At 45.8% G+C, this 144,179-nt stretch overlaps 2 protein-coding genes across 2 annotated transcripts in view; both read right to left on the reverse strand.

Annotated features, from left to right (window-relative positions):
- Positions 1-27,859: 27,859 nt before the first annotated feature.
- LOC309807970 (forkhead-associated domain-containing protein 1-like) lies at positions 27,860-107,187 on the reverse strand (the record flags this gene model as incomplete). Its single annotated transcript, XM_082627981.1, has 15 exons — positions 27,860-28,058; positions 28,595-28,815; positions 29,239-29,334; positions 32,248-32,372; positions 33,059-33,182; positions 35,069-35,170; positions 38,914-39,018; positions 40,045-40,134; positions 42,394-42,524; positions 46,406-46,514; positions 58,674-58,910; positions 61,995-62,104; positions 71,270-71,540; positions 87,630-87,836; positions 107,095-107,187. The coding sequence occupies 15 exons, from the start codon at positions 107,185-107,187 to the stop codon at positions 27,860-27,862; spliced, it is 2,220 nt and encodes a 739-aa protein (XP_082484107.1).
- Positions 107,188-136,585: 29,398 nt separating this feature from the next.
- The window catches only part of LOC309807971 (forkhead-associated domain-containing protein 1-like), a gene marked incomplete at both ends in the record, with an annotated part of 251,083 nt that continues 243,489 nt past the window's right edge, over positions 136,586-144,179 (reverse strand). The window contains one exon of the mRNA XM_082627982.1: positions 136,586-136,702. Within this exon, the coding sequence (XP_082484108.1) occupies positions 136,586-136,702 (117 nt within the window). The remainder of the gene's footprint in view (positions 136,703-144,179) is intronic.

Consider the following 144,179-nt stretch of genomic DNA (forward strand, 5'->3'; position numbering starts at 1 on the left):
TCTGTAAAGTGGGGCAAACAACATTAACCTCCTAAGGATGAAATGAGTTAATACACTCGAGAGTGAAAAGAACAGTACCTGGCACAAAGCAAGCTGTCTCTGTGATGAATACCCTCAGCCTGGCAGCAGCTCTCTGGCTCCCTCACCTCTCTGACTGCTTCCAGGTCTCCACGCCGGGCTCCTCTCCCCTCAGATGTCCGTTTCCTCCGCACTCTGTCCATGGGCTGGGGCCACTGTGCCACCCCCTCGATTCGCAGGTGTGTATTTCCAACCCCTGGTTCATCTCCAGACCCCAAACTGCCTGGCTGCTTCCGGGATGTTGAGGTGCTCACTCAACCAGTCCTGCTTCCTCCCCTCTTGGTAACGGTATTATCACCTGCCAGCTCATCCAGCCATCTTTCTCCGTGGCCTGTGGCATTGATCCTACTGATTCTTCCAGAAAGCTCTCAGACCAGTCCCAAAGCAACGGTCCAGTCAGGTGGTAGTATTAATGTGGTGGGCAGAATTGTCTCCCAAAGATGCCCATGCCCTGATCCCCAGAACCTGGGAATATGCTCCATGACGTGGCCAAAGGGTCTGTGACGATGTCAAGGTTACTAATCAGTGCTCTTAAAAGAGGGAGACTAAGGACTTCCCTGGTGTTGCAGTGGTTAAGAATCCGCCTGCCAATGCAAGAGACACGGGTTCGAGCCCTGGTCCAGGAAGATCCCACATGCCATGGAGCAACGAAGCCCGTGTGCCACAACTACCGAGCCTGCGCTCCAGAGCCCACGAGCCACAACTACTGAGCCCACGTGCCACAACTACTGAATCCGCGTGCCTAGAGCCTGTGCTCCACAACAAGAGAAGCCACTGCAATGAGAAGCCCGTGCACCGCAACAAAGAGTAACCCTCGCTCGCTGCAACTAGAGAAAGCCTGTGCTCAGCAACGAAGACCAAACCCAGCCAAAAACTTTTTAAAAATTTTTTAAAAAGTGGGAGACTATCCTGGGTCATCCAGGTGGGACTAATTGAACTCCACCAGTCCTTATAAGCAGAGAACTTACTCTGGCTGGATTGGAGAGATAAGTGGTGTTTCTTGCTGGGCCCCCACTTAACAGCCCCAATGCTCCTCTTCCTGGGAAAGCACCAGGTCAACGTTTCCTCTTTACCCAAATCCCCCCCTAGATGGCAACACCTCAGTCTGTTGCATGAATGAGGATCACAAGAACATTCATCTCACATTTCACTGACAACCCCCATTCTCCATTCCACAGGGTGGAATTTCCCTAGCTTACTCAATTCTCTTGTTATCTCAGTTAACTGAGAATTTCCAATTTAGATATTAGATGTTCCCAAAGCTAAATTTACACTCAAAAAGTGAAGCTTCTGTTTTTAGAAGCTTGAGTCAGCTCAGTCTGAAACTCAGCCCCACCTCCCCCGTCTAGCTGTGTGATTTGGGCCAGTTCCTTAACCTTTCTGAGTCCCATGTCCATGTCATCAAATGAGGATAATAATGATAATAGTAGTTCTCACCCGCACAGGATTTGTTTTGTGGATATAATTCTATAAATATATATACAGAACATACATAGATGATGTATAAAGCCATGTGAGATACAGTAAGTAGTCCAGAAATGTATGCTGTAGCTCTTTGTATTATGTATGCTATTCAAAAGATTATGATCTTTCTTTCATCTCACATCCATCAGAATGGCTAGTATATAAAAAAAAAGGGAAATAACAAGTGTTGGTTAGGACTCAGGGAAAGTGGAACCCTTGTGCCCTGTTGTGAGAATGTAACTTGATGCAGCCACTATGGAAAACAGCATGGCAGTTCCTCAAACAATTAAACATAAAATTATCATATGATCCAGCAAGTCTACTTTTGGGTATATATCCCAAAGAACTGAAAGCAGGGCCTTGAAGAGATATTTATACACCCATGTTCATAGCATTGTTTGCAACAGCCAAAAGGTGGAAACAACCCAAGTGTCCATCAGTAGATGAATGAATAAACAAAATGTGGTGAATCCACACAATGGAATATTATTCAGCCTTAAAAAAGGAAGGAAATTCGGACACATGCTACAGCATGGATGAACATGGACATTATACTCAGTGAAAGGATATTATACTCAGTGAAAGAAGCCAGTCATGAAAAGATAAATACTGTTATGATTCTACTTATATGAGATACCCAGAGTAGCCAAGGTCATAGAGACAGAAAGCAGAACGGTGGTTGCTGGGGGCTGGGATGGGGGGACAAGGGGAGTTGTTGTTTCATGGGTGCAGTTTCAGTTCTGCAAGATTCAAAGAGTTCTGGAGATGGATGGGGGTGATGGCTGCACAACAGTGTGAATATATTTAATGCCACTGAACTGCACACTTAATAAAAGTGGTTAAGATGGTAAATTTTATGTTATGCATATCTTACCACAATAAAAAAAATGAGAAAAATGAGATCACGATCTAGCCCTTTCCTCTGAACTTTTTCCTCTTGGAAGCCCTCCATCTGCTGGTGAGAAACTAGTCCCATCAATTGCTGTGCTGGGTACTGAGCAATGAAATCAGCCGCCAGTTCCCAAACAGGGGACAAAACAGTCCCTGAGGACTGGTGAGACCAGACAGGTGAACCCCCAGAGCAAGGAGCACTTGGGGAGAAGCCAGGGGTGAGGTGGGGGTGAGGGGGGAGGATGGGAGCACGACCCAGGCAGGAGGACAAGCGCGATGCAGATGGGGAGCCAGCAAGTGCACCCTCCCAGGCCTGTTTCATTCCGTGGATTTCCCCACAGAGAGTCCACCTGTCACCTTCTGTCTCAAAATGCAGGTGTTCGCTTAGAATAAGAGAAATGTGAGTTGAAATGACACAGGTACCATACTTCACCCCGTAGATCAGTGAAGATCCAATGGGGGGTCAGCACCCTAGGCTGGGGAGGGAGTGGGAGACGGGCGTCCACTGCTGGCAGGACAGCACATCCGGAAACCTCTGGTGGACAATTTGGCCATGCCCATCAGAGTTACAGCTGTATGTGTCCTTTGACAGAGCAGACATACCTGCACGTCCGTGAAATGATGCAAATAATAGGAGAATCCCAACAGCCTTGTTTAATAATAATAAACAAGATTATGGTGTAGGCTCTGGTTCTTTTCTGAGAGGGAGCCCAGAACTGGCAGGGGCCAGGAAAAGGGACGAGAGTCATCCGGCTGGATGGGATCTGGGGTGTGTGTATGAGATCAGTCTGGCTTCACGACCCTCAGATCCCACGCTAGAAGGGCTGACACAGGCTGGAGAGATGGCTCCACCCATGAGAAAGGAGATGGCTGGCAGGACACTGATCACCGAGGGTGAGGGGTGGACACCAGCATTTCATCCCCCTGTCATGTCTGTTCTTTCTTTTTCTCTTCCATCTCCACCCTCGTAGCTGCAGCCCTGCACTGACTTGGGCTGTCCTAGAGCTCAGTCTTCTAGGGATCCTGGGACTTCCCCAGGGTGGGACTGGGGGAGTCCCTGGGGAGGGGTAGGGTCAGTCAGCCCTTCATTGTTTACCCTTCGCTTCTCTTTTCCTCAAAACAAAGTTTATTGAAAGAATACACACACACACACACACACACACACACACACAAGCAGGAGTTCTGCTGATCAAGAACGGAGAGGGAGGGAGCACTGATGGTGGGGTTCTCAAAGTGTGGTCCTGGAGCCAACTCCAGGGGACTCCATTCCCCCCACCTGAACCTGGGGAGCATATAAATGTGAAGATTCCTGGGCCTTACCCCAAACCCACTGGGTCAGAATGACTAGGAGTTCATGTTGAACAACCACTCTTAAACATGTGGAAAATCCAACAACCACTGGCTTTGGTGTTTCTTCATTCTGGAAGAACTGAGTCCCTTTCTCAGCACAGTTTAAATAACAGCCACATCCAACTCTAAAGATTACAGTTTACAAGGCACATCAAATCATATAAATTATAACTTGCAAGGTTTAGCTGTGAAATGAGCAAGGCTGAGGCTTTTGAGCCATGTAAAATGGGAGAGGGGAGATTGTGAATAGAGCTCCTGATGGCTCGCCTGCACACAGCAGCCGGGATGTTCACTGGCAGGTCTCCCCCTTGTTTACAATCCTTCAAGCCTTCTTCCCACTGCTTTTCAGATAAAGATCAAAACCCTTATGGTGACATGAAGGAGGCCGACTTGTCCCTTAGCCCTCCTCCTTCCCACTGTGACTTCTGGACGCCCTGGTTTTCTCTCAGTCCCTTGGGTTCACAATATGCTCTTCCACCCCAGGGCCCTTGCACATGCCATTCCCTTCTCCTTTTGTCTAGTTAAGTCCTCCTTGTCTTCCATATTCCTTTCCTTTCCAGCCCCAATGTTGGAATGGAATTAGTCACACCTTTGTGGGATCATTTGACTTATTTCTCTCTCTCCTGGCAGCTTCCTGATGGCAGGGACCATGTCCAGTTCTGACATCACTGTACCCCTAGACTAGGCTCGGTGCTGAGGCTCTGGGTAAATACTGTGCAATGAATGAGTGATAGCAACAGTTATCACTGTTGACTAGAAACAGTTCTCACTAGCCTGGCTATAAACAGGCTTCCTATTGCCTTAGGGAACCAAACTCCTTACAGGATATAGAAAAAAGTCTGGAGGGTAAAACCCTGCAAATATCAATATTGATTTTTCCCTGAGCCAAATGATTACAAGTGACTTTTATTTTCTTCCTTATATTTTCCTTTCTCCCAATTTTTAAAAACAAGAAGCATATAACTACCTTCCATTATCGGAAAGAGTAAATGATGTCAAAATACTACGATACCAATAGTCAAAACAACATGTCAGCCTTGCTGATGAGTAGAAATCTTTAGAAGCATGACTGCCTATTCTTTAGGATTTATCCAAGCAAATAAAACAATCTTTTTTATTTGCTAGATGTAACCTCTGGGTAAATGCAATGATGACTTTTTAGTAATATAAATCCCTGAATTTTTTTTTTTTTTTTTTTTTTTTTTCAGTACGCGGGCCTCTCACTGTTGTGGCCTCTCCCGTTGCAGAGCTCAGGCTCCGGACACGCTGGCTCAGCGGCCATGGCTCATGGGCCCAGCCGCTCCGCGGCATGTGGGATATTCCCGGACCGGGCACGAACCCACGTCCCTTGCATCGGCAGGCGGACTCTCAACCACTTCGCCACCAGGGAAGCCTAGTGACGTATTTCTTAAGCTAAGTCCGAGGAGCAGTAAGCAGTGAATTATTTATATACAATGAATGCAACTCAATTTCTGTCTAGTTAATAACTGTCCTCATTAGTTCCCTTTTCCAAATGGCTTATTAATGTCAGTGGATCCTCATCTCAACCCTGTGCACCTCTGAGGATTCTTCTCAGTCTCTGTTTTAGGAGACCATAATAATGATCATTGTGTCATTCACTGAGCACCACATGCCAGGCTCTTTATATGCATTTCTCACTTAATCCTCAGAATAACCCTGTGAGGTAAGAGGTTTACAGACAGGGAAAAGGAGCTCAGAGTGATTAAGTAATTTGGTTGAAGTCACTCAGCCACAAAGTAGCCTAATGAGATTCAAACCCAGGTCTGTCTATCTCCAAAGCCTGTGCTTTTAAAAATTACTACAGTTTTCTAATATCATCGGCCGGTTCAAAACAGAGATCTCTGTCTCTACTTTAGCCAGACAGGAAATAAAACTACCCCAAATCTATGCCTTGTTAGGATAAAGAAGAAACTACAGTTCTTCTTCTTCTTCTTTTTCCTCCCACTTTGCACACTGAACAGATGTTCTGTGTCCTTGAAGGGAGACCATATCATGGAGGAGAATCTCACGGGGAGGTTCATGGAGTTATCTTTAAACCTGTTGCGTTTACAATAAACATTCTCAGAAAACTAGGAATAAAGGGGGAAATTTCTCACTTGGTAAGAACATGTATAAATACCCTACAGCTAACCTCGTACTTAACGGTTAAAGACTGACTTTTTTCCCCTAAGGTCAGGAACAAGTGAATATAAGGATTTATACACTGCTCTTGTTCAGCAGAGTCCTGGAAGTCTTAACCAGGGAAATAAAGCAAGGAAAAGAAGATTCAAGGCATTCACATCTCCTTTTCTGAAAGGAGAAATAAAATTGTTCTTATTTGCAGATGACATGATTGTTTATGTATAAAATCCCAAGAAATCTACAAAAGCCCTTATATAAGAAAGTGCAGTTAAGGTTCCAAGATACCAAGAAGCATACAAAAATCAACTGTATTTCTATATACTGTCAATGAACATGTGGACACCAAAATTAAAAATATAATACCATTTACAATCACTCAAAAAAAAAAAAAGAGAGATATACTTAAGTGTAAATCTAACAAAACATGTTCAGGACTGGTATGCTGAAAACTACAAAACACTCATGAGAGACACTGAATAAATGGAGAAATATACCATGATCATGAATTGGAAGACAATGTAGGTGTATATCAATTATTCTCACATTGTTATATACGATTAAACACAATTCCAATCAAAATTACAGCATGATATTTTGTATATACAGACAGGCTTACACTAAAATGTAAATGGAAAGGCAAAGGAACTAGAATAGGTTAAAAATTTTTTTTAAAGAAAAGTGGGAGGAATCACTCTACCTGATTTAAGACTTACATAGCGACAGTAATCAAGGCTATCTCATAATGGTAGATCCATTATGACAAATAGATCCATGAAACATAATAGGGAACTAAGAAGTAGCCCCCATAGAAAGTATGGCCAGATTATTTTTGACAAACTTGCAAAAGCAATTCAATGGAGAAAGGATAGTCTTTTCAACAAATGGTTCTGGAACAACTAAATATCCACATGGAAGAAAAATGAACTTTGACCTAAATCTCACATCATAAACGACAGTGAACCCAAAATGGTTCATAGATTTAAACATAAAACTATAAAACACTTAGAAGAAAACATAAGAGAAAATCCTCAGGGCCAGGGACCTTGTGGCATGTTCTTAGACATGACACTAAAAGCATGATCTATAAAAGAAAAAATAACTACCTGGACTTCATCAAAAGTTAAAGCTTTTGCTCTGTGAAATACTCTGCTAAGAGAATGAAAAGACAAGCTACGGATGGGAGAAAATATTTGCAAACCATCTATCTGACAAGGGACTCATATCTAAAATACATAAAGAATTCTCAAAACTCAATGGTAAAAAAATTAACAATTCGATTAGAGACACTTAAAAGATATGAAGAGATATTTCACTGAAGAGGATATGCAGAAGGCAAACACGTACATGAAAAGACATTTAACATCACTATCGATTTGGGAAATGCAAGTTAAGACTATGATGAGATACCAGTAACTAAAACAGCTAAAATGAAAAACAGTGTTTATGCTAATTGCTGGTGAGGATGTGTCTCATACATTGCTGGTGGAAATGAAAAATGGTACAGCCATGCTGGATAAGCCTGGCAGTTTCTTTACAAACCGAATCTATATAAACACATATGTTAATCCATGCAATCATACTCCTGAGCATTTATCACAGAGAAATAAAAACTTATGTTCACACAAAAACCTGTATACAAATGTTTATAGTACATTTATTTGTAATAGCCCCAAATGGAAACAAAATGTCCTTCAAAAAGTGAATGGTTAAACATAGGTGATACGTCCATACCGTGGACTATTACTCAGCAATAAAAGAACAAGCTAATAACCTAAATGGATGTCAAGGGCATTACAATGACTAAAAAAAAAAAAAAAAAACAATCGCAAAGGTCATAGATAAATGATGAAAATTATAGAGACGGAGAACAGATTAGTGCTTTTCGGAGCGTGGGGACGATGGTGGGAGGAGGAATTGTGACTATAAAAGGAGCATCACAAGGGACATCTCTGATGATGGAATACTCCTATATCCTGAGGGCCACACCCAAATCCACACGTGGTAAAATGGCACAGGACTCCACACATGCTTCGTGCCATTCTCTCTACCATTTGTGCATCTATAATTATTTCAAAATAAAGTTTAAAAAACTCTGTTGAGTGAAGTCTGACAGTGGTCTGCCTTTCACAGTCCTAAAGGGATTCCATTGCATTTCTCTTTCTGCTTCAATATTTTAATCCCTTTCAAAATGTTAAAAGGCTCAAAGCCACTGTTTTTATAATTCCTTACTTACAATTTCTTCCAACTTCCTTGGCTGTCAATGAGCTGGGACTGTGGACCAAGCCACAGCTAATTCAGAGAATGGAATGAAATGAAGTGAGAGAGCGCTGAGGCCACGCCCAGGGCTTACCCTGATTTACTACTTGGAGGTACGGGGGCGGGGGAGGCCTCTGAGGGGCCCGTAGTCTCCAGAAGCTCTGGAAAGGGCGAGAGGCCATTGCTCAAGCTGGGCCCTTCAGGTGGCCGTGGCTGCCAGACGCGGAGCAGGTGAAGGTCAAGCATCAGCTCTACGCCCACCTTCCAAACCGCGCCATCAGGGTGGGACACTGCACACACAGTCAGCAAAGGACACAGGGCCCATCGCACTTTGCACTGTGCTCATTCTTACCACATGTGCCAGGGAGACCCAGCACATGCCGGGATTGGTTATTGGTGGCACACCGAGGAAGGCTGGGACTGTTAGCCAGAGGCTGTGCTTTACAAGAGACTGGAGTCCACAGAACAGTAAAGACTTTTGGTGGTGTGAGGGGTAGGGAGGGTCGGGGACTGGCTAGGAAGAGGTCTTACCTCTAAAACAAGGTCTGAATTTTCATGCCTTCCAATCGTAGTGCTTTTATTCAGGACAAAATAGCCTTCTGCACTCTTTAGATAGGCTTTCATATTCTCTGCTTTCCCTATAAAAGGTTTTCAGAAAACAATTTTGTTAGAAAAATACAGTCCTCTAATTATTCAATGTCATATTTAGAATGAATGGAATACACCATAATGTCCACAGGAGAAGTCAGCAGAGGTAGGAGTGGATAGCTGGATTTAACAATGATCACAATGATAATTCCACACATTTTTAAGACTGTCCTTTTAACAGTGATATCCGGCATAGATGAGCTTGCTTCTGATCACAAGAGGACATCCTTTATGTAATTCAGAGCACAAACAAGCAATAGCAAAAAACAAAACAAAACAAAAAAAACAAATCTGAATTCCACTGATAACCACTCTCCACCTCCCATTAAGCTTAGTTTGGGGTTAGTTATCTGACAGAATCAAGTACTCAGTGTTACTAACCCACCACTTACTAGCTCTGTGACTCTGGGTGATTTACTTATTCTCTCTCTATGCCTCTGTTTCCTCATCTGTAAAATGGGGCTAATAATACTCTGTATCCCAAAGAGTTTTGTGAGGATTAAATGTGAAGCATCTAGAATGGTGATTGCTACACTAAACACCCATTTGTCCTACTGTGATTGTGACTGTTATTAATCTTGGGCTTCTGAACTTTGACTCAAGAAACCCCAACTTCTACAGAGCTTCTTAAAGTGTGGAAGAGTCAGTCATCAAGGAAATGGGCATTAGAAGATACTTTCTTTTTAAGTCACCGCATTCCTTCATATATTTAGGTTGAAAAGAAATGATTTCCAAAGACAAAATATCAAGATTATAGCTTGGCTGTACGGTCAAGACTCTGTACGTATCTTTTCCTGGCATTTTATTAGGAAAATGTCAAACACACAGAAAAGTTGAAAGAAGTGGATGGTGAACTTCTATAGAACCACCACCCAGATTCTACAATCAACATTTTGCTCTATTTGCTTTATCACATATCTACCCATCTATACATTTTATATTTTAATGCATTTCAAAGTAAATCCTATACATGGTTTTAAAATTTATTTATTAATTTTTGGCTGTGTTGGGTCTTCGTTTCTGCGCGAGGGCTTTCCCTAGGTGTGGCAAGCGGGGGCCACTCTTCATCGCGGTGCGCGGGCCTCTCACTATCGCGGCCTCTCTTGTTGTGGAGCACAGGCTCCAGATGCGCAGGCTGAGTAGTTGTGGCTCGCGGGCCTAGTTGCTCCGTGGCACGTGGGATCTTCCCAGACCTGGGCTCGAACCCATGTGCCCTGTATTAGCAGGCAGATTCTCAACCACTGCGCCACCAGGGAAGCCCTATACATGTTTTTTATTATTTATTTATTTATTTATTTATTTATTTTAATTTTTTTTTTTTTTTTTTGCGTTACGCGGGCCTCTCACTGTTGTGGCCTCTCCCGTTGCGGAGCACAGGCTCCGGACGCACAGGCTCAGAGGCCATGGCTCACGGGCCCAGCCGCTCCGCAGCATGTGGGATCCTCCAAGACCGGGGCATGAACCCGTGTCCCCTGCATCGGCAGGCAGACTCTCAACCACTGTGCCACCAGGGAAGCCCATATATACATGTGTTTTAAAACATAAAAATTTCAGTGACTTCAGCTGGTTCCAAGATGTTGATGATAATTCATGATATTTGAATTCTGATCCATCTCAGTGCCATGTCAAAGATAGCCTCTTTTCTTTTTTCCTTTTTTTTTTTTTTGGCTCTGTTGGGTCTTCGTTGCTGCATGCGGGCTTTCTCTAGTTGCGGCGAGCGGAGGCTACTCTTCCTCACGGTGCGCAGGCTTCTCACTGCGGTGGCTTCTCCTGTTGTGGAGCATGGGCTCTAGGTGTGCAGGCTTCAGTACTTGCAGCACGTGGGCTCAGTAGTTGCGGCACACGGGGCCTAGTTGTGGCTCGCGGGCTCTAGAGTGCAGGCTCAGTAGTTGTGGTGCACTGGCTTAGTTGCTCCGAGGCACGTGGGATCTTCCTGGACCAGGGCTCGAACCCGTGTCCCCTGCATTGGCAGGCGGATTCTTAACCGCTGAGCCACCAAGAAAGTCCCCAAAGTCTCTTTTCAACTGAAAGGTCACTGAAGTGTGAAGTTGTTAGACTGTGGATAAAAACAAAAATCATCTAGGTGTGACCGTAGAGGGTCTCTGGTCTGGCTCTGCTTTCCATCAACATCTCCATCATCATTCCATCACTGAATCCCTACTAAGTGCCAGGCACTGGGCTATCCTTTTACACACATGGCCTCTTTTCATCCTCAGAACCACCCTGCGAGGCAGGTGTCAGTATTGTCCCGCTTTACAAATGAGGAAACTGAGACTCAGAGAAGTTAAGGTCACACAATAGTAAGTGTGTGACAACTCTGAGCCTTTGCATGTAACCAGTGTACAAACCTCCATTGCTGCTGGTGGGGCAGAGTAGGGGTGGGGGAATTGCACTGTCTGCTGACACTTGGGACATGTAGTAAAAGAAAGTCCTTGAAACCAGCATTCTATCCTCTGAAAGGAAGACGAGACCCTACCTGGGGGTAAGAGAAATAAAAATAAGCAGGATAGTTTATATTTGTAAACTTTGAGGCCTGTGGATGTCCCACAAATATTGATGCTTTCAGATAATGAGAAATACATTTGATTAAGTTCGCTGTCATGTATACAGGGGAAAAGACATTTCCTCTTCCCAAAGAACCATGCTCTGCTGCCTTCAGTTATTAATCTTCAATTGCAGAGGACCATGTTAGCACGCAACACATTCAAGTCTAATTAAGCTAAAATGGAAACTTCCAAGAAATGTCTCTTCTGCAGGAAAACCACAGGAAACGCCACTAATCGAAAACTTAAACTTGGATCATGTGCATATTTGTTTTTTAGCTCTCACCCCAGACGTCCCCAAGGCTGGGGTCTTCTCTCTGCTCAGACGTCCCCCCTCGGGGCAACCACCTGACTGACCACTCTGGCTAAAGGCACCCTCAGTCATGTTATTCCCCTGCTAGTTTTCCCCTGCTGTGTTTCCTTCCTTGTACTTATCATTCTCTGACATGTTCTTGTTCCTTTCTTTAGTTATGCTTGCTGTTGGTTTCTCTTTCACTAACATATATGTTCCTGGAAAACCAGGACTGTGTTCATTTTGTTCAGAAGCAATTCTTCATGGGTATGTTGTGTTTGTACCCATCTTCAGAGCAAAGGCATTGAAAGATTTTGTCCTGCACTCACTTTCCGAGGATGCTTGTATGGCAAACAGCCTGGGAGGATAGAGGTAATGTTTCTAATAAAGATAACGGCTCCTTCTGGGGCAAAAGTTGGGCAAGTTTGCTTGCAGCCCCTTTCAAAGATTGCAGTTTCCTGAGTTTGGAGTTCCTTACCTGGGACACAGACCCACTGTGCGCACAGCATCCACACTGGCTGCTCTGCACCACCCCGAGGGACTTTCAGGGCAACAGGAACCAATGTGCATATGCAGCTCTGCTGCCTGTTATGTCAGCTGTGCTGTGAGTCATCAAGTTCTTTGTTTCTGGCCCAGGAGTCTCTTGTCTTCTGCCAGGAACTATAAGCTGGGCAGGCTAACTTACTAACTTTCAAACAGGGTCAAATGTCAGACCCTTTGCAGTTCCTGCCAGTTCTGTGCATTACCCCTTCTCCAGGGCAGGGGGCGGCGGGGGGCAGAACCTGACACATAGTAGGTGCTTGGGAAACACTTGCTGAGTGAATGAAAATACAAAGGACACCTCAAAGCAAGTCAGTACAGCCAGCTGGCTAGGAAGCTTTGATAGTAACTACCTTTCATTTTTCCTGTCAGTATCTAACTTAGATGACTCCTTGGAAAACCTAAATTCTATCTCTTTAGCTTTTGGATTGGACAATATTTCTCCACCTTCATTTTGCCCTGTGCATCACTTCCTTGCGTGAAAACACTGTCAAAGTAATTTGAATGTGTGGAGCTCTGTGAATTCGTTCTTACTCAGTGCCATGGAGCACCAGCCACAGGAAAGAGCAAAAGGGCTTCAGTCATCTGCGTTCCCCCGACCACTTTGGATGGCTCAGAATTGGGCTATAGGAGCAAACTTTCTTTTGAGGTTTACAGTGGCCTCAAAGTTCCTTAAAGAAGGGGAGTTCAGGTAAGGGGCGGGTGTGTGTGTGTGTGTGTGTCTGACCATTGGGTGGGTGTTCTCCATAAATCATGGGAAACAGGGGTTCCTCTCTTAATCCCAGCTATACCCACAGGACATCCAAGAGCTGGTGCCCAGGAGAGGCTTAAAGCTCCGTGCCGCCTCCCTTGGGGGGCGAGGTAGGGGCTGCACTTAGGAAGGAACGGCTGGTGTTGGGGAACTTTTTCTGGGGTGCTCCTGGCGATCCGAGCCTGAATCAGAGAGTTCGGACTCGGCTGGCGCCGGGTCCCCTGCCTACCCCAACGCCCTTGACCTCGCAGGGCTGGCCTCCTCCGGCCCAGGTTTCCGCCCGCCGCCTCCTCGCGCGCCGCTCTCACCTGGCCAGAGGAAGAAGCCCACGCCTCGTCCTCCGCCGAGAGCCCTGACCTCCGCTCTGCCGCCCTCCCGCGGAGTCTCCGGGCGAAGGCCCGCAGCCCGCGCGCCCGCCCGGCCTTTTTACAAACGTCGCCACGGCAACGCCATTCTGACGGCCGAGCTGGGAAGGGGCGTGGCGTGCGCGGCGCCCGAGGATGAGGGGGAGGTGCGCTGGGAGCACCCGGCCAATTACAGCCCGCTGCAGCGCTGCGAGCCCTCCCCGACCTGCCCGCTAGAGGATGGAGAAACAGGCTCAGTGTTCACAGAAGTAGCTCCAAGTCTTACAGCGGGGAAGGAGCAGACTCAAGAATCCTTCCTACTGACCTTAGCTCTAGGTTCGGTGCGTTGAGGAGGGGGTGGTCAGGCGTGGGAGGGTAATGGAGCTGAGCCACGAGAAGCTTGGAGGTTAGTACCCCCCCGTCCCACCCGAAACTCTATTTCGCTCTGTTGTGGAGGAGAAAATAGAGTAAGCTGGGGGGGACCATCACTTCTGGGGGTGGGGGTGGAGATGGGAGATGGGTGGGGTGGAAGGAACACTTCTGAAAGAATGGAAGATTCTCCCACGTGCTAGGAAAAGGGTATTTACAAGCCCACAGCCTTACTGTTCCTGTCCTTCCCTGTCAAAACTCGCGTTTATTCATTCATGTGTTCTTTACTTCTACAAACATCACCTGAGTCCCTACAAGGTCAGACGGTGGCCCCAGTGTTGACCTGGATCAGATCCTTAAGAAACCCCCCCGCACTCCCCATGGGCACGGGGCTGGGGGGATGGAGCGTGTGGAGAAGACATGCAAATGCCAACTATCTCCCCTCACCCCATGACACCTTTTTCAAATCAGCCCCTTCTGTCTGGGAGCAGAACAGCCCTGCTGACTACCTACAGAATGCCTCATTTCCCTGGCAGGAAATGACGGACAAGGTGCCCCAAGACAAACTCAAAATATTCATCTGAGAAAGATGAAAGATGGCAGACTCCACTCTAGTCAATTAGAAGAAGATATAAGAGAGAAAAATCATGGAAATCGATATGGGATGGAATATATGGTAAAGATGCTCCCACATGCCTAGAGGCTCTTGGAAATGCACATTCCCTGGCACAGACCTCAGAGATTCTGATTAAGCAGCTCTGGAGCATGGTCCAGGAATGAATTTGTTGCATTCTTGCAAATTCCTTGTGCATTTGTTAAAAGCTTGGCAAAACCTCAGGACTTATTCAAACCTGCAGTTGAATCGCAGAGCCCTCCCAGCACTTGTGCCTAGAAATATTTTCCAGGCCCTCAGTCAGCCTGGAAGGTTCTGCCTGGGTTAGTTCCCTTCGACCAGAAAGACCTTAGGAATGTATGAGGAGTGACCACAGAGGCCGGGGCCCTGAGTGGTAACTTCAGAGGAACAGAGAGGGTCAGGCTCAACTCTCCAGGCACATTTCTGCCTCAGGGCCTTTGCAGTTAATGTTTCTTCTCCCTACAGGGCAATTCCCCCAGGGATCTCCTTCAGCTCCTTTAGATTTTTACTCAAATATCACCCTATTTAAAATGGTCTTGGAATTCCCTGGCGGTCCAGTGTTTAGGACTCGGTGCTTTCACTGCCCGGTTCGATCCCTGGTCGATCCTGCAAGCCCCATGATGCCACCCAAAAAAACAAAACAAAACAAAAAACACCCCCCAAAAAACATGAAGAACAAAACAAACACCTCACTCTATTGCTCTTCCCTTCATCTTACCACTCCTCTAACATGGTATTTATTTAGTTTCCTTCTCTTATTTTTTGTCAGTCTCCTCACTCCCAACTCCCCCCTGCCCCCCAACTTAAGCTCCATGAGGGCAGGGATTTCTTTTCTCTTTTGTTCACTGCTGTATCACCAGTACCTAGAACAGTGCCTGAATGAATGAATGAGTGAATGAACGGGGGCAACCCTTGCCACCCGCCCACAGCCTTGCCTCCTACTCTTGAGCTGCTGAGCTGAACTGTCCTTACCCCAGGACCTAGGCTTCTGTAGCCTTGGCCCTCCCCAGCCCCACCCCCATCTCCATGCTTGTCTTCAGTGTCATCAACATGAGCACAGAATGCAACCCTGCTCACTGCCAGTCAGACCCTATGGAGCCCATCCAGGCCAGCCTGGAGCCGGAGCTGCCCATGGCCCCCTGATAGGCTTGGGAGAGCATCTGTTACCATTAGTCCATCTCTCGATGAGGAAATACTAAATGGCGAACAAAACTGACATTCAGGCTCACTGGAGCAGAAATTGCCAAATCTTGATTGGATCCTGCCGCTCCCCACAGGATGCCACAGTCATCTCAAAGGTTGTGTGAAAGTCTTAAAACCCAGTTCCATGTCATCCACTTAAATTTCAAAAACAGAAACTAAAATACCCCAATAACTCATGGCTTTATCATAGCATGTCCTGGGCTGAGTGAGAGTTGTACTTTGCGATGATGGGGTGTTCACATACTGCACCTGGGGAATTCCCTGGTGGTCCACTGGTTAGGACTTGGTGCTTTCACTGCCGTGGCCCGAGTTCAATCCCTGGTGGGGAAATTAAGATCCCGCAAGCCACGTGGCATGGCCAAAAAAAAAAAAAAAGAGATTTCTAGCTTATATGGGCTCCTTGGTGATGCCTGTAATCAATCAATCTTATTGAGCTCTGGGTGGCTACCAAGGCTGTACCGTATCTCCGTCAACATCAGGATACTGGTGTCTGAAAGGCCTGGGTGCAGGTCCCAGCTTTGTCATTCCCAGCTGTCCTCATAATACTGGAGCGAGTAATGTTAACTCCGGGCTTTCCACCCGCAGGGCTCTGTCCCAGTCTTTCCTGTGGATCATCTCATTTAATCCTCAGCATAACCTGGGGCAGTAGGTGTGTGTGAAACACCTGGAACAGGGAGCTCTGCAGAGAAACGCTCAAAAATGTCGTGACAGGTATTATTTCTATCACATCACTCCCACTTGAACAGGAAAATAAGGCTCAAGAGACATGGAGGTATGTGACCAAGGTGACACAGCCAGAAAAGGATTTGAATCTAGATGACTGTGATGGGACGGTATTTTCCCCGGGGACCACAGGTGACAGGTGTCACAGCCACGAGACACCCATGCTCACCACCTGCTTTCCCTCAGCCCTGAACAATCTGGGCTTCTGGCTGTCCTGAAGTTTTGGCAGTGCCTGCAGCAAGAGGGGGAGGGATCTGAGGCCAGGAGCCGGTAGCTGTGGCTTGCCAGGGACCTCTCCTGCCACCCTCTGCGCTTCTTTCCTGCAGGACCTCTGCCCCATAAAATCTCATTGGGCCGCAGTTACCTTCCCTGGGCTGTCCTTGACTGGGAGAGCCCATCCACTGTGCCCCCTCCCCAGATCTGCTTGTTGTCACCTGCATGCCAACAAGAAATGAATGCTGGCCTCCCGCCTGGAAGAGGTAGGGAGCTTGCCCAGCCTTTAAGGGGTAAGAGAGCCAGGGAAAGAGCTGGAAAAGGAGAAAGGGAGAGTAAAAGAGAGAGAGAGCGCTCGAAGATCAGGAAGTAGCTAAATTGTTGAGTAGGTGACAGATGGGAGAGCAAAGGGCCACTGGAGGCTCCACAGTCCATTACTAACCTGGTGCGATGGGCTAAGGAAATGCAGGTTTTTATACACACACACACACACACACACAGGTTCACAAAAATAAATTCAAACCACAAAATCACAGCTGGTCACTGAGGCCTTCTGCGGCTGTGCTCACCCCCTTCCCCTGTCAGAAAATGAGAAGTCACCCAGGTGTTTTCTCAGATAGAGAAAAGGCTGGTTGGGACGTTCATCTCTTGCAAATCAGAGCTCTGCCAGGGAGCTTCCCTGGTGGCGCAGTGGTTGGGAGTCTGCCTGCCAATGCAGGGGACGTGGGTTCGAGCCCTTGTTCGGGAGGATCCCACATGCCGCGGAGCAACTAGGCCCGTGAGCCACAACTACTGAGCCTGCGCGTCTGGAGCTTGTGCTCTGCAACAAGAGAGGCCGCGATAGTGAGAGGCCTGTGCACCGCGATGAAGAGTGACCCCCGCTTGCCACACCTGGAGAAAGCCCTCGCACAGAAACGAAGACACAACACAGCCAAAAATTAATTAATTAATTAATTTTTAAAAATTAAAACAAAAACAGAAAACACTGTCTCTAAAAAAAAAAAAACAGAAAAAAAAGCTTTGCCAGGGAGGTCAGTCTGTATGTTCTGTTTGAAAGCTGCAGGTGAAGGGTGCTGATCCCACCTCTGATCGGCCTGGTTTCGTTTGTTTGTTTGTTTTATTCTGTCTGTACCTCACTTCTCTCACCTGTAAAATGGAGGTAATAACAGCATTGACTGTAAAGACCACATGGGTTAATATGTGTGAAGTAGTAAACTGTGCCCGGTACCACAGACTCCTTCTGTGAATGTCTGCGTTGCTGTCTGTCTCTTTGCTTGTTTTTGTTGCTTTCTTGATGATGTGGGAGGACAGCACCATCTCAACCCAATCACAGCCATCCTGGGGAGAGCTTTGATTTGCATCGTCTCAGTCCCAACCCAGAGCAAACTTGACCTCTGAACACTCGCATATCATCTTGCTTGTTGCCCAGGGACCTTTCTGGGTGTGGGTGTCAGAGGCAGGCTGAGCTCCCCTGATCGCTGCTAGAGGGATTCTGAGAATCCAGCTGGTCTCTGTGGGGTGGCACCTGCAGGACAACTCCATAAATTCGACTTGCAGGCATCCAGGCAAATCAACCTCCACTACTTCTTTTTTTTTGAGATTAACAATGAACCATTATGAATGAGGTGAACCAAACTAGCTAATATTTATTGAGGCTTGTTAGGTACCAGCTGCTATGCCATGCACTGTTTTATTTAATTCTTAGCGCAACCCATTTTACAGAAGCGGGCTCGAAAAGTCAAGTAACTTGCGCAGTTACAAATCTTGTAAGTGATAGGTCCAAGATTCGAACCCTGGCTGTTTGACTCCAGCATATTGTCATTTTTGTAAACTTTTGTTTTCAAAACATAATCTACATCTCGAAAAGAGCACAACTGATAAGTGTACGCTTGAAGAATTTTCACAAAGTGTATGCACCCACCCTAACCAGAACCCAGAACCAGAAGCAGAACATCACCACCCGCCCCCGCCCCTCCGAGAAGACTCCCTGTGCTCACTTCTGGTTACCCACTCCCGCTTGTCTGACTTCCAATCATAGATTAGTTCTGCTTCTTTTTGAACTTCATGGAAATGGAATCTTACAGATTCCATTTGCTGCCTGGTTTCTTTCACTCAACTATGTGAGGTTCGACCACGTTGTCTGATGTAGCTGTGGTTCATTCATTCTCACTGCTGCATTGCTTTACACTCTGTTATCTATTCCTGCAGAACAAATTATGGCAAACTTAACGGATCCAAAAAACACACACTTATGTCACAGTTTCTGTGGGTCACGAATCCGGGCACTGCTTAGCTGGGTTCTCTGCTCAGGGCCTCTCCCAGGCTGCAATGAGGGAGGTGGCCAGGGCTGGGGTCTCATCTGAGGCTCAGCTGGGGAAGGATCCTCTTTCCAGTTCATGTGGTGGTTGGCAGGATACAGTTTCCTGAGGGTTGTTAGTTAGTCTGAGGGCCTCACCTCCTTGCTGGCTGTTAGCCAGAGATCCTGCACTGTTTCTTGCCATGTGGGCCTCTCCATAAGGTGGCTTGCTTCATCAAAGCCAGTGAGAGTCCATAGAGAGAGTCTCCAGGCAAGATGGAAGTTACAATCTTCTGTAACATAGTCACAGAAATGACATGCCCATCACCTTTGCAGCATCTACTGATTAGAAATAAGGTACAGTCCTGCCTACTCTCAAGGGGAGGGGACACAGAGGTGTGAACACCAGGGATAATTGGGGGCCGTTGTGTATGCCTTTTGGTCTGCACATGTGCACATATCTCTTGGGTATATATCTAGGAGTAGAATTTCTGGGTCACACATACGTCCGGCTTTACGAGATTCTGCCAAACATTTTTCCAAAGTGCAGGTACCCTCTACACTCCCTCAGCAGGCTATGAGCTTCCCAGTTAGAGCACATGCTTTCAATACACTCCTCCCCTCTCTCCTTACAGAAGGGGTGTTTGAGCTGGGGCTCTTTGGGACGACAGGTCCTAATTCTGGCACCATGTCAGAATCACTGAATTCCCGGGCTGCTTCGCCAGACATTCTGATCATTTGAGGGCTCAGATACAAACTGGAAGGTCCACTCCATGAGGCGAGGATCCCTGTACCCTTGGTGCCTGGAGCAGTACCTGGCAGCAGTGCCTGGCAGGTACCAGGGAGCTGGCACTCAATAAATGTTTTTTTGATTAAGTGAATGAGTTTTGGAAATATTGTTCAAGAGATGGGCCCCAGGGCGGGTATAAGCTGCTTAAACGGGAAGGAAACTTTGTTGTGACTGAGGCTGTGTTCATTTTTCTGGGAAGAGGGCTCAGAACCTCAACCAGGTATGTCCCCAACAAAGGTTAAAGGCCACTGTGATTGGCTACTGTCCGGCTTAGGTATTTTATCACATGAAGAAAGAATTGTTCCCGGGGTAGGTGGCATGGGAACTGTGGACAAGGTCCCATGGTCCTTAGAAGTAAAAAGCGAGACAGTGCTTGCCTGGGGTGGCTCATAAACTGACACCTTGCTTGTTTTGACCTTTGACCCATGGTAGCTCTTTTGGTACATCTAGCCACTGCCTGGCCTCCTGGGACCCTCCCTGTGTCTGTCTGTTGAACAGAAAATTCCAGAAGGCCTCGGTGCCCTGAGTTTCCATCAGGGGCAAGCCAACATGAGCCCTAGCTTTTGAAAAACCCCTTTCAATCCATAGAAAGCCTCCCAGTTTATCTGGTTTGAGATGACCTCATCCTTTGTCACCTTCTCTCTTGTTTTCTGGAGGTTGCTCAGCGTCTTGCTGCTCTCTGCATTCTTTTCTCACGTGAACAGTGCACCTATTTTGGGCATTTTGTCGTTGTTGTTTTGGGTCATTCCCGTCACACATTTTTTATATTCCTTTACAGTCAGATCAACCTCATGCCTCTCTAGACATTTCTTCTCAGGTTTCCTCTGAATCATTTCGTTCGGTCTAAATATGTCCAGTGTTTCCTCCTTCCTCACTGCCCTCCACATAGACCCTCTCTTTTCCCCGGAACAACTGTTCTTTTCTTTCGAATCCCTGACCCAAATCCTCATCTTTCACCATGTTTTCTGACTTCTCCTAAGAACTGATTGTTTTTTGAAACTTAAGCCTCAAATATCATCCCTTCTAATCTGCGTCTGAATTTGGATCACGGTCAAGAAGCAGGCGAGACAGGAACGTGGCTGGGTAATTAGGATCCTCAGCAGAAGGGCTGAGTGTTCATCGGGGGGTCAGAGGGGCCTGGGGATGGAGGGAGAGGTATCTTCTTCTGCCTCGGGTAGGGCTTAGGGTGGGGTGGTCAGGAAAGCGCTAAGAAAAAAGGACCCATTTGACTTGAGTTCTGAAGGAAGAGTAGGATTTCCGGAGGTAGAGCAGGGAGAGCAGAGGATGGTCCAGGGCAGGAGCAGTGGGAATGGAGGCTAGAAGATGAGTCATCAGAGATGCTAGGGACAGGAGTACAGAAGGAGAGGGGTGGCCAGGTGCTGAGACCGCACACTGAAGGTCCATGGTCAGCCCTCAGATATGTTTGTCTGGCTTTCCCAACGTGTTAAAAGACTTTTAATTAGTTGCTGAAGGAATAGGCCTCTTTCTGTGGAGTGACAGAGAAACCTATTCAAATTGTCTTTAGCATGAATGCAAATTCACTGGTTACCAAAAATGAAAATTCTAGAGGGAACCTCTGGGTTCAGGCTCAGATGATTTCATGAGGCCTTGGCCTCTCTCCAGCTCTCAGGGATTCTTTGTACCATGTGGACCCAACCTTAGACAGAATCTCTGTATAATGGTCACAAAAAGGCGGCCGAAGCTCCAACCCTTACATCTTCTCAGCTTTAAATTCCATAGGGAAGTATAGGAGTCTTTTTCCTAAGCTTCCCCCAATGGCCTCACTGCTTCTCATTTTCTCTGGGTGGGACACAAGCCCATTGCTGAGCCTATTATTGTGGCCCAGGAGACTGCTCTGATTGGCTGAGCTTGAGCCAACATGCCCATCCCTGCAGCCAGAGGTGGAATCAACAGCGTCTCTGAGAAACTGGAATGAGACTAGGAGAAAGGTGTTGTCCCCAAAGGAGGATCATAACGCCATAATATTTTAGAAGAGAGGTGAATTGTTATTAGGTGACGAAAGCCAGATGTCTACCACAGTAGCCAACATGTACAGATCATTAACATCTGGATTTATGCCTTTTTTTGTGAAAATGGGAATATCTGGCAATACCTGGACTCTCTTCTTGTATATAGATCAACAATCTGCTGGGGTTGAGAAGAGGCTCCCTCTTTAGATACAGCCTATGTTCTGCCTGCCCAATGCACTGCTCATATTTCCTCTCTGGCTCCTGGAAGCACTTGAATTTTTATTGCCAGCATAATTTGATTCTGTAAAGAAATCTGTTTTTCCCACCAGAATGGAAGAGCCAAATGTACAGGGGTCAAATAGCTCTCCTGTGCTCCCACAAACTCCTGAGGACAAATGCCTGGCCGTTTTTGATAGTCTCATTCCTTGCTCATTTTAAAAGCCTTCTTTAAAAAAAAATATTGAATACATAGTGATTTTAGAATCTGTTATCTGATAATTCCAACATCTGAAGTCTTTGGGTGGGAGTGGCAGAGGGGTGGTGTCTCAATGTCTTGTTTGTTGTGTCTGCTTACTCTGGCTCATACTGACTTATTGCTTGGATGTTTAGTAATTTGACTGTGATCTCATTCTTGATTGAACTTAATCTGTGGGAATCCTGAGGGGTCTGATTCCTGGCTGCTTTTCTCTCGGAAGTCTTTTTTGTTTGTTTCAGCTGGATGCCGGGGATGCTAATAACCTCTGAACACTGACATTTATTTCCTCAACTTGGAGTTTTCCCACTGAATACATGGAGTATAAACTTGAGCCCCAGACCCACGTGGTTACAAACCTTCAGGGTGATCATCATCATCATCAGTATTGTGGCCATTATTAGTTTTCCCCTCCAGAGCCACATTGAAAACTACAGGTTTTCATAGGCTCTCCTTTCTGAAAGTCCAGAAAAAAAAATTTTTAAGCCCTCCTCTTGCCAGGGTGTGCAGCATCTTTGAGGGTGCCAGCTTAATACAGGCATCTTAGACTTGGTTAGCTCATCTTGCAAAGGCCCAAGGCTTAATCTCCCTTTTCCTGCACTTACTAAAGGCAAATGGCTTCCTCATTTGCTTATGCTTTGGTTGTAGCTCACTCTGTTTGTGTGTGTGTCTGTATGTTCCTTTGAGATTGCCTACATAAAAATTGTTTTTTATTCTGGGATTTTGGAAACACACACAAAACTAGAGAAGCCTGCGATTAACTCCATGTATTCATCATCCAGCTTCAACATTTTCCCAGTGTTCTCTCATTCTTTTTTCTCCCTTTTTGAGTTTTTTTCTAGGTTAATTTAAAGCAAGTTGTGTCATTTCACCCATAAAGACATCCTAACTGAAAGGACTTTTTTTTCCTTTACATTATCCCCGCCTTGACATGATCACAGCTAAAAATACTTATAATCATTCCTGAATATCATCTAATATTCAGTCCATGCTCACATTTCCTTGATTCTCTCAGAGATATCTTTTTTACTTTTATCTTTGTTAGAATCAGGATCCAGACAAGCTCCACACATTACACTTGGTTGTTATGTCTCTGAAATGTCTTTAATTCTGTAACAGCAACACCCCGCCCCTGACCTTTGTTATCCCCCAGCCACTGATTTGTTGGAGAAACTGGGTCTTTTGTCCTGGAGAACATTCACATCCTGGATTTGGCTGATCACTTCTTCTTGGTTTCAGTTAACTTGTTCCTCTTTTCCCCTTGTTTCCTGTAAACAAATAGTTAGATCTAGAGGTCTGAGGAGATCAAAGTCTTTTTGTTGTCCAGACGCCTTCATAGGTGGTACTGTGTGATCCATCCTGCATCACACAGTGAGCACATAATGTCTGGTCATCCTGTTTTTAACGATATTGAGATTGAATGGTAGGTCCAGTGCTAACAGACTGAGCCATCCATTACAAAGTCCCCAACGGCTTTTTTTCCCCCAATAATTAACATTTTTAATTATTCATTATGGTAAAATATACATAATATAACATTTACCATCTTAACCATTTAAAAATATACAGTTCGGGCTTCCCTGGTGGCGCAGTGGTTGAGAGTCCGCTTGCCGATGCAGGGGACGCGTGTTCGTGCCCCGGTCCGGGAAGATGCCACATGCCGCAGAGCGGCTGGGCCCGTGAGACATGGCCGCTGAGCCTGCGCGTCCGGAGCCTGTGCTCCACAATGGGAGAGGCCACAAGAGTGAGAGGCCTGCGTACCGCAAAAACAAACAAACAAACAAAACACACAAGTGGCACAGAGGAAGCCAGAATCTTGAGAATACCTGGGCCCAAGGAAATCTTGGAAGATAGTGAGTTAAAGAGAATAGTGAGGATAATGACGATGGTAGGAGAGCATGTATGCTTTGTGGTCCTATGTACTAAGGGTTTTGTATACAAGCTCCCATTGGGAAGGCTACGAGCTAGGTGCCATTTTTATTCTCGTCTTAAAGAAGAGGGATCTGAGCTAATTAAGCAGAGGGAAGGTTAGGAGCTTTTCCTGGCTGAGACCACAAGACACAGCGGTGGTCACGCGTCCTAGCCAGGACTTGATTGGCTGGAGATTTGATTGGCAGGAGAGCTGAGCGGCTTCTCCTGCCAGAAGCAGCCGGTGCCCTTCAGCCTTTCTTCCACTTCAAGCCCTGAGAAAGGGCTTGCGTGCTTCCCAAGTGGCAACTTCTGTGCATTTAAAAATTTCCTCTTGAAAATCCCAGCCTTAGCCCATTCACAAAAGGTATCTGGGTCCTTTCTTGGCCGTGGCCTAGTCGTATTGACCAAAGAGAAGAGCGCGTCCCATAAGAGCTGGCGGCTTTGGGAGGACCGGGGAAGGCGTCAGCTGGCAGGAAGCTCCCTGAAAGAAATAGAGGAATCCCCACCCATCCATGAGCTGCCTATTCTTCACCCTTAGAAACGGGGCTTGTGATATGCCAGGCACTGCAGGCATTTTGCCATTTAACCCTCCCGCTGCCCCACGGAGTAGGCCCCTTGCTAACAGTTTTGGTTGCTTTTGTTGAGGAACCTGGGATACAGAGGTCAAGCCACTTACTCAGGGTCATTCGGGGCAGCGGTGGGGCTTGACCCCTATTTGTTTGACTCCAAATCTGGCCTCTGAACTCTGAGAGACACTGCCGGCTTCTCGAGTGATGTGGGAAGTGGATTCGAGTGAGCACGGCCTGGGCCGCGGTTCCCGTCCCTCTGCCACATGGACAGAGCCACAGACCCAGTTCGCTGTGAAGGCCCAGCATCTTATACCAAGTCTCATTTTCACAGCCAGAGATATTAGTGTGGAAATAGGACTTTTGATTCTTGAAAGGTCTGCTTGGTGAAGAGATGGTCAAACATTTAAACTACAAACTCCATTTTTTTGGGGGGGGGGCAATTCTGAAGCTTAAGATGTGTAATTTCATCTCAGTGCTTCAACCTTGCCACCTCTGTGAACGGGTGAAGAGTTTCAAAGTTTCATACAGGAGGCTAAAAAACTAAGGCTCCTTGTGAAAATACTAAGTGTAAAACTTAGGAAAGAGGAATTCTACTTTCTGTTCTTTTCTGCTTAAAGACAACGAAGATATACTCCCTGGAAGGAACGGATGCCAAGACAGATGTATACAAGTGCCCTTTAGGATCCAGCAAAACTTTAAAATGTATTATTGTTTTCTTCCCGACAAACAGGGATTTCTGACGACATATTAACAACAAGCCTGAAATGCAAACCTGAGTCCTGGAGTGAAACCCCCAGGAGCAATGGTGCGATGTATCCAAGGGGGCCACCCTGGTAAGGGAGACACAGAAGGAGGGGGTGTGGAAAAGTGAACATGGGCGGGGGAGGGCAGCAGGTGGGGAGGGAATCCTGTTTCTGCCACTTAGTAGCCAGGGAACGGTACCCTCTGTCAACTCAGCTTTCCCCTCTCTCTAAGGGGCTGACACTTGCCAGCATCCCTTGCGGGTTGATGGGAGAGATGAAGCATGTGCGGTGTGGAGCAGGTGCCTGTCCCTTGGTAAGTCTTTCCCCCAGTTGTGAACACCACGAATTTGAAAGCTTCTAGCTGTAGCTCTTCTGGGGACCCTGACACAGGTTCAGCTTGGCCATTTCAGACCCTTCTCGGCTGAGGGATGTCCAGCGCCAAACAGGCTGGCATGTCCCTTGCGTTGTGTGTGAATGATGCAGCCCAGGAATAATGCATGTGAAACCTCATTATGTAAATCCTCAGGTTTTCAGTACATGACAATGGCTTTTTTGGGGCCCTTCTCTGTCCCATTCTGTGGTCTGGTGTCTCTGCTTTGGGACCTAGTCTGCCAAGCCCTGGGGGCGGGGGTGGGCACCTTGGGGAGGGGTGAGCTCTCCAGAGGGCACATCAAAGGGAAAGTCACAACTCTGTCACTGGCCCAGCTCTCCGTGGCATTGCTTGGTGTGAAAGGAAACTGTCCTCTGCCTGAGGCAGCCCCATGTCACACACAGACTAAGGCCTGTGATGTTTAATTCAGAGCAGTGAGCACTGGAAACACCGCATCCAGGCTCCCTCAGAGCAGGACAGCCACTTTTCATTTCTGGGGCTCTAAGCCAGAGAGCCTGCTGTCTGGAAACCTATTGCCTGGAAGGTTCGCAGGATGGAGGGCAGGCTTCTGCAAAGAACTATCTGACCATCACCTCCTGGTTGAGGAGAAGGGCACCCTTCTATGACCTTGGCCTCCTTAGAGCTCATGCAGGCAACAAACACACACATACAAATACACACACATGCCAACCCACAGCACATACTCACATGTACACACATACACGCAAGCATGCGTGTACAAATACACAGCCCCAAGTCAGAAAGACTGGCGTACTATTCTGGCTACTCAGAAGAGGAAACCCAAATCTTTATTCTCAGAGAGCTTATTCCTCGGTGTATCCCTGGCACCTGGCAGAACAATGAAAATCAGAAGCGCCGCCTTTAAAAACACTCGGGCTGTTCACTCAACTAATTGTGGTCATCTTTTCAGGAGGCAGGGAAGTCAGATCATGATGCTGGACACCCTTAAGCTCAGTACAGTGCTGTGTGTCAATTATGTCTCAATAAAACTGGTAGAAAAAAGAGTTATCTGGATAGAAAGAACAAGATAAAATACACGAATTATCAAAAGTTAAAAAAATACAGACGAGCTAGACTATGAGTCTCAGAAAGCACTGTTCACAACAGCCAGGACATGGAAGCAGCCTAAATGTCGATGGAGGAGTGGATAAAGAAGATGTGGTACAAATATACAGTGGAATACTACTCAGCCATAAAAAAGAATGAAGTAATGCCATTTGCAGCAACATGGATGGACCTAGAGACTATCATACGATGTGAAGTAAGTCAGACAAAGACAAGTATCATATGATATCACTTATATGTGGAATCTAAAAAAAAATGATACAAATGAGCTTATTTACAAAACAGAAACAGACTCACAGACTTTGAAAACAAACTTATGGTTACCAAAGTGGAAATGTGGTGGGGAGGGATAAATTAGGAGTTTGGGATTAACATATACACACTATTATATATAAAATATGTAATCAACAAGGACCTACTGTATAGCACAGGGAACTCTACTCAATATTCTGTAATAACTTATATGGGAAAAGAATCTGAAAAAGAATAGATATATGTGTATGTATAACTGAATCACTTTGCTGTACACCTGAAACTAACACAACACTGTAAATCAACTATACTCCAATATAAAATAAAAATTAACTTAAAAAAAAAGAAAGTTTAAAAAAATAGAGGCAAGCTAGACTATGAGTCTCAGAGAGGTTAAGCTGACATATATATATAGAATCTAAAAAAAAAAAAAATGTTCTGATGAACCTAGGGGCAGGCCAGGAATAAAGACACAGATGTAGAGAATGGACTTGAGGACATGGGGAGGGGGAAGGGTAAGCTGGGACGAAGTGAGAGAGTGGCATGGACATATATACACTACCAAATGTAAAACAGATAGCTAGTGGGAAGCAGCCGCATGGCACAGGGAGATCAGCTCAGTGCTTTGCGACCATCTAGAGGGGTGGGATAAGGAGGGTGTGAGGGAGACACAAGAGGGAGGGATGTGAGGATATACGTATGCATATAGCTGATTCACTTTGTTATACAGCAGAAACGAACACAACACTGTAAAGCAATTATACTCCAATAAAGATGTTAAAAAAAAAAAAGCTGCCTGAAGCCACACAGTAAATGGCAGAACAAGAGTCTAAACCTAAGTCTGCCTAACGCTAAAGCTATTCTGCCACCTTCCTTTGCAATGAGCGAATGCATTCTGTGCTGCCTGGATCCCACTGGGACCTCAGTTGGCTGTTTCTAAAGGGAGCTGAGGGGCAGCCTCAGAGGCTCTGCTCCGAGCAGGGACCTCTCACCTTCTGCTGCCTGATCGCCCTGGTGACCCTCTTCTCCTGGTGCAGCCGCTCTTCCATGTGCGCCAGGGCCTCCTTCAGCGGCGCCTTTGCTTCGGCCTCTTTGCATATGTCGTCCTTCAGCTTTGCCACCTGTGACTGGTACATCTGAACCGACACTTTGCTCTGCCTGAGCACACAGGAGAGACAAAGTCTCTTTTCTCCTCAGCTTTCTCACTCACCACCAATGCTCCCGACCTGGGAGATCCTCAGAACACTTCCATATACGCTTGGCTTCGCGGTTTCCTTACAAGTTGGGGGAAGGCTGAAGATGTGAGGACTAGAGGGCAGAATAAATAGCCCATTGGCTGTGGACGTGCAGCATGAAGCGGGCACAGGTTATGCTACCAGCCCCTCCCAATTTCCCAGAGAGGGTGGGGGAACGGATACCACTGAAAATACGATGGAATTACGAAAAGCACACACATGGTGAAACATCAGACACATTTATAAAAGGTGCACCTTATTCCTTAACAGTAGGGTACTTTAACTGCTGCTTTCTTGCCCAGAGACTTGGGTCCATCAGGCCCTGAGTCACCATCCCACCTCCCCACTCCACACCCAGGCCTCTGTCCTCTTGTCCTGGTCCCTACGGGTCTGCAGCTGCACCGAGGTTTAGCCTGGGGAATGGAGGCCTGGGCCTTTTGCCGGGGACACGGGCCATACTTGAGCTGTTCAATGTCCTTCTCGTATCGTCTCAAAAGCTCTTCTTTTCTCTGCAGCTGGTTCTTGAGTAGGGTGATCTTATCAAACACCAGGTACAGGTCTCTTTGTCGAAGCTGGTGGACTCTCTCCCTCTCTTTTGGGGAGAGGTGTTTCATGGACACGTGACCTGACATATCTTTGATGTTCAGCATAGTCCCGAGGGTTTTGCTCATATCCAAGTACTACGAGAAAGCGTTTCACAGGTAAGAGGCCTGGCCCAAGACCGCTGGTGGCCACTTTGAGGAGGCAAACGTCTAATTCTGTTTCATTCATTTTCTGCAGTTGCAGAGAAGAAACACATGCTTTGCAAATGAGTGCATTTGGGGCTTTTAGTAGGACTTTCATTTTCCCCCGCATCCATTTACACTATGCCTTTTTGAGAATTGGGGGGAGGGGTGGAGGGGGAATGACAACAGACATAAACATTCATTCTTACTACCCAGTCTTGCAAGGAATTGGGCTCTGCAATTTCCAGCCCATGCTGGGATAGGAGATGGGTCTCGTGGAGCTACTGTAACAACTAAAATGTATGTGGAGTTGATGTTTAAACTATCTGCAGGGCACGCAGGTTTGGACAGGAGGGGACTGATGCTGGGTATACCTACCAGCTTTTCACTAAGATCTAAAGCCTCAGCCACATCCGTTTTCCCTAACTTCTCAGTGGCCATGATGGACCCTGGGCTGGAAAGGCCATTTTGAGGCTGAAATAAAACAAAAGAAAAAAACTCACTTGGCATTCCATTATGATTTTCTACATCCAGAAGAATAACCCAAAGAATAATGGAAGAACTGGAAAGAATAATTTGAGAGAGTTGATTTTTTATATCATCTTTATTGGAGTATAATTGCTATACAATGGTGTATGTTCGTTTCTGCTGTATCAAAAAGTGAATCACCTATACGTATCCATATATCCCCATATCCCCTGCCTCTTGCGTCTCCCTCCCACCCTCCCTATCCCACCCCTCTAGGTAGACACACAGCACCGACCTGCTCTCCCTGTGCGATGCAGCTGCTTCCCACGAGCTATCTATTTTACCTTTGGTAGCGTGTGTGTGTATATATGTCCATGCCAAGAGAGTTGGTTTTAAATCCATTCTGACTCTGTGAACTGCTTTCTTTATGACTGTGTTCCTACCCCTTCAGAGCACGACTGCCTTTGAAATGATGCATCACTTGTGCCGTTCTTTGGCCACCGTCTCGTCTGTCTTCCCTTTAGGCCAGTGGTTCTCAACCGGGGGTGACTCTGGCCACCCTACCCCCTCCAGGACATTTAGCAATGCCTGGGCACATTTGTGGTTGTCATAATTGCTGCTGGCGTCTAGTGGGTAGAGGACAAGGATGCTGCTAAACACCCCACGATGCATAGGGCAGTCTCCCAAACAAAGAGTTACCTGGCTCAAAAAATCAGTACCGCTGATGTTGAGAAGACAAGCTCCAGAAAAATGGGGACCATGCGGCTTTTGCTCACTATCTCCCTCCTTGTGCCCAGCATGGCACCTGGCAATGAGTGGTGCATAGTGGGCATGTTTGTGGAATGAACGAATGAAGGTTAAGTGGAAAATAGCCTCCCTCCTTTTTATTAAAGGAATCTCATTTCTGTGCAGCAGAAACCATACCCTCACAAAATTTGGCCCAACCTTCTCCTAGCTCTGGAACCTGGTGGGTGGGCATCCCTTCAGAACCTTTCCAGAGACAATGCAGATAGTGTTTGCAGCTGCATCTCCCTAAGACCCCAACCAGCCAGCTGGCTGTTGGAAGCCCAACTGACTGCATGGAAAGGCCACCAGACTGAATAGGGGACCTGATCTGAACGACCACAAATAACCATAATAAGACTCCTTAAAAAATAAATTGGCTTTTAATGCTTGCCATGAGCCTCTCTTAGCCCTAGCATTTGTTGGCACTACCCTGAAAACCTCTGAGATTTAAAAAAAAACAACTACAAAAATATAAAGGCCCCCAAGTGACTGTGATAGACAAGAGTGGACATATTTGTCTATGTATCTATGGAGATGAGAATAAAAGAGGGTATCTGAAGATGACAATAAACCGGGCAGATCTGCTGCGAAAAGAACCTGAGATGCTGCTCAGTGTCTTCAGCTACCCTGAGCTGCATCCTCTGTACCTCTCCAGACGCCCCCTCTTTTCCTGAGGGGAGGGTCACTAAGGAAGAGCCTGGGCTACAGGATCCAAGCACGCAGTCCCCACCCGGTCTCTGCAGGCTAGCAGACACACCACCAGGGACACACCCCTGGTGTGTCTTCAATCATTATTCTGTGACCTTGGGTGAGGTACTTGACCTCCTGAAGCCTTACTTTTTCTTATCTGTTAAATGGGGACAATAATAGTAACTATGACACAAGGCTGCTACGATGGTTCAATGACATAAGGCATGGAGCCGGCTGAGCTCAACGCCTGGCACACAGTAAGCAGTTCACAGATGTCAGCTATTCTTCCTCCTGCTCTTTCGTTTAATTACTGCCAACCTTGGAGGATTGAGAGTTAGGAGGTTTCCTGCTCTGTGGTGTCAGTGGTGGGATGAGGGCTTGTTGCCAAGGGGAAGGTCAATCTTGGAAGCAGGACCATCAGGACATGAGATCCAGCTGAGCTCCCCACCTGGAGACGGTCCCTCCACTCCCAGCCTCAGAGAAGGAAGGTTCGATTTTATCAGGAAGACCAACACGTTTCTGAAGACTCACATCTCTAGACGTGTGAGCAAATGTCTAGAAAAATTGTAGGAGAAAATGCTGGTACAGAGAGGATGGCTTTATTATGTTTTCCAAAAGCTGGTTTAGACCAGCTGCCGCAGCAAGCCACGCTGATCAGAGCTGTCCATTGTCATGTGTCAATCAAACACCTGATCAAACATCCATTTAGGATACAGGGCACCTTCAACCTAACAATCAAATTACTTCTGAAAATCCTGGAAAACACAAACTATGCTCCCTAAGAAAGGAAGGTTTTCTTGGATAATACTCTTTAAATACTGTTTGACAATAATAACTATCATCTATTAAAGTGCTCGCTATGAGCTAGGCACTGGGATAAGCACTTTACATAATGATCTCCTTTAATTTTTCCATCATCATTTTACAGCTGGGAAATTGAAGTCCCAGAAAGGTTAGGGGCCTGCCCAAGGTCACAGAGCTTGCAGAGCTGGGATTAGGACACAGGTCTCTGATTCTAGAACTTGTGTCTTCTTAATCATCATGGCTCCCTTCTGCTGCCCTTTATGTGTTCATGTTTTTCAGTTTATAGCAAAAAGCAAATGTTAGGCAAGCTCATGGCATAATGTTGTACATTAGCTTGTTGAATCTTTCCTGCAGAATACAACATGTGATGTGAAAAGGAGGGCCCAGAGATTGTCCGGGCCAGCATCAGTGCAATGCTATATCATGCTGTACACGATGGGAAGCCGCCTTTCTATTCAAACATTGGATCACTGGTACGGCCAGGCACCAACCAGTCCATACAGGTGTTAGCCCATCAGGGAGGACCTGGCCTCGAACCAATGATGTATACAGTGGTGCCAGGGCACACGGCTAGTGTCTGTCCTCATGCCCACCCTCCCCACGTGTCAGTCAATGCAGAGACAAAGTTTCTTTGGTTACCGTTCGGATCTCTACTCTTGAAAAAGTTGGCAAGTCAGGTTTTGCATCCAATATTTTCCGAACATTTTTTTCCATCCCGAGGGTCTTTAAGTCTAGAAATGATTCATCCATGTGGTCCTTGTGATCTATAAAAGAAATAATTTACACTCAAAACAAAGGCTCAGGAAGAAGTTACTGCATGTAAAAGTCACAGCTGCTATTTACTGGACACTTACCACAGGCCAGTACTAATTAGCTCACCATCCTCCCTTGGCAGGTGAGGCATCGAGGCCCAGAGAGGTGACATGACTTGTCCAAGGCCACACAGCTCATATGAGGCTGCAGCCTCCCAGGGCGGGGGCACTGAGGGGGAACCTTCGGCCACAGGTGTGAGGATGGACTTGAACCCAGGCTTCTGTGTCCTAGCCCAGGGCTCCACCCAGCAGCAAGCTTGGTTTCTTGAAAGCCCTATTCCCTCTAAACAGGGTATTTATCCTGGGAAGTTCCCCAAGGTTGGTCCTTGCACAGCATGCGTCTATGAAAAAGTTTCCACTGGGCCACAGTGAAATAAGAAAAAGAAGGACAAGGTTCTGAGTTTTTCATGAAATCCTGTTTATTTAATATCAAGGCCTGCTCTTGACTCTGAGCTCATGCCTACACATCTATTTTTTTTCCTGCCCATCTTTTTTTTATAACTATGTTTTTTTAGTTATGAAATGATGGGGATAGAAGATGGTGGTCCTGGCAAATTGGTTAGTCCCTAAAGTGAACCCTCAAGTCTGGGGCCCATGGTTCTCAGCACAGAGGGGTGACTAGGCAGGAGGAAACTTACTTGACAAGCTGGCCTTCTCAAGTTCTTTAATTCGTGCACGAAGCTCAGATAAGGCCTTTTTCTGACACTGAATGACTTCCTCATGTCGGGACCCTTTGCACTTGGCTCCTAGATCACTGAAGGACTGCTCCTGTGGCCAGAATGGTGAGGACAGCAGTTTTATCAGTGATCACAACTCCCTCTCTTGTATTTGAAGAAACATGAACAAATCATGGATTAGCAGAAACCCTGTCACTTACTTAGTACCTTGGAAAATATCATTACAGGGCTTCAGCAGAGAAGGAATTTAAAAATTTCATTTTGAATACAAAGTCACGTCTAGGAAGATTTCCAACTTTCCTACCTACTTAGCATCATTATAAATAAGAGATCCCCCCTATGTTCCCTCCCCATGTTTTATTTCTTTTTTTCTTCTAATGTTCTTCTAAGCTTGGGTTTCCACTTGTTGTCATTCTGGTCTCATCTCTGAACAATCACATCAAATTTGCTCCTGGAGGGGCTTTTTTTTTTTTTGCCTGCACCATGCGGCATGCGGGATCTTAGTTCCCTGACCGGGGATCGAAACCGCGCCCCCTGCAGCGGAAGCACAGAGTCTTAACAACTGGAACACCAGGGAAGTCCCTGGAGGGGCTTTTATTTATTTATTTTTTTCTGCGTTACGCGGGCCTCTCACTCTTGTGGCCTCTCCGGTTGAGGAGCACAGGCTCCGGACACGCAGGCTCAGTGGCCATGGCTCACGGGCCCAGCCGCTCCGCGGCATGTGGGATCCTCCCGGACCGAGGCATGAACCAGTGTCCCCTGCATCGGCAGGCAGACTCTCAACCACTGTGCCACCAGGGAAGCCCCAGGTGGTTCTTATCGGCCAACTTGGGGAAAACCTTCTTCTAAGACTTTGTGGCTGAAAATGTAGTCTGCAGAGCTGTGCTATCGGTACCAGCTGGGAGCTGTTCAGAAATGCAGAATCCCAGGCTCCCCCCACCCGAGACCTGCTGAGTCACAATCTGCATTTCAACAACATCCCCATATGATCCGTGGACACCTTTGCGTTGAGAGGTGCCACTGTAAAGTATCCTCTAATTGGCTGGTTTCTGGAAAAGTAAGTAGCCGTTTTGGCCATGTGTTTCCCCTGATATGCATGAAGAGAAAGAGAAAGACTGAAATACTATTGGTTGGTCTTGCACTCACTGAGACACAAACCAGGACCCGCAGTAACGACTGGGATTTGTATCAATAAAATCAGCTGCGGTATATAAACAAAGTACCATTTCTAGACATTTCAATAACCTTGCCTCTTCAAGTTGATCTTTAAGTTGATCTCTGAGTTTTAGGGTTCAAGCTTCATGTTAATTCCTCCTACATCATTCACCCTCTTTAATTAATTTAGTTCCCAACAAGGAGTTGCTGAGATTCCTCCATCTAAGTACGTGCCCTCTGTTTCTCATAGGAAAGCCCATTTCATCAGTTTCCAGTAGTAAAGAGAAGGACGGGGACCACCTTACCGAGTCCTCTGCCATTAGCCGCTTGACTCTGGCTTTCAGCTTCTCCTCTTGCTGCGGTCTTTCCTCGGTCAGCTTCTCCTTCTCTGCCAGATGCTGCTGTAACTCTTCTTGCAGCAAATACTGCTGAGTTTCCCGAGAACTGCTGATCTTCATCTGAAATGAGGGGAAGGGGAACTGCAGCTGATGGGGGACAGGACTAACGCAGGAGTCATTTCCACTACCTTTGGGGGCGGGACAAAGGTTCACGAAACTTTCTTCAAAACACAGAAAAATGATGCTTAGCTTAGTAACTAATAGCGAAGTAGTAGAGCATCGTGGTTAAGAGCTCAGACTCTAGATCTAGATAGAATCTCAGCTCTAGTTCTTTCTAGACACTTCTTCGTATAGAAAATAAGCGGGTGAACTAAGGCAGGCCGTCTTCCTCCTCATTCATCCCTGCCGGCCGCTTGGGTGCGGGATTCCGTGGAGAGCACGGGCCCGTGAAGGGGCTCTGCAGCACGCCTACCTGACCTACTGCCCTTTCCAAATTGGCTTTAATGAGGTTTGCTCTGTTCCTCATTTCTTGCAGCTGAAGCAATTTCCTTCTGGAATCCTGCCGAAGCTTCTCTTCAACCTGAAAGGATGATGAAACCGAGGGCTTGCTGCTAATGTGATCATCATGCCCTCTGGGGAAAGTCTTCTGGGTGGGCTAATGGGTGTGGGGGAGTCCCTGAGGGGTAGGGACAGCTGCAGCCCAGCAGCAGGGGTCACAGGCATGCACAGGGTGGAGGCAAACTCACAGGGAGTTGCCCCCTACGGGAAAGGGCCGAGCTCTGCACCCGGGGCTCAACTATGTTCTACCGCACACTCCCATCCCAGCTCGGTCCCTAACAAGCCGTAAGACACTCGGAAAGTTATTTCACTGCTCCGTGACTCAGTGTCCTCATCTGTCAAATGGGGATGATGATACTAGTATCACTGCATAGAGTTATTGTGGGGATTCGATGTTTGGAGTAGTGCTTAAGGGCTCTGTGAGAGTGTTAAGTACTGTTGTAACCTATGAAAGGTGGACGGGAATGTCCGCCGTACAGTCTCGTTCTAATAACTCGTGATGGGTACTTGGAAATGTTATGATTGGGTTTATTATCATAACTGTTTGTCGTCACCACTTTGAGCACACTCACTGGTGGTAACCTCTCTGGAGGCTTGCCAAAGCAATGTCTATTAAGAATTGCAGCCTGCCAAGGAAGGCCTTTAAAGTGGAGAAGCTTGCCTACTTTTCCCCCCTTGCTTGGGTAACAGTCAACGCACGGTAAGCTTGGGCGTGCTCCACGCTACCCTTGGCTGGCCAGTGTAGGCCTCGCAGCTGCTCAATTCTTGGATGCACCTGCTGAGCCCTGGGCCCTGGCACTAACAGGAAATGAGGCAAACTCTCATAAATAAATGGAACGTTTTTGTGCTGAAACAAATTCACAGGCTGTGTTTTTACGGATCTGAAGAGGGGGATCACAGGGATGTAATAAAAGACCCAGAAAAGCCCTTAAGAGCTTTCTTCTGAGTAGTGTGGTCCAGTGGAAGAGCCTCTACCCAGCTCCGTTACCTTGGAAAAGTCATCTAAGCTCTCTGGGCCTTAGTTTTCTCCCAGGTCTAAACATGCTCTGACTTCTATGTCAGCAGCCTTTTTCATATGCTGCAAAAGCCAAGTCCAGCCTTGGACTCTGCCCTTATCTGTGCTCTGCATGAACAGCCCCCGTTCCCGTCCCCAAGCCTCAGAGTCACCTTCAACAGCCGCCCTGCTCCCTCTCTCACACTCGGGGGTCTCATGCCTATCCTCCAACCCCTCTCACATGCAAGCTGGACTGTGACAAGTGGCCTCCTCGCCTCGAGTTTAGTTTCTTCCAGTGCAATCTTAACGGTACTGTGAGAGTTACCCAGCTGTAAGGCAGCTCTGTCCAACAGAACTTTCTGCAACGGTACGGTACTCTGAGTGAGGCTGTGTTGTCTAATACGGCAGCCACCAGCCACATCTGGGGATCGAGCACTCGAAATGGGGATGGTGTGACGGAGGAACTGAACTAAACATTTTAGTTAATTTTCATTATCAGTGTAAACAGTAGCATGTGGCTGTTTGCTACGCCAGGGTAACTGAAGTCAGACGAACCTGGAGTCAGACAAAACCGACTGTGCCATTGGGTTAGTTACTTAACTAGTAACTGGTAGCCTTGACTTTCTCATCTGTAAAATGGAGAGGATGATTTCTAGATCACAGCGCTGTTGTGAAGATGAAGAGATGAAATGTTCAAGGTAACTCCTAGTATGTGAGAAATTGTAACTATCATTTTCACCCTGATTACTGTCCACGAATGTCATTGCATCAGTCACTTGTTCAGAAGCCTTAGTAGCTCCCCACTGCCTGTGTGGTACAGAGCCCAAGCACGTGAACTAAGGCAAAACACCAAGCCAGGGATTCAAGAAGCCCCTACGAACTCAACGAGGTAAATAAAACTGAATCCACACCTAGATAAACCATAATAAAACTGCTGGAAATCAAGGGAAAAGACAATCTTAAAAGCAACCGGAGAAAAAGACAGATTATGCAAAGGTACAACAGTTAGGCTTACAGATGACTTCTAAATAGAAATAATAGGAGCCACAAGACAATAGTGACATATCTAATGCTGTATCTAATGTGCTGAAAGAAAAGAGTTGCCCTTGTAGAATTCAATACACAGTCAAATGTGTTTTAAGAATGAAGGTTAAATATACATCTCCAGACAGACACACAGGCACATTTGAGAATTTGTCATCAGCAGAGCCACAATGAGGGAAAACATTAAAGGGTATTCTTCAGACACAAGAAAAATGAACCCAGGTGGGTGATCAGAGATGCAGAAAAGACAAGCAACAGTAAGGGTAATGTGTGGATATGATACTGACTATAGAAAAACACTAATAATGTCTTGTGGGGTTTTAAGTATCAAGAGGAGTTTAGAAAATGACAGCAATGGCTTATAAATCTGGAGGGGGTAAGTGAAGTTAAGGTGTTTGAAACTCATTGCACTGTCAAGGAGAAGGGCATAATTATCAACTACTATTGTAGCTTGGTAAGTTAAGAATGCAGGGCTTCCCTTGCGGCACAGTGGTTGAGAGTCCGCCTGCCAATGCAGGGGACATGGGTTCGTGTTCCGGTCCGGGAGGATCCCACATGCCACGGAGCGGCTGGGCCCGTGAGCCATGGCCGCTGAGCCTGTGCATCCGGAGCCTGTGCTCCGCAACCGAAGAGGCCATAACAGTGAAAGGCCCGTGTACCGCAAAAAAAAAAAAAAAAAAAAAAAAAAAGAATGCATATTGTAGTCTTCAGGATGACTACTAAGAGAATAGTAGAAGAGTGAAAAACTTAATTAATGTGTGATTTTGGTGAGTCAAGGATGAATGCTATTGTCTTACTATTACTAAGAGAATAGTAAAAAAGTGAAATATTTCCAAGCTAATAGAGGGGGAAAGTGGAATAAGAGAAAACCATCCACTCAGAAGGAGGCAAGAAAGGACAGAAAAAGGAACATACCACAGATGGTACAACTGGTATTGAGCAAGAAGGTAGATTTAAACCCCAGTACACGAGTAATTACATGATATAAATGGACTAAAAGTCAAAACTGTCAAACTGGATTTTGTAAAAATGATACGTTATTTAAAGGCATATGTCTAAACCTTAAGACAAAAATTGACAGAGAACATATGAAAAAGATATGGTATGAAAACTCTAACCAACAGAAAGCCAGTGATGAAGCTAAATGACAAAGGAGACGTTAAGGGAGAAACGCTACTAGAGATGAAAAGGGACATTTCATGATGATCTAAAGTTTTGCTCTACAGGAAGTATTAGGATTCTAAATTTATATGCACCTAGTAACACAGCCTCAAAATATATAAAGCAAAAATCGTTCATATTAAAAGAAGAAACACACAAATTACAAACATGTTGAGATTTTTAAAAACATTCTCAATGATGGAACAAAAAGACAAAAAAAATCAATATGAGAATTTAAGTTGGATCAACATCATTGGCAAACTTGATTTAATGGATCAATTCTTTCTTACATAATTTCACAATTAAGATCTGAAGGCAGTCTAGGGTTGTGGTTACACACAGGAGCTTTGGAGTCAGGCAGACCTGGATTCAAGTTCTGCCACAACTACTTTATGCAAGTGAACTTGGATAACTTCCTTCACCTCTGTGAGCCCCAGTTTTCCCGACTGTAAAGTGGGGTTAATACCAGTATAGACCGCATGGGGTCATTGTGAGGATGAACAGAGATGATGCAGGTGGAGTGCTGGCCCCAGAGTGGTTCCCAGGCCGACCTGTCCCTGCCATACCTTGCTCTTTTCCCACAGCGTCATAGAGATCAGGCTCTGCTCGGTACTGCTCCTTTTCAGCTCCACCCTGAGCTTCCTCATTTCTTTTTCCATGTCATGGATTTGCTGAAAGAGTTCCAACAACAGGGAAGTCAACTTCACAACTCATTTCATCCGGTTCATTAAGGCAGAAACCTAGTCTGAGATTCGTTAACTCCTTCCCTTGGGGGACAATTCCAGGTATTTGAGGCAAAGTAGACTTTCTTTCAACGGATGCAATGAAAGTGCTGGGTGAGGGAAAATTTGAGTTTCTTTTGAAGATCAGCATGGATCCTGGATTAAACAGTACAAGATACCTATCCACTCATTAGAGTCTCTTTCCTTGGGGCATATTTTTGAGTTCAATCTAAATAAGGGCTGTTTGGAAGACACAATGGGCACAGTTTGGAAGAAAAGAACAATGACATTTTTCTTTTTTCTCATTTGAGGCAGAGAAGTGTGCTCCTGACAGAGAGAAGAACACACGTCTCCTCCCCCCGTCCCAGGCACCGTCCTTCCCAACGGATGGAAAACGTATGCCTGGTGATGTGCACGAGGGTTCGGGCCGGTACAGGGGGTGAACATTTACATTGAGTGGTCATCTTTTCATTGTATTCATTTTTATGTTCACCTTCCATACAAGGCCAGTGATACATTTGCTTTTTATTTTGTTTTTATGAATTGTTGTAAAATTGAATGTATTTAAGCAAAAATACTTCAAGAAGAGTTGTGTTAATAACAGTGTTCAGGGCTGTGATAAAACTTGTGACAGTGGATCATGAAAGTCTGGGCATCACAAGTCCAGGGGTAGGGACCACGGTGAATTTCTAGCAGCATACGGTGGCCACCTCCCGTCCCTTTCCCCAGGGGAAACCTGATGAGGGGCCTTGAGCCAACTGCCCAGAAAATCTGGGGAGAGTGTGTTTTCCATGGTCTTTTCACCCATCTCTTTGAGGGCAGCAAATCAAAGAATTAGGAGACTACATTAACAGACAAACACCCAGAAAGCCCCAGAGCTTGTGCTAGCTAATGGGCCAAAGAACCCCTCCAAAACCCTCAAGGCCACAAGCTACGCTTTCAGTGGACACCTAGGGGTCAGGAGGTTCAACGCACGGTTTTGCAGAGTTTTAACTCTTTCTCTTGGGCTTCCCACTTCTCCTCCTGGGCATCTTCCTTCTGTAACTCTTCTTTCAGCACTGAGCACTGTGGAGAAAAAGGACAAGGCCACGGGGGCTTGGCTGCGGGTCCCAAGTACCTGTGTTCATGCCCAGGAGTGTTTCCTGCTGTATAACCCAATCACACCTCTGAATTCTGAGAGGCGAGACCATTTGTGTGATGGGAGCACGGGATCCTGCAGTCCTTCCCAGTTCACCCCTCTCCTGAGTTCTGAGGAATAGAGCATCTAAGTTCCTCTTCAAAAGCCAGCAAACTTCACTGCAGGGGAAATCCAGCTTTGTAGACTCTGGGTACTTAGGGTGCAGGAATTGGGATGTTTTCACGCTGTGACCGGTGAGGGTGGAGGGGGCCGGGCCAGTGAGCTCGGGTCCATCTTAGGGCTTTTGTGCAGGTTGCATCTCAAAGACACAACTGCCCCGACTGGTGTGGAGGGGTAAACGGAGCTGTCTTGCCCGAGGGCGGCTTGGCAACAGGCATTAAGGGCATAAGGATGGATGTGCCTTCTTTTGACCCAGCAATTCCCACTTTAGGAATGTACCTTAAGGACAATGACTGGAGAAATAAGTAAATCTGTAGTTTCAAGGATGCTCTTCACAGAATTGTCAGTAACAGTGGAAGAAAAAAAAAAAGAGGAAACAACCCAAGTGTTGTTTAGAACAGCAGACCACTTTATAACACTGGGTACATCCAGGAGAATGTATGTAGCTTTTAAGACGAATGATAAGAGCGTTGATTTATTAGCACGGGAAAATAGTAAGCATTTAAAAATTAAAAAAATGTGCATAGTATAAATTCACTATAAAATGATTGATTGATTGATTTCTAGGCAATATATAGAAACAAGACTGGAAGAACATACATGAAAATATTAACACTGATTTCTGAAGGTAGCATTTCCTCTCCTCTCTTTTTATTTTTTCTTCTCAATGTCATCTACTTATTTTTCTAAAATTAACACACATGATGTATGTCATTAAAAAAAAAAGGCATATCAAATGTTCACAAAAGCAGTACCCTTGGTGGTGACGAGCCCTTGTGCTATTGGCCAGCACAGTCTAGAGGAGAAGGGACCTCATTCTGAGGTCAACGAGGAAGGGGAAACGGGGACATAAATCATCCAAATGCACTTCAGGAGGTAGAAGAGCCAAGCAGGTGCTGTCTTTGCAGATTCCTTCTACTTAGCACCAGCTCTGCATCCCCTTCCCGTCCCCAACACACACACACACACACACACACACACACACACACACACACACACACCACATTAAACAGCTATAGCACATGCCTGGGAAGACACTCTGCTTGGGAGAAACGAATGCAGAGGGCTTGGCCAGGCAGCCGACCTCGGGCAGAGGCAGAAGAGCACAACTAAAACCAGCCTCCCACTTCTCAGAAAACGATTTTGTCATCCCCATTTCACAGATGGGGAAATGGAGGCCAAATAAGTTACAATAAAAGAAAGCTCTGGGATGGGACCCTGGTCTGTCTGATCCCAAAGCTCATGCAGTGCCTTTCACCAGCTCCAAACTGGGTATGGTACTACGTACCAGGTATTACTTATTGTGCCTTTTCCTTGGAACCTCAAGATCTGTTCTCACCCCAGCCCCATGCAGACCTAGCTATCGGGTAGCCTCTGGGAATCTCTGAGTTGCCACCTGAGATGAAAGCTTTGAGGTTTTACCTTGACTCACAGAAACAGGCACATCATGCAAATACTGAGAAATCTTATCCTATAGAGGCAGGATTCTAAAGTTAGCATTGAAGGCAAGATTTGCAAAGAGTCAAAGTTACATGTAAAAAGCTCTTTGCTTGCCTACCACGTTCATCTTCCATAGAGACATTCCACACACTAAAGTCTAAGGAAGAAATGAGCGTCTGCGTGTTTGCATCTGGATCTTCAGACGTTCTGCTTTGAAGACAGTTATGAGATCCAGTGGTGCTGGGACCACGATGCAGCCGTGTGGTCATCCTTGCTCACAGGGAGATCGTATTCTGTTTAATATTAAACTTTGTACTGGCAGTATATGCTCATAGGTGGGTTTGTTGCTGGGATTAAACAAACTCATTTATAATAGGGGTTAGAAAATGTTTGCTGGATGTGAAAATATATTATGCTTCTTCTGAGCCACATACACACTGTCCTTTGAAAGGCTTCAGAGAAGTTGGCCACCTGCCCAGCAGCTACCCTCCCTGTGTCCTTGGGCACTGGCCTCATCTCACCACTGTGTGTCATGTGACTCCACTGTGCTTTTCGCAGCTACAATTTGCTGATGACCCGACACTCACTCTGGAGCTGAGGGCTTCGAGCTGGTGATCCTTTTCTTTGTTCTCACTTTTCAGTTGATTCACCTCCTGTTGTAGTTGTTGAACTTGACCATCCTTTACTAACACGTCTCTTTGCAAAGATGACACCATCTCTGTAAAAGAACCAAACCAAACCAAAACAAAAGACTCATGGAGGTGAAAGAGGCAGGAAGGATTATTGGCAACACCATGGCTGTCAGCCAACGTTTGGACAAGACTTTCCAAGCCCGGGCCACCACCGGTGCCCTCCTAGGACTGGGGAGGCTTTTTCCAAGGGTCACAGAGCAGGAATGGGAATGAGAGCAAAGTCCACGGAACAGGGTTTGAGGCTTCAGTGAGAATGAGGGGCAGTCAGCACCAGCGAGAGGAGAAGCCTTTGGGGGCCCCTTGTGGGCACAGGCCAGCCAAACCTGGGAGGAGAGGCCAAACCATGGACCTGGGGAACAAAGTCCCAGCACAGGGAAGGTCTAGGACTTCTTCTCCAGAGGCCAGGAGACGGGCGTGTGGCAGAGGGAACTGCTGGACACTATTGATGGGGTGGTTGGTTTCACAGTCCTCTGAGTTTGGACCCCTCTCTACCACTTATTAGCTTGGTGGTCTTGGACAAGCTATTTCACCTCCCACTGTCTGTCCCACACAGAGTTATTGTAAGGGTCAAATGATGCGATATGTCCCAAGAACACAAAGTGGCTAAATTATGTTTGTTACAGGGCGCCTATGATTTTTCTCGGCAGCCAGCTTCCAAAATGGCCCCAATGATCCCTACCACCTAGAATTCATGCCTTGTGTAGCCCCTCCCAACCTGAATAGGGCTGCCATGGGTAACCAATATGATACTGTGGAAATGACGGACTGTTTCCTCTCAGGCTGGGTCATAAAAGACACTGTGGCCTCCTCTTTGCTCTCTCTCGAATTACTCACTCTGGGGGAAGCCAACTGCTGTGTTGGGGAAACTCAAGCAGCCCTAGAGAGAAGCATGTGTGCTCAGGGACTAAGGCCTCCAGCCAATAGCCATATGAGCAGCCATTCTGAAGGGGGATCCTCCGGCTCCCCCCGAGGCTTTAGATGACATGACTTATGCCCCAGCCGACATCTTGACTGCAACTCATGAGAACTAAGTCACCCCCCTCTCAAATTCCTGAACTACAGATACTGGGTGAGATCATAAATATTAGTTGGGGATTTATCCATTACATTTTGGGGTAACTTGTTATGCAGCAATAGATAACTACTCCATTACTGTAGTATCATTTTTTTTAAACATCTTTATTGGAGTATAATTGCTTTACAATGGTGTGTTAGTTTCTGCTTTATAACCAAGAGAATCAGTTATGCATATATATATCTCCCCATATCTCTTCCCTCTTGCATTGTAGTATCATTTTGAATAAAAGTGGGAAGAAGGGTGCATAAATGCAGTGGTATTGGGTTACCTCATACGGTTCTTTTTTTTTTTTTTTTTTTTTCCCGTACGCGGGCCTCTCACTGTTGTGGCCTCTCCCGTTGCGGAGCACAGGCTCCGGATGCGCAGGCTCAGCGGCCATGGCTCACGGGCCCAGCCGCTCCGCGGCATATGGGATCCTCCCAGACCGGGGCACGAACCCGTATCCCCTGCTTCGGCAGGCGGACTCTCAACCACTGCGCCACCAGGGAGGCCCCGGGTTCTTTTCTTAAAAGAACATCAGGCCCAGTTTTAGTGGTAGGTTTCAATCAAGAATGTCTATGAAATAAAGCACAAAATGCTCCAGAATTTCATTTTAAAAATGAGCTTTGCCTCCAGGACAGAGTTCAGTTACTTGGAAATCCCTCTGGGGCTTGCCACACTTTGAGTGGGTCCAGCCCATCTCAAGCATTATCCCAACCCAGGTCTGTCCGACTCCCTGATCGGAGAAGGTGGGATCTGAGACAGGCTTTGTGCTTGGATGAGGTTTCACTGGCCGACATACGGGAGGAAGGTGAGGACCAGCGAGTTCATCCTTCCATTCCTGGTGCCCAGAACAGCACCTAGCCTGGGGGAGGTGCTCAGAAAATATCTGAGGACATCCCAAGTGAGGGAGGAGAATAAGCAGAGACCTGGGGGCAGCAGGGGGTGGGGCTGGGTGTGATTAAGTTGCAGAGTGAGGCAGAAGAAAAGCACAGATTCATACAGAGATGGGGATTCACGTGCGACTCAATGCTATGCCTGGCTTCTACAGCTGTGGGCATGTTTCCTGCTACGCGCTGGCTGCCTTCAGAGTGATGTGCCCCTCCGAGGCTCACTGCCTCCTCCCTATCACCTGCTTCTCTCCCTCCCCTCGTCTGTGAGTGGTCCCATCCTCTTCAGGTCTCTAGGCATGCCAGTTTCGGCTTAAAAAACTCCACTGGATTCCCAACACCCTTGGAATAAAAACCCAGACCCCCCGACCCTGCCCAGCCCCACAATCCCCTGTTCACTCCACGCAGCCTCGCTTGCCCTTGGCTTGTCCTTGCCCACCTGAAACAGGTCCTCTCTAAAAGAAGGACATAGCCGTGGAGGATACAGCATAAACTGGTTAGAATCGGCTAGGTCCAAGGGGGCGTAAGATTCGAATTCCAGGGGGAACTGGAGCCCCATTACAGGCTCATTGTAACACATGAGCGAAATGACACACGCACCAGCACCAGGACTGTTCCGAGCCTGAGCATAAAGGTCAAAAAGTGGGTGGTGGGGCTTCCCTGGTGGCGCAGTGGTTGAGAGCCCACCTGCCGATGCAGGGGACATGGGTTCGTGCCCCGGTCCGGGAAGATCCCACATGCCGTGGAGCGGATGGGCCCGTGAGCCATGGCCACTGAGCCTGCGCGTCCAGAACCTGTGCTCCGCAACGGGAGAGGCCACAACAGTGAGAGGCCCGCGTACAGAAAAAAAAAAAAAAAAAAGTGGGTGGTGGCCCAATGCCTCGAAATCCCCGCCCCTTCCCCAAAATATTAGAGTTGTCCCAATCCTCCCACTCATTAGCCTATAAAATTACCCAGCCCATAAAAACTAACCGCCCCATATTTGGGGGCCTCTAGCCTTCTGAGATGGCCCACACTCTGTCTGTGGAGTGTGTTTCTCTCTAAAGAAATCCACTTCTTACTTTGTCTCTCACTGAATTCTTTCTGCATGAGACATAAAGAACCTGAGCTTTATTAAGTCCCGAGACCAGATGCGTGATCTCGATTAAAAGATAGTGGGTTCTGACTGGGTTCGAGTCCCAGCCCACGGGTTCAAGTCCCACCTGAGTTCCATGGTTGCACACCCACTAAGCTGGTCCCCCTTGGCCTCCCCCCTTGAAGCGCTGGCCACCACGACACACAGTTTATTTTCTCCATAGCACCACTGCTCTCTGAAGTGGGCTTGTTTATTCATCCGTTTACTTTTATTGTCTGTCACCCCCTCCCAAATCTGTGAGTACAGGAATCTGACTGTCTTGCTTGGCTCTCCCTCCCCGGAGCCTGGAACGGGGCCTGACACCTAGAAGGAGCTCAAGAAACATGTGGAAGCAATGAAGGAATCCAGGGAATCAAAGCTCAGCTACAGCTGTGCGTTGGCTGCCCCTCTCCCAACCCAAGCCCTTTATCAGGGAACCACCTCTGATCAAATTAGAAAATGGTTTCCTTTGGGCCCAAGTGCACTCGGCTGAAATGGGTGAGACTATGGGTGCCTTAAAGGAGTGACCCCATTTTGTCCATGCTCTAGTTTGCACTCAGGCTGCTTTGTGGAACCACCCAAGCCACAAGGCGACCTGTGTTCTCCCTGGTGGGGCCAGTGCTCAGGAGACCTTGTAGCCAAGAGATACCATTCTCTCAAATATTTACCAGGCCCTGCCCTCGGAACTGGGTGGCAAGAAACCTCCACTGAGGGAGAACTCTAATGCACCGACACGGGTGATCCCTGAGGCTGCACCCGTGTCACGGGCACAGGTGCGCTGGTTGACTGGTGATGTCTGCAGGGGGAGGGCAGAAGCTCTGGGGCCTGAATGCAGAAGGGCCTCACCTGACGTGATGGCGGCGTCCCTCCTTAAGTTCTCGGCCTTGTGCTTCAGGGAGGTGATATCCAGGGTCTGGCTCAGCACCTGGTTGTAGCCTTGTTGTAGGGCACTGATCTGTGGAAGGAGGCAACACACAGTCAGAGGGGGCCAGCCAGGCCTGCAGGACACGCTGGTACTTCTCCAACATTGGGCAAAGAGTCGGGCTGATCTTGGATCGGGGTGTTGGGGAAACCAAGGTTTTCAGTTGTCACTAGTGGAAGGGGCAGGAGGGGCCTGTTCCTTCAGTGACCACCATGTCATCGGTCCTCAAGACACGAACCTTATCTTTGTGGCCACCCAGGGGCTCCGGTGCTGCTGTCTTCCTATGACCTGTGGGTTTTCAGCCATAAATAGACCAGCTGTTGGTTCCAGATCATCCAGCACTGACTGGATGCACAGCAAAGTTCAAGAGCCGGGAGCAGGTTATGAAATGAATTCCCGCTAATGAGAATAGAGGGTAGTTTATACCTCACAGAACACTCCAGAGTTTACAAAGCCCGTTCACACATGCTACACTGATACTCGTCACAGCGTTGCTGAAGGCTGACGTTCCCATTAATGTGCCCATTTTGCAAGGGAGCCAGGTTGAGACTCAGAGAGGCGAGGCCCCCTGCTCGGGATCACGTGGCTGGTCAGACGAGGAGTCTGATTCAAACCCAGTCTTTAGTTGCCTGGTTCCTCCTTCCCAGGTGGCTCTAGGAATGAACGTGAGAAGTTGGAGGCTGTAAAGCATGGCATGGACTCGGGAGCCGGACTGTGGCCTTCAAGTCCTGTCTCTGCCAGTTAACGGGCTTTGTGAACACAAGGAGGACACCATATTCTGTTTCCTTTTGTTCAGTCTGCACGCGGGGTGATGGTAGTCCCAACCTGATAGGATTGTTAGAAGTATTTTAATAAGTAAGCATGTGTACAAGTGCTCAGATCAAGCCTGGCACACGGCACAGGGGGAAGAGCTATGACGGTCCTCTCCTCTGACTACCCACGGGGTGTTTTTTTTCTTTTGTTTTGGGTTTATTTTGGTTTTTTTTTGCGGTACGCGGGCCTCTCACTGTTGTGGCCTCTCCCATTGTGGAGCACAGGCTCCGGTCGCGCAGGCTCAGTGACCATGGCTCAGGGGCCCAGCCACTCCGCAGCATGTGGTATCTTTCCGGACCGGGGCACGAATCCGTGTCCCCTGCATCGGCAGGTGGACTCTCAACCACTGCGCCACCAGGGAAGCCCTCACGGTGTGTTTTAGCTTCAACTTCCCTCGTCCGTCTCTGGGGAAGGTAGTTGGTAATCTTTATGTGTGCATTTGTAAGCCTTGCCAGGCTCACTTAAACGCCAGTGTGGTTGTTATTAAGAGGAAATACAGGGGCTTCCCTGGTGACGAGGTGGGTGACAGTCCGCCTGCCGATGCAGGGGACGCGGGTTCGTGACCCAGTCCGGGAAGATCCCACATGCCGCGGTGCGGCTGGGTCTGTGGGCCATGGCCGCCGAGCCTGCGCATCCGGAGCCTGTGCTCCGCAATGGGAGAGGCCACAACAGTGAGAGGCATGTGTACCACAAAAAAATAATAATAATAAAAAAATAAAGGAAATACAGGAATCGTGGGTGGGAGCACCACAGGCCGGCTCTATCTATGGCTGCTGTGAGCACCCTCTAAGTCCATGGCTCAGAGCCCCCTCAAGGGCGGGCCCCTCTCCAGGGGTCTAGGTCTACACGTGGGGTGCGGAAGGCTCTCCATCAAATGCAACGTTGGTAAGGGCCCGAAAGTAGCTGCCAGGCCTCGGCCTCCACAGAGCAGGTACCCGAGAGGCCGGGAAAGAGAGCTGGGCCCAGAACCCCCTCCCTCTCGGTCTGATGTGGCCAGACTGCTTGTTCTGAGTGGCCCGGACATTCCCACCTCAAGGTGCACTGTGGGCCTTTGCCCTGTGATTTTTCAGATGTCAGGCCTCAGTACTCCCACAGGGACACGTTTATTGGGGCATAAATGTCAAGCAATCCGTAGACAGGACAAGAGCTAGCTTGTTTTTTTTTTTTTTTTTTTTTTTTCGCTGTACGCGGGCTTCTCACTGTTGTGGCCTCTCCCGTTGTGGAGCACAGGCTCCGGATGCGCAGGCTCAGTGGCCATGGCCCACGGGCCCAGCCACTCTGCGGCATGTGGGATCTTCCCGAACCGGGGCACGAACCTGTGTCCCCTGCATCGGCAGGCGGACTGTCAACCACTGCACCACCAGGGAAGCCCCACTAGCTTGTTTTGATAGATCAAAACGGAAGTGACAAGGAGAAGGATGCAATTTCTTTTCTTTTTTTAAAAAATAAATTTTATTTATTTATTTATTTATTTTTGGCTGCGTTGGGTCTTTGTTGCGGTGCATAGGCTTATTGTGGCGCCTTCTCTTGTTGCAGAGCCTGGGCTCTAAGCACACGGGCTTCAGTAGTTGTGGCACGAGGGCTCAGTAGCTGTGGCGCACCGGCTTACATGCTCCACGGCATGTGGGATCTTCCCAGACCAGGGCTCCATCCCGTGTCCCCTGCACTGGCAGGCGGATTCCTAACCACTGTGCCACCAGGGAAGTCCTGGGTGCAATTTCTTTGTTCTCCTAAGGTAAGGTTGCCAGATTTAGGGGAGGAAAAAAGGATGTTCACTTAAAATAGGATTTCAGATAACGAATAATATTTTAGTGCAAATGTGTCCCATGCAATATTTGGGACACACGCTAAAACGAAATTCTAAAATTCAAATTTAACTGGGTGTCCTTACTTTATCTGGCAACCCCACCCGAAGAGAGTTCCTAAACTTCAGTCCTTCATATACCACTTTCACCATTTTTCCCATGTCTCTTGGCTAGCCCCACTATAATTTCTTAGCATTTTTCGTAGAAGCAGCTCCCTTTTTAAACTTAAAAACGTGCATTAAATTAAAAATAACTGTTATAAGAGTAAATAGAGACTCAGTGTCTTAAATAAAAATAATCCCTCCAAAAGAAGAAATACAGGAATTTCCCTGTTTACCATCAGACCAGGTTGCGGGCATCATGCTTAAAAAAAAAAAAAAAGATTGGGGGGAGGTGGTGGGCATGCCTAGGTAATGGAGTTCGGGCGTGCTGATATGGCCACCAGATGGCGCTCACAGCCTTTGGTCTTGGTTTGTGTCCTTGGAAATCTTGTCATTATTACTCTGGTAGAATTAACAGAACCGTCAAGGTCTCACAAGTTTTCTGACTCGTTTCATGCACCATCATGGTTCAGAGTCTAGGACATTTGGGGCAGTTACACTTACTTTTTCCCTGGGGCACCTGAGACATTATTGGGGGGGGGTCTATGCTAGAAGTTGCGGGGACACAGGCCACTCTGACCCCCACTCTCCCCAAGGCTATACTTTTGCATGTTTGTGCTTTGGAAACTTTGAGTGAAAAAATTCTTTCACATCTTACTTTTCTCTGTTGGGGGGAAATACAACTTTTCCATAAAAGGTCCTTGGAACACTGAAAGTGTTTTTAAGCTCTTCTCAGCTTAATGCTTTTATTTGCATGATACCAGAGATAGAACACACAGAGACAAACTTCCAGAAGGGAAAACATACGTTCCCCTCTAAGACTCCAGTGGTTTTGACAGATTGAAAATATTTCAATCTGAGTGTCAGAGTTTTAGGATTTCGGATTGCTGGAAAACTCCAAAGAGTCTTCAAACCTCTTTGATACTTTTACTATCAAAGTAAATATCCATATTGTTTGTAATGGCATAAATTCCAAGATGTTTAATGTCTGTTAAGCTGTGTAATAAAATGGGCACTGAATCATAAGAAAGTTAAGAGTGCTAGGAGGAGTGATTGTTTCAGGATGATAATTTGGCTTCTAATTAGCACAGGCGTATAAGAGCACATGGAGGTAAGAATTTTCTAGTGATACTGTAGCAGGTCGAAGATCTCTGAGAGCAAATCATTATGCACACACCTTCGGGGACCAGGGAAAACACATAAAGTAATCAGAACCATAAATCAACCTGCCATGTGGCTTATACTTCTGGTGGAATGCTCTGCAGGCAGTAGAATAGTTAAGAAACTAAAATGTCAGTGGATGAAACTCGATTTGAGTTCAAACCGATGGAGCCTCTGGTTCATATATGCCTTGCTATAAAATATTCTTCTTCAGTTATAAGTGAAGCTCCAGGGGTAGGGGAGGCAAGAGCATGATGCATCAGTGTAATTATTTCTAGATAATTTCTTTGTAAAAAAACATTTTTCCCCCAGATATCGGCAGCCACTTTAAATAAAACTCAAATTGGGACCGGCTGATATTCAAAGATATGTGGAAATTATATAATATTCTATGTCAAATATATTTCAATTATTTAAAAAAAGGTATGTGGGGAATTCTCTGGCAGTCCAGTGGTTAGGACTCTGTGCTTCCACTGCTGGAGGCCTGGGTTTGATCCCTGGTCAGGGAACTAAGATCCTGCAAGCCGCGTGGTATGGCCAAAAATAAAAAAGGTATGTGGGAATAATTCAGCCTCATCCATGTACCTGAAAAAGACATGTCATTTTCTCAGGAAAGCTCTGAAATGGGAGAATAACTGAAAGGAATATTTCAGCAAAATTGTGTTCAGTTCAAGAAAAAGATGCTCATTAATGTGTCAGCTACCTGTCAAGGTAGCTGTTTGCACTAATAATTCCTACAGGACCTGTTACTTTCATTGTTTTTTCAAAACCAGGTTTGAAGGAGAGTCATTAGTTCATTTACATATTAGAGCATGTATTTGTTGACTTGTTTTTTCTGTCTCCCTCACTAGAGCATAACAGGGGGAAGGATCATGTCTGTCTTGTTCTCTGCTGAATTCTCAGAGCCTGGAAGAGGGCATGGCACGGGATAGGCCCCCCAAAATATTTCTTTGGATTAATGGACGGATGGATGGATGGATGAATAAAGAACAAACAAACAGACACGGTCCTAACAGAGTTCTAGAAGGTTACTGGGCCCAACCTTTGCCTTCATGGAGCTTACAGTTTCCTGCTAGAATCTCCTAGGTTCACCATACACAATCTGTGTCCTTTCTAGAGCACCATTTCTAGGATTGAAACTGTGTACCTAGAATCGGTTACAGAGGGAAAGACAGTAAACAGAGAACAAGAGAACAAGGGCCCCCAAGCACTGACTACGTTTTTTTTTTGCTCTCTCTTTTTTAAAAATGTTTATTTATTTATTTATATTTTTCTTATTAGTCACCCATTTTATACACATCAGTGTATACATGTAAATCCCAATCTCTCAGTTCATCATACCACCACCACCACCCCCTGCCGCTTTCCCCCCTTGGTGTCCATACGTTTGTTCTCTACATGTGTGTCTCCATTTCTGCTCTGCAAACTGGTTCATCTTTACCATTTTTCTAGGTTCCACATATATGCGTTAATATAGGATATTTGTTCTTCTCTTTCTGACTTACTTCACTCTGTATGGCAGTCTCTAGATGCATCCACGTCTCTACAAATGACCCAATTTTGTTCCTTTTTATGGCTGAGTAATATTCCATTGTATATATGTACCACTTCCTCTTTAACCATTCGTCTGTCGATGGGCATTTAGGTTGCTTCCATGATCTGGCTATTGTAAATAGTACTGCAATGAACACTGGGGTGCATGTGGCTTTTTGAATTATGGTTTTCTCTGGGTATATGCCCAGTAGTGGGATTGCTGGGTCCTATGGTAATTCTATTTTTAGTTTTTTAAGGAACCTCCATACTGTTCTCCATAGTGGCTGTATCAATTTACATTCCCACCAACAGTGCAAGACGGTCCCCTTTTCTCCACACCGTCTCCAGCATTTGTTGTTTGTAGATTTTCTGATGATGCCCATTCTAACTGGTGTGAGGTGATACCTCATTGCAGTTTTGATTTGCATTTCTCTAATAATTAATGATGTTGAGCAGCTTTTCATGTGCTTCTTGGCCAGCGGTATATCTTCTTTGGAGAAACGTCTATTTAGGTCTTCTGCCCATTTTTGGATTGGGTTGTTTGTTTTTTTAATATTGAGCTGCATGAGCTCTTTATATATTTTGGATATTAATCATTTGTCAGTTGCTTCCTTTGCAAATATTTTCCCCCAGTCTGAGGGTTGTCTTTTCATCCTGTTTATGGTTTCCTTTGCTGTGCAAAAGCTTTGAAGTTTCATTAGGTCCCATTTGTTTATTTTTGTATTTATTTCCATTACTCTAGGAAGTGGATCAAAAAATATCTTGCTGTGATTTATGTCAAAGAGTGTTCTTCCTATGTTTTCCTCTAAGAATTTTAGAGTGTCTGGTCTTACATTTAGGTCTCTAATCCGTTTTGAGTTTATTTTTGTGTATGGCGTTAGGGAGTGTTCTAATTTCATTCTTTTACATGTAGCTGTCCAGTTTTCCCAGCACCACTTATTGAAGAGACTGTCTTTTCTCCACTGTATATCCTTGACTCCTTTGTCATAGATTAGTTGACCATAGGTGTGTGGGTTTATCTCTGGGCTTTCTATTCTGTTCCATTGACCTATATTTCTGTTTTTGTGCCAGTACCATATTGTCTTGATTAGTGTGGCTTTGTAGTATAGGCTGAAGTTAGGGAGTCTGATTCCTCCAGCTCCGTTTTTTTCCCTCAAGACTGCTTTGGCTATTCGGGGTCTTTTGTGTCTCCACACAAATTTTAAGCTTTTCTGTTCTAGTTCTCTAAAAAATGCCATTGGTAATTTGATAGGGATTGCATTGAATCTGTAGATTGCTTTGGGTAGTAGAGTCATTTTCACAATATTGATTCTTCCAATCCAAGAACATGGTATATCTCTCCATCTGTTGCTAGCATCTTTAATTGCTTTCATCAGTGTCTTACAGTTTTCTGCATACAGGTCTTTGTCTCCCTAGGTAGGTTTATTCCTAGGTATTGTATTTTTTGGTTGCAGTGGTACCTGAGAGTGTTTCCTTAATTTCTCTTTCAGATTTTTCATCATTAGTGTATAGGAATGCAAGAGATTTCTGTGCATTCATTTTGTGTCCTGAAACTTGACCAAGTTCATTGATTAGCTCTAGCAGATTTCTGGTGGCATCTTTAGGATTCTCTCTGTAGAGTATCCTGTCATCTGCAAACAGTGACAGTTTTACTTCTTCTTTTTCAATTTGGATACCTTTTATTGCTTTTTCTTCACTGATTGCTGTGGCTAGGACTTCCAAAACTATGTTGAAGAATGGTAATGAGAGTGGACATCCTTGTCTTGTTCCTGATCTTAGAGGAAATGCTTTCAGTTTTTCACCATTGAGAATGATGTTTGCTGTGGCTTTGTCATATATGGCCTTTACTATGGTGAAGTAGGTTCCCTCTATGCCCACTTTCTGGAGAGTTTTTATCATAAATCAGAGTTGAATTTTGTCAAAAGCTTTTTCTGCATCCATTGAGATGATCATATGGTTTTTCTTTTTCAATTTGTTAATATGGTGTATCACATTGATTGATTTGCATATATTGAAGAATCCTTGCCTCTTTGGGATAAATCCCACTTGATCATGGTGTATGATCCTTTTAATGTGTTGCTGGATTCTGTTTGCTAGTATTTCGTTGAGGATTTTTGCATCTATATTCATCAGTGATATTGGTCTGTAATTTTCTTTTTTTGTAGTATCTTTGTCTGGTTTTGGTATCAGGGTGATGGTGGCCTCAGAGAATGAGTTTGGGAGTGTTCCTTCCTCTGCAATTTTTTGGAAGAGTTTGAGAAAGATGGGTGTTAGCTCGTCTCTAAATGTTTGATAGCATTCACCTGTGAAGCCTTCTGGTCCTGGACTTCTGTTTGTTGGAAGATTTTTAATCACAGTTTCAATTTCATTACTTGTGATTGGTCTGTTCATATTTTCTATTTCTTCCTGGTTCAGACTTGAAAGGTTATAACTTTCTAAGAATTTGTTCATGTCTTCCAGGTTGTCCATTTTATTGGCATAGTGTTGCTTGTAGTTGTCTCTGAGGATGCTTTGTATTTCTGCGGTGTCTGTTGTAACTTCTTTTTCCTTTCTAATTTTATTGATTTGAGTCCTCTCCCTCTTTTTCTTGATGAGTCTGGATAATGGTTTATCAATTTTGTTTAACTTCTCAAAGAACCAGCTTTTAGTTTTATTGATCTTTGCTATTGTTTTCTTTGTTTCTATTTCATTTATTTCTGCTCTGATCTTTATGATTTCTTGCCTTCTGCTCACTTTGGGTTTTGTTTGTTCTTCTTTCTCTAGTTCCTTTAGGTGTAACGTTAGATTGTTTATTTGAGATTTTTCTTGTTTCTTGAGGTAGGCTTGTATAGCTATGAACTTCCCTCTTAGAACTATGGGATGCTTTTGCTGCATCCCATAGGTTTTGGATCGTCGTGTTTTCATTGTCATTTGTCTCAAGGTATTTTTTGATTTCCTCTTTGATTTCTTCAGTGATCTCTTGGTTATTTAGTAACGTACTGTTTAGCCTCTATGTGTTTGTGGTTTTTACAGGTTTTTCCCTGTAATTCATTTCTAATCTCATAGCGTTGTGGTCAGAAAAGATGCTTGATATGATTTTAATTTTCTTAAATTTCCTGAGGCTTGATTTGTGACCCAAAACGTGATCTATCCTGGAAAATGTTCCGTGCGCACCTGAGAAGAAAGTGTAATCTGCTGTTTTAGGATGGAATGTCCTACAAATATCAATTAAATCTATCTGGTCTATTGTGTCATTTAAAGCTTGTGTTTCCTTATTAATTTTCTCTTTGGATGATCTGTCCATTGGTGTAAGTGAGGTGTTCAAGTCCCCCACTATTATTGTGTTACTGTTGATTTCCTCTTTTAGAGCTGTTAGCGATTGCCTTTTGTATTGAGGTGTTCCTATGTTGGGTGCATATATATTTATAATTGTTATATCTTCCTCTTGGATTGATCCCTTGATCATTACGTAGTGTCCTTCCTTGTCTCTTGTAACATTCTTTATTTTAAAGTGTATTTTACCTGATATGAGTATTGCTACTCCAGCTTTCCTTTGATTTGCATTTGCATGGAATATCTTTTTCCATCCCCTCACTTTCAGTCTGTATGTGTCCCTAGGTCTGAAGTGGGTCGCCTGGAGACAGCATATAGATGGGTCTTGTTTTTGTATCCTTTCAGCAACCCTGTGTCTTTTGGTTGGAGCATTTGATCCATTCACGTTTAAGGTAATTATCGATATGTATGTTTCTATGACCATTTTCTTAATTGTTTTGGGTTTGCTTTTGTAGGTCCTTTTCTTCTCTTGTGTTTCCCACTTAGAGAAGTTCCTTTAACATTTGTTGTAGAGCTGGTTTGGTGGTGCTCAATTCTCTTAGCTTTTGCTTGTCTGTCAAGCTTTTGATTTCTCCATCGAATCTCAATGAGATCCTTGCTGGGTAGAGTAATCTTGGTTGTACGTTCTTCCCTTTCATCACTTTAAGTATATCATGCCACTCCCTTCTGGTTGGTAGAGTTTCTGCTGAGAAATCAGCTGTTAACCTTCTGGGAGTTCCCTTGTATGTTATTTGTCATTTTTCCCTTGCTGCTGTCAATAATTTTTCTTTAATTTTTGCCAAGTTGATTACTATGTGTCTCGGTGTGTTTCTCCTTGGGTTTCTCCTGTATGGGACTCTCTGTGCTTCCTGGACTTGGGTGGCTATTTCCTTTCCGATGTTAGGGAAGTTTTTGACTATAATCTCTTCAATATCTTCTCGGGTCCTTTCTCTCTCTCTTCTCCTTCTGGGACCCGTATAATGTGAACGTTGTTGTGTTTAATGTTGGCCCAGAGGTCTCTTAAGCTGTCTTCATTTCTTTTCATTCTTTTTTCTTTATTCTGTTCCGCAGCAGTGAATTCCACCATTCTGTCTTCCAGGTCACTTATCCGTTCTTTTGCCTCAGTTATTCTATTGATTCCTTCTAGTGTGGTTTTTTTTTTCAGTTATTGTATTGTTCATCTCTGTTTGTTTGTTCTTGAATTCTTCTAGATCTTTGTTAAACGTTTCTTGCATCTTCTGGATCTTTGCCTCCATTCTTTTTCTGAGGTCCAGGATCATCTTCAGTATCATTATTCTGAATTCTTTTTCTGGAAGATTGCCTCTCTCCATTTCATTTAGTTGTTTTCTGGGGTTTTACCTTGTTCCTTCATCTGTTACATAGCCCTCTGCCTTTTCATCTTTTCTGTCTTTCTGTGAATATTGTTTTTGTTCCACAAGCTGCAGGATTGTAGTTCTTCTTGTTGCTGCTGTCTGCCCTCTGGTGGATGAGGCTATCTAAGAGGCTTGTGGAAGTTTCCTGATAGGAGGGACTGGTGGTGGGTAGAGCTGGCTGTGGCATTGGTAGGCAGAGCTCAGTAAAACTTTAATCTGCTTGTCTGCTGATGGGTGGGTCTGGGTTCCCTCCCTGTTAGTTGTTTGGCCTGAAGTGACCCAACACTGGAGCCTACCCAGGCTCTTTGGTGGAGCTAATGGCAGACTCTGGGAGGGCTCATGCCAAGGAATACTTCCCAGAACTTCTTCTGCCAGTGTCCTTGTCCCTTGGTGAGCCACAGCTGCCCCCCCCCCTCTGCAGGAGACCCTCCAACACTAGCAGGTAGGTCTGGTTCAGTCTCCTATGGGGGTCACTGCTCCTTCCCCTGGGTCCCAATGCACACACTACTTTCTGTGTGCCCTCCAAGAGTGGAATCGCTCTTTCCCCCAGTCCTGCCAAAGTCCTGCAATCAAATCCCACTAGCCTTCAAAGTCTGAGTCTCTAGGAATTCCTCCTCCCATTGCCGGACCCCCAGGTTGGGAAGCCCGACGTGGGGCTCAGAACCTTCACTCCAGTGGGTGGACTTCTGTGGTATAAGTGTTCTCCAGTTTGTGAGTCACCCACCCAGCAGGGATGGGATTTGATTTTATTGGGATTGCGCCCCTCCTACTGTCTCAGTGCGCCTTCTCCTTTGTCTTTGCATGTGGGGTATCTTTTTTGGTGAGTTCCAGTGTCTTCCTGTCGATGATTGTTCAGCAGTTAGTTGTGATTCCAGTGTTCTCGAAAGAGGGAGTGACAGCATGTCCTTCTACTCCGTCATGTTGAACCAAATCTGACTACGGTTTTAAGCAGAATTATGCACTGAGGCCAAAATTCATCAATGACCAATTGCTTTTTTATCAACTTTGTTGAGATATAATTTATGTACAAGATCAGTGGCCAATTTTAAAGTAGTTCTTTAAAACTTAAAAAAAATTTTTTTTTTCTTTTGGATTTAGTTTCAGGAGGAAGGAAGTTGACTGGTAAATCCAGACATTCTGGGTGGAGATTTTTTGGTGAAATTCCCTATAAATGAACCAGCAGCTGCCTTCAGGGTTTGATAAAGGCCTCAGTGTTTGGAACACTGTGGGGTTCCTTCTCCCCATCTCCAGCTCTTTCTGGCTGGGTCCGGGTGGGTGTGAGAAGTGGTCACTGAAGCGACAGGAGTTGGGTGGAAATGCAAAGTGGGTGTGAAAGCATGAGGTGTACAAGGTGGCAGAGCTGAGCCCAAATCACATCACTGCCTCTCACTTGCTGTGCAAGCTGTAACAAGCTCCTGGGCATCTCTGAGCGTGCCTCAGTCTCCTCATCTGTAGAATGGCATCTGCCAGAAGACTGAGGTTTAAATAGCTAATGAGGGGACTTCCCTCATGGTGCAGTGGTTAAGAATCTGCCTGCCAATGCAGGGGACACGAGTTCGAGCCCTGGTCCAGGAAGATCCCACATGCTGTGGAGAAACTATGCCCGTGGGCCACAACTACTGAGCCTACACTCTAGAGTCCGCGAGCCACAGCTACTGAAGCCCTCATGCTGCAACTACTGAAGTCCACGTGCCTAGAGCCCATGGTCTGCAGCAAGAGAAGCCACTGCAATGAGAAGCCCATGCACCACAGTGAAGAGTAGACCCTGCTCACTGCAACTAGAGAAAGCCCATGCACAGCAACGAAGACCCAATGCAGCCATAAATAAATAAATTAAATAAATAAATTAAATAAATAAATAAATAAATAAATAAGCTAATGCACCCAAAGCACCTGCACCGGGGCCTGAACATGGTAGGCACTTAATCAAATCTAATATTGTTCTTACAAGGCTAGAAACTTGCCAACCCTGCACTCCCTGGAACTGTACTCCTCACCATGCTGTGCTCACTGCCCATTTCTAACTACCCGGGTGGCTCTCCCCAGGCTCTACCTGAGAGCTGTCACCCTGTGTTGTGACCGCAAGGCCCTGACCCACTTGTCTCTGAGCCCTACCTGGTTTTTCAAGCTCTGGATCTCTCTCTGTTGGGCATCGTCCTCTTCATGCAGAACCTGAAACTTGGGCGGGATCACCCTCTCCTTCTGCCTGGAGGCAGCTGTTTCCAACAGCTTCTGCCTCAGGTTGGCCACTTGGTTCTGCAGGCTTGCTATCACGGTGTCTTTGTATTTAGATTCAAGTTCAAAATCGGAGAGACGGCTGACTTCTTTTCCCAGCAGCAGAATTATTTCATCCTGGGTGGAGGCCAGATGGGAAATTTACTAGGTGTGGGTCTGGGTGTAAGGCTGAGCCCATTTAAAGAAATACAGGAAAAATATGGTATCATTCTTTGGGAAGGTGAGGGCAGGCAGGGAGGGAAAAAGCAGACTTTCAAGGCTATCTCTGTCACTTGGAAAATCTCATAGAGACAAGAATTGGGTTAAAATGATGTACTTGAATATAGACTCCTGTAATGGATGTCTATACCTCACAGGTACGGAAATTTTTCTCTCCCCGAGAATTAGACTTTCATATTAAGAACAACCATCCCACTTGGGAACTTTTGTTGCTAGAAAGTTTACTTAGAGTGTTTTCATTTATAATATTCAGCCTAGCACACTGGGGACCTAGGAAAGGTAGTTAGGAAAACAACATTCTGTTTGACCACATTCTGCCTATAATGAGGGTTATTTGTTTTAACTTAAAACATTCTGAACTATTTGTTTTCCCTTTCCTCTCTTCTAATATTTCCTGACTCTTTTGGCTATTCATGTATGAATTTTTTCCAGGTAACTCAATCTGGAAAGTAAATGAGACATGAATACTGATTTATTTGCATGGGCTCATGTAAACTTTTGGCTGGAAAAACAAAATTGCTGGTAGACTGTACCCACAGGTATAATTAACCCTGTCCTCCATCTCTCCAGTGAAAAAGCTCTGCAGCCAAAGAATTGGTTAGGTTTTCCAAAAAAGGAAAAAAAATTCCCCCAAACTTCTCACCAGACGTTATCAATAAAATGTCAGAAAAACTGAAGAAGAAGAAGAAGAAGAAAAAATTCCCCAGAGGCCTTTTCCAAAGCAGTCACGGGAGGAGGTAAACGGGCAATTTCTGGGCCAGCTCATTCCCAGGAGAGCCGTCCAGTCAGCCTCACAACCTGCTAGCTCCGTGACCTGGGGAAGGACAGGGTCTTGCTCATGAGAAAGCCTGTCTGACATTGCCAGCTGCTGCCAGGGGCCTTCCTTTGGATCCTTGTGAAAGTTGGTGGCAAAACTTCAAGAGAGAGCATCAGACATATTCCCTACTCCTGGGCAGTTTCCCCTGTTTCACCCTGTTATGATCAGCCAGGTGCTTATTCATTTCTCATGCAACAAACATTCATCGGGCAGCAACTAAGTGCCAGGCCCCGTGCCAGTGCTGGAATATAAGAAGTTTGCAGAGGGCAGTGGACAGCTGTGGGTTCTGCTTTCCTGCTGAGGGTCCCCTTGCCCTTCTTGGAGGGAGTGTTCCTCCTTCCATTTGGTCTGGGTAGGACTGTCAGTCATGTGCCCTGCTCCTTCCTGTCCCACCTCCCCATGTGCATGTGGCCCAAGCTGGTCAATCAGAGATTTCACACATCGATTACAGAGGGAGAGGATCTTGCCTTCTTTTGGATCATGTAGGCTTGTTTGCCTGAGTTTGTCTTTTCTAACACACAAAGCCAGCCTTATGAAAAAGCCAGACACTGAGGGAAACAGAGGGGAGAAGTTGGTAGTGGGGAGGTGTTCTGATGACATTATTCAAGCTCCTGGATCTAGCCATACCTGAAGCTAGTGGCCCTTTAAATTTTCCAATAAGATGAGCTAATCAATGCTCCCCCTCGAGCTAATTTGTTTATTGTCACTTGAAGGAGTCCTGGCAAGTCAGGGTATAAACGACTTATAAAGAGAAAGAATTATTTCTATTATAAATAGAAAAAATGATAAATGGCTTATAAAAATTTTCTATAAATAGAAAAAATTATAGTGGTTGCACTATATTTCCAAGTTAAAATTGCGGCGGGTTGAAAAATGGCTACAAATACTTTGCAGTTTTGCCATCCAGTCTATTTCCCCACCCTCTAGTCTGGGCTGGCCCCGTGACTAGCTTTAACCAACGGAATGGAGTGGAAGTGATGCTGCATGATCTCCAGGCAAGTTCTTACAGGCTGTGCAGCTTCTGCTCTGGCCCCCTGGGAACGCCGAGACCACCGTGCTGTGATGAAAAACCACATGCACAAAGGGGCGCACCAGCCCAGGCGTCCTGGCTGAGGCCCTAGATGTGGGAAGGAGGCCAATGGGGACCGACCACCAGCCTGGCCAAGCCAGCGGCTTACTGAGGCCACATGAGTGAGGCCAGGGGACACAAGCAAAGGAACCTTCCAGGTCAACCCATAGATTCTGGGGAATAATGAATTGCTGTTGGAAGCCGCTAAGTTTTGGGATGGCTTGTTACACAGCGATAAATACAGAATCTGAGTGTGGCTTCTCGCCTTTCTGCAACATTTTTCAGAGTCTGGTCCCAGGATGCCTGGTTGGAACCCCCTGCCTCCTGAAGGTTTGAATTTCCGTGTCTGACAAGAACCCCAGGTAGGTCTGCTCCTCACAAACTCTGAGAATTGCTGCAGGAGCAGGCCCTGGCCCTGAAGGAAAGCGAGATATTATAGACTGCTTCTTTTAGAGTAACTTTCGAGTCGTGTCTGAGTGGGGAGAAATTGACCTGGGCCCTTCCCAGGATGGCTTGAATCCACCTGTTCTGCTCGCATACCTGCTTTAAACCTCTCTGGTTCTTTAACGAGTCTCTTGGCCCAGGCCTCCCTGACTTCAGGGCTCAATTCCTCCTGCTAGGAACGTGTTTTTGCGTCACTGTCCCATCACTGAAGGTTGACCAAGTGATTACTGTGTGGGAGTTAGAAGTACCCGCTGAGAAGCTAACCAGACCTCGCTTTGAATCCTAACACTGCTCCTTGCATTGGGCAGCCGTGAACACATCACTGAACCTCTCTGAGCTTCAGTTTCCTCATCTGCAAAGTGAGGGTGATAAAATCTATTTTGAAGATGGTGAAGATTAACGAGCTAATAAATGTCAAGTGCACAGGACATGGCCCAGCACACAGTAGGTGCTCAGTACCTTGTAGTTGTAGATGTTATTTGGGATAAAATGAGCAGTGGCCAAACCTGGCTGAATGTCTTGGGAGGAAGAGGTGGTTTCTTGGAAGTAGGAAAAAGGGACGGTCCTTGAGACACAGAGAACAAGAGGCAGTGGCAATCTCTCCATGGTCCCTCTTGCTGCTGTAGCTCTGTGCTTCCCCGAGACCCCTCACCTTATCATACTGGGCCAGGTCCTGGTCCACAAAAATTTCTCTGTAGGGCTCTGCCCCAGGAATTTCCTCGGCCACTGATTGTTCCGACAGTTCCGCCGCGTTGGTCCACACTAACACACAAGATCAACAGAGAATGCAGAGGAGACTGTGAGTTTCCCCAAAGTCTTAAAGAATATTTTCAGATTAACCTTCACATTCATGAGACTTATGCACTGAAAGCATTACAGGAGGACAGGAAAGGGTAAGAGCTGCCTCATTTCTCTTCCCCAGCATTAACTGCACTGATGCACTGTGGTGTGTCTCTTTCCAGACATTTTTCTATGCCGCATAAGAGCTGATGACCTTGGGCAAGTCATTTGCTCTCTCTAAGCCTTCGTTTCCACATACATAATTTAGGATCACTGATAGTCTCTGCTATAAAGGGCTATCTGGAGATTAAATAGAATAATGATATAGAGCAGGGGTTGGCAAACTATGGCCCTGCGGCCAAATCTGGCCTTCTGCCTATTTTTGTAAATAAAGTTTTATTGCAACACAGCCACAGTGATTCATTTACATATTCTTTATGGCTGCTTCCCAGCTACAAAGGCAGAGCTGAGTAGTTGCAGCACAGACCATGTGACCCACAAATCCTAAAGTATTTACTATCTGGCTCTTTACAGGAAAAGTTTGCTGACCCCTCATGTAGATCATTTAGCACTAAACATTAGCTATATATTTTTTATTGCAGTCATATCTTTTCAAAAAACAAAAATGCATTTACATGTCAGAGATTCTTATCCAGCTTACTTTTCAGCTAACAATATCAAAAACATTTTCCCATGTCAGTATTTGAGGCTGTACTGGGTTCTTTTCAAGGGTAGCATTGTGGTCCATTGTCCAAGTGTGCCAAACGTGTTTAACTAGGATCCACTTGATAGACATTTAAGCTTTCCTAATTGTTTTCTTATTTACCCCAATATTACAAGGCCTGCTTATATGACTTTTGGGGAGTATGGCATTGTGTTTGGGGGTCCCACTCTGTATCAAATCAGACATCTCGCAATTCACTCACATCAACACTGAATACATTTTTTTTTATTGGTGTAGAAATGTTTGTAAAGATTTCTATAATTCTACTTGTGAGACCACTTGGGCCCAAGCAGCGTATTTTAAATTTCCAACTGACTATGGTTTCTGGACAGTCACTGCACATTCTTATCTTCTTGTGAAGTGAGAAACTGAACAATTTGTTTTCAGTGGTGATGAAACTTTAATGAGTATTAACATTAATGATGAATGAAGCACGCACTGTCATGTTTGTGGACATTCATCATTTATTCATTTTACTTCTGCATTTTTTATTTATGCATTTTAGAGTCAAAGATTCCTGCCCCCCCAGCCAGGTCTCAAACCTCTTTGTGGACCCCAGAACCTCTAGTGGACATAGCTGATGGCCTGTGGTGCCCAGAGAATGCACAGCCTTGCGTGTTGAATGAGCAGCCCTGGCCACAGTGTTTCCTGGGGCACGAGGAACACAAGGGCCTGGAACTTCAGCAGCTGCCCATTTTCTCTCCCTCCACCTCCCAACTAGGTCCATGATTAGAAAACTTTTATTTGAAGCTCACTGCCCCCATCTGACTCTCTTGGATCCTGAGCAGCAAAGTCCTAACTGACTATAGCAGCAGTGCCTGATAGAGAAATAAGGGAGCTACAGAATGCAATTTTCAATTTTCTCGTAGTCACGTTAAAAAGGTAAAAAGAAGAGAGGAATTTTTAATGATCAATTTTATTTAACCCAACATATTTAAAAAAACATCATTTCAACACGTGATCGACAAAAAATATGGAGATATTTTATATTCTTTTTCTTCGAGGCATGAAGCCTTTGAAATCTGGGGTTTATTTGACACTGATTGTGTATCTCAATTTGGAAACTGAGTTTTCAGGAGGAAGATTTCATCTGTTTTCAGATTCCTCAAGAAATCGGCTCCCACTGGAGGAAGGTACTGCCTGGCCTGTGTCCCCAGGGAGGGCCTCGGGGTCTGACCCTAACTGGGCCCCTGTCCAGTCTCAGCTTAGAGTTCTGGCATCTGATGCCATCTCTAGGGGTGACTCCGGCTGCCTCTACGACCGTGTCGTGGCTGTCTTGAGGGACGCTTCCCTGCAAGATGATGGCCGGAGCGGGGACTTCATCAAACTTACAGAACAGGCTGATCGATGGGGTCCCTTTACTGGGGAAGGTGTGTTTACTCAAAGTCTTTGTGGGGCTAGAATTTGCTCTGAGACTTGCTTTCCTTACACCCAGGCAGGGAGCTGCAGGAGCAGTTACCCCTCACCTGCCCCAAACTTCTTTACCGGCTACTGTTATTTATCAGAAAGAACCTAAGGGCCATGTATGACCAAACCGGCTTAACTCTAGATGCTGGATCCTTCGGAGGTCCCAGTGGGAGAAGCCCCAGGGAGAGGCGGGAGGGCTGGGGCGGTGGGACGGCGGATATGGGGACGCAGGCACTTTAAGAATTTTCGGGCATGAGCTGTTGGCCAAAAGGCAGGGAAGTTACTTTAATATTTTAACAACCCCCAGCTGTCCTGGTGCGCTCCAATAATCACCAGTCTGCAGCAGGGGCAGTATGTGTGCACCTTAACTGTGTCTTTCAGACATTGTAAGTTGTAAATAAAAGTTAAATAACAATCATGGTTAGGTAGTAACTTAATTTTTAAATTTTAATATTTAAAATTTAAATATTAAAATTTTAAAATATTTAAATTATTAAGATTGTAAAATTTAAAATTTAAATAATAAAATATTAAATATTTTAATATTTACTGAATGTTCGCTATGCACCAGGCGCTGTGCTCAGCACTTACAGGCAGGATACGATTTCGTCTTCATAACAACCCAGTGAGATAGGCATTATTATTCCCATCTCCATTTTATACGTGAGAGATATGAGGCACAGAGACGTCAAGTCACCTGCTCAAGGACACACAGCTGGTAAGTGGTAGAGTCAAGGGATGAGCCTAAGTTTGTTGGATTCAGAGCCTATGCTTTTAACCACTATGTAGTCAATGTATTGAAGTGGGAAGATGTTTATGACATATTATTGAATTTTAAAAATCAGGTAGGGAATTCCTTGGCAGTCCAGTGATTAGGATTCTGTGCTTCCACTGCAGGGGGCACAGGTTCCATCCCTGGCTGGGGAACAAAGATCCTGCAAGCTGAGCGGCACGGCCAAAAAAAGAAAAAAAAAGGTTACCTATGTTAGGTCCATATGATCCTATTATTGGGAAAAAAAAATATATATATATATGAATCAAGATGCTATTTTAATAAGTCACTCCACATATTTTCTTTTCTCAGTAATTCTTCCCCACCTCCCATGAGCTCTTGCCATTAAGATTTGGCCTTGGAGCTGACGTTTTATTGCCTTGTGGTATAGGAAGGATGAGTATTAACTAGAACAGGGTGAGTTTTCCCCCAGGCAAAATGACGTTTTCATTTTTGACAATGTCTGGAGACATTTTTGAGAACCACAGTTGTGGGGGGGGTGTTGCTACTGGTATCTCTGGTGGGTAGGAGTCAGGGATGCTGCTAAACTTTCTACAGTGGACAGGACAGATCCTACAACAAGGAGTTATCCGGCCCCACATGTCACTGTGCCAAGATTGAGAAACCCTGACCTGATCTGCAGTAAATAAATCCTTGGCTTTGGGTTTTCAAATAGAATTTTTCAAGTCTAAAGCAAGGTGACAGTCTAACAGTAAACCAATTTAATTGGAAGAGCCCAGCTTTGCTAAGAGAGGAAAGAGCTTTCTCGGAACCCTTAAAAAGAGGTGTTTTCTGTCAAGAGACAGCATGGAGGACTGGAGCACAGAGTTTTCTCTGAAGCGTGGAGTAGAGAGGCCCAGACACAAAGGAACTCCCCATGACACGGGAAGATGAAAGTCCTTTTCTGAGGATGGCGAGAGTGTCAGGGGAACGAGGGCAAACGTTTGGAAACATGAGACCTGGCTGAGAGGCTGAGGAGATAGAGCCCAAGTAGATGTGAGGGACTCTAAGTCATACGACTCATCCTTCATTTCTCCAGGGGGAATCCAAGTCCTTCAGAGAAGCCCCAAGTTCAGCATGGCACTGGAGAAACCGGTGATTACAGTGGAAAAATTTAAATGGCGGAGTGAAAAAAAGAAAAGAAACAGCCCATGTGCCATGTGTCCAAAGGACACATTAAAAAAAAACCCCAAAAACCCTGTATATATGTTCATAAGACAGAACATGATGCATACAACAAAATGAATGAATCTCAGAAATACTATGCTGAGTGAAAAAAGCCTTCCACAAAGGAACATGTACTACATGGTTCTGTGTACTTGAGATTCTAGAACAGGAATATCTAATCCATGGCGGGAAAAGAATTCAGAAGAGTGGGTGCCTCTGGGGCCTGGGGCTGGGAATTGACTGGGGAGGGACATGAGGGAACTTTCTGGGGTGATGGTAATGTTCTATATCTTGATAGGAATTTGGGTTACATAGTTGTGCACGACTGGCAAAACTCAGTGAGCACATTCAAGATCTACACCTTTCAGGGTGTGGTAGCCAGTCTCCAAGATGGCCCCACTGATTCTTGTCTCCTGGTATTCAGACCCTTGCATCATCCTCTCCAATACTGGATGGACTTTATATTAGTTAGCTGGGGCTGCCATAACAAAACACCACAGGAGGTCTTAACAAAAGAAATTCATTTTCTCACAGTTCTGGAGGCTGGAAGTCCAAGATCAAGGTGTGGGCAGGGTTAGGCCTCTCTCCTTGGCTTGCAGACGGCCACCTTCCTGCTGTGTCCTCACATGCCCTTTTCTCTGTGCACGTGCATCCCTGGCGTCTCTCTCTCTCTTCTTACAAGGACACCAGCCCTTGGATTAGGGCCCACCCAATCATCTCATTTGAACTTACTCATCTATTTCAATACACTATCTCCAAATATGGTCACATTCTGCGATATTCGGATTGAGGCCTCAGCATATGCATTTTGGGGGAATGCAATTCAGTCCGTAACAAAGCTTCTCTATGTAACCAAGGATATTGCAGAAATGACACAGTTTGATTCCTGAGGTTAGATCATAAAAGATATTGCAGCTTCTGCCTCACTCTCTAGGACCACTTGTCTGGAGGAGCTGGCAGCTTGAGGATGCTCAAGCAACGTATGGAGAGGTGCACTTAGTGAAGAACTGAGGCCTCTTACCAAAATCCATGTGAGTGAACCATCCTAGAGGTGGGTCCTCCAGCCCCAGACAAGCCCCCAGAGGACCACAGCCCAGCCATCACCATTACTGCCACCTCATGGACAAGCCTGAGCAAGAATCCCCCAGCTAAGCCATTCCCAACTTCCTGACTCAGAGAAACTAGGAGATAATAAATGTTTACTGTTGTTTTAGGCCATTACATCCTGCAGTAATTTGTTATGCAACAATAAGTAGCAAATACAGGTTTGGGCACCAGGAGTGGTGGAAAATTTAACAAAAACCCTACGATGTGGAGTGGTTTGGGATGGAACAGTGGCCAGAAGCTGGAGGACTTTGGCCAAGAGTCTTTGAGAAAGCCTGAATAGTCTTAGTAGAAGCTCTGATGGCCTTTGAGGAGGCAGTGAGGGAAGGGTTCCAGGAAAGTGAGGAAAATGTTACTGGGGTTAAGGGATCCTTGTTAGGTGGTGGCAGAAGGTTTCCTAACACGTTGCCTGTGGTCATGAGGAAGGTAGAAAATGTTTGTGATGAGGCTGAGTGGTCAAGCTAAAGAGAGTCCCAGACAGAGTCTTGGAAGGTGCTGCCTGGTTACTTCTTGCTACTTATAGTGAAATGTGAGGGGGAGAGACAGTTAAAGGAAGGGCTGTTAAATCAGGGCAATGTTCTGGGCTTGAAAATTCCCTGCCTCTCCAGGTGGCAAATGAAATGTAAGAAACAGGTTCTGGGCAAAGATCAAATCAAGGGCACTCTCAAGAAAACACAGTCCAGAGAAGAAGCTGAGGGTGCGGTTGTAAAATCCTTTGTTAAGAATACAGATCCAGGGCAGTGTCCAAGAGAACCCTTCGGTCAAAGAACTGGGCTTCTAAGAAGCTTCTGTCCTTTGTCAGTCTTTGCAGAAGCCCATGGTGGAAGGGCTTGTGACAAAAAAGTCTGTGGGCGTGGTTTTTGCCTGATAGGATGAACCCCAATAAGAAGCACTGCCAACTCAGACTGACAGAGACCCACAAAAGTCAAAGAAGCGTCTGGACCCCCAAGCTTCTACAGGGAGGAAGCAGGCTATAAAACTATGCAGCCACATCCATGGGACACCTTTCTTAGGAAAGGGAGGACGACTCAGAAGGCGGAACTCACGGACCAGGGGCAGAGCCAAGAGCCCTGGAAAGTCATTTCTGGGCAAGAGTTGGACTGAAGCCCAGTCAAGGAACTGCCGATATTTTCCCAGCTGGACTTCAGAACTGCTTTGGGCCAGGGACTCCTGTGTGTTTCCTGTTTTTCTTCTTTTGGAACAAGAGGAGTGTATGTAGCAGTGATGCTATGTCTGTCCCACCAATATGTGCTGGGTGTGTGAGGGACAGACCCTTTGTTCAGAGGTCTTCAGATTTCTGGAAGTAGTACTTGATGAGCTGAACGTAACGTACTACACCCATGAGCCCCATCTGTACCTGGACTTGATTTAGACGAGATTCTGGAATTTGAGCCGATGCTGTTACTGGGGTGAGATTTTGGGGGGCCTCGGGAGAGAGGAGGAGGAGTGTGAATCATTGAGGACCCGAGGGCAGGCTGTGGTAGCCGGCCTCCAAGATGACTGCTGACAATCCCCGCCTCCTGGTCTTCAGGCCCGGGTGTAGTCTTCTCCCACACTGGAGGGTGACGCCCTGGGTAACCATCAGGATATTGCAACAATGACAGAGCATGACTTCTGAGGCTTAGTCACAAGAGGTGTTGCCATTTCCATCTTGTCCTCCAGGATCACTTGCTCAGGAGGAGCAGCTGCCGTGTCATGAGAACGCTCGAGCCACTCTCTGGGGAGGCCCATGTGGTGAGGAACCGGGGCCTCCTGCTGACACCCATGTGAGCAGCCGTGTTCGAAGTGGATCCTCTGGCCCAGGTCAAGCCTTCAGATGACTGCAGCCTTACGAGGAACCCTGAGCCACAGCCGTCCTGCTAAGCTGCTGCCAAATTCCTGACCCCACAGAAACCGTATAGATGATAACACATGTTTGATTTTGCTTTAGGCTACTACGTTTGGGGAGAATTCGTTATGCATTCATGATAACTAATACACATTCTGTGTTCATTTTACATGAAGGAGACAAAACATGTTGAGTTCTAGTTAATGGTATATGTGCTAAAACATTTAGGGGGAGGACTACAGATGTGTGCTATTTATTTTGAAATGCATCCAAAAAATAAGATGGATTAATGCAGGACAAGAAGGATGGGTAGACAGAAATGTAATAAAGAGTACAGCAAAGTGTTAGCGGTAGAATTAGGAGGAGAGCTGTCTCTGTAAAATTCTTTTTGCTTTGCTGTATGTTTGAACGTTTTCACATTAAAATGCTGGGGGGGAGGCTTCCCTGGTGGCGCAGTGGTTGAGAGTCTGCCTGCCAATGCAGGGGACACAGGTTTGAACCCTGGTCTGGGAAGATCCCACATGCCACGGAGCAGCTGGACCCGTGAGCCACAACTACTGAGCCTGCGCGGCTGGAACTTGTGCTCCGCAACAAGAGAGGCCGCGATGGTTAGAGGCCCGCGCACCGCGATGAAGAGTGGCCCCTGCTCGCCGCAGCTGGAGAAAGCCCTCGCACAGAAGTGAAGACCCAACACAGCCATAAATAAAGAAATAAATAAAATTAAATTAAAAAAAAATGCTGGGGGGAAATGGCTGAGTAATTTCTTAACTTGGGTGGTTGGTACATGAGCGTTCCTTAGATGATGATGATGATGATGTAAACAGCAGAGATACCTTTCATTTGCTCCTTAGTCTGTTTATTTCAGAATAATAACTATTATTTGAATGGCTGAGGGAAGTGACTAGGTGAGTGGTCCTGAGTGAGACCAGGGAAGGGTGTGGAGGCATCGAGAGACCTGGGGTCTCAGAGGGGTCTGGGGCTGGGACACAGAAAACAGAGAATGGGACCTTCACACCAGTGGCCACAGAAGAAACCTGGGAATCATGCCAGGGACTAAGTCGACCCAGCTACTCTGCCAGTAAGCCTGGCAAGGCCAAGAGGATGGTGACAGACAGGAAGTCTCCTCCCCAAGTGCCATGAGGCCTTCTGGGGGGGAGGGGGGGAGAAGGAAACCCTGATGGCTGTGTGTCCCCAAAGTGACCAGGCTGTGAGTGACAGTCACTGAGATAACCAGCCTTAAATTTGACTGAAAAGCGTTATTTTAGATTAGATTGAATACATAACCTCCGGAGAAGTAATTTTCTCCATAAGCCTCAGTCTCCTCTTACCTGTAAAATGGTAATAAAATATTTAAAAACCTCCTAAGGCAAGAGGGATTTCAGTTACCAATATGTCTGTACATCTGAGTTGAAGTATATAAATTTAGATTCTGATACAAATTCATATATATTCATATATATGTAAAAACACACACACACACACACACACACACACACACTCACCACAGAGGTACTGACGTGTGCAGATGGGCAGAGCACAGTCTTGGAGGAGTTTGTACCAAAAAGTCAACAGGGAGAATTCTGGTGATAAGGGTGACAGCTTATCTTTTACTGTTTTCTAACTTTCTGCTTTCCCCAATTTTTTCACATTTGATTATGTTCTACTTCAGAACCAGAGAACATAAGCAAAAGCCAGAGAAAGACAAATATCATACCATATTGCTTATATGTGGAATCTTAAAAAAGGTACAAATGAACTTATCTACAAAACAGAGATAGAGTTACAGATGTAGAAAATAAACTTATGGTTACCGGGAATAAGAGGGGGGAGGGATAAATTGGAAGAGAGGGATTGACATACACAATACTATAAATAAAGGAGATAACTAAGGACGACCTACTGGATAGCACAGGGAACTCTCCTCAATACTCTGTAATGATCTATATGGGAAAAGAATCTAAAAAAGAGTGGATACATGTATATGTTGAACAGATTCGGTGTGCTGCATACCTGAAACTAACACAACACTGTAAATCAACTGCACCTCAATAAAAATTTAAAAAAAAAAAGGGAAAGCAGAAACTGAGACCCATCCTCCTAGCAAAAGCCCCTCCCCTAATCCACCAAGGAAGCACCCATGAGTACCTTGCCTGATGATGGGAACGCTGTGAGCGGCTGTGTCCACCTCGAAGGAGAACATCTTCTCGCTGGCACTCACGGGCCGCCTGTGGGAGGCTGGTGGGACCATGGGGGGCTCGGGGGACCCCTGCGACCAGCTCCTCTGCACTGGCGCTGGCCAGATGCCCGGGTAGAAGGGGGTCTGTGGTGGTGAGGGTGACTGGTTCAGTTGCTGGGTGGCCCAAGGTGGCTGTGGCCTTGGCCAAGGTGCTGGGCCCCTCACCCATGGGAAGGAGACCTGCAGGGGCAGACAAGAGGGTCAGGGGAGGTTACGAGCAGCTGGGGTGGTCTTCACCTTTCTGTCCCGGCGACATAATTGCTGCCCTAGATTTTGGCGTATAAGTCACTTCTCCCAGGAAGCCCTCCCAGACTCTCCCCAAATTTGGGATGGCGGTCCCCACCATGGGTCACCTTGCACACTATCACACCACCATTTATTGGGTGCAGCCTTCGTGCCAGGCACCCAGTCAAGAGATTCACATGCATTACCTCATTTAATACCCCTGATGCTCTGTGATGAGCCCGAGGCTGAGCAAGACCTAGTGACTTTCCCAGAACCACAGATTTGGCAGTGAGCGTCTGAGCTGGTACAACGCCACCTCTGAGCTCTGAGAGGCTGACAGCTTTTTGTCTACCTTGCTCAGCACCGTATCCTCAGCTCCTAGAATAAACCCTTGGCACATACACAGTAGGTCCTTAAATACTGGTTGAAAGAATGAATGAACACATCTCCGAGATTCAAGCCCAGCTCTCCAGGACACACACATCCACACTGTGTGTCTCACTGGCACTCCCATTCCACCTGTTCCCCGAGGCCGAGAGCTCTGGGGTGGCAGGCACCCCAACTGGCTCGAAACCCAGCTGGCTCATTAGCCTGTGATCCTCAACATCTGCCACATCTGATTCTTGCCAGACGCTCCATAAATATCTATCGAGGGAACCTTTTTTCATCTGACCCGACGGAAGATGTCTGTAGCTACTTTCATTAGAGAGCACATCAAAATCCATCTACACCAGGAGAAGCAAATGCTGAGAGGTGCTGACACCTGGCTTTGTCTTGGTTAATGCTGTTGTGGCCATCCCTCCCCGAGCCTAGTGGTTAAACCGTGACATCGTGAATGCTACCATTTATTGTAATTACTCACCGATTTCTCGCGATAGCCCTGAAGGGGAGGAGCTCTCCTTATTCCTAGCTTACAAATGAGGCTTGGAGAGGTTAAGGACTTCACCAAGCTCAGGTGGTGGTGGAGAGGGTGGTGGGACTGGGGTTCTGGAAAGCTCTTTCCCTCTCTGTCTCTCTCTTCCTTCTCTGCCCCAACCCCACCCCCAGTCGCTTGGCAGAAAAAAACACACTTTTCAAGGAAGAAGCTAAGTTCAAAGGTTTGCCGCCTGTGGCGGTCACGTTTCTCTTTCTGCAGACTGCAGACACATAATGAGAAACAGGACAGAATGCTTCCTAAATAGGAGCACTGGCAGACAGAACTTCCTATAGCTCCAGCTGGATTGTATTCAAGAGGAAGGTTCTCCACTCACTCAGGTTCCCAAACCAGTCTTTTAGCTACAGTCTTTCCCAGCCAAGTCAAGAATCCGGTGAATTCCCCTGAAGACTTTTTTGGAGTCAGGGAGAACACTGTTCGGGAAAATCAAACTCCAATTGCCTGGCGACACCTGGCCCAGCATTTATGATGACACTGGCCCCGTTGAAACCTGTTTCAGGAACGGACTTGGCAGTGTTCCAGAACTCTGTTACCTTATGTGAAGATTCAAATTTCTCTCCACTGTGGGCACCTTGGTCTCCACCTAAGCTTTCTTCCTTTCTCTCCTTTCAGAAGCTGAGGTGTCCTGCTCCTGCCTTGCACTCACTTCTCCATCCATCCGATCCCTTCCCGTCCTCTCCTCTGGGGCTGTCTTGCCTCAATCATTCCTACAACCTTTCCTCATCGATTTAATAAAGATTTATCGAATGAAAGGGCTGAAGGTGGGAAGGGGGAAATTTGAATATGTTTTACCCCCGCCTGATAGAAGACAAATCGAGAGACCACGGGTAGTGTGGAGGAATTCCCTTTTGTGCTGGGATGCTCAGGTAGATGTGCCTCACTGCCCACTAACTGCCAGGGTGCTGAAGGGAGTGGTCATATCTCATGCCTCAAGTGGTTCACTGCCGTAGTGGACAGGCCGCAACCCACCTGGCTCTTCTGGAAATTCCAGGAATCTCCCTCCCAATCTGTCGGCCCATTGCTGTGGGTGTGGCTAAGCAATCAACCAATCACACTCCCTGGACATACTGATTGGTTCAGTGGTGGGGCAAGTGATCCAATCAGAGCCAAGGAGAACCAAGAAGACTTGGCTGGACACCAGGATCTGGAGTGACCTGGTGGGACTTCAGAATGCAGCCAGCATGAGGGAGTGGAGCCCAGACATGGAGAGAGGGAAGCTGTTTATTTATTTTTCAGATTGTGGTAAATAACCTGCAACATAAAATTTATCATCTTAGCCATTTTAAAGTATACAGTTCAGTGGTGTTAAGTATAGTCACATTTCTGTGAGATGGATCTCCAGAACTTTTTCGTCTTGCAAAACGTAAACTCTATTAACCATTAGACAACAACTCCCCATTCCCTCCGCCACCCAGCCTGTGGTGACCAACATTCTGTCTCTATGAATTGGACTACTCTAAGTACCAAGTACCTCAAATAAGTGAAATCACATGGTACCTGTCTTTTTGTGACTGGCGTATTTCACTTAGCATAATGCCCTCAAGGTTCATCCATGTTGTAACATGTCAGAATTTCCTTCTTTTATTTTATTATTAGTTTTTGTGTGTGGTAGGCGGGCCTCTCACTGCTGTGGCCTCTCTCATTGTGGAGCACAGGCTCCGGACGTGCAGGCTCAGCGGCCATGGCTCACAGGCCCGGCCGCTCCGCGGCATGCGGGATCCTCCCGGACTGGGGCATGAACCCGTGTCCCCTGCATCGGCAGGCGGACTCTCAACCACTGCGCCACCAGGGAAGCCCTTCCTTCATTTTTAAGGCTAAATAATATTCCACCATACAGTTTAGACTGTATTTTTTTTATCCATTAAGCGTCATGGGCACTTGGGTGGTTTCTACCTCATGGCTATTATAACTATGCTGCTGTGAACATGGTGGGGAAAATAAGGAAGCTGGTTTTGAGCACTGGCTGGGGTGCTACCCTGAAGTGCTCCATCCCTGAGGCTGGCTAGAGCTGGTTTCTGTTGCTTGCAGCACACAGAGCCCGAACGATAGGGCCCCTAGTGGGAAGGAGCCAAAGATGTATAAACGCAGCAGAGACTCCAAGCTCTTCGGGTTTAGAAATTTAAAAATAAAGGTTTTTTTTTTTTTTTTTCCTCTGAAGCATGTTGGTTGAGGGTAGCTTTAGTTGGATGGTTAAAGTTGGTTTTCTCTAGTTTCCCGGCTTGCTTTATCAAAGGGAAGGTCAAGGTTTTCTCAGAAATTGCTGCTGGCAACTACAAGGATACAGGCAGGGAGAAAAGCAAACATAAGAAGAAGACTCACATTAAAAGCTAGCTCTGGGCTGTACAGGAAGCATGGGGTCAAGGTCAGTTATCAACAAGTTTGTTTTTATTATTTATTTATTTTAGATTTCATTCTATTTATTTTTGTCTGTGTTGGGTTTTCGTTGCTACGTGCAGGCTTTCTTTAGTTGCGGCGAGCAGGGGGCTACTCTTGTTGTGCTGCGCAGGCTTCTCCTTGTGGTGGCTTCTCTTGTTTCGGAGTGTGGGCTCTAGGCGCATGGGCTGCAGTAGCTGGGGCACATGGGCTCAGCAGTTGTGGCACCTGGGCTCTAGAGCGCAGGCTCAGTAGTTGTGGGGCATGGGCTTAGTTCCTCCACGACATATGGGATCTTCCCAGACCAGGGCTCGAACCTGTGTCCCCTGCACTGGCAGGTGCATTCTTATCCACTGTGTCACCAGGGAAGTCTTCAAGTCTGTTTTTAGAAACTTTAGTTTAAAAATGCACGCTAATGCCTTTTCTCTTTCTTTGTGTCTGTTCTCTGACCATATGGTATGTTGCCATGGTTGGGTTTTTTGTTTTGTTTTTGAGGTAGCATATGTGATACTCCTGATTTCTTTTCCATACTACCTTTAAAATAGCAGGTTGGGGCTTCCCTGGTGGTGCAGTGGTTGAGAGTCCGCCTGCCGATGTAGGGAACACGGGTTCGTGCCCCGGTCCGGGAAGATCCCACATGCCACAGAGTGGCTAGGCCCGTGAGACATGGCCACTGAACCTGCACGTCTGGAGCCTGTGCTCCGCAACGGGAGAGGCCACAACAGTGAGAGGCCCGTGTACCGAAAAAAAAAAAAAGCAGGTTGTCAACCACCTGGATTAACCATGACCACATCCACGGCTGAATTTATATTAGCTTTAATAAACACAGGTCAATGATTTACTCAAGAAATCACTATATTTTTTTTTCAAATTATCTCCTTGTTCTATGTGTTATTTCTCCAATATCTGCTTCTAACCCTGTAAAGAGTGTAAGTTGAACGGGAGACCCTAAAACAAATTCGAAGTAGTTTGCACATCGAGTGCCTACAGTACACATGAATTCTGCCAGGAAGCCCTGGAGCCTGCAGAGAAGGTGGAAACTTAGACCTTGCCCTTGGAGAGCTTGCTATGTGCTCTGCCATTTGTAAGTAATTGTGGACAATACAACGGCTATGAGCCACTGTGTAGAGAAGCCTCAGATGTGCCACAGTCTGTGCTGGGCACTTAATGCATGTGGTCTCATCTGATCTCCAGAATAATCTTGCAGGAGGCATTTTACCCCTCATTGTGTGGATTAAGAAACTGAAGCTCAGAGAGGTTAAATGACTTGCCCAACGTCTCACACCCAGGAAGTGGTGACACAATTGGACTCCAATACCTGTGCTCTTAGGACTTCTAGGTTACTCGAAGTCATGATTTATTACCTGCTTTCCATACTCACAAACGGATCTTAGACGATTGGTTAGTGAATGATAGGATATTTTCCAAGTTAAAAAAAGGAAATGAACATTAGATGGTGTGAAAAAACACAAGACATCACATGGGCTACTTAGAAATGGGATTTTCTAGGAACACTGACAACTGTCTTATGGAAGTGTTATTCTTTCTGGTACATGCCACGCCCTGGAAGCAGCTCAGAGGACCCCAGCCTCCATCCGGGAAGACCTGTGGTATGTTCACTGCTGTACCAGAGGAGTCCTGGGGCCAGCTGGTACCCGCCCATGAGAACTGATTGTTAAATGTCCAGGAATTTTGCCAACTGGTTGATAAACACAGCCATTACTAAGAATTAACTTACATAAATTTACAATTAAATTATATCAGAAACAATTGGTATACAAACTTAAAAGTCACCCCTTCCTAATTATTTTACTCTATTTTATTATTACCTATGCTCTTGAGGTTATTTCACTCTACTATATGTTTCTGTTGGAAATGTTACATAGTAATGTGTTACCACACCTCTCTTTCCTTCTCTGTATTCAGGGATGTGTCATTGGGAGCTGGAAATTGACCGTGGAGTGCGTATTACACCATAGAAATCAGGAAATGTTATAAATGAGGGCTTGGTTTTTAAAAAGTTTTATAAATAGGTTTAATAATGGTGGTTCATGTAGAGCTTGATTTTGTTTGTTTGTTTGTTTTGTTGATTGCCTAGACTTAAGACGGTAATGGAGAAAATGTTAACAATGCAGATTATACAAAAGCATGTTGTGTCTTAGCCGTTATGTTATGAATAGAGCAAAAAATTGGGGAAACGTTCTTCCAGTATTTAAAAATTATTATCTGATGCAGCAACAAAGTCACTCATGTCACTGATGAACATGTGAAGTTCTAACGTCTTTCTTTTTTCACTTGTATTATTCATAAATCCAAAATATCCAAAAATACCCACCAGTGCTCAGGTTGGGAACTCTCTCATTCGTCAACTGCAATGAGAAATTGGCTATGGATACAAGAGTTCACCTAAAGTCAATGAAAGCATTCTGTGAGACTCAGCTGGCTATATAGAATTTACAAGAAAGAGTACTGTATATTTTGTTACATGGAAAGACTGTGCTACACATTCTTTATATCAGTAAACCTTATGCTATGCACCCATGTACTTTACTTTTTCCAGAGAGCTGGTCATTAAATATTTACCAGCCATTTGCTGGCTGTGCTGGCACCCAGCAGAGTGCCTACTACTCATGGTAGGTGTTCGCTGACTGAGCTGAACAGTTGGCAAATGGAGTGTAAATAAAAAGCACTTTGATTCTGGGGCTGGGATGGGGAAAACACATGCTAAGCCTGGTGCATCTTGTAACAGCAGAGAGTAAGCAAGTGCCCAAAACGAAAAGGTGGGGAGATGCTCAAGGACAGAGCAAGCAATCTGAAAGAGCTCCCAGTGGCCAAGGCTGGAAGAATTTGAGCGAAGAAATATTTAATGAGTATTGGATTATAATTCAAAGTGTAAAATCAGTATACATGGATCCATACTGACATAGATATATTAGTGAGTAAATACATAAAGGAGGGAGAAGAGACCGGCTTCCTTACAGAAGAATTTAACATACATAGATGTGGAGCTTAATTCCCATGGTCTGGAAGGGCCTGGGGGGTAGGGGTGATGGTGGCGAGCAGGGACACTGACCGCAGCATGGAGGAGCCATGGACCTGGAAAGACAGAATGGAGACTAGAAAACATGGCCAGTAGATCTCAGAAGCCAGGAGAGGGTGCTACTTGGTGCCAGGACAAATGGCCTTTATCTCAACAGCTACCGGGGTGTCACCGTAACTCAGAGACGGGTAATAATTCTATGTCCCCAAGAAAAGGGTAAATCATGTACGGGGCTTCAGTGTGAGAAATCAGGGTTATACATTTAGAACACAGAACCGCCAAGTTATACATTATTTTTAGGTTTTGGAACTTAAAAGAATTAAGTCCCTTTGAGCTGTTCAGAAAAGCCATTCGTTTGGGTTTTTCCCAGCTGTGTTAAAGGAGATCTGGCCCATCTAATTTTCCCATTTTCTTGTAAATCTTCAATCTTACGGTTTTTCCTTTCCTTTCAAGTTCTAATCAGCTTCCTGGTCAGTCCATAAAATGGGAAATAGAATCTAATGAGAAAACAGCCGGATTTTTGCAAATAGCTTTTGCTACCCGTAGACTTGGCCTGCTTCAATTCGGTCTTGCCAGATAGAGAGACAGAATGAATGAATGAATGAATGATCATCAACTAAGTTCAGAGAAGGAGCAACGTGGTTCTGATTTGGTAACAAAGGGTGTGGTCTGCCAGAGGAAGCAGGACGCGGCCTGGTTCCTGACCGAGTCTGGGTTCTGTCTCAGCAGGATGCTAAGGGTTCAGCCCACGCTCCCGTCTCCACCTCCCCCGATGTCATCTGCATCGCCTGTAGACATCTGGTGACAACACAGCCTCAGGGGTCCTTTTGTGTGAGTTTCTGCTGCAGAGGCCGAGCCTGAAGCTGTCTGCTGCCCCGTGCCCTCCACTTCACTGGTCTCGGGAAATCGCCTTTGATATAAAACACCCAGCCTCAGGAGTTCTCATCACATCAGTAAGTCCCCACGGGACCTGTAAGAGCACAGGGTAGAGGAAATCCTACAAGGTCAGGTAGGAGATGACAAAGCTTGACCAGAAAGAGGCTTTGTTCTGAAGGGCACCATGCTCTCTGGTCATTCACTCCGTTGCCGGCTTCTCAACCCCCGGTACAGTAAAGCCACATCCTCGTCAACAACGGGCCCTATTCAGAGGTCCCAGGAATGTGGAAACACCACCCTTCTTGGGGATGGACAACTAAGGCCCTGACTCTGAGCTTCTCATCACACCAGTTCACCACAGGAGAGAAATGAGCAACTCTGCTTCCTTGGAGATTGGCCTGGGACTTTTCCAATGGAAAAGTGGATTATTCATCATTTTCCTCCCCCCAGATCCTTAGTGGCAAATCCTGTTAGGAAGGCTCCACTTAGGCAATAGGAATGCTTCCTAATGTCATGGACATCTTCTTTGTTTTTGCCTCCCCTGCATCCATTTCTTCCATCTTCTGGATGGGCACCTTAATTTTTTTTCAGGGAAGACACCCTTTCCCTGACAATCCTGAGACCATAGAACTCTGACCCTTCCACCCCAGGGGTGAGACCATAACCCAGGCCTGGCCAATCAGAGCATTCCTGGCCCCTGGCCTCAGTGATTGGTTCAGGGGAAGCCACGTGATCCAAGCCACTTCCAATGAAGATGCTGGCTCTTTCCCTGGAACTGCTACTTTGTAGGGTGCTGGGGCTGCTGCTGGCCACTTTCCTACAGGTGAGGCAAGAGTCTGTCTGAGATTGGGAAGCTAACAGGGAAGGAAGAGTCAGATTCCTGACCATGATTTGGGCGCCTGGATCCAGCTGGGCCTAAGCTGCAGCTTTTGGCCTTTTCAGTTCCATGAGCTTTTTTTTTTTTTTTTTTGCCTAGGCTAGTTTTAGTTGGTTTTCTGATACTTGCAAACAATCAAATTTCCTGGACAGTATGCTTACTGAGACTTTAGCATAAGCATCACTATGTACTCAGAGTGAAAGTTGTTTTAAAGGTTATGACATGCTCAAATAAAACCCACCAGACTGTCATCATGCACCAAATTTACCTTTCAACTTATAAAAGTAAAGCAGCATCTCCAGAGAAGAATGATTTAAGACCAAGGAACCAATCATAAGACAAGTAGTAAAACGCTGCTTAGAGAAACTTTGATAGATAAATAGTTCTCTAGCTACAACAGGCTTCAGACTACAAATCCCAAATTTCTGCTTCAAAAGTGACTCAGGGAAGACATTCCATAGTTTCATTTATTTCATTTTTTGGCCTCGCCGTGCACTTGTGGGATCTTAGTTACCTGACCAGAAATTGAACCCAGGCCCTCAGCAGTGAGAGCACTGAGAGCACTGAGTCCTAACCACTGGACCACCAGGGAATTCCCAACAGTCCACAGTTTTAAAAGAAAACTTTCCAGTTGAAGAAACAGGTAAAATTTTTAATATGCATCTGTTGTATATATAATATGTTAATGTCTAGTACATTTATCAGATCCATGTCAATGTAATTATATTATTACTATATTTGCAAATGCATATATATGTGTATGTATATTTAGAACCACATATTTCCAGCTCTCTTTTAAAGAGGTATTGAAAAGACTGTTCAAAATTTAGTTTTCCAGCTTGTCTGTTTTTTCTTATTCCTCAGTAAACTTAAGCAATTAACCAGCACATTTCCTGGCACACAGTAAGGCTCAATCTGAGTGAGTTCTTTCTCCCCAGCTCCCCCCTCTACTTTAAGTTCTTCTTTTAGAAACCAAGTCAAATGAAAGAGGCAGGACTGCATAGTGTTACAGGCAGAGGCTGGTCAACGTTTTCTGTAGAGCCAGACAGTAAGCATTTCCAGCCCTGTGGGCCATAGGATCTGCCCAGCTTACTCTGCCGTTGTAGCCGACAACACAGGCAATACTGAAATGAATGGGATGGCTGTGTTCCCAGGAAACTTTACAGAAACAGGCGATGGCCCGCACTTGGCCCTGGGCCATAACGTGCCGACCTCGGGTTAAGACCTTGGGATCCGGCGTCACACAGACTCTGGTCCGGTTCCCGGCTCTGCTCCGTCTCTGGGACCCTGACGAGTGTGTCATTTCTGTGCCTTGTCTGTAAGACACAGGGATACCAACAGCCATTTCTTAGTCTGTGAGAAGTGGGTGAGATAGTGCACGTGAAATGCTGGGAACACTTCCTGGTCAATAATAAATGAGCATAAAACATTAGCCACCAGGTGTGATCACCATCGTCAAAAAAGGAGAAGAAAGGGCGCAACTGAATTTGTCCAGGAACGGCAGCAATATCCCTGGTAAAGAGTTAGTGGGTGGACTTCCCTGGGGGCGCAGTGGTTAAGAATCCGCCTGCCAATGCAGGGGACAGGGATTCGAGCCCTGGTCCAGGAAGATCCCACATGCCGCGGAGCAACTAAGCCCATGGGCCACAACTACTGAGCCTGTGCTCTAGAGCCCGCGAGCCACAAGTACTGAGCCCGCGTGCCACAACTACTGAAGCCCACGCACCTAGAGCCCATGCTCCGCAACAAGAGAAGCCACCGCAAAGAGAAACTCGCGCACTGCAAAGAAGGGTAGCCCCCGCTCGCCGCAACTAGAGAAAGACCGCGCGCATCAACGAAGACCCAACGCAGCCAAAAATAAATAAATAAAATAAATAAAATAATTAAAGAAAAAAAGTTAGTGGAGCCAGGGACTTCCCTGGCCGTCCAGTGGTTAAGACTCCACGCTTCCAATGCAGGGGGTGCAGGTTTGATCCCCGGTTGAGGAACTAAGATCCTGCATTGGTGTAGCCAAAAAAAAAGTTAGTGGAGCCAAACAAGCAAGGAAGCCAGATAACTGAAAATGCAGTTTCTCCTATTATCAGTGGCTTTCGTTTTTACCCACATAATGAATCATCCCCTGTCAGCGTGTGAAATTGCAGGTTGGACTGGGAATTGCAAGACCTTCATTAACCGCTGGGCAGTGAAGGACCTGCCTGGGCTCTCACGGCCCCACGATGCTTCGTGCTATTAGGAAAAGGCTCCAAGGGACTCAGGAGAGCTGGCTTTTAATCCTGTCTCTGGATCTATATGACTGATGCCTAACCTTGGGGAAGTCACTGAAACTCTCTGAGCCTCAGTTTATGCCATGATAGGGGTGGTCCCAGGGACCTCTATAAAAACAACTGAAGGGGGAAAGGGGACCTGGGATTAATGAGTAGCTCCTTGGCAGAAATTGGAAATTGAAGCTCAGAAAGGTAAAGCCAGTTGCAGATGGCATTTCAACTTGGGTCCATCCAACTCCAAAGCCCTTGCTTTCTCGATTGTGTTCTGCAGAGCTTCCCCATTAAAGCAGCAAGGAATATTGGCCGACAGAGGGCGCTCTTCTCGCAAGACAGGACGTCATGACATTGCAGGGACAGAAGACAGTATCCAGGAGCCACGTGGGAGAGTCTGGCTGGACTGGGAACAGGGCAGAGCAGGCTACAGGGAAGGCCAGACACAGGCAGTCATGGGGATGGGGGCTGCCGACAAGGAGCTGTCAACCCCCTCATGGAACAACTCGGCACGTCATTTGTGGCGCCTGGCTTCCTTTTTCATTCTGGCCATTTCCATCCGTTTTGCCGTATTTCAGAACAGAGAAAGACATGATGGATACATACGGGTGACGTGGGTTTCCTTACTCAGCTGCCTTGTAAGAACGGCGCCACTGTGACTAGCACAGCTTGTTTCCACACCTCCTTTCCCAGAGCTCAGAAAGCACGAGTAAAGGCAACAACCAACAAAACCCACAGCACGGCAGCACACCTGACTCTGGGACTTCAATTTCCCACGCCTGGTGCCAAGACTCTATGGGATTAATCAACGGTTGCTTCAGGGCATTGCAGATGGCCCTGCGGGTTTTGTACTGCACAGTTTCAGTGGGCGCCATCCACATGGACTACGTTGTGAATGGTGACCCTGGAGTTGTGCAATATGGCAGCCCTAGGTTATACTTTGATGAGAGAGGTATAATTTACAAAGTATGGTCCTGGGGGCTTCCGTGGTGGCGCAGTGGTTGAGAGTCCACCTGCCGATGCAGGGGACACGGGTTTGGGCCCCGGTCCGGGAAGATCCCACATGCCGCAGAGTGGCTGGGCCTGTGAGCCATGGCCGATGAGCCTGTGCTCTGCAACGGGAGAAGCCACAACAGTGAGACGCCCGCGACCACAAAAAAAAAAAAAAAAGGATGGTCCTGGGCACAACCTGCCTGCCAATGCACTTTGTCAAACAAGAGTTTTTCTTTATATTTTTCCATCTTGTATGTTATTCTATGGGTAATTTATCTGCAAATATATTTATCTGCTAGCGGGGGCAGGTCTTGGGAGGTTTCCCTGTCCAAAAGGACACTTACAAAGGAGGCATCTTGGCTGCTCCATGCTGGTTTGCTTGACTCTAAAGCTGAGGGTTATCATGTGCTTATTAGGTGCCAGATGCTAGACTAAGCAATTTACGCACTTTGCCCACTTAATACCACAGTCACTCAAGGTGGTAGGAACTATTGTTACAGGAGTGGGGACCGAGGCTCTGAGAGGTAGATGATTTGTGCACGTCCAGTATAAAAGCCGGTCAAGAGCAGGGCTGGGACGGCGCTGGAGTCAGCCTGACCTCAGGGCACGTGCTCTAACCACTGTGACATCTGCAAACACATCTGGATTCCTAAGCGCCCCGCACCTCACCCCCCTCCCCCAGTAAAATGCTGTCACACCCTCCTCTGTTGGCTAGGGTCACCACAAAACCTGAACTAAATGCTTTCATTTGGGAACTCTTTGTCGGGAGAAGAACAGTTCTCATCATACTTAATCTGTATGATATCAGGGCAGTCCTCCGTGGAAACTCCATCCAAGGAGGAAACACAGCGCCCTCACCAGGGACCCCAAAATCAATTGGAAACAAGAATATGCCAGAAGCAAGACGGCCACGAATTTTTTAGAAAAACTGGGCTTCAAAATATTTGATGAGAGATGCTCTTCAATACCTCTCCCTTTTCCCCTCTTCCTTTCTCTTCTTTTAAATAGCCAGCAGGTTGGGGTCATCAGGAAGTGGAATTTGTAGGAAGGTGTCAGTCAGTCCACAGGCCGCCCTCACACGGACGCTGCAAAGGACCCCTGCATGAATATGAGCATCATGGATGGAAGCTTCTCAAGCTGGGGACGCCCCGGCAGAGAGCACTTTTGAGAAGATGGGGCTGTGGAGAGTCCTGCAAAGTGCCCTGGGCACAGGCCAGGGGAACACTTGTGCAGCTGCCTGCAGTCAACCAAGGAATGAAGCAAGGTGCAAGTGCGTGTAGGAATAAGAATTGAAAAAATCCGTGCATATTCGAGTGACCATGAGAGTATGCTTTCCTCGGTGTGAAAACCGGTCGAGGCTACTGCTCCAGCTAGCATCAGACTAAATGGTTTTCTCCCCTCCTTTTTCCGCAAGTGGGGATAGTGTTTAATTTGCACTGACAAGCTGTGTGGCCCCGGGGAAATTACTTAACCTCTCTGAGTTTCGGATTCCTTGTCTGTCAGATGGGGATCATGGGAGAACCCATCTCATAGGTTGCTGTGAGCGTGAAATAAGGGAGAGCAGGTGAATTGCTTAGCACAGTGCTGTTCACGTCAGTGATTCCTCCTGCTGATTTCCTGGTTTCTCTTCTTACAAAGCATCTTCTTCCGTCTTATCTACTCAAGGTTAGAGGTCGTCATCACTTTTTCCCACAATTATATAAGAAGCACCTTGTAAGATAAAGTCCCCATTCCATAGTTGTACACCCGTGTGCATAACAAACTTACTCAAAATGGCCAAAAGGTGGAAGCAACCCAAGTGGCCGTGGATGGATGAACAGGTAAACAAAATGTGGTGAATCCATACAATGAAATATTCAACTGGAATGAACCATGAGGATATCATACTAAGTGAAATAAGATGGTCACAAAAGGACAAACAATGTAAGATACCATTTATATGAGGAACCTAGAATAGTCCAATTCACAGACACAGAAAGCATGGTGGGAGGGGAGGAAGGAAGCAGGGGGTTTGATGTGATGGGCATAGAGTTTCAGTTTGGGAAGATGAACAAAGTTCTGAAGATGGATGGGGGTGATGGCTGCACAACAGTGTGAATAGATTTAATGCCACTGTGAACTGTATACTTAAACATGGTTAAGATGGTAAATTTTATGTGTATTTTACCATAATTTTGAAAATTAAAAGTTAAAAACAAACCCCAAAATGAAATACCTCCAAGGTTTCTCCGAGGTTTGGGGTGATAGAAATGGAGGAAAGTGTTCTGAGAGCAGGTTGTGGTGATGGCTGCACAACTCCATCAATATATTCAAATTGATTGAATTGGACACTTCAAATGGGTGAAGTTTCTGTTATGTAAATTGTACTTCAGTGAAGCTGTTAAGAGCAAGCAAGCAAACAAACACATGCTGTGATCCGGAGGAAACTTTGGAGGATGAAGGAGCTGTTCACTGTCTTGATTGTGGCTATGGTTTCACAGGTGTACCCATATGTCAAAGCCCATCCACTTACAGACTTTAAACATGTGCTGTTTATTGCATGTCAATTATATCTTAATAAAGCTGTGTTTTAAAAAGGCAGAAGAGTATTCCATATATAACGAACTCCTTATAATATATTAAACTCCTTATAATATATTAAACAATATAATTTATTAAACAATGCCCCCTTTGGATGGAAATTTAGGTTTCAAATTTTATGCCCCTATCAATAATATTTCAATAAATATCTTTGTAGGAAAAAAGAAGAAAAAAATGCAGATATTGTTTGCTGCTCCCCCTCTTCTTCTCCCCACGGGCAAGCCACAAAGTCAGAATTTCCCAGGGAGGGGGCCTGGGAACCTGTAATTTTACTGAACATTCCTGAAAATTTCTTGGAATCAGACATGTTGGGGCACATTGAATCAAACTTCATGAACTTGGATTTTCAGGCTTGGGAGTGTGAAATCCCCTTTTCTTTGATCCCTAAAAAATTCTGTAAGTGTTCCATACAGATGATTCTAAATTTCGGTTTCCCTCCTATTGGCGGTGCATCAGAATCATCAGGGAGCTTGTGAGAATGCATATTCCCAGGCCCTACTCCCAGGGAGGATGTGTATGGTTGCCAGATTTCGCATAAATAAAGAAATGAATAAATCAATATATAATAAACTATAGGGTGTCCGTTAAATCTGAAGTTCAGATAAACACCAAATAATTTTTTTAGCATAAGTGGTTCCTTGCAATAGTTGGGCCACACCTGCACATAACAATGATTTGTTGCTTCTCTGAAATTCAGATTTAACTGCGTGTCCTGTATTTCATCTGGGAATCCTAAGTATGAGTCCTCAGGCCTGGGGTGAAGCCCACATCTGCACTGTGGGTCTGCTCCCCACGTGCTTCTGACGAGGGGGATCCTTAGAACTCATGTTGAGAACCCCTGATCAGGTCAACACCTTCTATGTCAGGAGCCCCTCCTCAGGGCGGCCAGTGGATCCCAGTGCATCCCACAAGTGAGCACACTTTAATGTTGGTCCAAGGAGGAAAAGGGGGCTGAGAAGCAGCAGGACAAAACTGTCCCAGGTTTTCAAAGCCAAACGTGGTGGATGCGGTGTCACGAGCCCTGCAGCCTGAGGGACGGTGCTCATCTTCTCTGAGTGAGTATTTAAGGCTGCCTAGTGGACCCACACCCCAGGATTCTGTCTAGATTCTCTAAACTTTATTTATTTATACCCAGCCTCGTCCCCGAAAGGACTTTAAGCCTCGGAGGTCTCAGTCCATGCAGCGTTCTTGGTGCTGGGGAGTGAGGTTAACACGCCGTCTCTCTGGGACACACACGACAGGTATTAATTGTGTGCTCACCACGAATGGGCATTATTCTGGGAGTTTTACAATTAGAACCATCTCATTTAGCCCTCGAGATAAGCCTGCAAGGTCATTGCTGTCGTTGGCCCCATTTTGTAGATGAGGAAACCGAGGTTCAGAGGGGTCCAATGGTTTGTGCAAGAGCGCACCGAGTAGGCCAGTGGCAGAGCTGGGGTTCTGACCCAGGACTGTGTTGCTAACCAGCCCCCATCCTGCCTCCCTACTGAACCAGATACTTCTGGTCACTGAGCTTTGCTGGGCGAATTTTGGCTTACGTTCCGCTTAACCTGGGGCCATACTTTAGGTCCTGATCCCGGGAACATTTCTGATCCGGTGTGATAACAGCTGGCAGGCCTTGAGCGTCTACTCTGGCCAGAGACTTTGACTTTTTATACATAGATACTCTCTCAACGCCCTGCACCGCTGAGAAGACCCAGACCCAGGCATACAGAGAAGCCTGGCCGAGGTCACAAAGCTAGGAAGTTGCAGAGCACTGATCTGCCTAAAAAGGAAGCATCCATCTCTGCATCTTCAAAAGCACACACTTGCTTTCCACCTCCCCTCGCCAAGCTTCACTTTTCAGGAAAACGCTCTCGCTCCGGGCTGGTCGCTAGGCAACCCTTTCATGTAATTCCACGAAATGCCCAGAAGAGGGCGCGAGGACTCGCTTTCCCCGGGCACCCACGCGATGGGGCTGAACTTCGCAGACTCGCGAAAGGAAGAGTGACGCGCTCCAGACGAACTCCACCTGTGGCCGTACCCGAGCCCTAGGCTGCACGGAAGGTGACACAACACGGCACCTCTGCACCCCCCCACCCCCCCACCCCCCACCCCCGCAGGGGCCTGGACTCACCGAGGCTGGGTTTTCGATGACCAGTTCGTAGGTCAGCCCTCTGGACCCAAACCTCAGGATGTCTCCGGGTAGGAGCTTCACAGCCACGTTCTGAATGTGGCACTCATTGACGAACGTGCCGTTGCAGGAATTGAAGTCGTGGAGAACAAAGCTGCTTTCGGCCTCATTATATTCAATGAGTGCGTGATGGTTGTCGACGTCTGCAGACTGAAATGCAGAAGGGGGACAGTCAGAGCCAGGAATCTCAGGAATAACAAGGAATAACTAGTGCCACTGACACTGGGGGCCCCAATGTGCTAACCACTTCATCTGGCTGGACGGTCACTGCAATCCTCATTTTAAGAGGAGGATGCTGAGGGTCAGAGAGGTTAAGTGACTTGCCTAAGGCCACACAGCTAGTGAGTGGAGGGTCACCAGACCCTGACAGCAGACCGAGACTAGATGCCCAGTTTTGGGGTAGGGCGTCAGGCAACACAGAGGCAAGAGGGAACTCGGGGGGAATTGGCCAGGAATTGGCCACTTGATAGTTCTCTGATCCCATGCCAGTATCCTTTTGGTTGTCCCGAGTGGCAAGACAGCAGAAATGGCCCAACACAAACCAGAAAGGTCAGTTGGCAAGTGACAACTGTCCATTTACTGCAAGTGTTAAAGTTCAAGGGAGGTTTTGTAATAATTGTTGTTTGTTCTATTCATTTTTAAAATAACATGTTTTTTGTAATAATGCAGAAAATGAGAACTAGAGAAAAACACAAAGAAGACATTAAAATCACTTAGACTCCCGTCCCCCAGAGGCAGGCACCAAGAACACGGTGGTTCACATCATTCCAGTCTTTTCTCTATGCTTACAATCTTTTTAAAAAGTTTAAACACAATTGAGCTCACACCACAAAACATAGTTTTATAACTACCTTTTAAAAGCCTTGGTGTACAATGAAGGTTTTTCCCATGTGCTTAATTATTACTGTTGCTTCTTAAAAGCTAATCAGAATTTATCTAACCAAAGATGATCTATTTTTCAATAGGGGCCCTGGTGTGACCACATTTCCCTCAAAAGAGAGAGACCCCAGACAGTGATTTGTCAGTGGCGTCAGACACCTCCTGTGTAACCACTTTAATAAGAAGAATGAGCAAAACTCGGCACCAAGGAGGAAATATCACATACCCCCCTGGCCCCAGCGCCCTGGACTATGGGCTGCAGGGCACGCGCGAAGTCTTCTGTCTCCTCAGGACACTGCCTATGAGCCATCCACTCCAGCCTGAGACTTTGCAACTATTTTCTAAGTCACTCTTCTCAGAGTGCCTCATCCAACTTTCATAGAGGGTACTTGGACTTAGAAATCTATACTAATGTCCCACAATATAATTATAACCAATAGCTTTTATTAATAATAGCTTATAGTATATGAATAGATAATAATATAACTGCATATATTAGTAGAATATATTAATGACACATTATGTGTAATTACACAAATGCCAGGAAATTTGCTAAGTGCTTTACTGCATTATCCCGTTTCATCTTCACAATAATTCAAAGGGATACTTCCTCATTTAAAACAAAAATTAATTTTTTATTGAAGTCTAGTTGATTTACAATGTTGTGTTAGTTTCAGGTGTACAGCAAAGTGATTCAGTTATACATATATATAATATCTATTCTTTTTCAGGTTCTTTTCTATCACAGGTTACTGCAAGATATTGAATATAGTTCCCTGTGCTGTACAGTAGGTCCGATAGTTACTCATTTCTTAGATGAGGAAACTGAGGCATAGAACGATTAAGTGTGCCCACAGTCAGCCACTTTGACTCGCTTGGCTTGTTCCCAGGTTTGCCTGATTCAAATGACTGTGCCTTTACCCACTTTTCAAATTCCTACCAAACACTTTGGCACTTAAAATACTGAAACACAAGAAGAAAGCAGGAGCAGCTCTATTAATTTCAGGCAGAGCCAACTTCAGAGGAAGGAAAGTTATCAGGGATAAAGAGAGGCGATACATAGTGATAAAGGGGTCGATTCTCCAAGCTGACATAACAGTCCTTCATTGTATGTACCCAACAATAGAGCATCAAAGTATGGAAGGCAAAAACTGATAGGACTGCAAGGAGAAGCAGATGAATCCATCATGGTAGCTGGAGACCTCAACAGCCCTGGGTCAGTGACGGGCAGACCCACCAGGCAGAAAATTAGTAAGAATGAACTTGAACTGAACAGCACTACCATCATCTGGATCTAACTGGCAACCACACAGCTTCATCCCACAGCAACAAAACACACATCCTTCTCAAGCTCCCATGGAACATTCACCAAGCAGACCACATTCCAGGCCACGAAATATACCTCAACAAATGTAAAAGAATAGAAATTATGCAAAGTACGTTTTCAGAACACAATGGAATTAGGCTAGAAACCAATACCAGAAAGACAGCTGGAAAATACCCAAATATTTGGAGATTAAACAACACACCTCTAAATAACAGATGGGTCAAGGAGGGAGTCTCATGGGAAATAAAAATTTATCTTGAGCTAAATGAAAATGAAAATACAACCTATGAAAATTTGCAAGATGCAGTGAAAGCAGTGCTTGGAGGGAAGTTTATGGCATTGAAGGCATACATTTGAAAAGATCTAAGCTTCCACCTTATGAAACTAGAGAAAGAAGAGCAATATAAGCTTACCACAAGCACAAGACAAGAAGCAATGAATGAAATAAAAAGCAGGAAAACAAGAGAGAAAAGTCAGCAAAATAAAGAGCTGTTTGGTTTTTTTTTTTTTTTTTTTGTAAAGATCAATAAAATTGACAAACCTCTAGCAGGATAACCAAGAAAAAAAGAGAGAAGATACAAATTACTCAAATCAGAAATGAAAGCGATGGCATCACTACTGATCTCATGGACACTGAAGGGATAATAAAGGAATATTATGAATAATTCTATGCCCACAGATTTTATAACTTAATGAAGTGGACCATTTCCTTGAAAGACACAATCTACTGAAAGTCACACATGGAGAAATAAATACTCTGAATAGACTCATATCTAGTAAAGAATTTGAATCAATAATGAATAACCTTCCAAAATGGAAAGCACCAGGCCTGGATGGGTTCACTGGTCAATTCTATCAAACATTAAGGAAAGAATGATATCAGTTCTAAATAATCTCTTCCAGAAAATAGAAGAAGAGAGAACACTTCCCAGCTCATTCTGTGAGGCCAAGCTTATTCTAATAGCAAAACCAGATAAAGATATTGCAAAACAGGAAAATTGCAGACCAATACCTCCCATGAACATAGATGCAAAATCCTCAACAAAATATTAGCAAATTGAATCCAGTGATGTATAAAAAGACTTCTACACCACAGTCAAGTGGGATTTATTCCAGGTATGCAAGGCTGGTTCAACATTTGGAAATCAATTAATGTAATCCATCACATCAACAGCGTAGAGAAGAGAAATCGCATTATCATAACAGTAGATGCAAAAAGAGCATTTGACAAAATTAAACACCATCCATGATAAACTAACAAACCACCGAACCACCACAACAACTCTGGGCAAATTAGGGATGGAGGGGAACTTCCTCAACCTGATAAAGTACATCTATAAAAACCCTAAAGCTAACGTCATATTTAATGGTGAGAAACTAGAAACTTTCCAATTAAGATCAGGAATAAGGTGAAGATGTCCCCTTTCACCACTCATTTTCAACATTGTACTGTATGTCCTAGCTAATGCAACAAGGCAAGAAAAGAGAATAAAAGATAGATTGGGAAGGAAAAAGAAATCTTCTTTGGTGAGGTGTTTGTTCAGATCTTTTGCCCATTTTGCAGATGGCATGATTGTCTATGCAGAAAATCCCAAAGAACCGACAGAAAGCCCTCCTGGAACTAATGAGCAATTGTACCCAGGTTGCAGAATACATGATTAATATACAAAAGTCAATTGCTTTCCTATATACCAACAATGAACAAGTGGAATATGAAATTAAAAACACAACACCATTTACATTAGCACCAAAAAAAAAAAATGAAGTACTTAGGAATAAATCTAACAAAATACTTAGCTATATGAAGAGGTATATGAAGAAAACTACAAAATGTTGATGAAAGAAATCAAAGTAGTCTAAATAAATGAAGAGATATTTCATGTTTATTTGAAATTCCTTAATGATATATGATGTTTAACATCTTTTCATATGCTTATTTGACATCTGTAGATTTTCTTTGGTGAGGTGTCTGTTGAGCTCTTTTGCCCATTTTTAAGTTGGGTTGTTTGGTTTCTTATTGTTGATTTTTAAGACTCATTTATATTGTTTATTTATTTATTTTATTGAAATGTAGTCGATTTACAATGTTGTATTAATTTCTGCTGTACAGCAAAGTGATTCAGTTATACATATATATACATTCTTTTTAAAATATTCTTTTCCATTATGGTTTATCACAGGATATTGAATATAGTTCCCTGTGCTCTACAGTAGGACCTTGTTGTTTCTCCATCCTGGATGTAACAGCTCACATCTGCTAACCTCAACCCCCCACTCCATCTCTCCCTCAACCCCCTCCCCCTTGGCAACCACAGTCTGTTCTCTATATCCATGAAGACTCATTTAGTTTGGATACATGCTTACAGCATCTTTCTTCATAACTGCCAAAAACTGGAAGCAACCAAGATGTCCTTTAAAAGGTAAATGGATAGACAAATTGTGGTACATCCATACAATGAAATACTAGTGATAAAAATAAATGAGTTATCAAATAACAAAAAAGACATGGAGGAATCTTAAATGCATATTGCTTAGTGAAAGAACCTAGTCTGAAAAGGTTACATACCGTATGATTCCAACTGTATGAAATTCTGGAAAAAGTAAAACTATAAGGAGAGTAAAAGATCAGTGCTTGCCAGGGGCACAGGGGCTCTGGGGCTCAGAAGGAAGAGGAGGGGCACAGGGGATTTCAGGGCAGTGAAAATATTTTTTATGATACTGTAATGGTGGATACTTGTCACTATACATTTGTCAAAAGGAAAGAACGTACAACGCAAAGAGTGAACCCTAATGTAAACTATGGACTTAGTTAATAATAGCATATCAATATTGGTTCATCAGTTGTAACAAATGTACCGCACTAATGCATGATGTTAATAATAGGGGAAACTGTGTGTATTGGAGGGGTGGATATATGGGAACTCTCTGTATTCTCTGCTCAATTTCCTGTAAACCTAAAACTGTTCAAAAAATAAAGTATTTAAAAAAATGAAAACACATTAGTTCTTTGGAAAATGTCACCCACATCATCTTCATCATCATTGCCATTGATCTTTGTGTCCTTTGAACCTTTGATAACCCATGAATGAGAGAAATTCTGTGTTACATTTTGTTTGTCTCTTGCCAGGCTTCACTGCTTTCAGTTCATCAAAAACTGTCAAGCCATTATTAAGAAATCAAAGCAAGCAGGAAGTTTTAAATGACTCCACAAATTCGGGTGAGCCTCTACCACATGTTAGGCCAGGAGACAGCTTCCTCGTTTGGCCCTATAATATCACTCGCTCCCTTTACTTGGAAAATTGCTAAATGCTGCTACTGGACAGACGCCCTGCTGCTAATACAGACTGACTCTATAAGCCCCAGCCTACTGAGCTGTCCAACTATGAGATGAACTGTTATTTATTTATTATTATTTTTATTATTATCCTTATCATCCTCTAACATATTTTGAGGGCTTCCTGTGAACTGGGCCCTGCTGAAGCATTTTGTGTGCATTTTTATCATTTAATCTGCATGACAGCCCTAAACAGGGACTCTATTATTATCTCCATCTTAGAGATGAAGAAGCTGAGACTCAAAAGGCGAAGTGAGAGGACAGCATTACCTTGATACCAAACCCAGACAAAGACACTACAAGAAAACTACAGACCAATATCTCTTATGAACACTGATACCACAATCCTCAACAAAATAGGAGGAAACCAAATTCAACAGCACATTAAAAGGATCATACACTATGACCAAGTGGGATTTACTCTTGGAATGCAGACTTGATGGTTCAACATATGAAAATTTATCCATGTAATACATCACATTAACAGAAAGAAGGAAAAAAATGATCATCTCGATTGATGTACAAAAAGCATTTGACAAAATGCAACACTCTTTCATGATAAAAGCACTCAACAAATAGGGAATAGAGGGAAATTACCTCAACATAATAAAGGTCAAATATGAAAGGCCCACAGGTAGCATCATACTCAAAGGTGAAAGACTGAAAGCTTTTCCTCTAATTTCAAGAATAAGATAAGGATACCTGCTTTTGCCACTTCTATTCAACAAAGTGCTGGAAGTCCTAGCCAGAGCAATTAGGCAAGAAAAAGAAATAAAGGCATCCAAATTCGAAAGGAAGAAGTAAAATTATCTCTGTTCACAGGCAACATGATCTTACATGTACAAAATCCTAAAGAGTCCATGAAAAACCACAACCCTCTTAGAACTAAAAAATAACATTCACTAGCAAAATCATAGGACACAAAATCAACACACAAACATCAGCTGTGTTTCTATATGCTCACAATGAACAATCTGAAAAGGAAGTTAAGAAAATAATTTCATTTACAATAGCATCAAAATGAATAACATATTTTGGGATAAATTTAACCAAGGTGGTAAAAGATGTGTACACTGAAAACTACAAAGTGCTGCTGAAAGAAATTAAAGACACAAATAAATGGAAAGACACCCTGTATTCGTGGGTTGGAAGACTTAATATTGTTAAGATGTCATTGCTACACAGCAGGATCTACAGATTCAAAATCCCAACAGCAGTTTTGGCAGAAATAGAAAAATCCATCCTAAAATTCATATGGAATCTCAGTGGACCCCAAATAGCCAAAATACTCTTGAGAAAGAAAAGCAAAGTTGGAGGTCTCACACTTCCTGATTTCAAAACTTACTGCATACAAAGGTACAGTAATCAAAACAGTGTGATACTGACATAAGGTCAGGCACATAGGCCAATAGAATAGAATAGAGAGCACAGAAATAAAACTTTGCATATATGGTCCAATGATTTTTGACAAGGGTGCCAAGATTATTCAATGGGGAAAGAACAGTATTTTCAACAAATGATGCTGGGAAAGACTGCAAAAGAATTAAGTTGAACTCTTACCTTACACCATGTATAAAAATTAACTCAAAGTGGATCAAAGACTTAAACAGAGTCTAAAACTATAAAACTTTTAGAGGAAAGCACAGGAGGAAAGCTTTATGACATTGGATTTGGCAATGCATTTTGGGATATGATACCAAAAGCATAGGCAGCAAAAGTAAAAATAGATAAATTCAACTATATCAAAAATTAAAACTTCAGTGAATCAAAGGACACAATAAACAGGGTGAAAGGCCATCTAGAGAATGGGAGAAAATAGTTGCAAAACACAAATCTGAAAAAGGGTTAATATGAAGAATATATAGAGAACTATAACTCAACAACAACAACAAAAAAGAACCCCCAAATAACCTGATCAAATATGGGCAAAGAACTGGAATAGACATTTCTCCAAAGAAGATATATAAATGTCCAACAAGCATATAAAAAGATGCTCAACATTACTAGTCATTAGGGAAATTCAAATCAAAACCACAGTGAGATACCACCTCATACCCATTAGGATGGCTACTATCAAAAACAAACAAACAGCAACAGAAAATAACAAGTGTTGGCAAGGATGTAGAGTAGGGGAACACTTATGCACCGCTGAGAATGTAAAATGGTGCAGCTGATATGGAAAACAGTAGAGCGGCTTCTCAAACAATTTAGAATAAAATTATCATATGATCCAGCAAGTCCACTTCTGGGTATATACCCCAAAGAATTGAAAGCAGGAACTTAAAGAGTTATTTGTACACTCATGTTTATAGTAGCATTATTCACAATTGCCAAAAGGTGGAAGCCACCCAAGTGCCCACTGACCGATGATTGGATAAGCAAAATGTGGTCCATCCATACAGTGGAATATTATTCAGTGTAGGAGGAAGGAAATTCTGACACATGCTACAACATGGATGAACCGTGAGGACATTATGTGAAGTAAGTGTCACAAAAAAGCAAATTTTGTATGATTCCACTGTGTGAGGTACATAAAGTAGTCAAGCTCATAGAAACAAAATAGAACGGGGGTTGCCAGGAGCTGGGGAAGGGGAAACGGGGAATTGTTGTTTAATGGGTACAGTTTCAGTTTTGCAAGATGAAAAATTCTGAGGCTGGTTGCACAACAATGTGAATAACTTACAACTACTGATCTGTACACTTAAAAGTGGTTAAGACGGTAAACTTTATAGGTATTTTACCACGATTTAAAAAATGGCTAAGATGAAGGGACTCACTCAACATCAGGATGCTGGCCCAGGGCAATGTCAGGGTTTGAACCCAAGTCTAATTCCAAAACTTGTACCTTTGATTTGTACCCTGTGATTTTCAGAGTAGAGAGTGATTTAATAATGAGAGAGGAGACAGGCAGGACCTAATATACAAAACAAGTGCATTTTTTAAGGCTCCTGCATTGAAAATGTCTTTAAAAAGTATATAGTGAGTCCATAAAATATTGAGACGTTTAAACTTCTATTAACAATGACCATCTGCTCTGACGACCCCTGTGCTTTAAGGAAGCCTCCTCGGGAAGCTGACTTAGTTATGACATTGCCCTGAGGTTCACTGACATTGTCGCTGAGGTTCGACGTGTACCTGGAACCGTCCTTTGGAGCTAGGTTTCAACCTTGCATCACCTGGCACTGGGAAGCCCCATCTCAGACCATAACCTCCCACTCCCGGCCTTCCTTATCCTCTGTCTCGTCCTCTCCTTGAGTCACGTAGCCTTTGCTCCCTGTTTGCTCCCTATGGGTAATGCCCTACGCTCACCCAGCCTGGGCCCTGCTCAAGCTCACCAGCTCCTTCAAGTCCATCCCGGCCCCCAAACCCTCCTGCCACCCTCACACTTCTGTCCTGAGGCTGGCCCAGTGCCCTTTGGGCCCCCCAGCCAGCAGGTCCCTGCTCTCAGGCTTTTCATTCTACTTTGACAACAGCCTCCTAGGTCTTCACCTCCTGCACCTGCCTGCATCCTCCGTCTGCTTCTCCCGACCCTCCTCCATCCCTTTACACGGCGCCCTCTGCCCAGCAGGCCCACCTGTGCGGCTACATCCATGGGCTGATGGGCTCCTTGTGTCTGGTTTCTGGTTGGGTTTGGCCAATGGGGGGGTTAGAGATCAGAGCAGGGAGGAGAGAGCTTGGGGTACTTACTCCCCTGGCTTCCATTCTCTGGGGCCACACAGCTTCCCTCAGAGGACTCTACCCAGCCCTCGGGGTCTCCGGGTCCCAGGAAATGCCCCTGCCCCTCACCCCTCAGCTCTGGGGGTGGGAACAGTCCTCACTCATACTAGCTCTGGGCCCTGCACTATCCTTTGTGGTTTCTCTGAGCCCTGCCCACTCCCTGTGGAGTCCCTTCAGGAAACTCCCCTCCATCACTCCACACCCCTGTGAATGTGCCTTCAGCTCCCTGCCAGGACCTGGACTTCCCAGGCATGGAGAAGCTCCTAGATGGGAACCTCAAGGCTTCTCCTAGCTGCCAAGGGCCTCCGGGTGGTCCTGCCTTCATCCCACCCTGGTCTGGTCCCTCTCCTCAACCATCTCCTCTTCTGCATCCTCACCTTGACAGTGTAACTTCCGTCTAACCTGTGAACATGCTCACCACGCCCTCGGCCTGGAAACGCCGCCCCTTCTCCCTTCCTTTCCTTTATTGTCAAATGGCTTCAAGAGGTTCCTCTCCCGCTGGGTCCTCAACCCACTGCCATTGCCCTCGGGGGCCTCCTCGGGCTCTCGGCCTCCCTGTGACATGTGACACAGTTGTCAGAGAGAGGCACGTGGCCTGGTGGTTCAGGGGTTGGGGGAGCAGGGCAACGTGGTGGTTATTAGACTGGGCTCGAGTCCAGCTCTCCTACTTCCTAGCAGGGTGACCTTGGGCAAGTGATACTTCAGCTTCCTCATCTGTAAGGTAACAAAAGGACAGTCTTATAAGCTACTGGTGACGTATAAATGATATAATACATACTAAAGCACTTAGAAGAGAACATAGGGCAAATGGGAAATGTTCTCTATTATGAGCAAGAGGATGGGCTCTGGAGTTAGAAAGCCTTGAGTTCAAGTCCCACCTCTGCTACCTTCCAGCTGTGCAGCCTGGGGCATGGTTCTTTGCTTCTCTTTGGTTGCTCCCTGAGCAGCAAAAATGAGTTTGATAAGCTGGGCTTCGTAGGATTGACAAAAGGTACTGCTTGGTGACATGTTCAAAGGAGTGGGATAACATTTTTGAAATTAACTTGTGTGTGTGTGTTTGTGTGTGTGTGTGTGTGTGTTTTATCTATTTCTTTTAACCTTTTGGTTCTAGGCTATCCCATCCCCCAGCCCCATCCCCCCACTGCCTCCAGAAAGGGATGTAGTGCAGAAATAGTAAAAAAAAAAAAAATGGGGTTTTCAAAAGTATAAGGATATGAGGAAACAGCCAGGCGCTGGTGAGACGACGGGTCTGGGATTGGAAGGAAAGAAGAAGCTTCTCTGCTTCCCCGTCAGCTGGATCCTTCCTCCCCGGTCTCCCCGGGAGAGCCCTGTGGACCGGCAAGGCCTCAGGAGAGGCTGGTCCTGAAATCAGACTGCCCGAGCGTGGTGCCCAGTGCCCCAGCCTCCCTCTGTGACCTCAGGCAGGATACTCAGCCTATCTGTGCCTCAACGCCCTCATCTGTAAAGTGGGGCAAACAACACTAACCTCCTAAGGATGAAATGAGTTAATACACTCGAAAGTGCCCAGAACAGTACCTGGCACAAAGCAAGCTGTCTCTGTGATGAATACCCTCAGCCTGGCAGCAGCTCTCTGGCTCCCTCACCTCTCTGACTGCTTCCAGGTCTCCACGCCGGGCTCCTCTCCCCTCAGATGTCCGTTTCCTCCTCACTCTGTCCATGGGCTGGGGCCACTGTGCCACCCCCTCGATTCGCAGGTGTGTATTTCCAACCCCTGGTTCATCTCCAGGCCCCAAACTGCCTGGCCGCTTCAGGGATGTTCAGGTGCTCACTCAACCAGTCCTGCTTCCTGCCCTCCTGGTAACGGGATTATCACCTGCCAGCTCATCCAGCCATCTTTCTCCGTGGCCTGTGGCATTGATCCTACTGATTCTTCCAGAAAGCTCTCAGACCAGTCCCAAAGCAACGGTCCAGTCAAGTGGTAGTATTAATGTGCTGGGCAGAATGGTCTCCCAAAGATGCCCATGCCCTGATCCCCAGAACCTGGGAATATGCTCCATGACGTGGCCAAAGGGACTGTGATGATGTCAAGGTTACTAATCAGTGCTCTTAAAAGAGGGAGACTAAGGACTTCCCTGGTGTTGCAGTGGTTAAGAATCCGCCTGCCAATGCAAGAGACACGGGTTCGAGCCCTGGTCCGGGAAGATCCCACATGCCACGGAGCAACAAAGCCCGTGTGCCACAACTACCGAGCCTGCGCTCCAGAGCCCACGAGCCACAACTACTGAATCCGCGTGCCTAGAGCCCGTGCTCCACAACAAGAGAAGCCACTGCAATGAGAAGCCCGTGCACCGCAACAAAGAGTAACCCTCGCTCGCTGCAACTAGAGAAAGCCTGTGCTCAGCAACGAAGACCAAACCCAGCCAAAAACTTTTAAAAAATTTTTTAAAAAGTGGGAGACTATCCTGGGTTATCCAGGTGGGACTAATTGAACTCCACCAGTCCTTATAAGCAGAGGACTTACTCTGGCTGTATTGGAGAGATAAGTGGTGTTTCTTGCTGGGCCCCCATTTAACAGCCCCAATGCTCCTCTTCCTGGGAAAGCACCAGGTCAACGTTTCCTCTTTACCCAAATCCCCCCCTAGATGGCAACACCTCAGTCTGTTGCATGAATGAGGATCACAAGAACATTCATCTCACATTTCACTGACAACCCCCATTCTCGATTCCACAGAGTGGAATTTCCCTAGCTTAGTCAATTATCTTGTTATCTCAGTTAACTGAGAATTTCCAATTTAGATATTAGATGTTCCCAAAGCTAAATTTACACTCAAAAAGTGAAGCTTCTGTTTTTAGAAGCTTGAGTCAGCTCAGTCTGAAACTCAGCCCCACCTCCCCCGTCTAGCTGTGTGATTTGGGCCAGTTCCTTAACCTTTCTGAGTCCCATGTCCATGTCATCAAATGAGGATAATAATGATAATAGTAGTTCTCACCCGCACAGGATTTGTTTTGTGGATATAATTCTATAAATATATATACAGAACATACATAGATGATGTATAAAGCCATGTGAGATACAGTAAGTAGTCCATAAATGTATGCTGTAGCTGTTTGTATTATGTATGCTATTCAAAAGATTATGATCTTTCTTTCATATCACATCCATCAGAATGGCTACTATTAAAAAAAAAAGGGAAATAACAAGTGTTGGTGAGGACGCAGGGAAAGTGGAACCCTTGTGCCCTGTTGTGAGAATGTAACTTGGTGCAGCCACTATGGAAAACAGCATGGCAGTTCCTCAAACAATTAAACATAAAATTATCATATGATCCAGCAAGTCTACTTTTGGGTATATATCCCAAAGAACTGAAAGCAGGGCCTTGAAGAGATATTTATACACCCATGTTCATAGCATTGTTTGCAACAGCCAAAAGGTGGAAACAACCTAAGTGTCCATCAGTAGATGAATGAATAAACAAAATGTGGTGAATCCACACAATGGAATATTATTCAGCCTTAAAAAAGGAAGGAAATTCGGACACATGCTACAGCATGGATGAACATGGACATTATACTCAGTGAAAGGATATTATACTCAGTGAAAGAAGCCAGTCATGAAAAGACAAATACTGTTATGATTCTACTTATATGAGATACCCAGAGTAGCCAAGGTCATAGAGACAGAAAGCAGAACGGTGGTTGCTGGGGGCTGGGATTGGGGGATAAGGGGAGTTGTTGTTTCATGGGTACAGTTTCAGTTCTGCAAGATTCAAAGAGTTTTGGAGATGGATGGGGGTGATGGCTGCACAACAGTGTGAATATATTTAATGCCACTGAACTGCACACTTAATAAAAGTGGTTAAGATGGTAAGTTTTATGTTATGCATATCTTACCACAATAAAAAAAAAAAAGAAAAATGAGATCACGATCTAGCCCTTTCCTCTGAACGTTTCCTCTTGGAAGCCCTCCATCTGCTGGTGAGAAACTAGTCCCATCAATTGCTGTGGTGGGTACTGACCAATGAAATCAGCCGCCAGTTCCCAAACAGGGGACAAAACATTCCCTGAGGACTGGTGAGACCAAACAGGTGAACCCCCAGAGCAAGGAGCACTTGGGGAGAAGCCAGGGGTGAGGTGGGGGTGAGGGGGGAGGATGGGAGCACGACCCAGGCAGGAGGACAAGCGTGATGCAGATGGGGAGCCAGCAAGTGCACCCTCCCAGGCCTGTTTCATTCCGTGGATTTCCCCACAGAGAGTCCACCTGTCACCTTATGTCCCAAAATGCAGGTGTTTGCTTAGAATAACAGAAATGTGAATTACACAGGTACCATACTTCACCCCGTAGATCAGTGAAGATCCAATGGGGGGTCAGCACCCTAGGCTGGGGAGGGAGTGGGAGACGGGCGTCCACTGCTGGCAGGACACCACATCCGGAAACCTCTGGTGGACAATTTGGCCATGCCCATCAGAGTTACAGCTGTATGTGTCCTTTGACAGAGCAGACATACCTGCACGTCCGTGAAATGATGCAAATAATAGGAGAATCCCAGCAGCCTTGTTTAATAATAATAAACAAGATTATGGTGTAGGCTCTGGTTCTTTTCTGAGAGGGAGCCCAGAACTGGCAGGGGCCAGGAAAAGGGACGAGAGTCGTCCGGCTGGATGGGATCTGGGGTGTGTGTATGAGATCAGTCTGGCTTCACGACCCTCAGATCCCACGCTAGAAGGGCTGACACAGGCTGGAGAGATGGCTCCACCCATGAGAAAGGAGATGGCTGGCAGGACACTGATCACCGAGGGTGAGGGGTGGACACCAGCATTTCATCCCCCTGTCATATCTGTTCTTTCTTTTTCTCTTCCATCTCCACCCTCGTAGCTGCAGCCCTGCGCTGACTTGGGCTGTCCTAGAGCTCAGTCTTCTAGGGATCCTAGGACTTCCCCAGGGTGGGACTGGGGGAGTCCCTGGGGAGGGGTAGGGTCAGTCAGCCCTTCATTGTTTACCCTTCGCTTCTCTTTTCCTCAAAACAAAGTTTATTGAAAGAATACACACACACACACACACACACACACACAAGCAGGAGTTCTGCTGATCAAGAACGGAGAGGGAGGGAGCACTGATGGTGGGGTTCTCAAAGTGTGGTCCTGGAGCCAACTCCAGGGGACTCCATTCCCCCCACCTGAACCTGGGGAGCATATAAATGTGAAGATTCCTGGGCCTTACCCCAAACCCACTGGGTCAGAAGGCCTAGGAGTTCATGTTGAACAACCACTCTTAAACATGCGGAAAATCCAACAACCACTGGCTTTGGTGTTTCTTCATTCTGGAAGAACTGAGTCCCTTTCTCAGCAGAGTTTAAATAACAGCCACATCCAACTCTAAAGATTACAGTTTACAAGGCACATCAAATCATATAAATTATAACTTGCAAGGTTTAGCTGTGAAATGAGCAAGGCTGAGGCTTTTGAGCCATGTAAAATGGGAGAGGGGAGATTGTGAATAGAGCTCCTGATGGCTCGCCTGCACACAGCAGCTGGGATGTTCACTGGCAGGTCTCCCCCTTGTTTACAATCCTTCAAGCCTTCTTCCCACTGCTTTTCAGATAAAGATCAAAACCCTTATGGTGACATGAAGGAGGCCGACTTGTCCCTTAGCCCTCCTCCTTCCCACTCTGACTTCTGGACGCCCTGGTTTTCTCTCAGTCCCTTGGGTTCACAATATGCTCTTCCACCCCAGGGCCCTTGCACATGCCATTCCCTTCTCCTATTGTCTAGTTAAGTCCTCCTTGTCTTCCATATTCCTTTCCTTTACAGCCCCAATGTTGGAATGGAATTAGTCACACCTTTGTGGGATCATTTGACTTATTTCTCTCTCTCCTGGCAGCTTCCTGATGGCAGGGACCATGTCCAGTTCTGCCATCACTGTACCCCTAGACTTGGCTCGGTGCTGAGGCTCTGGGTAAATACTGTGCAATGAATGAGTGATAGCAACAGTTATCACTGTTGACTAGAAACAGTTCTCACTAGCCTGGCTATAAACAGGCTTCCTATTGCCTTAGGGAACCAAACTCCTTACAGGATATAGAAAAAAGTCTGGAGGGTAAAACCCTGCAAATATCAATATTGATATTTCCTTGAGCCAAATGATTACAAGTGACCTTTATTTTCTTCCTTATATTTTCCTTTCTCCCAATTTTTAAAAACAAGAAGCATGTAACTACCTTCCATTATCGGAAAGAGTAAATGATGTCGAAATACTATGATACCAATAGTCAAAACAACATGTCAGCCTTGCTGATGAGTAGAAATCTTTAGAAGCATGACTGCCTATTCTTTAGGATTGATCCAAGCAAATAAACAATCTTTTTTATTTGCTAGATGTAACCTCTGGGTAAATGCAATGATGACTTTTTAGTAATATAAATCCCTGAATTTTTTTTTTTTTTTTTTTTTTTTTTTGCGGTACGCGGGCCTCTCACTGTTGTGGCCTCTCCCGTTGCAGAGCTCAGGCTCCGGACACGCTGGCTCAGCGGCCATGGCTCACGGGCCCAGCCGCTCCGCGGCATGTGGGATATTCCCGGACCGGGCACGAACCCGTGTCCCTTGCATCGGCAGGCGGACTCTCAACCACTTCGCCACCAGGGAAGCCTAGTGACGTATTTCTTAAGCTAAGTCCGATGAGCAGTAAGCAGTCAATTATTTATATACAATGAATGCAACTCAATTTCTGTCTAGTTAATAACTGTCCTCATTAGTTCCCTTTTCCAAATGGCTTATTAATGTCAGTGGATCCTCATCTCAACCCTGTGCACCTCTGAGGATTCTTCTCAGTCTCTGTTTTAGGAGACCATAATAATGATCATTGTGTCATTCACTGAGCACCACATGCCAGGCTCTTTCTATGCATTTCTCACTTAATCCTCAGAATAAACCTGTGAGGTAAGAGGTTTACAGACAGGGAAAAGGAGCTCAGAGTGATTAAGTAATTTGGTTGAAGTCACTCAGCCACAAAGTAGCCTAATGAGATTCAAACCCAGCTCTGTCTATCTCCAAAGCCTGTGCTTTTAAAAATTACTACAGTTTTCTAATATCATAGTCCAGTTCAAAACAGAGATCTCTGTCTCTACTTTAGCCAGACAGGAAATAAAACTACCCCAAATCTATGCCTTGTTAGGATAAAGAAGAAACTACAGTTCTTCTTCTTCTTCTTTTTCCTCCCACTTTGCACACTGAACAGATGTTCTGTGTCCTTGAAGGGAGACCATATCATGGAGGAGAATCTCACGGGGACGTTCATGGAGTTATCTTTAAATCTGTTGCGTTTACAATAAACATTCTCAGAAAACTAGGAATAAAGGGGGAAATTTCTCACTTGGTAAGAACATGTATAAATACCCTACAGCTAACCTCGTACTTAACGGTTAAAGACTGACTTTTTTCCCCTAAGGTCAGGAACAAGTGAATATAAGGATTTATACACTGCTCTTGTTCAGCAGAGTCCTGGAAGTCTTAACCAGGGAAATAAAGCAAGGAAAAGAAGATTCAAGGCATTCACATCTCCTTTTCTGAAAGGAGAAATAAAATTGTTCTTATTTGCAGATGACATGATTGTTTATGTATAAAATCCCAAGAAATCTACAAAAGCCCTTATATAAGAAAGTACAGTTAAGGTTCCAAGATACCAAGAAGCATACAAAAATCAACTGTATATCTATATACTGTCAATGAACATGTGGACACCAAAATTAAAAATATAATACCATTTACAATCACTCAAAAAAAAAAAGAGAGAGATATACTTAAGTGTAAATCTAACAAAACATGTTCAGGACTCGTATGCTGAAAACTACAAAACACTCATGAGAGACACTGAATAAATGGAGAAATATACCATGTTCATGAATTGGAAGACAATGTAGGAGTATATCAATTATTCTCACATTGTTATATAGGATTAAACACAATTCCAATCAAAATTACAGCATGATATTTTGTATATACAGACAGGCTTACACTAAAATGTAAATGGAAAGGCAAAGGAACTAGAATAGGTTAAAAATTTTTTTAAAAGAAAAGTGGGAGGAATCACTCTACCTGATTTAAGACTTACATAGCGACAGTAATCAAGGCTATCTCATAATGGTAGATCCATTATGACAAATAGATCCATGAAACATAATAGGGAACTAAGAAGTAGCCCCCATAGAAAGTATGGCCAGATTATTTTTGACAAACTTGCAAAAGCAATTCAATGGAGAAAGGATAGTCTGTTCAACAAATGCTTCTGGAACAACTAAATATCCACATGCAAGAAAAATGAACTTTGACCTAAATCTCACATCATAAACGACAGTGAACCCAAAATGGTTCATAGATTTAAACATAAAACTATAAAACACTTAGAAGAAAACATAAGAGAAAATCCTCAGGGTCAGGGACCTGGTGGCATGTTCTTAGACATGACACTAAAAGCATGATCTATAAAAGAAAAAATAACTACCTGGACTTCATCAAAAGTTAAAGCTTTTGCTCTGTGAAATACTCTGCTAAGAGAATGAAAAGACAAGCTATGGATGGGAGAAAATATTTGCAAACCATCTATCTGACAAGGGACTCATATCTAAAATACATAAAGAATTCTCAAAACTCAATGGTAAAAAAATTAACAATTCGATTAGAGACACTTAAAAGATATGAAGAGATATTTCACTGAAGAGGATATGCAGAAGGCAAACACGTACATGAAAAGACATTTAACATCACTATCGATTTGGGAAATGCAAGTTAAGACTATGATGAGATACCACTACACACTTACTAAAACAGCTAAAATGAAAAACAGTGTTTATGCTAATTGCTGGTGAGGATGTGTCTCATACATTGCTGGTGGAAATGAAAAATGGTACAGCCATGCTGGATAAGTCTGGCAGTTTCTTTACAAACCGAATCTATATAAACACATATGTTAATCCATGCAATCATACTCCTGAGCATTTATCACAGAGAAATAAAAACTTATGTTCACACAAAAACCTGTATACAAATGTTTATAGTACATTTATTTGTAATAGCCCCAAATGGAAACAAAATGTCCTTCAAAAAGTGAATGGTTAAACATAAGGTGATACGTCCATACCGTGGACTATTACTCAGCAATAAAAGAACAAGCTAATAACCTAAATGGATGTCAAGGGCATTACAATGACTAAAAAAAAAAAAAAAAAAAAAACAATCGCAAAGGTCATAGATAAATGATGAAAATTATAGAGACGGAGAACAGATTAGTGCTTTTCGGAGCGTGGGGACGATGGTGGGAGGAGGAATTGTGACTATAAAAGGAGCATCACAAGGGACATCTCTGATGATGGAATACTCCTATATCCTGAGGGCCACACCCAAATCCACACGTGGTAAAATGGCACAGGACTCCACACATGCTTCGTGCCATTCTCTCTACCATTTGTGCATCTATAATTATTTCAAAATAAAGTTTAAAAAACTCTGTTGAGTGAAGTCTGACAGTGGTCTGCCTTTCACAGTCCTAAAGGGATTCCATTGCATTTCTCTTTCTGCTTCAATATTTTAATCCCTTTCAAAATGTTAAAAGGCTCAAAGCCACTGTTTTTATAATTCCTTACTTACAATTTCTTCCAACTTCCTTGGCTGTCAATGAGCTGGGACTGTGGACCAAGCCACAGCTAATTCAGAGAATGGAATGAAATGAAGTGAGAGAGCACTGAGGCCATGCCCAGGGCTTACCCTGATTTACTACTTGGAGGTACGGGGGCGGGGGAGGGCTCTGAGGGGCCCGTAGTCTCCAGAAGCTCTGGAAAGGGCAAGAGGCCATTGCTCAAGCTGGGCACTTCAGGTGGCCGTGGCTGCCAGACGCGGAGCAGGTGAAGGTCAAGCATCAGCTCTACGCCCACCTTCCAAACCGCGCCATCAGGGTGGGACACTGCACACACAGTCAGCAAAGGACACAGGGCCCATCGCACTTTGCACTGTGCTCATTCTTACCACATGTGCCAGGGAGACCCAGCACATGTGGGGAATGGTTATTGGTGGCACACCGAGGAAGGCTGGGACTGTTAGCCAGAGGCTGTGCTTTACAAGAGACTGGAGTCCACAGAACAGTAAAGACTTTTGGTGGTGTGAGGGGTAGGGAGGGTCGGGGACTGGCTAGGAAGAGGTCTTACCTCTAAAACAAGGTCTGAATTTTCATGCCTTCCAATCGTAGTGCTTTTATTCAGGACAAAATAGCCTTCTGCACTCTTTAGATAGGCTTTCATATTCTCTGCTTTCCCTATAAAAGGTTTTCAGAAAACAATTTTGTTAGAAAAATACAGTCCTCTAATTATTCAATGTCATATTTAGAATGAATGGAATACACCATAATGTCCACAGGAGAAGTCAGCAGAGGTAGGAGTGGATAGCTGGATTTAACAATGATCACAATGATAATTCCACACATTTTTAAGACTGTCCTTTTAACAGTGATAGCCGGCATAGATGAGCTTGCTTCTGATCACAAGAGGACATCCTTTATGTAATTCAGAGCACAAACAAGCAATAGCAAAAAAAAAAAAAACAAACAAACAAATCCGAATTCCACTGATAACCGCTCTCCACCTCCCATTAAGCTTAGTTTGGGGTTAGTTATCTGACAGAATCAAGTACTCAGTGTTACTAACCCACCACTTACTAGCTCTGTGACTCTGGGTGATTTACTTATTCTCTCTCTATGCCTCTGTTTCCTCATCTGTAAAATGGGGCTAATAATACTCTGTATCCCAAAGAGTTTTGTGAGGATTAAATGTGAAGCATCTAGAATGGTGATTGCTACACTAAACACCCATTTGTCCTACTGTGATTGTGACTGTTATTAATCTTGGGCTTCTGAACTTTGACTCAAGAAACCCCAACTTCTACAGAGCTTCTTAAAGTGTGGAAGAGTCAGTCATCAAGGAAATGGGCATTAGAAGATACTTTCTTTTTAAGTCACCGCATTCCTTCATATATTTAGGTTGAAAAAAAATGATTTCCAAAGACAAAATATCAAGATTATAGCTTGGCTGTACGGTCAAGACTCTGTACGTATCTTTTGCTGGCATTTTATTATGAAAATGTCAAACACACAGAAAAGTTGAAAGAAGTGGATGGTGAACTTCTATAGAACCACCACCCAGATTCTACAATCAACATTTTGTTCTATTTGCTTTATCACATATCTACCCATCTATACATTTTATATTTTAATGCATTTCAAAGTAAATCCTATACATGGTTTTAAAATTTATTTATTAATTTTTGGCTGTGTTGGGTCTTCGTTTCTGCACGAGGGCTTTCTCTAGTTGTGGCAAGCGGGGGCCACTCTTCATCGCGGTGCACGGGCCTCTCACTATCGCGGCCTCTCTTGTTGTGGAGCACAGGCTCCACATGCGCAAGCTCAGTAGTTGTGGCTCGCGGGCCTAGTTGCTCCGCGGCACGTGGGATCTTCCCAGACCAGGGCTCGAACCCATGTGCCCTGTATTAGCAGGCAGAGTCTCAACCACTGCGCCACCAGGGAAGCCCTATACATGTTTTTTATTATTTATTTATTTATTTATTTATTTATTTTAAATTTTTTTTTTTTTTTTGCGTTACGCGGGCCTCTCACTGTTGTGGCCTCTCCCGTTGCGGAGCACAGGCTCCGGACGCACAGGCTCAGAGGCCATGGCTCACGGGCCCAGCCGCTCCGCAGCATGTGGGATCCTCCAAGACCGGGGCACGAACCCGTGTCCCCTGCATCGGCAGGCAGACTCTCAACCACTGCGCCACCAGGGAAGCCCACATGTTTTTTAAAACATAAACATTTCAGTGACTTCAGCTGGTTCCAAGATGTTGATGATAATTCACATGATATTTGAATTCTGATCCATCTCAGTGCCATGTCACAGATAGTCTCTTTTCTTTTTTTTCCTTTTTTTTTTTTTGGCTCTGTTGGGTCTTCGTTGCTGCATGCGGGCTTTCTCTAGTTGCGGCGAGCGGAGGCTACTCTTCCTCACGGTGCGCAGGCTTCTCACTGCGGTGGCTTCTCCTGTTGTGGAGCATGGGCTCTAGGTGTGCAGGCTTCAGTAGTTGGGGCACGTGGGCTCAGTAGTTGCGGCACGCGGGCCCTAGTTGTGGCTCGCAGGCTCTAGAGTGCAGGCTCAGTAGTTGTGGTGCACTGGCTTAGTTGCTCCGAGGCATGTGGGATCTTCCTGGACCAGGGCTCGAACCCGTGTCCCCTGCATTGGCAGGCAGATTCTTAACCGCTGAGCCACCAAGAAAGTCCCCAAAGTCTCTTTTCAACTGAAAGGTCACTGAAGTGTGAAGTTGTTAGACTGTGGATAAAAACAAAAATCATCTAGGTCTGACCGTAGAGGGTCTCCGGTCTGGCTCTGCTTTCCATCAACATCTCCATCATCATTCCATCACTGAATCCCTACTAAGTGCCAGGCACTGGGCTATCCTTTTACACACATGGCCTCTTTTCATCCTCAGAACCACCCTGTGAGGCAGGTGTCAGTATTGTCCCGCTTTACAAATGAGGAAACTGAGACTCAGAGAAGTTAAGGTCACACAATAGTAAGTGTGTGACAACTCTGAGCCTTTGCATGTAATCAGTGTACAAACCTCCATTGCTGCTGGTGGGGCAGAGTAGGGGTGGGGGAATTGCACTGTCTGCTGACACTTGGGACATGTAGTAAAAGAAAGTCCTTGAAACCAGCATTCTATCCTCTGAAAGGAAGACGAGACCCTACCTGGGGGTAAGAGAAATAAAAATAAGCAGGATAGTTTATATTTGTAAACTTTGAGGCCTGTGGATGTCCCACAAATATTGATGCTTTCAGATAATGAGAAATACATTTGATTAAGTTCGCTGTCATGTATACAGGGGAAAAGACATTTCCTCTTCCCAAAGAACCATGCTCTGCTGCCTTCAGTTATTAATCTTCAATTGCAGAGGACCATGTTAGCACGCAACACATTCAAGTCTAATTAAGCTAAAATGGAAACTTCCAAGAAATGTCTCTTCTGCAGGAAAACCACAGGAAACGCCACTAATCGAAAACTTAAACTTGGATCATGTGCATATTTGTTTTTTAGCTCTCACCCCAGACGTCCCCAAGGCTGGGGTCTTCTCTCTGCTCAGACGTCCCCCCTTGGGGCAACCACCTGACTGACCACTCTGGCTAAAGGCACCCTCAGTCATGTTATTCCCCTGCTAGTTTTCCCCTGCTGTGTTTCCTTCCTTGTACTTATCATTCTCTGACATGTTCTTGTTCCTTTCTTTAGTTATGCTTGCTGTTGGTTTCTCTTTCACTAACATATATGTTCCTGGAAAACCAGGACTGTGTTCATTTTGTTCAGAAGTGATTCTTCATGGGTATTTTGTGTTTGTACCCATCTTCAGAGCAAAGGCATTGAAAGATTTTGTCCTGCACTCACTTTCTGAGGATGCTTGTATGGCAAACAGCCTGGGAGGATAGAGGTAATGTTTCTAATAAAGATAACGGCTCCTTCTGGGGCAAAAGTTGGGCAGGTTTGCTAGCAGCCCCTTTCAAAGATTGCAGTTTCCTGAGTTTGGAGTTCCTTACCTGGGACACAGACCCACTGTGCGCACAGCATCCACACTGGCTGCTCTGTACCAGCCCGAGGGACTTTCAGGGCAACAGGAACCAATGTGCATATGCAGCTCTGCTGCCTTTTATGTCAGCTGTGCTGTGAGTAATCAAGTTCTTTGTTTCTGGCCCAGGAGTCTCTTGTCTTCTGCCAGGAACTATAAGCTGGGCAGGCTAACTTACTAACTTTCAAACAGGGTCAAATGTCAGACCCTTTGCAGTTCCTGCCAGCTCTGTGCATTACCCCTTCTCCAGGGCAGGGGGCGGCGGGGGGGCAGAACCTGACATATAGTAGGTGCTTGGGAAACACTTGCTGAGTGAATGAAAATACAAAGGACACCTCAAAGCAAGTCAGTACAGCCAGCTGGCTAGGAAGCTTTGATAGTAACTACCTTTCATTTTTCCTGTCAATATCTAGCTTAGATGACTCCTTGGAAAACCTAAATTCTATCTCTTTAGCTTTTGGATTGGACAATATTTCTCCACCTTCATTTTGCCCTGTGCATCACTTCCTTGCATGAAAACACTGTCAAAGTAATTTGAATGTGTGGAGCTCTGTGAATTCGTTCTTACTCAGTGCCATGGAGCACCATCCACAGGAAAGAGCAAAAGGGCTTCAGTCATCTGCATTCCCCCGACCACTTTGGATGGCTCAGAATTGGGCTATAGGAACAAACTTTCTTTTGAGGTTTACAGTGGCCTCAAAGTTCCTTAAAGAAGGGGAGTTCAGGTAAGGGGCGGGTGTGTGTGTGTGTGTGTGTCTGACCATTGGGTGGGTGTTGTCCATAAATCATGGGAAACAGGGGTTCCTCTCTTAATCCCAGCTATACCCACAGGACATCCAAGAGCTGGTGCCCAGGAGAGGCTTAAAGCTCCGTGCCGCCTCCCTTGGGGGGCGAGGTAGGGGCTGCACTTAGGAAGGAATGGCTGGTGTTGGGGCACCTTTTCTGGGGTGCTCCTGGCGACCCGAGCCTGGATCAGAGAGTTCAGACTCGGCTGGCGCCGGGTCCCCTGCCTACCCCAACGCCCTTGACCTCGCAGGGCTGGCCTCCTCCGGCCCAGATTTCCGCCCGCCGCCTCCTCGCGCGCCGCTCTCACCTGGCCAGAGGAAGAAGCCCACGCCTCGTCCTCCGCCGAGAGCCCTGACCTCCGCTCTGCCGCCCTCCCGCGGAGTCTCTGGGCGAAGGCCCGCAGCCCGCGCGCCCGCCCGGCCTTTTTACAAACGTCGCCACGGCAACGCCATTCTGACGGCCGAGCTGGGGAGGGGCGTGGCGTGCGCGGCGCCCAAGGATGAGGGGGAGGTGCGCTGGGAGCACCCGGCCAATTACAGCCCGCTGCAGCGCTGCGAGCCCTCCCCGACCTGCCCGCTAGAGGATGGAGAAACAGGCTCAGTGTTCACAGAAGTAGCTCCAAGTCTTACAGCGGGGAAGCAGCAGACTCAAGAATCCTTCCTACTGACCTTAGCTCTAGGTTCGGTGCGTTGAGGAGGGGGTGGTCAGGCGTGGGAGGGTAATGGAGCTGAGCCACGAGAAGCTTGGAGGTTAGTACCCCCCGTCCCACCCGAAACTCTAGTTCTCTCTGTTGTGGAGGAGAAAACAGAGTAAGCTGGGGGGGACCATCACTTCTGGGGATGGGGGTGGAGATGGGAGATGGGTGGGGTGGAAGGAACACTTCTGAAAGAATGGAAGATTCTCCCACGTGCTAGGAAAAGGGTATTTACAAGCCCACAGCCTTACTGTTCCTGTCCTTCCCTGTCAAAACTCGCGTTTATTCATTCATGTGTTCTTTACTTCTACAAACATCACCTGAGTCCCTACAAGGTCAGACGGTGGCCCCAGTGTTGACCTGGATCAGATCCTTAAGAAACCCCCCCGCACTCCCCATGGGCACGGGGCTGGGGGGATGGAGCGTGTGGAGAAGACATGCAAATGCCAACTATCTCCCCTCACCCCATGTCACCTTTTTCAAATCAGCCCCTTCTGTCTGGGAGCAGAACAGCCCTGCTGACTAGCTACAGAATGCCTCATTTCCCTGGCAGGAAATGACGGACAAGGTGCCCCAAGACAAACTCAAAATATTCATCTGAGAAAGATGAAAGATGGCAGACTCCACTCTAGTCAATTAGAAGACGATATAAGAGAGAAAAATCATGGAAATCGATATGGGATGGAATATATGGTAAAGATGCTCCCACATGCTTAGAGGCTCTTAGAAATGCACATTCCCTGGCACAGACCTCAGAGATTCTGATTAGGCAGCTCTGGAGCATGGTCCAGGAATGAATTTGTTGCATTCTTGCAAATTCCTTGTGCATTTGTTAAAAGCTTGGCAAAACCTCAGGACTTTTTCAACCCTGCAGTTGAATCGCAGAGCCCCCCCAGCACTTGTCCCTAGAAATCTCTTCCAGGCCCTCAGTCAGCCTGGAAGGTTCTGCCTGGGTTAGTTCCATTCGACCAGAAAGACCTTAGGAATGTATGAGGAGTGACCACAGAGGCCGGGGCCCTGAGTGGTAACTTCAGAGGAACAGAGAGGGTCAGGCTCAACTCTCCAGGCACATTTCTGCCTCAGGGCCTTTGCAGTTACTGTTTCTTCTCCCTACCAGGCACTTCCCCCAGGGATCTCCTTCAGCTCCTTCAGATTTTTACTCAAATATCACCCTATTTAAAAGGGTCTTGGAATTCCCTGGCGGTCCAGTGTTTAGGACTCGGTGCTTTCACTGCCCGGTTCGATCCCTGGTCGATCCTGCAAGCCCCATGATGCCACCCAAAAAAACAAAACAAAACAAAAAACACCCCCCCAAAAACATGAATAACAAAACAAACACCTCACTCTATTGCTCTTCCCTTCATCTTACCACTCCTCTAACATGCTATTTATTTAGTTTTCTTCTCTTATTTGTTGTCAGTCTCCCCACTCCCAACTCCCCCCTGCCCCCAACTTAAGCTCCATGAGGGCAGGGATTTTTTTCTCTTTTGTTCACTGCTGTATCACCAGTACCTAGAACAGTGCCTGAATGAACGAATGAGTGAATGAACAGGGGCAGCCCTTGCCACCCGCCCACAGCCTTGCCTCCTACTCTTGAGCTGCTGAGCTGAACTGTCCTTACCCCAGGACCTAGGCTTCTGTAGCCTTGGCCCTCCCCAGCCCCACCCCCATCTCCATGCTTGTCTTCAGTCTCATCAACATGAGCACAGAACAGCAACCCTGCTCACTGCCAGCCAGACCCTATGGAGCCCATTCAGGCCAGCCTGGAGCCGGAGCCGCTCATGGCCCCCTGATAGGCTTGGGAGAGCATATGTTGCCATTAGTCCATCTCTCGATGAGGAAATACTAAACGCAGAACAAAGCTGACATTCAGGCTCACTGGAGCAGAAATTGCCAAATCTTGATTGGATCCTGCCGCTCCCCACAGGATGCCACAGTCATCTCAAAGGGTGTGTGAAAGTCTAAAAACCCAGTTCCATGTCATCCACTTAAATTTCAAAAACAGAAACTAAAATACCCCAATAACTCATGGCTTTATCATAGCATGTCCTGGGCTGAGTGAGAGTTGTACTTTGCGATGATGGGGTGTTCAAAATACTGCACCTGGGGAATTCCCTGGCGGTCCACTGGTTAGGACTTGGTGCTTTCACTGCCATGGCCCGGGTTCAATCCCTGGTGGGGAAATTAAGATCCCGCAAGCCACAAGGCATGGCCAAAAAAAAAAAGAGATTTCTAGTTTATATGGGCTCCTTGGTGATGCCTGTAATCAATCAATCTTATTGAGCTCTGGGTGGCTACCAAGGCTGTACTGTATCTCCATCAACATCAGGATGCTGGTGTCTGAAAGGCCTGGGTGCAGGTCCCAGCTTTGTCATTCCCAGCTGTCCTCATAATACTGGAGCGAGTAATGTTAACTCTGGGCTTTCCACCCTCAGGGCACTATCACAGTCTTTCCTGTGGATCATCTCATTTAATCCTCAGCATAACCTGGGGCAGTAGGTGTGTGTGAAACACCTGGAACAGGGAGCTCTGCACAGAAGCACTCAAAAATGTCGTGATGGGTATTATTTCTATCACATCACTCCCACTTGAACAGGAAAATAAGGCTCAAGAGACATGGAGGTATGTGACCAAGGTGACACAGCCAGAAAAGGATTTCAATCTAGATGACTGTGATGGGACGGTATTTTCCCCGGGGACCACAGGTGACAGGTGTCACAGCCACGAGACACCCATGCTCACCACCTGCTTTCCCTCAGCCCTGAACAATCTGGGCTTCTGGCTGTCCTGAAGTTTTGGCAGTGCCTGCAGCAAGAGAGGGAGGGAGCTGAGGCCAGGAGGGGGTAGCTGGGGCTTGCCAGGGACCTCTCCTGCCACCCACTGGGCTTCTTTCCTGCAGGACCTCTGCCCCATAAAATCTCATTGGGCCACAGTTACCTTCCCTGGGCTGTCCTTGACTGGGAGAGCCCATCCACTGTGACCCCTCCCCAGATCTGCTTGTTGTCCCCTGCATTCCAACAAGAAATGAATGCTGGCCTCCTGCCTGGAAGAGGTAGGGAGATTGCCCAGCCTTTAAGGGGTAAGAGAGAGCCAGAGAAAGAGCTGGAAAAGGAGAAAGGGAGAGTAAAAGAGAGAAAGAGCGCTCAAAGATAAGGAAGTAGCTAAGCTGTTGAGGAGGTGACAGATGGGAGAGCAAAGGGCCAGTGGAGGCTCCACAGTCCATTCATAACCTGACGCTATGGGCTAAGGAAATGCAGGTTTTTATACACACACACACACACACACACACACACACAGGTTCACAAAAATAAATTCAAACCACAAAACCACAGCTGGTCACTGAGGCCTTCTGCGGCCATGCTCACCCCCTTCCCCTGTCAGAAAATGAGAAGTCACCCAGGTGTTTTCTCAGATGGAGACAAGGCTGGTTGGGATGTTCATCTCTTGCAAATCAGAGCTCTGCCAGGGGGCTTCCCTGGTGGCACAGTGGTTGAGAATCTGCCTGCCAATGCAGGGGACGTGGGTTTGAGCCCTTGTCTGGGAGGATCCCACATGCCGCGGAGCAACTAGGCCCATGAGCCACAGCTACTGAGCCTGCACGTCTGGAGCTTGTGCTCTGCAACAAGAGAGGCCACGATAGTGAGAGGCCTGTGCACCGCGATGAAGAGTGACCCCCGCTTGCCACACCTGGAGAAAGCCCTCGCACAGAAACGAAGACCCAACACAGCCAAAAATAAATAAATAAATAAAATTTAAAAATTAAAACAAAACCAAAAAACCACTCTCTCTAAAACAAACAAACAAACAAACAAAAAAACAGAAAAAAAGCTTTGCCAGGGAGGTCAGTCTGTATGTTCTGTTTGGAAGCTGCAGATGAAGGGTGCTGATCCCTCCTCTGATCGGCCTGGTTTCGTTTGTTTGTTTGTTTTATTCTGTCTGTACCTCACTTCTCTCACCTGTAAAACGGAGGTAATAACAGCATTGACTGTAAAGACCAAATGGGTTAATATGTGTGAAGTAGTAAACTGTGCCCGATACCACAGACTCCTTCTGTGAATGTCCGCGTTGCTGTCTGTCTCTTTGCTTGTTTTTGTTGTTTTCTTGATGATGTGGGAGGACAGCACCATCTCAACCCGATCACGGCCATCCTGGGGAGAACTTTGATTTGCATCATCTCAGTCCCAACCCAGAGCAAAGTTGACCTCTGAACACTCACATATCATCTTGCTTGTTGCCCAGGGACATTTCTGGGTGTGGATGTTAGAGGCAGGCTGAGCTCCCCTGATCGCTGCTAGAGGGATTCTGAGAATCCAGCTGGTCTCTGTGGCGTGGCATGTGCAAGACAACTCCATATATTCGACTTCCAGGCATCCAGGCAAATCAACCTCCACTACTTTTTTTGGGGGGGGATTAACAATGAACCACTATGAATGAGGTTAACCAAACTAGCTAATATTTACTGAGGCTTGTTAGGTACCAGCCGCTATGCCATGCACTGTTTTATTTAATTCTTGGCCCAACCCATTTCACAGAAGCGGGCTCAGAAAAGTCAAGTAATTTGCCCAGTTACAAATCTTGTAAGTGATAGGTCCAAGATTCGAACCCTAGCTGTTGGACTCCAGTATATTTTCTTTTTTGTAAAGTTTTGTTTTCAAAACATAATATACATCTCGAAAAGAGCACAACTGATAAGTGTACACTTGAAGAATTATCACAAAGTGTATGAACCCACCCTAACCAGAACCCAGAACAAGAAGCAGAACATCACCACCCACCCCCGCCCCTCCGAGAAGACTCCCTGTGCTCATTCTGGTTACCCCCTCCAGCTTGTCTGACTTCCAATCATAGATTAATTCTGCTTGGTTTTGAACTTCATGGAAATGGAATCTTACAGATTCCATTTGCTGCCTGGTTTCTTTCACTCAACTATGTGAGGTTCGACCACGTTGTCTGATGTAGCTGTGGTTCATTCATTCTCACTGCTGCATTGCATTACATTCTGTTATCTATTCCTGCAGAACAAATTATGGCAAACTTAACGGATCCAAAAAACACACACTTATGTCACAGCTTCTGTGGGTCACGAATCCGGGCACTGCTTAGCTGGGTTCTCTGCTCAGGGTCTCTCCCAGGCTGCAATGAGGGAGGTGGCCAGGGCTGGGGTCTCATCTGAGGCTCAGCTGGGGAAGGATCCTCTTTCCAGTTCATGTGGTGGTTGGCAGGATACAGTTCCCTGAGGGTTGTTAGTTAGTCTGAGGGCCTCACCTCCTTGCTGGCTGTTAGCCAGAGATCCTGCACTGTTTCTTGCCATGTGGGCCTCTCCATAAGGTGGCTTGCTTCATCAAAGCCAGTGAGAGTCCATAGAGAGAGTCTCCAGGCAAGATGGAAGTTACAATCTTCTGTAACATAATCACAGAAATGACATGCCCATCACCTTTGCAGCATCTACTGATTAGAAATAAGGTACAGTCCTGCCTACTCGCAAGGGGAGGGGACACAGAGGTGTGAACACCAGGGATAATTGGGGGCCGTTGTGTATGCCTTTTGGTCTGAACGTGTGCACATATCTCTTGGGTATATATCTAGGAGTAGAATTTCTGGGTCACACATACGTCCCGCTTTATGAGATTCTGCCAAACATTTTTCCAAAGTGCAGGTACCCTCTACACTCCCTCAGCAGGCTATGAGCTTCCCAGTTAGAGCACATGCTTTCAATACACTCCTCCCCTCTCTCCTTACAGAAGGGGTGTTTGAGCTGGGGCTCTTCGGGACGACAGGTCCTAATTCTGGGCCCATGTCAGAATCACTGAATTCCCGGGCCGCTTCGCCAGACATTCTGATCATTTGAGGGCTCAGATACAAACTGGAAGGTCCACTCCATGAGGCGCGGATCCCTGTACCCTTGGTGCCCGGAGCAGTACCTGGCAGCAGTACCTGGCAGGTCCCAGGTAGCTGGCACTCAATAAATGTTTTTTTGATTAAGTGAATGAGTTTAGGAAATATTGTTCAAGAGATGGGCCCCAGGGCGGGTATAAGCTGCTTAAACGGGAAGGAAACTTTGTTGTGTCTGAGGCTGTGGCAATTTTTCTGGGAAGAGGGCTCAGAACCTCAACCAGGTATGTCCCCAACAAAGGTTAAAGGCCGCTGTGATTGGATACTGTCCGGCTTAGGTATTTTATCACATGAAGAAAGATTTGGTCCCAGGTTAGGTGGCATGGGAACTGTGGACAAGGTCCCATGGTCCTTAGAAGTAAAAAGCGAGACAGTGCTTGCCTGGGGAGGCTCATAAACTGAGACCTTGCTTGTTTTGTCCTTTGACCCATGGTAGTTCTTTTGGTACATCTAGCCACTGCCTGGCCTCCTGGGACCCTCCCTGTGTCTGTCTGTTGAACAGAAAATTCCAGAAGGCCTCGGTGCCCTGAGTTTCCATCAGGGGCAAGCCAACATGAGCCCTAGCTTTTGAAAAAACACTTTCAATCCATAGAAAGCCTCCCAGTTTATCTGGTTTGAGATGATCTCATCCTTTGTCACCTTCTCTCTTGTTTTCTGGAGGTTGCTCAGCGTCTTGCTGCTGTCTGCATTCTTTTCTCACGGGAACAGTGCACCTATTTTGGGCATTTTGTCATTGTTGTTTTGGGTCATTCCCGTCACACATTTTTTGTATTCCTTTCCAGTCAGATCAACCTCATGCCTCTCTAGACATTTCTTCTCAGGTTTCCTCTGAATCATTTCGTTTGGTCTAAATATGTCCAGTGTTTCCTCCTTCCTCACTGCACTCCACATAGACCCTCTCTTTTCCCCGGAACAACTGTTCTTTTCTTTCGAATCCCTGACCCAAATCCTCATCTTTCACCATGTTTTCTGACTTCTCTTAAGAGCTGATTGTTTTTTCAAACTTAAGCCTCAAATATCATCCCTTCCAATCTGCGTCTGAATTTGGATCACGGTCAAGAAGCAGGCGAGACAGGAACGTGGCTGGGTAATTAGGATCCTCAGCAGAAGGGCTGAGTGTTCATCAGGGCTGTCAGAGGGGCCTGGGGATGGAGGGAGAGGTATCTTCTTCTGCCTCGGGTAGGGCTTAGGGTGGGGTTCTCAGGAAAAGCGCTAAGAAAAAAGGACCCATTTGACTTGAGTTCTGAAGGAAGAGTAGGATTTCCGGAGGCAGAGCAGGGAGAGAAGAGGATGGTCCAAGGAAGGAGCAGTGGGAATGGAGGCTAGAAGACGAGTCATCAGAGAAGCTAGGGACAGGAGTACAGAAGGAGAGGGGTGGTCAGGTGCTGAGACCGCAGACTGAAGGTCCATGGTCAGCCCTCAGATATGTTTGTCTGGCTTTCCCAGCGTGCTAAAAGACTTTTAATTAGTTGCTGAAGGGAGAGGCCTCTTTCTGTGGAGTGACAGAGAAACCTATTCAAATTGGCTTCAGCATGAATGCAAATTCACTGGTTACCAAAAATGAAAAGTCTAGAGGGAACCTCTGGGTTCAGGCTCAGATGATTTCATGAGGCCTTGGCCTCTCTCCAGCTCTCAGGGATTCTTTGAACCATGTGGATCCAACCTTAGACAGAATCTCTGTATAATGGTCACAGAAAGGCGGCCGAAGCTCCAGCCCTTACATCTTCTCAGCTTTGAATTCCATAGGGAAGGATAGGAGTCTTTTTCCTAAGCTTCCCCCAATGGCCTCACTGCTTCTCATTTTCTCTGGGTGGGTCACAAGCCCATTGCTGAGCCAATTATTGTGGCCCAGGAGACTGCTCTGATTGGCTGAGCTTGACCCACATGCCTATCCCTGCAGCCAGAGGTGGAATCAACAGCGTCTCTGACAAACTGGACTGAGACTAGGAGAAAGGTGTTGTACCCAAAGGGGGATCATAACACCATAATATTTTAGAAGAGAGGTGAATTGTTATTAGGTGACAAAAACCAGATGTCTACCACAGTAGCCAACATGTACAGATCATTGACATCTGGATTTATGCCTTTTTTTGGGAAAATGGGAATATCTGGCAATACCTGGACTCTCTTCTTGTATATAGATCAACAATCTGCTGGGGATGAGTAGAGGCTCCCTCTTTAGATACAGCCTATGTTCTGCCTGCCCAATGCACTGCTCATATTTCCTCTCTGGCTCCTGGAAGCACTTGAATTTTTATTGCCAGCATAATTTGATTCTGTAAAGAAATCTGTTTTTCCCACCAGAATGGAAGAGGCAAATGTACAGGGGTCAAATAGCTCTCCTGTGCTCCCACAAACTCCTGAGGACAAATGCCTGGCCATTTTGATAGTCTCATTCCTTGCTCATTTTAAAAGCCTTCTTTAAAAAAATATTGAATACATAGTGATTTTAGAATCTGTTATCTAATAATTCCAACATCTGAAGTCTTTGGGTGGGAGTGGCTGGGGGGGTGTCTCAATATCTTGTTTGTTGTGTCTGCTTACTCTGGCTCATACTGACTTATTGCTTGGATGTTTAGTAATTTGACTGTGATCTCATTCTTGATTGAACTTAATCTGTGGGAATCCTGAGGGGTCTGATTCCTGGCTGCTTTGCTCTCGGAAGTCTTTTTTGTTTGTTTCAGCTGGATGCCGGGGATGCTAATAACCTCTGAACACTGACATTTATTTCCTCAACTTGGAGTTTTCCCACTGAATACATGGAGTGTAAACTTGAGCCCCAGACCCACGTGGTTACAAACCTTCAGGGTGATCATCATCATCATCAGTATTGTGGCCATTATTAGTTTTCCCCTCCAGAGCCACATTGAAAACTACAGGTTTTCATAGGTTCCGCTTTCTGAAAGACCAGAAAAAAAAAATTTTAAGCCCTCCTCCTGCCAGGGTGTGGAGCATCTTTGAGGGTGCCAGCTTAATACAGGCATCTTAGACTTGGTTAGCTCACTTTGCAAGGCCCAAGGCTTAATCTCCCATTTCCTGCACTTATTAAACGCAAATGGCTTCCTCATTTGCTTATGCTTTGGTTGTAGCTCACTCTGTTTGTGTTGTGTGTCTGTATGTTCCTTTGAGATTGCCTACATAAAAATTGTTTTTTATTATGGGATTTTGGAAACACACACAAAACTAGAGAAGCCTGCGATTAACTCCATGTATTCATCATCCAGCTTCAACATTTTCCCAGTGTTCTCTCATTCTTTTTTCTTCCTTTCTGAGTTTTTTTCTAGGTTAATTTAAAGCAAGTTGTGTCATTTCACCCATAAAGACATCCTAACTGAAAGGCCTTTTTTTCCCTTTACATTATCCCCGCCTTGACATGATCACAGCTAAATATACTTATAATCATTCCTGAATATCATCTAATATTCAGTCCATGCTCACATTTCCTTGATTCTCTCAGAAATATCTTTTTTACTGTTGGTTTGTTAGAATCAGGATCCAGACAATGTCCACACATTACACTTGGTTGTTATGTCTCTGACATGTCTTTAATTCTGTAACAGCAACTCCCCGCCCCTGACCTTTTTTATCCCCCAGCCACTGATTTGTTGGAGAAACTGGGTCTTGTGTCCTGTAGAATATTCACATCCTGGATTTGGCTGATCACTTCCTCTTGGTTTCAGTTAACTTGTTCCTCTTTTCCCCATGTTTCCTGTAAACTAATAGTTAGATCTAGAGGACTGAGGAGATCAAAGTCTTTTTGTTGTCCAGAAGCCTTCATAGGCGGTACTGTGTGATCCATCCTGCATCACACAGTGAGCACATAATGTCTGGTCATCCTGTTTTTAACGATATTGAGATTGAATGGTAGGTCCAATGCTAACAGACTGAGCCATCCATTACAAAGTCCCCAACGGCTTTTTTTCCCCCAATAATTAACATTTTTAATTTTTCATTATGGTAAAATATACATAACATAACATTTACCATCTTAACCATTTAAAAATATACAGTTCACTAACGTTAAGGATATTCACATTGTTGCTTAACCAACCTCCAAAAACTTTTCATCATGTAAAACCGAAACTGTGTACCCCTTAAACAACTACTCTGCATTTTCCCCTTACCCCAGCCCCTGGCAACCACCCATCTCTTTTCTACTTCTATGAATCTGGCTACGCTAGGGACCTCATATAAGTGGAATCATATGGTATTTGTCTTTTTAGTGACTGGCTTCTTTCACTTAGCATAATATCCTCAAGGTTCATCCATGTTGTAGCATGTGTCAGAATTTCCTTCCTTTTTAAGGCTGAATAATATTTCCTTGTGTGTATATACCTTGTTTTATCCATTCATTTGTAAATGGGCACTGGAGCTCATCCATCAACTTTTTACCTAATAGTTTTAGCATCCTTTGAGGATCATTCCCTGGATCCGTATTTCTTGTGGGGTCACAGAGTTGTGATTTTTTTCTGATTGTTATTCCTTTGGTAATTATTAGCTAGAATCCTTCATCAACCATTTGTTTATTTGTTTATCATAAAATACAGTTGGTTCAGGGAAGGCAGAATAAGAGATGGGTTCTTTCCTCCTATGTGTCATTATTCAAAGAAGCAACTGCCAAAGTGACCAGTGAGTTTTAAAAAATATCATTAGGAGTCTTTGATTTAAACAGTGTAGATGTGTTTTAATCCACTGAACTCATTATGTGGTTTGAGGCTCGTACTATGCCACCTCAGGGGTTCATGCAGGTTGGCTCCCGTGTTTTTGTTTTTCCAGGTGGAAACTACGCAGTATTTACTTGAAACCACCTATGTTTGTATTGCATTGGTGTGGTCTTTAGACAAACAACTCTGCCTCTCAGTTTTCCTTCGCTGTACAAGGAAGTTGGACAAAATGAGCTCGAGCACCATTCCTGTTCAAAACTCTCCCTTTTGTAGCATTTTCATTACATAGAACAGTATGGTTTAGTCATTGGATTCTTCCAGTCCTGTGACTGAATGCAGTTACCAACACCTTCCTTTCAGAAACATGAAAATTGCCACCCTGCTGATACTGTTTTTAGTCTACTTCTCCATACTGCATTTTCCCCCAGTAGACTTAAAGCTGTACCTCTCAGTTAGGGATATTTTGCCTCCCAGGGGACTTTTGACAATGTCTACAGACATGCTTGATTGTCACACCAGGGAGGAGTTACTGGTATCCAGCAGGTAGAGGCCAGGGATGCTGCTAAACATCCTACAGTGCACAGGACGGCCCCCCTCACATAAATGCTCTCCGGCACCAAATATCATTAGTGCCAAAGCTGAGAAACCCTGACTTGAAGAAATCCATAGAGATAAAATCATATTCCTCTTACTTATATGTTTCAGTGAAAGGAAGTACATATAAAAATGTACACATCTGAGAATTCGGCTTTCCATGACGTAGGACAATGAGATCGTCTGTTTTTAACCTACCCTTAGAATTTAGTCATTTGATGTGCATCTCCTTACTGTTTCCCCTTCAATCTTATTTCTGGCTCCTATTCTACCCCTTGAGACCTTTCTATTATTGGCTTGAGGGAAGGTTAATGGACAATTTTTACTGCTTTCAGGTCAATGGAAAAATCTTAGGTCTTAAATTTTTTTTTTTAGACTCGGGAAATAAACATCAAAATCAACTTTTATCGTAAATAGCAGTTAGATATTTTTGGTCCCAATTCCTCTTTGCCATTTTAATTCATTGAGTGGATATTTTCAATAAACTAGGCATTACATTTCAAATTATTGCTCTCTTCTGCTCACAGCATCTCCTGTGAGATGTGTATTCCTGAATCTTTCTCTCTCATGCTTTTGTGCTGATTTGAAAGAACCCACTTGGTGCTAAAATGAATTTATCATCGGCAACTGCTAGAATGGTGTGTCCTTTCCTAATCAAAAAGTCAATTTGTGAGCTCATACTTTGAATCTGATTTTTAAAACAGACAACTAATTTGTCAGAAACAAAAAAAAAATGCAGCTTTTATCTTTTTTGTGGTTGTTGTTCAGCTTTGAAAGAGGCAGCATTTAGATAAGGCAGGTACATTTATTTTTATTTTTGGCTGCGTTGGGTCTTTTTTGCTGCGCACTGGCTTTCTCTAGTTGCCGCGAGCGGGGGCTACTCTTCGTTGTGGTGCGTGGGCTTCTCATTGCAGTGGCTTCTCTTGTTGCGAAGCACGGGCTCTAGGCACATGGGCTTCAGTAGTTGTGGCACGCGGGCTCAGTAGTTGTGGCTCACGCACTCTAGAGCACAGGCTCGGTAGTTGTCGCACATGGGCTTAGTTGCTCCGCGGCATGTGAGATCTTCCCAGACCAGGGCTCGAACCCATGCCCCCTGCATTGGCAGGCGGATTCTTAACCACTGTGCCACCAGGGAAGCCCAGGCAGGTACATTTATTCACTTGTTTATATCAAGTATTCACACAATTTCTCTTACCAACACATATATTCACAGTTTGTCAAGTTTTACCCAAAAAGTGAAGGAAAAAGCTTGCTATCCCATTATTATATGATTTTTCTCTCTTTTGTGCTTTGTTAAAGTAGATGCTGATGATTTTTCTTGACTGGACATATCATCAAGGATGCTTTCTGAAATAAGTCATCTTGATGATAAACACTAAGGACATTTTCTTGCATTTAAAGTTCCCATGCACCTCTCCAATTTTATACAGTATTGAGCCTAGGTGATCTCTGAGATGCATGCTGTATTGTTTGACATTGGTTCTTTTTTCTGATAAGGAAGACCTATAGCCCAGAAGGCTTTTTGCCATAACTTTTGCTTCCCAAATTGTATTCTAGTTGGTTTTGTTGTGGTTATTCACCCTCCATTAGTTCCAAGTATGCTTTTAAATAATCGAAAATTTCTCCAAATCAATGTGAGTTTGTAACTACTACTGACTCTTTTCTTTCCCACATTTTTTATATTACAATTAAATTCCAGGTTTTAATGCACAGAGTTGGGACTGGAGATAGAGAAAAGGAGAAAGGGAAGAGAAGTCTGTTTATATCATGCCATGGAGAATTTGATTTATAGTTCTGGACTGGGGAGGGATAGGAAAACAGTCTTTGTAAAAGACTGTTTCTTTAAAGGAAAATGGTAAGTACCACACTCAGACTGGTCTCCAAGGATGATTGTTTCCTGCTTCTTTCTTAAGGAACTGACACCGGGTGGCCACGCTATCTGCTGGGAATCCTCACTGCCCAAGAGAATGGATTTTCCTTTGTTCAGGGCAGCGTTTTTCAAACTCGGCCCCATTGACTGTGGGGTAGAACAGTTCTTTGTTGTGGGGACTGTCCTATGCATTGGTGGGTGTTTAGCAGAATCCCTGCTCTCCTAGATGCCAGCAGCAGCTCCCCCTCCAGCCACTGTGACTTTGCCAAATGTCCACTGGGGGGCAAACCCAATCCTGGTTGTGAACCACTGATCTGAGGTGAGAACATTCAGTTCTGGCGTTGGCTTGAATCCTTAACAGTGTCACTGCAAGCTGAGAACGTTTTGTCACATGTTGCATCTGGGAGCTGGTCGGCTTGTATCAGCATGTCATCCACCTAACTGCCTTCCTGGAAAGTGCAGAGTTCCAGGGGTCTGATGAGACACATGGCAGTCAGGCGGGTTGGTCCCAAGGAAACTCCTGTTGCCAGGGCTACGTTTTAAAGGTGTCTGGTGCACGTGTATACATGTTCTCTCTAGTGGCTTTTCTGGAGAAATTTGCATCTGTGTATTGTGTGCTCGTATTTCCCTATCTTTCCCTCCCTCTCTGGGTCAGCTTGCTTCGCAATGTCCAAGGAGAGCAGGTTTCCTGACCACTACTCTCCTTCAGTTATTGGAGGATCTGAGCCTGATGTGCTGTGGCTCACTGTCACGTACCATCCCATCTTCAGGCACTCTGGGACATCGCTTCCTAGGCCAGCTGCATTGCTACAAAGAAACCGGGGAATGGCTTTCTCCTGTCGGCTCAGCATGAAAGGTGCTTCTGAATGGTCTGACGGTGACTTGCGAACCACCACCCACACAGGTGGCAAGAACTTTGGAAAGCATCCACCCCTCTGCCATGAGGCTGTCATGAGGGGGTGCAGGCTTCCCATCAGAGGCATACGCTTCCCTGTCGGGGAGTGGACACAGGGGGGTCTGAGCTGGAGGTTCCAGGCGCCTGTGCCTGGCTCATCCTGCACCCATGAACTTGGTTCTACCCCGCTGCCCACCACCACCACTGCCAGGCGCTGCTGGGCCATCTTAGTGGCTTGCCCTTACTGGTGATCTGAGATCTGAATGCCACCTAGCGAGAAAGCTGATGGACGACTTCATCAATGAGCTGTAGGACTATGGGCAACCCTTGTCTGCTCTGGGCCCGTTTCTCCCCCTGCAGAATATCACATTTGGCTCCATCACCATTCCCTGCAGGGTGTTCTGTGAAAGCTGACCCTGGAAGATGCTCTGTGGGGAAAAAGAGTTTTGTGGCCAAATGGGTTTGGGAAATGTGACGTCATACAGCATCTGTTTGGAGATTCATAATGTGCACAAACATTTGAGACATTTTCTGGAATTCTCTGCACCCAGGTATCCATGTGGCTCACTCGTCACTTTTCTGCAATGTGATTTCCCTCGAGACTTTTCCTGATCACCCAGATCTGTGGTCCCTTCTCATCTGTCCTTTACCCTGCCCCATTTGTCTTCACAGCAGTTCTCATTTTCTGACATTGCATCATATTTTTATTTATTGGTTTATTTTTTGTCCCCCCTCCACCCAAGATGTGCCCTCTGTGTCAGCAGGGACTTGATCCATTTGTTTGCAGATTATCCCTAGCATGTGACCCATAGTAGGTGCTCAATAAAAATGTGTTGAATGAATAGACTGTTTAACTTGGAGATTCCCAAATGGAGCTCATCAGGGACGTTGTCCCATTAAAATCCTGGGAAATGTGCATGGGGACTCACCAGGAAGAGGGTGGCTAAACTCCTGATGGCCGTGGTTCCTAGTACCAGCCACTTAGTTCTGAGTACACAGACAACTCGGCGTTAGACTGAAAACAAACAAAACGGACGTCATGAGAGTTGCCATCACGTGCCTTGAGGAACCAAGCCTTGTGCAAGGCTGACCCCAGGGCTGCCTCAACTGGTCTTACCTACGTGGCCCTGCTGCCGTTTTCCTGAGATGGCTTTATATGAAGATTCCTTGCAAACTATTGGTGGCGCCTGGTGAATTTTCCCAAAACACGGTTTCAGAAATGAGTGTGAGGCTCACACTTGGAGAAGTGCTTGAATCTTCAAGTTCTCCATCAGGAGACTGTGGTCTAGTCACAGCCACCACGTGGCAACTCCCCCCCGCACCCCCGCCTCCACTCTGTGTCAGGTGTAGCTTTGGCACTTTGCCTGTGGTTTCCTCAGGTGCTCAAAAGTAGGAAACTCCAAGGCTTCCCTGGTGGCGCAGTGGTTGGGAGTCCGCCTGCCGATGCAGGGGACGTGGGTTCGTGCCCCGGTCCAGGAGGTTCCCACGTGCCACGGAGCGGCTGGGCCCATGAGCCATGGCTGCTGGACCTGTGCATCTGGAGCCTGTGCTCCACAACGGGAGAGACCACAACAGTGAGAGGCCTGCGTACCACAAAAAAAAAAAAAAAAAAAAAAAAAATTAGGAAACTCCATTTTGCTGGTGTAGAGAGGAAGGCTCAGAGGGATCCAATTATTTGCTCACGATCATCCTTCTAGGAAGCAGCAGTGCTTGGATTAAAACAAAGTCCTCCCCAGTTGAAAGCCCATCTCTCGCCCTCTGCGCTTGCATACAGAACAGGGGCTGTCCTTTTGTACCTCCACACTTAAATACTCAGCACAATTTGTCCTAGGAGCTAAATGGGCATGGCCAGGGCCCTTAAGGCAACAAATGAGACCAGTAATCCTCAGAAGGGCTCTCCGTGTACTGCCCATTTATGGCCTGTGGTCTGATTGATCCATCCATTTCCAGGGATAAAGCTGTGTCCCATTTTCAGTTTTGCTCCACAGTTGTGGGTTTAGTTTAGAGTTCCCATCTCACACGTGTTCATCCAGAGCCAAGGCGTCTCAGAACATTGGGCATCAAGCAACAGAAACCCACTGCAACTCGTTTAAGCATAAGATAGGACTTTATTGAAAGTAGCCTGGGGCATCCTATAGGACAGTGAGTGAGGCCAGGCTAAGGAGAGCCCAGAACTGCCTCTTTCTCTGAAGGACTGTTTTCTCCGTGAACCTCTGCTTCATGAGTCTCCTCTTGCAGAGCAGCTTTCTCTGTGCACGTGGCTCCCTGGTGGCTTTCAAGTTGATTAGATCCAGTGCAAGTAGCCAGTCCACAATGACCATGGTCATGGTCACCCAAGGCCACGGGACCCACTTTGGGAAACACTGTTCAAGCAAGGACCCTTCCCATGGAGAGCGGGGCTTCATGCTTTGTCCCCAGAACCCAGAACAGTACCCTGGCACATATCTGTGGAGCTCCATACTTACCTGTGGGTGGAAGCAGCTGACTTAGCTGCACACACACACCAGGCAGCGCTCTGCACTGCAGTCACAGTTGTGCTCCAACACGATCTTGATCTCAATCATCTGCTTGTGGCTCCCCTTTTCAGAACTGTAACTGGTCTGAGAAAAGTGAAAATCAAAATCGAGACCAGGTGGAGTATCCACTGTGGGCCCAGCACTGCCTGATATGATGCAAAGGCAGGGCGCGCCTTCAAGGACATGGACTACATTTAGGATCCGACCTTAAAAGGGGAAGTTATTGGGAGGACACAGCATTTCTTGTGGAACCCAGGGGCAGAAGTACAGCTGGGCTTTCCAAGGCATCAGGACCAAAGACCAGAAAGTCACCAGGACACAGCTATGTCTGAGGTCTCATCCTCATGTCGGCCTCTTTCAGCAATCAGCTTCTCTCTGTGCTGAGGTACGTCCCCTGCTTCACTCACCTGTGGCCCCTTAATCCCTGATACCACATTGCCCAACCCAGGACCTGGGAGAGATGAGCCTAGCACAGCCCAGCTTCTGATTGGTTCTCCTGGTCAGGTGAACACATACCTATCAGCTGTGACTTGAGAGGGTGGAGGTCACATGGCACCAATATGGCTGCTGAGATTCCTCCTTTTGGGTGGGGTGGGAGTGCTGGGGGGAATTTTCTTTGCTCTTTCATAGCCCTGGGGCCAGTTAGGGCCCAAGAACAGGTGAGGTGGGTGGCTTTTGATTTTTCTCCCCTGTCTCTGCCTTTCTTATATTTAGTCTAAGAACAAAAACACGGCGGAGAGGAAAGGAAGGGCCAGGGTCTTCTGGTTTTTACCTTTTTAGCTTTTTCTGTAGTGAAAAGATAGAGAGCTCTGAGAAGTCTGAACCAGTGAACAAGCAGGACGAGTGTGCCTTCGGGAATTTTGAGGTGAAAGTGACCTCCTGCTTTGGTTTTAATTTACTCTTGCAGATAACTTCCTTGTCTTCCTAGGCACTATTCAGGGCTCCAGCCTATTGCTACCATTCCCAGCTAACATTCTCCCTGCCTTCCTTTTAGACGGAGGTGCATCCATGCTCCATATTTTATGTACTAAACATCCATGAGCTATTCTCTGAACAACGTGAATAATTTTCTACTTGATTGTTTCCACACATACAAAACAACTAAGGTCCTTTGTGCAATTCCCACAGCACTCCTGCCGTATAGGAAGAGTCCAGAAGTGTTCAGATCAAAGTGGGGGGCTGGTCTCTAATGAGTTGAAGATTGAGCCCCGTGTTGGTTTGCTAAACACAGTGATGAATTCCCACAAGCTTAGTGGCCTAAAACAACAAACGTATTCTCTCATGGGTCTGGGGGCTGGAAGCCCCAAATCGGCATCAGCTGGGCTGCAATCAAGGTTTTTCAGAAGGACCAAACTCCCTTGGATGCTCTAGGGAGGAGTCCATCCCTTGCCTCTTCCAGCTCTGGTGGCTACTGGCATCCCTTTTTTCTTTTTTTTTTTTTCTCGCTATGTAGGATTCCCATCTAGGGAAATACAATAATTTATATGTGCATTTTCCTGTTGATGGACATTTAAATTGTTTCCAATTTTCAATATGATTTCTTTTAACAAAATTTATATACTTTTTCAAGGTTACTTTACATTTACAGTTATTACAAAATATTGGCTATATTCCCTGTGTTGTACAATACATCCTTGAGCCTATCGTACACCCAGAAGTTTACATCTCTCACCTCCCCACCCTGTATTGTACCCTCCTCCCCCTCCGCGCTGGCAACCATTAGTTTGTTCTCTATATCTGTGACTCTCCTTCTTTTTTGGTATATTCGGTAGTTTGTTGTATTTTTTACATTCCATATATAGGTGATATCCTACAGTATTTGTTTTTGTTTGACTTATTTCACTTACCACAATGCCCTCCAAGTCCACCCATGTTGCTGCAAATGGCAAAATTTCGTTCTTTTTTAAGGCTGAGTAGTATTCCATTGGTTATATGTACCACATCTTCTTTATCCATTCATCTCTTTTAAATTTTTTTTTTTTTGCGGTACACGGGCCTCTCCCTGTGAAGTCTAAAGAAATTTTAGAAAACCTGGATAAAGTAAGAAAACATCTGTTCGCTGGCATCTGAATGTTAGAGAGACACCAAGACATGTGGGCCAAGTTCTGGAGAGAAGGGAAACACAGACACAAGCTTGACATTGGGTGCAGCTTTTCTCCTTGGGGCATTTGCGGATTCAAATCTAACAGCCTAGGAGCTGAAAAGCCAAGGAGTTCAAAAGACTCTAACCACAGAAGCTGCTGGCATCCCTTGACTTGTAGGTGCAGCACTCTAGTCCTGCCTCTGTGGTCACTGCCTCCGCCTCTTCTTTGTATATAATCTCCTCCTGTCTCTCACTTATAAGTACACTTACAGATGGCACTTAGGGCGAGGATAGTCTCAACTCAAAATCCTTATATCCGCAAAACTTTACCTTGTAAGGTAACATTCTCAGGTCCCAGGGATTAGAGCCTGAGATCTTTGGGGCCACCAGTCAGCCCACTGTAAGCCCAAAACGTCTTCTCTCCTGAGGAGGGTCTAGGCTGGGCAGAAACCCCGACAGACATCTACCAGAGGCCAGATTGAGAGCCCTTTTAGAAGGTCAATTCTCAGCTCATTTGGAACCTTGCTATTGCCCTTTTTTTTTTTTCTTTTCTTTTCGGTACGTGGGTCTCTCACTGTTGCGGCCTCTACCGCTGCGGAGCACAGGCTCTGGACGCACAGGATCAGCAGCCATGGCTCACGGGCCCAGCCACTCGGTGGCATGTGGGATCCTCCCGGACCGGAGCACGAACCCGTGTCCCCTGCACTGGCAGGCAGACTCTCAACCACTGCGCCACCAAGGAAGCCCTGCCCTTTCTTTTTTCCTCCTGTTTGTCCTCAACAGGGGGAAGCATTAAGAGTAAATGAGGGGCTTCCCTGGTGGAGCAGTGGTTAAGAATCCGCCTGCCAATGCAGGGGACACGGGCTCGAGCCCTGGTCCAGGAAGATCCCACATGCCGCGGAGCAACTAAGCCCGTGTCCCACCACTACTGAGCCTGCGTTCTTGAGCCTGCGAGCCACAACTACTGAAGCCTCCATGCCTAGAGCCTGTGCTCCGCAACAAGAGAAGGCCATGGAATGAGAAGCCCGCACAACACAACAAAGAGTAACCCCTGCTCGCCACAACTAGAGAAAGCCCGGGCGCAGCAACAAACACCCAATGCAGCCATAAATTTAAAAATAATAATAATAAAAAAATAGATGCATTAGCAGATTTTGTGTTTCCTCTCATCGTTAGTGTATTGCTTTCATTCCTAAGGCCCTAAAAAATTGGAAACCACTCCACTTACCAGGAACACACTTTGCAACACGGTTCCAGGGGAAGCTGTTTTCTTCCGTAGACACTTCATGACCCCGGTTTCCACAACAGCAGGCACTGCTGGCTCTGCCAAGTTGCTGGAGAAGGGCACCTTATCTGCAAAGTCACGAATCCAAATGGGCCCCCATTGGCAAGGGTGGAAGGAAGTTGTTTGGCTTAGCTTCTTGGGGGATCAGAAGATTGGGAGTTCTGGTGGGGGGACTGCAGGTACCTTGCTGTCCCTTGGTACAACGTCAGGGGAGAGAAAGGTCGCTGGTAGCTTCTCAGAGCTACCAGTTGGGGCTGTGCAGAGCGTCTTAGTAAATGCCATTTTGGTTGCAAATAACAGAAACTCAAACCGGCTGAAGCAAAAAAGGGGACATCTACGGGGAAGAAAAGATGGCTCCTGCCTGTCCAGACTCCTCAGCTTTGCTTGCCCTTTGATTCTCTAACCTTCCGCATTTCCTTTCAGTAAACTCCTTTTCTGTTTAAGTTAGCCACAGGAGATTTCTGTTGGTTGCAACCAGAGAATCTTGAGTGATACAAAAAGTCCTAGTGGAACCCAAGGGCAGGCATTAGAATGGGCCTTTCCAAGGAAAGAAACCAGGAACCAGAAAGTCATCAGGAATCAGGGCAACTTTCTGCATCAGTTGGAATGCCTTCAGCTTTCTTTTTTTCCTTCATGGAGCTCATAATCCATTCATTTATTCAATAAACAATTATTGAGTATCTATCCTGTGCCAGGCACCCTGGTAGGTCTTAGAGTTCCATACAGGTATAAAATATGCCAGGACCCCTGCCTTCAAGTAGCTCACATTCTAGTGAAGATAAGACATGGAGCACATAGAGTATATTCACAACACAGAATAAGAAGAGCTATGCCATGGACACATATACACCAGCAAACATAAAATAGATAGTTAGTGGGAAGCAGCCGCACAGCACAGGGAGATCAGCTCAGCGCCCCGCGACCACCTAGAGGGGTGGGACAGGGAGGGCGGGAGGGAGGGAGACGCAAGAGGGAAGAGACATGGGAACACATGCACATGCATAACTGATTCACCCTGCCACAAAGCAGAAACCAACACACCATTGTAAAGCAACTACACTCCAACAAAGATGCAAAACAAACAAACAAACAAAAAAACCCAAGAGCTATGCCAGAGGGATGAAGCATGACTGTCTTCATAGACCTAGAAAGCACAGATGCAATTATCCTGGTAGAGAGGGCCTGGGCAGAGAATCGCAGGTAGGTGAACCTGTGTGCACAGAGAACATGGTATGTATGAGAAGCTGCAAGTTTTCAACATCCGTGGAGCAAAAGAGTTCTTGCAAAAGTAGTGGGAGACGTGGCTGAAGAAATTGGTTGAGGATGAAGCATAAAAACCCCACTGAAGTGTGATCTTTTTTTCCTGAGGAGGCATGGGGGAGCCATGGAAGATTTTTAAGCTGTTTGAGGACATGGTCAATTCTCTGGGTTTCAGAAAAGTCTCTCTGGAGTCTGGGATGTGGTGAAAGTTGGGCTGGACCTTTCACCAGCGGGCATGCTCAGTCGCTCAGGAAAGGTTTTCGCTCTGCCTTGGGAAATTTTTCACGCCGCTCTGGCAGTGGAGCTCGCCCCGCCCACGGCTTCTCCTCACTGGATTGGTTGAACTCAGGGAGGCTACCAGGAGGCCCAGTTGACCTCCCAACTCCACACCCCCGCCCCCGCCCGTTAACGCTCTGGGCGCGCGCTGCCTTCAGCTTAAATAACAGAAACCTGGATGTGGGTAGATGGTAAAAATTTGGAGCCCCTCCCAAATGAACTCTAGCCATGTGGCTTGCTTTGTCTGATGAGATGTTGGCAAACACATGGCAGGTGGAGACTTGAAAAGTGTGCTTTGGGGCTTTCTCTCTCCTGCTGCTCTTGGAAACCTGTACCCACCACACGTGGCCTGGTCTGGCCTGCTGGGTGATGAGGGACCACACCAGGCAGAATCCGACGTCCCAGCTGAGGCCTTTCTAGACCAGGGTTTCTCATTCTCGGTACTATTGACATATTGGATCAAATAAGTCTTGGTTGTGGGCAGCTGTTCTGTGCACTGCAGGATGTTTAGCAGCATCCCTGGCCTCTACCCCTAGATGATAGGATCACCCCCACCCCAGTTTAACAACCAAAGTGTGTCCAGACATTGCCAAATGCCCCCTGGGTGGCAAAATCGCCCCCAGTTGAGAACCACTGTCCTAACCCAGCTTGCCTGGCAATGACCAGGCAGGCATGTACACGAAGCCACCCTAAACTAGCCCCAGCCAAACCCACCAGACCAGTACAAGTGGCCAGCTTGACGCCTGGAATCATGAGAAATAATAGTTGCCATTTTAAGTCACTAACGTTTGAGTGGTTTCCTCCACACCACAAACAGGTACATCTGACCATAGTGGCTTAAACTGATAGGATTGATTTATTTCTACAACAGGATGTACAGAGGTAGGCAGTTCAGGTACAGTGCAGAGCACAGTGATGCCACTAGGCTCCCACCCAGGCTTTTCATGTCTTTCCACTCCACTGTCCTTTGAGGTGGGCTTTGGTCTCTGGCTTGTTACCTGGTGATCCCCAACATGGCTGTTCCAGCTCCAAGACTGAGCTCCAGGAGAGGAAAAGGAGACAAGGCAAAGGGACAAAGAGAAAAACTTTCTCCTAGCAAAGCCTTGCCTTTAATTCCAGAAGGGAAGCCCTGCCCAGGGCCTTCACCTGCATGTCACTGGCCAGAACTGAACAACACAGCCAGGTCTAGCTGCAAGGGAGGCTGGGAAATGAGGGCATTTCGCGTGCTGCTTATACAGTAGAGGGAGGCAATGACTAAGGGGCTTGTAGTGTCTGCTGCACTGTCTCTCTGGGGGTCGTCTTGGTTTCTTCTTCTTCTTTTTTTTTTGCCACACGGTGTGGCTTATGGGATCCTAGCTCCCTGATCAGGGATTGAGTCCAGGCCCTTGGCAGTGAAAGCACAGGGTGGACTGCCAGGGAATTCCCTGGGGCTTGGTTTCTTGTCTCTACCTGTTGCTTATCTATCCTGGCCATCTCTTTCTAAGACTGGCTTTGTTTCTCCAAACACAGTGGGAGAAATGGCCACCCCAGCTGGGAACTGCATCAAGACTTTCAGCTCCGGGCCATTAATGACCTGTGTGGTAACTCCGTGTCCCACTTCCAAATATCAAGGGCACAGGTGCTGATTGGCCCAGCTTGGGTTAGAAGAGAAACCTGATTGGTCTGGCTTGGGTAGACTATCTACTGATCAGCCAGTCAGGTGTGGCCAAGAGAGCAGCAGTAGGTAGGGTAAACCTGGTTGGGGAATGTGCATTCTCAGAGAAAGGGGTGTGTGGCTGAGGAGACACCTAAAGAACCATCTAGTTCAAGGAGTGAAGAAAGGACATTGCCATTGTGGGTTGCAATGTTGATACGATAAAGATTAACACGTCCTTTGAAAGACCTCAAATACAGTGGAGTCACATAGGCATTACATTTAACTTATGCAAATTCAAATATTTGTATTCAACCAAAGTATTTTTTTTTTCCACACAATTTGGCTTCCAAACATGAGCCAGCTACTTAACTACTGCCTGACCAAGTGATCTCTTCTGGTGCTGGAGATTGCTGTTTTGGATTTTGGGGATATGGTACAGTATAAGTAATATGTTCTTTATGGAAAACTGCTGGGATTTTCAAGATTATTTTTAAGGTCAGGTGATGCTCACCCTTCTCACTGTGTAAGAAGCACCGTTAGAGGAAGATCATGCAAATCATTTTTCCCATTTCCTTTTAGTTTTAATCAGTATAAAGAATGCATTTGGTTTTAAAATATCAAAATACTTTTATTGTGGCTTTTTAAAAATAAAAAATAAATGATATTCATGGCTTCTGGCTCTTCCTCCTGTTTTTTTTTTTTTTTTTTTTTTTTTTTTTGGTGGTCTCTGGCCATACAAGAAAGGCAGGGAGAGAACAGATGGCTGGAGAGAAGGCAAAAATGAGGGTCTCTTCAAACACCACAGGAAAGGGGTGTGTCCACCTGGGCAGTGTGTGTTCTTTGTTGACTGGGTACTTGGTCTGTCCTGATGGCCTGGGACTTGACCTACTGGGCTGTCTTGGTGCGGCAGAATGGGCAGCGTGAGACGGAGTTAGAAACCTGGGTTCCAGACCCAATTCTTGAATTTACTAGCTGTGTGACTTTAGGCGGGCCATTTAACCTCTCTGGGCCTCAGCTTCCTCATTTGTAAAATGGGGAACATAATGCTATTTACCTCCCAGGGCTTGAGAGAGGATTAGACGAGAAGTGTTTTGAACACCGCAGAGTGCCATATAAACATGACTCACTGTTATGGAAGCGATAAAACTGGTTGCTGTTCACATTTATTATAATCAATTCAGATATAAATGCACTATACCATGGCCCCAACAGCCCTGAGGTTACCATTCTGTCCTGTGGCCCCAGTACACGCCCTGGGTTTTCTCAACTGCGGGCTTCTCAGAGCTCCTTGGAGGTGTGACATTTGGGTTTGTCACTACCCAAACACATAATTGCATCTACCAGGCCTAGGAGTCTGAATTTCAAACTTATTCTTCATACGCCTGTGTATGTTTACATTCATAATATCTGTGAAAAGAACCCCTCTCCTCACACACTCCAAAATACAGTATTGTGCAAAATACCAGTCTAGGAAGCAACACACTAGGGTAGCAACCTTTAATGTCCTAACAAAGCATCTTAGTAGTTTGACGCAGAAGAGTTACACTGAGTCACGGAGGATCACGCGAGGCCCAGCGGGACGACGTTTCTAGTTCCTTCCACCAGGTTTAGAAAACAGAAGGCTCTGGCTGGATTTGCTGGACATTTCTCTCTTCAGCATCTCCCTTCCTTGGTCCATCTTTGGGGTGCCTTTTCTGGCTCCAACCTACAACAAGCAAGAGCAACAAATGCCCAAACTATATAATTGTAGGGAGATCCCCAAATATTTCTCAAATGGCATTTTTTTTTTACTCCAAATAAAATCTTTGTTGTAAAAAATATTTATATACACACATAGACGTGAGCAAAATGAAGGAAAAATGATCCACCATTATCACACTACCCACAGGTAACCTTATTCACATTTTGGTGTACACTCTTCCAGATACACAGATAATGTTTTCTTCTGACATTTGCATCTCTTTTTGAACCAGCAGTTTCTGATTATAGGCAATTTCATTGGGATGGACTTTCTCTCGAAAAGCTGTTACTGAACTGAATGCCTTATGTCTCTGATGTCTTAGGAGGGTAAAATGCAGCATACTCTAGGGGGTCTGTCTCACCCTTTTCTGAGCACTACTCCTGGATCCAGGCAGCCATGTGTGTAACTCTGTCCCTGGTCATAGCTGATCGGGCACTTGGCACGGGCTGGGCTTTTAAGATGGTCACTCCCAGGATTTGGGGTTATGGGCTCTAAGATGCCACTTGCTTCCTGGGCTGGTCCTTTGAACTGGGGGACCATGAGGTCATTCCTTCCTGTCACATGACTGGAGAGAGCAGAGATCAGGGGAGCCACACAGAGACACAGAGAGGAGATACGGCCTGTGTGTGCGTGTGCGCATGCTTGTGTGTGTGTAAAAGAGATGATGCCTGAGATCTGATGGCTTACCAGTTCTATTTCGAGGCCAGGCTCTCTTTCAGCTCCCAGTTTTTATGAGGCACTCACCCCTATATCCTTAAAAAAGCCCCCTCCCCCCCTTTTTAATTTTTTGCGGTACGCAGGCCTCTCAGTGTTGTGGCCTCTCCCGTTGCGGAGCACAGGCTCCGGACGCACAGGCTCAGCGGCCATGGCTCCCAGGCCCAGCCGCTCCGCGGCATGTGGGATCTTCCCAGACCGGGGCAAGAACCTGTGTCCCCTGCATCGGCAGGCGGACTCTCAACCACTGCGCCACCAGGGAAGCCCAAGGCCCACTCTTGGGGAAGGAGTCGCCCAAGTTACACTTGGCAAGGAACCTGGAGGAAACCTTTCTGTACTGAGGAGATCCTAGACACCAAACTTCTAAGCTCAGGCTGGAGGGCAGGGAGAATGGGAAGTTGGCTCTTTGCTCTTAGCCGAAGCACCATCTGCCCCGCTTCTGTTAAAGCCAGAGGCAGCGTGAAGTTCCAGGGCGTCTCACATCTCAGAGAAGCACAATGTTCCCACAACATCCGGGACTCATCCCAATATCTCCCCTGCCATTTCACATCCCCAGGTGGTCCTCAGACAAAACCTAGATGTAGGGCAGTTTCTGCCTCCTCCCAGCTCAGTCATATATGTGAGTGAATAAGTAACAAACTTCCAGTCGTTTCCACTTTGCAGGGTGGCAAACGTCTCAGATCAAGTGGGGCCCTCAGGATGCTCTCTATCCTCTTAACATCCTGCTCTGGGGAGTAACCACCTTCTGGTCTTTGCACAAGGATGCTGGTTGAGAAGCTTCTATTTTCCAAATATATCCCTCACCTAGAATATCTTCGTTTCTTCCCATGATAATTTGGTTGCCTCAGCATGACTGTGGCCTTTTATCAAACTTGAATGTCTCCTATCTCATATTCAACCAAAATGTGTTTGGCTTTCTAGCTTCCTGAGAGCTCGCCTCTACTGTCTGCAAAGTGGGAACGTGGACTGGCTTAATTCCAGTTCCAGGGCTGATTTGTCAATGGCAATGTTTCAACATGTTCAAGATTTCATAGTCTTAATTCTCAACTTTGAAGAGAATTCTAGAGGATGCTTCCTTGAAATTTCAGAGAAATGCCACTGGAAATGTATCAGGTTTATTACCTGGAGGTTTATAACCTAAAGGAGGAAAAGCTAGCACTCACCTGGGTGTCAGATCTGCACTGATTCCCAGCTCTCCTACTGAGCTGTGTGGCTCTGGACAAAGAAAGTCTCTGAGCCTCAGACACCTCATCTGTAAATTGGGTATAATAACAACACCCACCCCATAGGGTTGTTGTGAAGCTTAAAAGAGATACTGCACGTCGAGTGTTTGGCTCTGTGCCCGGCACATGCCAAATGCTCAGTACATAATAGATGTGGGATAACTGTCCACTGGGCTTCCTGCTGACGTTCTAGGGTTTTCTCTCTTCTCTCTTCTGGCTCACCTGGAAATGTGAGTTCTGCATCTTTGAGTTCTTCATCAGCTCTCCAAACATTTGTCTCTTTAACACAGAAAGAATATTGACAAAATTTAGCTTATGTTCTTCTTTGCCTTTTGCATCAGAGAAAAATGGATTTTTCTCAACTTTCAGATGCTACCCATTTGGATGGAATGTTGAGCCTTCCTAGGTGAGGAGGTGAGGATAGAGGTCTGCAGAAGGGGGTGTGGCTTTGGGGTAACGCTACACTGTCCTGCTGCACCTTTTAGGGAATCTCTGTTCCAGATTCCAGCAGAGAAGGAGGTGGTCAACCAAGAAGGCTACGAAGGATACTGTATTCTTCTTGGAGGACAGATCTGCTTTAGCTGGAAGCAGAGCCTCCTAGATCAGTGGAAGAGGCTGTAGATGTCCAGTGGCTTTCCACCCAGTGGAAATGTTGAAAGCCCCAGTGGCTAACCTCCCTGGCAGGGACTACAGGGGCCTGTTGGGAAGCCAGCATCACTGAAAACCTAGAGCTTGCTGCTCCCCTGGGGTTTGATTACTATTGCTGACCCTGATCTGCTCAAGACCCTGCACCTCAGGGGCAGCTCGTCAAAGAAAGAGCATCCCCTAGGCACTGGAGACACAAAAGTGAGAGGGAACTGGGGTCTCCCTTGCAGACTGACACTCCGCAGGTGAATGTGCAGTGGTGTCAGGAAGGAGACATTCTCCTAGAGCCCTGAGCATCCACTGGGGTCGCCAACCTGATTCCTACAGCGGCCAGGAAAGTAAAAGAAGTGGGTGAAGTGAGCTGGGGTGGTGGTGGACAGCAGCAAACACACGAGCCCAGCGCCTTTCTAAGGGGCCTGGAAGATGGAGGCTTGTGATGGTGGCTTGTGGGTCTGTGGGCCTAGGGTCGCCAGATCTTCCAAGTTTCCCAGAGAAGCTGGAAATCCAGAGTATTCCAGGAAACTGCCCTATTTTGAAATGTAACTTCAAAAAAAAATCCCATGAGCCAAATGGAATATATCTGTGGGCTGCCATCTTGCGACACCTGCTTCAGAACCTCCCTGCTTGGTGTCTAGTTGGTGCTCAGTAAATGTTGGAGGGGTTGCCAGATAAAATACAAGATGCCCAGTTAAATCTGAATTTCAGAATGAAGCCAACAAATTTGTGAGTGTGAATATGCCCCGTGTAATAGTTAGGACATTTATACTGAATAGCTTTTGTTGTTTATCTGAAATTAAAATTTAACTGGGCATCGTGTTTTTGGTTTGTTTGTTTTCCCCTAAATCTGGCAACCCTACCGGGTAGTCACAAAACTCAGGGAGGAAATAAGGCTGTCTTTTGGGACAGGGCATAGGTGCTTACAAGACTCTTCCATTCTCCCAGAAGGATGCTAACTCTACCCTCAGAGGACTGTCTGTGAAGGCTGATGGGCCCGTATTGAACTGACAGTTGCCCTCCAGGCATTTTCCGTGGAGAAGGCCTCGAGCCTGCAGCCACTCAGTATTTATCACAAACTCAGTTGAGACAATCACTATCCAAATTCCCAGACATTATAAAGCAGGGGTTAGTTTTAAACCAACAGCCTTCTTCTCTCCCACCCCATCCCCCGCCTTTTTTTTGGCAGAACCGTTTATCCAAGCAAAATCCCATGAGGAACTTGGGGTATAAGATAATGGAGAGCTTCTCTGGCGGGAGAAAGGTGTGTGTGCTTTGAGAGTCACACCTTTCCATGGCACCCAAAGGCTCCAGGGAACCCCAGTTTGAACATTGCTGCAAAATTCCTTCCTGGATTAAGTTCCGTCAGTGGGCAACTGGGCACTGAAGGGCAGAGCCTGGCCCCTGTGCACCTGCTTTTCCTGAACTTTACTGAACACACTGGGATGTGATGAAGGGGGTGCGGGAGGGTCTTTTTCTTTAGCCTTCTTCTATCCGTATGCTGCATAGGCCTGGCCACATGGTTCTACTTCATCATTGTGGGCGGAAGAGCACCACCCCAAGCCCCTCCCATCCCACGCTCCTCCTACACAACATCTACCAATTGTGGGGCTTCCCTGGTGGAGCAGAGGTTGAGAGTCCGCCTGCCGACGCAGGGTTCGTGTCCCGGTCCAGGAGGATGCCACATGCCGCAGAGCGGCTGGGCCCGTGAGCCATGGCCGCTGAGCCTGCGCGTCCGGAGCCTGTGCTCCGCAACGGGAGAGGCCACAACAGTGAGAGGCCTGCGTACCGCAAAAACAAACAAACAAACAAAACACACAAGTGGCACGGAGGAAGCCAGAATCTTGAGAATACCTGGGCCCAAGGAAATCTTGGAAGATAGTGAGTTAAAGAGAATAGTGAGGATAATGACGATGGTAGGAGAGGGTGAATGCTTTGTGGTCCTATGTGCTAAGGCTTTTGTATACAAGCTCCCATTGGGAAGGCTACGAGCTAGGTGCCATTTTTATTCTCATCTTAAAGAAGAGGGATCTGAGCTAATTAAGCAGAGGGAAGGTTAGGGGGTTTTCCTGGCTTAGACCACAAGACAAAGCGGTGGTCACGACCCCTAGCCAGGACTTGATTGGCTGGAGATTTGATTGGCAGGAGAGCTGAGCGGCTTCTCCTGCCAGAAGCAGCCGGTGCCCTTCAGCCTTTCTTACACTTCAAGCCCTGAGAAAGGGCTTGCGTGCTTCCCAAGTGGCAACTTCTGTGCATTTAAAAATTTCCTCTTGAAAATCCCAGCCTTAGCCCATTCACAAAAGGTATCTGGGTCCTTTCTTGGCCGTGGCCTAGTCGTATTCACCAAAGAGAAGAGCGCGTCCCATAAGAGCTGGCGGCTTTGGGAGGACCGGGGAAGGCGTCAGCTGGCAGGAAGCTCCCTGAAAGAAATAGAGGAATCCCCACCCATCCATGAGCTGCCTATTCTTCCCCCTTAGAAACGGGGCTTGTGATGTGCCAGGCACTGCAGGCATTTTGCCATTTAACCCTCCCACTGCCCCACGGAGTAGGCCCCTTGCTAACAGTTTTGGTTGCTTTTGTTGAGGAACCTGCGATACAGAGGTCAAGCCACTTACTCAGGGTCATTCGGGGCAGTGGTGGGGCTTGACCCCTATTTCTTTGACTCCAAATCTGGCCTCTGAACTCTGAGAGACACTGCCGGGTTCTCGAGGGATGTGGGATGTGGATTCGAGTGAGCACGGCCTGGGCCGCGTTTCCCGTCCCTCTGCCACATGGACAGAGCCACAGACCCAGTTCGCTGTGAAGGCCCAGCATCTTATACCAAGTCTCATTTTCACAGCCAAAGATATTAGTGTGGATATAGGACTTTTGATTCTTGAAAGGTCTGCTTGGTGAAGAGATGATCAAACATTAAAACTACAAACTCCATTTTTTTTGGGGGGGGGGCAATTGTGAAGCTTAAGATGTGTAATTTCATCTCAGTGCTTCAACCTTGCCACCTCTGTGAACGGGTGAAGAGTTTCAAAGTTTTATACAGGAGGCTAAAAAACTAAGGCTCCTTGTGAAAATACTAAGTGTAAAACTTAGAAAAGAGGAATTCTACTTTCTGTTCATTTCTGCTTAAAGACAACGAAGATCTACTCCCTGGAAGGAATGGATGCCAAGACAGATATATACAAGTGCCCTTTAGGATCCAGCAAAACTTTAAAATGTATTATTGTTTTCTTCCTGACAAACAGGCTGGCATGTCCCTTGCATTGTGTATGAATGAGGCAGCCCATGAATAATGCATGTGAAGCCTGATTATGTAAATCCTCAGGTTTTCAGTACATGACAATGGCTTTTTTTGGGCCCTTCTCTGTCCCATTCTGTGGTCTGGTGTCTCTGCTTTGGGGCCTAGTCTGCCAAGCCCTGTGTGGGGGGGTGCATTTCAGGGAGGGGTGAGCTCTCCAGAGGGCACATCAAAGGGAAAGTCACAACTCTGTCACTGGCCCAGCTCTCCCTGGCATTGCTTGGTGTGAAAGGAAACTGTCCTCTGCCTGAGGCAGCCCCATGACACATGCAGACTAAGGCCTGTGATGTTTAATTCAGAGCAGTGAGCACTGGAAACACCGCATCCAGGCTCCCTCAGAGCAGGACAGCCACTTTTCATTTCTAGGGCTCTAAGTCAGAGAGCCTGCTGTCTGGAAACCTGTTGCCTGGAAGGTTCACAGGATGGAGGGCAGGCTTCTGCAAGGAACTATCTGGCCATCACCTCCTGGTTGAGGAGAAGGGCACCATTCTATCACCTTGGCCTCCTTAGAGCTCATGCAGGCAACAAACACACACATGCAAATACACACACATGCAAACACACGCAAGCATGCGTGTACAAATACACAGCCCCAAGTCAGAAAGACTGGAGTACTATTCTGGCTACTCAGAAGAGCAAACCTAAATCTTTATTCTCAGAGAGCTTATTCCTCGGTGTATCCCTGGCACCTGGCAGAACAATGAAAATCAGAAGCGCCGACTTTAAAAACACTCGGGCTGTTCACTCAACTGATTGTGGTCATCATTTCAGGAGGCAGGGAAGTCAGATCATGATGCTGGACACCCTTAAGCTCAGTACAGTGCTGTGTGTCGCTTATGTCTCAATAAAACTGGTAGAAAAAATAGTTATCTGGATAGAAAAAAACAAGATAAAATACACGAATTATCAAAAGTTAAAAAATACAGACGAGCTAGACTATGAGTCTCACAAAGCACTGTTCACAACAGCCAGGACATGGAAGCAGCGTAAATGTCGATGGAGGAGTGGATAAAGAAGATGTGGTACAAATATACAGTGGAATACTACTCAGCCATAAAAAAGAGTGAAGTAATGCCATTTGCATCAACATGGATGGACCTAGAGACTATCATACTATGTGAAGTAGGTCAGACAAAGACAAATATCATATGATATCACTTATATGTGGAATCTAAAAAAAATGATACAAATGAGCTTATTTACAAAACAGAAAGAGACTCACAGACTTTGAAAACAAACTTATGGTTACCAAAGTGGAAATGTGGTGGGGAGGGATAAATTAGGAGTTTGGGTTTAACATATACACAGTATTATATATACAATATGTAATCAACAAGACCCTACTGTATAGCACAGGGAACTCTACTCAATATTCTGTAATAACTTATATGGGAAAAGAATCTGAAAAAGAATAGATATATGTATATGTATAACTGAATCACTTTGCTGTACACGTGAAATTAACACAACTCTGTAAATCAACTATACTCCAATATAAAATAAAAATTAAATTTAAAAAAAGAAAGTTAAAAAAAATAGAGGCAAGCTAGACTATGAGTCTCAGAGAGGTTAA

The sequence above is a fragment of the Mesoplodon mirus genome (genome assembly GCF_964341445.2).
Source record: "Mesoplodon mirus genome assembly, chromosome: 7".
Lineage (NCBI taxonomy): Eukaryota > Metazoa > Chordata > Mammalia > Artiodactyla > Ziphiidae > Mesoplodon > Mesoplodon mirus.